The 144,179-nt window shown below is 44.1% G+C and overlaps 2 protein-coding genes across 2 annotated transcripts; both read left to right on the forward strand.

The window, feature by feature from the left end:
* The first annotated feature begins 56,272 nt into the window (after positions 1-56,272).
* TMX4 (thioredoxin related transmembrane protein 4) lies at positions 56,273-81,232 on the forward strand. Its single transcript, XM_079970034.1, has 10 exons — positions 56,273-56,523; positions 62,464-62,579; positions 64,215-64,260; positions 66,001-66,129; positions 69,276-69,321; positions 71,973-72,074; positions 74,766-74,823; positions 76,452-78,482; positions 78,895-78,911; positions 78,954-81,232. Exons 1-8 carry the CDS (start codon positions 56,288-56,290, stop codon positions 76,703-76,705), a joined length of 987 nt encoding a protein of 328 aa, XP_079826160.1. The 5' UTR covers positions 56,273-56,287; the 3' UTR covers positions 76,706-78,482; positions 78,895-78,911; positions 78,954-81,232.
* Positions 81,233-82,317: 1,085 nt separating this feature from the next.
* HAO1 (hydroxyacid oxidase 1) lies at positions 82,318-114,183 on the forward strand. Its single transcript, XM_079970033.1, has 8 exons — positions 82,318-82,490; positions 90,938-91,089; positions 100,351-100,606; positions 103,748-103,923; positions 106,676-106,767; positions 111,281-111,439; positions 112,053-112,122; positions 113,941-114,183. Exons 1-8 carry the CDS (start codon positions 82,354-82,356, stop codon positions 114,009-114,011), a joined length of 1,113 nt encoding a protein of 370 aa, XP_079826159.1. The 5' UTR covers positions 82,318-82,353; the 3' UTR covers positions 114,012-114,183.
* Positions 114,184-144,179: the final 29,996 nt, after the last annotated feature.

Raw genomic sequence — 144,179 nt, forward strand, 5'->3', positions numbered from 1 at the left:
CCTTTCAGGGGAGCATTTGCAACCCTTTGGCACCATTTTTGAGTGAATTGCCAAAAGTCAGATTTTTTCTGAAATTGTGACCCCGGGGCTTAGGGATTTTTTCAAAAAAATCTTTTTCCAGTGGTTAAGTTTTTGAGGGTTGATTTCTTCACCTGTGATAAAAAGCCTTCTGTTTCGACCTCCAAATCTTTCAGGGGAGCATTTGCAACAATTTGCGACCATTTTTGAGTGAATTGCCAAAAGTCAGATTTTTTCTGAAATTGTGACCCCGGGGCTTAGGGATTTTTTCAAAAAAATCTTTTTCCGCCGGTTATGTTCTGGAGCGTTGATTTCTTCACCTGTGATAAAAAGCCTTCTGTTTCGACCTCCAAACCTTTCAGGGGAGCATTTGCAACACTTTGGCACCATTTTTGAGTGAATTGCCAAAAGTCAGGTTTTTGCTGAAATTGTGACCCCGGGGCTTAGGGATTTTTTCAAAAAAATCTTTTTCCTCCGGTTAAGTTATTGAGGGTTGATTGCTTCTCCTGTGATAAAAAGCCTTCTGTTTCGACCGCCAAACCTTTCAGGGGAGCATTTGCAACCGTTTGGCACCATTTTTGAGTGAATTGTCAAAAGTCAGATTTTTTCTGAAATTGTGACCCCGGGGCTTAGGGATTTTTTCAAAAAAATCTTTTTCCGCCGGTTAAGTTATTCAGGGTTGATTGCTTCTCCTGTGATAAAAAGCCTTCTGTTTCGACCGCCAAACCTTTCAGGGGAGCATTTGCAACACTTTGGCACCATTTTTGAGTGAATTGCCAAAAGTCAGATTTTTTCTGAAATTGTGACCCTGGGGCTTAGGGATTTTTTCAAAAAAATCTTTTTCTGCCGGTTATGTTGTTGAGGGTTGATTTCTTCTCCTGTGATAAAAAGCCTTCTGTTTTGACCTCCAAATCATTCAGGGGAGCATTTGCCACCATTTGCGACCATTTTTGATTGAATTGCCAAAAGTCAGATTTTTGCTGAAATTGTGACCCCGGGGCTTAGGCATTTTTTCAAAAAAATCTTTTTCCGCCGGTTAAGTTGTTGAGGGTTGATTGCTTCTCCTGTTAAAAAAAGCCTTCTGTTTCGACCTCCAAACCTTTCAGGGGAGCTTTTGCAACACTTTGGCCCCATTTTTGAGTGAATTGCCAAAAGTCAGATTTTTTCTGAAATTGTGACCCCGGGGCTTAGGGATTTTTTCAATAAAATCTTTTTCCTCCGGTTATGTTATTGAGGGTTGATTGCTTCTCCTGTGATAAAAAGCCTTCTGTTTCGACCGCCAAACCTTTCAGGGGAGCATTTGCAACACTTTGGCACCATTTTTGAGTGAATTGCCAAAAGTCAGATTTTTTCTGAAATTGTGACCCCGGGGCTTAGGGATTTTTTCAAAAAAATCTTTTTCCCCCGGTTAAGTTGTTGAGGGTTGATTTCTTCACCTGTGATAAAAAGCCTTCTGTTTCGACCTCCAAATCTTTCAGGGGAGCATTTGCAACCATTTGCGACCATTTTTGAGTGAATTGCCAAAAGTCAGATTTTTGCTGAAATTGTGACCCCGGGGCTTAGGGATTTTTTCAAAAAAATCTTTTTCCTCCGGTTATGTTATTGAGGGTTGATTGCTTCTCCTGTGATAAAAAGCCTTCTGTTTCGACCTCGAAATCTTTCAGGGGAGCATTTGCAACACTTTGGCACCATTTTTGAGTGAATTGCCAAAAGTCAGGTTTTTGCTGAAATTGTGACCCCGGGGCTTAGGGATTTTTTCAAAAAAATCTTTTTCCTCCGGTTAAGTTATTGAGGGTTGATTGCTTCTCCTGTGATAAAAAGCCTTCTGTTTCGACCGCCAAACCTTTCAGGGGAGCATTTGCAACCGTTTGGCACCATTTTTGAGTGAATTGTCAAAAGTCAGATTTTTTCTGAAATTGTGACCCCGGGGCTTAGGGATTTTTTCAAAAAAATCTTTTTCCCCCGGTTAAGTTGTTGAGGGTTGATTGCTTCTCCTGTTAAAAAAAGCCTTCTGTTTCGACCTCCAAACCTTTCAGGGGAGCTTTTGCAACACTTTGGCCCCATTTTTGAGTGAATTGCCAAAAGTCAGATTTTTGCTGAAATTGTGACCCCGGGGCTTAGGGATTTTTTCAAAAAAATCTTTTTCTGCCGGTTAAGTTGTTGAGGGTTGATTTCTTCTCCTGTGATAAAAAGCCTTCTGTTTCGACCTCCAAATCTTTCAGGGGAGCATTTGCAACCATTTGCGACCATTTTTGATTGAATTGCCAAAAGTCAGATTTTTGCTGAAATTGTGACCCCGGGGCTTAGGGATTTTTTCAAAAAAAATCTTTTTCCTCCGGTTAAGTTATTGAGGGTTGATTGCTTCTCCTGTGATAAAAAGCCTTCTGTTTCGACCGCCAAACCTTTCAGGGGAGTATTTGCAACCGTTTGGCACCATTTTTGAGTGAATTGCCAAAAGTCAGATTTTTTCTGAAATTGTGACCCCGGGGCTTAGGGATTTTTTCAAAAAAATCTTTCCCCCCCGGTTAAGTTGTTGAGGGTTGATTTCTTGTCCTGTGATAAAAAGCCTTCTGTTTCGACCGCCAAACCTTTCAGGGGAGCATTTGCAACCCTTTGGCACCATTTTTGAGTGAATTGCCAAAAGTCAGATTTTTTCTGAAATTGTGACCCCGGGGCTTAGGGATTTTTTCAAAAAAATCTTTTTCTGCCGGTTAAGTTGTTGAGGGTTGATTTCTTCTCCTGTGATAAAAAGCCTTCTGTTTCGACCTCCAAACCTTTCAGGGGAGCATTTGCAACCGTTTGGCACCATTTTCGAGTGAATTGCCAAAAGTCAGATTTTTGCTGAAATTGTGACCCCGGGGCTTAGGGATTTTTTCAATAAAATCTTTTTCCTCCGGTTAAGTTATTGAGGGTTGATTGCTTCTCCTGTGATAAAAAGCCTTCTGTTTCGACCGCCAAACCTTTCAGGGGAGCATTTGCAACCGTTTGGCACCATTTTTGAGTGAATTGTCAAAAGTCAGATTTTTTCTGAAATTGTGACCCCGGGGCTTAGGGATTTTTTCAAAAAAATCTTTTTCCGCCGGTTATGTTGTTGAGGGTTGATTTCTTGTCCTGTGATAAAAAGCCTTCTGTTTCGACCGCCAAACCTTTCAGGGGAGCATTTGCAACACTTTGGCACCATTTTTGAGTGAATTGCCAAAAGTCAGGTTTTTTCTGAAATTGTGACCCCGGGGCTTAGGGATTTTTTCAAAAAAATCTTTTTCCGCCGGTTAAGTTATTCAGGGTTGATTGCTTCTCCTGTGATAAAAAGCCTTCTGTTTCGACCGCCAAACCTTTCAGGGGAGCATTTGCAACACTTTGGCACCATTTTTGAGTGAATTGCCAAAAGTCAGATTTTTTCTGAAATTGTGACCCTGGGGCTTAGGGATTTTTTCAAAAAAATCTTTTTCTGCCGGTTATGTTGTTGAGGGTTGATTTCTTCTCCTGTGATAAAAAGCCTTCTGTTTTGACCTCCAAATCATTCAGGGGAGCATTTGCCACCATTTGCGACCATTTTTGATTGAATTGCCAAAAGTCAGATTTTTGCTGAAATTGTGACCCCGGGGCTTAGGGATTTTTTCAAAAAAATCTTTTTCCGCCGGTTAAGTTGTTGAGGGTTGATTGCTTCTCCTGTTAAAAAAAGCCTTCTGTTTCGACCTCCAAACCTTTCAGGGGAGCTTTTGCAACACTTTGGCCCCATTTTTGAGTGAATTGCCAAAAGTCAGATTTTTGCTGAAATTGTGACCCCGGGGCTTAGGGATTTTTTCAAAAAAATCTTTTTCCTCCGGTTATGTTATTGAGGGTTGATTGCTTCTCCTGTGATAAAAAGCCTTCTGTTTCGACCGCCAAACCTTTCAGGGGAGCATTTGCAACACTTTGGCACCATTTTTGAGTGAATTGCCAAAAGTCAGATTTTTTCTGAAATTGTGACCCCGGGGCTTAGGGATTTTTTCAAAAAAATCTTTTTCCCCCGGTTAAGTTGTTGAGGGTTGATTGCTTCTCCTGTTAAAAAAAGCCTTCTGTTTCGACCTCCAAACCTTTCAGGGGAGCTTTTGCAACACTTTGGCCCCATTTTTGAGTGAATTGCCAAAAGTCAGATTTTTGCTGAAATTGTGACCCCGGGGCTTAGAGATTTTTTCAAAAAAATCTTTTTCTGCCGGTTAAGTTGTTGAGGGTTGATTTCTTCTCCTGTGATAAAAAGCCTTCTGTTTCGACCTCCAAATCTTTCAGGGGAGCATTTGCAACCATTTGCGACCATTTTTGATTGAATTGCCAAAAGTCAGATTTTTGCTGAAATTGTGACCCCGGGGCTTAGGGATTTTTTCAAAAAAAATCTTTTTCCTCCGGTTAAGTTATTGAGGGTTGATTGCTTCTCCTGTGATAAAAAGCCTTCTGTTTCGACCGCCAAACCTTTCAGGGGAGTATTTGCAACCGTTTGGCACCATTTTTGAGTGAATTGCCAAAAGTCAGATTTTTTCTGAAATTGTGACCCCTGGGCTTAGGGATTTTTTCAAAAAAATCTTTTCCCCCCGGTTAAGTTGTTGAGGGTTGATTTCTTGTCCTGTGATAAAAAGCCTTCTGTTTCGACCGCCAAACCTTTCAGGGGAGCATTTGCAACCCTTTGGCACCATTTTTGAGTGAATTGCCAAAAGTCAGATTTTTTCTGAAATTGTGACCCCGGGGCTTAGGGATTTTTTCAAAAAAATCTTTTTCCAGTGGTTAAGTTTTTGAGGGTTGATTTCTTCACCTGTGATAAAAAGCCTTCTGTTTCGACCTCCAAATCTTTCAGGGGAGCATTTGCAACAATTTGCGACCATTTTTGAGTGAATTGCCAAAAGTCAGATTTTTTCTGAAATTGTGACCCCGGGGCTTAGGGATTTTTTCAAAAAAATCTTTTTCCGCCGGTTATGTTCTGGAGCGTTGATTTCTTCACCTGTGATAAAAAGCCTTCTGTTTCGACCTCCAAACCTTTCAGGGGAGCATTTGCAACACTTTGGCACCATTTTTGAGTGAATTGCCAAAAGTCAGGTTTTTGCTGAAATTGTGACCCCGGGGCTTAGGGATTTTTTCAAAAAAATCTTTTTCCTCCGGTTAAGTTATTGAGGGTTGATTGCTTCTCCTGTGATAAAAAGCCTTCTGTTTCGACCGCCAAACCTTTCAGGGGAGCATTTGCAACCGTTTGGCACCATTTTTGAGTGAATTGTCAAAAGTCAGATTTTTTCTGAAATTGTGACCCCGGGGCTTAGGGATTTTTTCAAAAAAATCTTTTTCCGCCGGTTAAGTTATTCAGGGTTGATTGCTTCTCCTGTGATAAAAAGCCTTCTGTTTCGACCGCCAAACCTTTCAGGGGAGCATTTGCAACACTTTGGCACCATTTTTGAGTGAATTGCCAAAAGTCAGATTTTTTCTGAAATTGTGACCCTGGGGCTTAGGGATTTTTTCAAAAAAATCTTTTTCTGCCGGTTATGTTGTTGAGGGTTGATTTCTTCTCCTGTGATAAAAAGCCTTCTGTTTTGACCTCCAAATCATTCAGGGGAGCATTTGCCACCATTTGCGACCATTTTTGATTGAATTGCCAAAAGTCAGATTTTTGCTGAAATTGTGACCCCGGGGCTTAGGCATTTTTTCAAAAAAATCTTTTTCCGCCGGTTAAGTTGTTGAGGGTTGATTGCTTCTCCTGTTAAAAAAAGCCTTCTGTTTCGACCTCCAAACCTTTCAGGGGAGCTTTTGCAACACTTTGGCCCCATTTTTGAGTGAATTGCCAAAAGTCAGATTTTTTCTGAAATTGTGACCCCGGGGCTTAGGGATTTTTTCAATAAAATCTTTTTCCTCCGGTTATGTTATTGAGGGTTGATTGCTTCTCCTGTGATAAAAAGCCTTCTGTTTCGACCGCCAAACCTTTCAGGGGAGCATTTGCAACACTTTGGCACCATTTTTGAGTGAATTGCCAAAAGTCAGATTTTTTCTGAAATTGTGACCCCGGGGCTTAGGGATTTTTTCAAAAAAATCTTTTTCCCCCGGTTAAGTTGTTGAGGGTTGATTTCTTCACCTGTGATAAAAAGCCTTCTGTTTCGACCTCCAAATCTTTCAGGGGAGCATTTGCAACCATTTGCGACCATTTTTGAGTGAATTGCCAAAAGTCAGATTTTTGCTGAAATTGTGACCCCGGGGCTTAGGGATTTTTTCAAAAAAATCTTTTTCCTCCGGTTATGTTATTGAGGGTTGATTGCTTCTCCTGTGATAAAAAGCCTTCTGTTTCGACCTCGAAATCTTTCAGGGGAGCATTTGCAACACTTTGGCACCATTTTTGAGTGAATTGCCAAAAGTCAGGTTTTTGCTGAAATTGTGACCCCGGGGCTTAGGGATTTTTTCAAAAAAATCTTTTTCCTCCGGTTAAGTTATTGAGGGTTGATTGCTTCTCCTGTGATAAAAAGCCTTCTGTTTCGACCGCCAAACCTTTCAGGGGAGCATTTGCAACCGTTTGGCACCATTTTTGAGTGAATTGTCAAAAGTCAGATTTTTTCTGAAATTGTGACCCCGGGGCTTAGGGATTTTTTCAAAAAAATCTTTTTCCCCCGGTTAAGTTGTTGAGGGTTGATTGCTTCTCCTGTTAAAAAAAGCCTTCTGTTTCGACCTCCAAACCTTTCAGGGGAGCTTTTGCAACACTTTGGCCCCATTTTTGAGTGAATTGCCAAAAGTCAGATTTTTGCTGAAATTGTGACCCCGGGGCTTAGGGATTTTTTCAAAAAAATCTTTTTCTGCCGGTTAAGTTGTTGAGGGTTGATTTCTTCTCCTGTGATAAAAAGCCTTCTGTTTCGACCTCCAAATCTTTCAGGGGAGCATTTGCAACCATTTGCGACCATTTTTGATTGAATTGCCAAAAGTCAGATTTTTGCTGAAATTGTGACCCCGGGGCTTAGGGATTTTTTCAAAAAAAATCTTTTTCCTCCGGTTAAGTTATTGAGGGTTGATTGCTTCTCCTGTGATAAAAAGCCTTCTGTTTCGACCGCCAAACCTTTCAGGGGAGTATTTGCAACCGTTTGGCACCATTTTTGAGTGAATTGCCAAAAGTCAGATTTTTTCTGAAATTGTGACCCCGGGGCTTAGGGATTTTTTCAAAAAAATCTTTTCCCCCCGGTTAAGTTGTTGAGGGTTGATTTCTTGTCCTGTGATAAAAAGCCTTCTGTTTCGACCGCCAAACCTTTCAGGGGAGCATTTGCAACCCTTTGGCACCATTTTTGAGTGAATTGCCAAAAGTCAGATTTTTTCTGAAATTGTGACCCCGGGGCTTAGGGATTTTTTCAAAAAAATCTTTTTCTGCCGGTTAAGTTGTTGAGGGTTGATTTCTTCTCCTGTGATAAAAAGCCTTCTGTTTCGACCTCCAAACCTTTCAGGGGAGCATTTGCAACCGTTTGGCACCATTTTCGAGTGAATTGCCAAAAGTCAGATTTTTGCTGAAATTGTGACCCCGGGGCTTAGGGATTTTTTCAATAAAATCTTTTTCCTCCGGTTAAGTTATTGAGGGTTGATTGCTTCTCCTGTGATAAAAAGCCTTCTGTTTCGACCGCCAAACCTTTCAGGGGAGCATTTGCAACCGTTTGGCACCATTTTTGAGTGAATTGTCAAAAGTCAGATTTTTTCTGAAATTGTGACCCCGGGGCTTAGGGATTTTTTCAAAAAAATCTTTTTCCGCCGGTTATGTTGTTGAGGGTTGATTTCTTGTTCTGTGATAAAAAGCCTTCTGTTTCGACCGCCAAACCTTTCAGGGGAGCATTTGCAACACTTTGGCACCATTTTTGAGTGAATTGCCAAAAGTCAGGTTTTTGCTGAAATTGTGACCCCGGGGCTTAGGGATTTTTTCAAAAAAATCTTTTTCCAGTGGTTAAGTTTTTGAGGGTTGATTTCTTCACCTGTGATAAAAAGCCTTCTGTTTCGACCTCCAAATCTTTCAGGGGAGCATTTGCAACAATTTGCGACCATTTTTGAGTGAATTGCCAAAAGTCAGATTTTTTCTGAAATTGTGACCCCGGGGCTTAGGGATTTTTTCAAAAAAATCTTTTTCCGCCGGTTATGTTCTGGAGCGTTGATTTCTTCACCTGTGATAAAAAGCCTTCTGTTTCGACCTCCAAACCTTTCAGGGGAGCATTTGCAACACTTTGGCACCATTTTTGAGTGAATTGCCAAAAGTCAGGTTTTTGCTGAAATTGTGACCCCGGGGCTTAGGGATTTTTTCAAAAAAATCTTTTTCCTCCGGTTAAGTTATTGAGGGTTGATTGCTTCTCCTGTGATAAAAAGCCTTCTGTTTCGACCGCCAAACCTTTCAGGGGAGCATTTGCAACCGTTTGGCACCATTTTTGAGTGAATTGTCAAAAGTCAGATTTTTTCTGAAATTGTGACCCCGGGGCTTAGGGATTTTTTCAAAAAAATCTTTTTCCGCCGGTTAAGTTATTCAGGGTTGATTGCTTCTCCTGTGATAAAAAGCCTTCTGTTTCGACCGCCAAACCTTTCAGGGGAGCATTTGCAACACTTTGGCACCATTTTTGAGTGAATTGCCAAAAGTCAGATTTTTTCTGAAATTGTGACCCTGGGGCTTAGGGATTTTTTCAAAAAAATCTTTTTCTGCCGGTTATGTTGTTGAGGGTTGATTTCTTCTCCTGTGATAAAAAGCCTTCTGTTTTGACCTCCAAATCATTCAGGGGAGCATTTGCCACCATTTGCGACCATTTTTGATTGAATTGCCAAAAGTCAGATTTTTGCTGAAATTGTGACCCCGGGGCTTAGGCATTTTTTCAAAAAAATCTTTTTCCGCCGGTTAAGTTGTTGAGGGTTGATTGCTTCTCCTGTTAAAAAAAGCCTTCTGTTTCGACCTCCAAACCTTTCAGGGGAGCTTTTGCAACACTTTGGCCCCATTTTTGAGTGAATTGCCAAAAGTCAGATTTTTTCTGAAATTGTGACCCCGGGGCTTAGGGATTTTTTCAATAAAATCTTTTTCCTCCGGTTATGTTATTGAGGGTTGATTGCTTCTCCTGTGATAAAAAGCCTTCTGTTTCGACCGCCAAACCTTTCAGGGGAGCATTTGCAACACTTTGGCACCATTTTTGAGTGAATTGCCAAAAGTCAGATTTTTTCTGAAATTGTGACCCCGGGGCTTAGGGATTTTTTCAAAAAAATCTTTTTCCCCCGGTTAAGTTGTTGAGGGTTGATTTCTTCACCTGTGATAAAAAGCCTTCTGTTTCGACCTCCAAATCTTTCAGGGGAGCATTTGCAACCATTTGCGACCATTTTTGAGTGAATTGCCAAAAGTCAGATTTTTGCTGAAATTGTGACCCCGGGGCTTAGGGATTTTTTCAAAAAAATCTTTTTCCTCCGGTTATGTTATTGAGGGTTGATTGCTTCTCCTGTGATAAAAAGCCTTCTGTTTCGACCGCCAAACCTTTCAGGGGAGCATTTGCAACCGTTTGGCACCATTTTTGAGTGAATTGCCAAAAGTCAGATTTTTTCTGAAATTGTGACCCCGGGGCTTAGGGATTTTTTCAAAAAAATCTTTTTCCACCGGTTAAGTTGTTGAGGGTTGATTGCTTCTCCTGTGATAAAAAGCCTTCTGTTTTGACCTCCAAATCATTCAGGGGAGCATTTGCAACCATTTGCGACCATTTTTGATTGAATTGCCAAAAGTCAGATTTTTGCTGAAATTGTGACCCCGGGGCTTAGGGATTTTTTCAAAAAAATCTTTTTCCGCCGGTTAAGTTGTTGAGGGTTGATTGCTTCTCCTGTTAAAAAAAGCCTTCTGTTTCGACCTCCAAACCTTTCAGGGGAGCTTTTGCAACACTTTGGCCCCATTTTTGAGTGAATTGCCAAAAGTCAGATTTTTGCTGAAATTGTGACCCCGGGGCTTAGGGATTTTTTCAAAAAAATCTTTTTCCTCCGGTTATGTTATTGAGGGTTGATTGCTTCTCCTGTGATAAAAAGCCTTCTGTTTCGACCGCCAAACCTTTCAGGGGAGCATTTGCAACCATTTGCGACCATTTTTGAGTGAATTGCCAAAAGTCAGATTTTTGCTGAAATTGTGACCCCGGGGCTTAGGGATTTTTTCAAAAAAATCTTTTTCCACCGGTTAAGTTGTTGAGGGTTGATTGCTTCTCCTGTGATAAAAAGCCTTCTGTTTCGACCTCCAAACCTTTCAGGGGAGCATTTGCAACCGTTTGGCACCATTTTTGAGTGAATTGCCAAAAGTTAGATTTTTTCTGAAATTGTGACCCCGGGGCTTAGGGATTTTTTCAAAAAAATCTTTTTCTGCCGGTTAAGTTGTTGAGGGTTGATTTCTTCTCCTGTGATAAAAAGCCTTCTGTTTCGACCTCCAAATCTTTCAGGGGAGCATTTGCAACCATTTGCGACCATTTTTGATTGAATTGCCAAAAGTCAGATTTTTGCTGAAATTGTGACCCCGGGGCTTAGGGATTTTTTCAAAAAAAATCTTTTTCCTCCGGTTAAGTTATTGAGGGTTGATTGCTTCTCCTGTGATAAAAAGCCTTCTGTTTCGACCGCCAAACCTTTCAGGGGAGTATTTGCAACCGTTTGGCACCATTTTTGAGTGAATTGCCAAAAGTCAGATTTTTTCTGAAATTGTGACCCCGGGGCTTAGGGATTTTTTCAAAAAAATCTTTTCCCCCCGGTTAAGTTGTTGAGGGTTGATTTCTTGTCCTGTGATAAAAAGCCTTCTGTTTCGACCGCCAAACCTTTCAGGGGAGCATTTGCAACCCTTTGGCACCATTTTTGAGTGAATTGCCAAAAGTCAGATTTTTTCTGAAATTGTGACCCCGGGGCTTAGGGATTTTTTCAAAAAAATCTTTTTCTGCCGGTTAAGTTGTTGAGGGTTGATTTCTTCTCCTGTGATAAAAAGCCTTCTGTTTCGACCTCCAAACCTTTCAGGGGAGCATTTGCAACCGTTTGGCACCATTTTCGAGTGAATTGCCAAAAGTCAGATTTTTGCTGAAATTGTGACCCCGGGGCTTAGGGATTTTTTCAATAAAATCTTTTTCCTCCGGTTAAGTTATTGAGGGTTGATTGCTTCTCCTGTGATAAAAAGCCTTCTGTTTCGACCGCCAAACCTTTCAGGGGAGCATTTGCAACCGTTTGGCACCATTTTTGAGTGAATTGTCAAAAGTCAGATTTTTTCTGAAATTGTGACCCCGGGGCTTAGGGATTTTTTCAAAAAAATCTTTTTCCGCCGGTTATGTTGTTGAGGGTTGATTTCTTGTCCTGTGATAAAAAGCCTTCTGTTTCGACCGCCAAACCTTTCAGGGGAGCATTTGCAACACTTTGGCACCATTTTTGAGTGAATTGCCAAAAGTCAGGTTTTTGCTGAAATTGTGACCCCGGGGCTTAGGGATTTTTTCAAAAAAATCTTTTTCCAGTGGTTAAGTTTTTGAGGGTTGATTTCTTCACCTGTGATAAAAAGCCTTCTGTTTCGACCTCCAAATCTTTCAGGGGAGCATTTGCAACAATTTGCGACCATTTTTGAGTGAATTGCCAAAAGTCAGATTTTTTCTGAAATTGTGACCCCGGGGCTTAGGGATTTTTTCAAAAAAATCTTTTTCCGCCGGTTATGTTCTGGAGCGTTGATTTCTTCACCTGTGATAAAAAGCCTTCTGTTTCGACCTCCAAACCTTTCAGGGGAGCATTTGCAACACTTTGGCACCATTTTTGAGTGAATTGCCAAAAGTCAGGTTTTTGCTGAAATTGTGACCCCGGGGCTTAGGGATTTTTTCAAAAAAATCTTTTTCCTCCGGTTAAGTTATTGAGGGTTGATTGCTTCTCCTGTGATAAAAAGCCTTCTGTTTCGACCGCCAAACCTTTCAGGGGAGCATTTGCAACCGTTTGGCACCATTTTTGAGTGAATTGTCAAAAGTCAGATTTTTTCTGAAATTGTGACCCCGGGGCTTAGGGATTTTTTCAAAAAAATCTTTTTCCGCCGGTTAAGTTATTCAGGGTTGATTGCTTCTCCTGTGATAAAAAGCCTTCTGTTTCGACCGCCAAACCTTTCAGGGGAGCATTTGCAACACTTTGGCACCATTTTTGAGTGAATTGCCAAAAGTCAGATTTTTTCTGAAATTGTGACCCTGGGGCTTAGGGATTTTTTCAAAAAAATCTTTTTCTGCCGGTTATGTTGTTGAGGGTTGATTTCTTCTCCTGTGATAAAAAGCCTTCTGTTTTGACCTCCAAATCATTCAGGGGAGCATTTGCCACCATTTGCGACCATTTTTGATTGAATTGCCAAAAGTCAGATTTTTGCTGAAATTGTGACCCCGGGGCTTAGGCATTTTTTCAAAAAAATCTTTTTCCGCCGGTTAAGTTGTTGAGGGTTGATTGCTTCTCCTGTTAAAAAAAGCCTTCTGTTTCGACCTCCAAACCTTTCAGGGGAGCTTTTGCAACACTTTGGCCCCATTTTTGAGTGAATTGCCAAAAGTCAGATTTTTTCTGAAATTGTGACCCCGGGGCTTAGGGATTTTTTCAATAAAATCTTTTTCCTCCGGTTATGTTATTGAGGGTTGATTGCTTCTCCTGTGATAAAAAGCCTTCTGTTTCGACCGCCAAACCTTTCAGGGGAGCATTTGCAACACTTTGGCACCATTTTTGAGTGAATTGCCAAAAGTCAGATTTTTTCTGAAATTGTGACCCCGGGGCTTAGGGATTTTTTCAAAAAAATCTTTTTCCCCCGGTTAAGTTGTTGAGGGTTGATTTCTTCACCTGTGATAAAAAGCCTTCTGTTTCGACCTCCAAATCTTTCAGGGGAGCATTTGCAACCATTTGCGACCATTTTTGAGTGAATTGCCAAAAGTCAGATTTTTGCTGAAATTGTGACCCCGGGGCTTAGGGATTTTTTCAAAAAAATCTTTTTCCCCCGGTTAAGTTGTTGAGGGTTGATTTCTTCTCCTGTGATAAAAAGCCTTCTGTTTCGACCTCCAAATCTTTCAGGGGAGCATTTGCAACCATTTGCGACCATTTTTGATTGAATTGCCAAAAGTCAGATTTTTGCTGAAATTGTGACCCCGGGGCTTAGGGATTTTTTCAAAAAAAATCTTTTTCCTCCGGTTAAGTTATTGAGGGTTGATTGCTTCTCCTGTGATAAAAAGCCTTCTGTTTCGACCGCCAAACCTTTCAGGGGAGTATTTGCAACCGTTTGGCACCATTTTTGAGTGAATTGCCAAAAGTCAGATTTTTTCTGAAATTGTGACCCCGGGGCTTAGGGATTTTTTCAAAAAAATCTTTTCCCCCCGGTTAAGTTGTTGAGGGTTGATTTCTTGTCCTGTGATAAAAAGCCTTCTGTTTCGACCGCCAAACCTTTCAGGGGAGCATTTGCAACCCTTTGGCACCATTTTTGAGTGAATTGCCAAAAGTCAGATTTTTTCTGAAATTGTGACCCCGGGGCTTAGGGATTTTTTCAAAAAAATCTTTTTCTGCCGGTTAAGTTGTTGAGGGTTGATTTCTTCTCCTGTGATAAAAAGCCTTCTGTTTCGACCTCCAAACCTTTCAGGGGAGCATTTGCAACCGTTTGGCACCATTTTCGAGTGAATTGCCAAAAGTCAGATTTTTTCTGAAATTGTGACCCCGGGGCTTAGGGATTTTTTCAAAAAAATCTTTTTCTGCCGGTTAAGTTGTTGAGGGTTGATTGCTCCTAATGTGATAAAAAGCCTTCTGTTTCGACCTCCAAATCTTTCAGGGGAGCATTTGCAACCATTTGCGACCATTTTTGATTGAATTGCCAAAAGTCAGATTTTTGCTGAAATTGTGACCCCGGGGCTTAGGGATTTTTTCAAAAAAATCTTTTTCCGCCAGTTAAGTTGTTGAGGGTTGATTGCTTCTCCTGTGATAAAAAGCCTTCTGTTTCGACCGCCAAACCTTTCAGGGGAGCATTTGCAACCGTTTGGCACCATTTTTGAGTGAATTGCCAAAAGTCAGGTTTTTGCTGAAATTGTGACCCCGGGGCTTAGGGATTTTTTCAAAAAAATCTTTTTCCGCCGGTTAAGTTGTTGAGGGTTGATTTCTTCACCTGTGATAAAAAGCCTTCTGTTTCGACCGCCAAACCTTTCAGGGGAGCATTTGCAACCATTTGCGACCATTTTTGAGTGAATTGCCAAAAGTCAGATTTTTGCTGAAATTGTGACCCCGGGGCTTAGGGATTTTTTCAAAAAAATCTTTTTCCGCCGGTTAAGTTGTTGAGGGTTGATTGCTTCTAATGTGATAAAAAGCCTTCTGTTTCGACCGCCAAACCTTTCAGGGGAGCATTTGCAACCATTTGCGACCATTTTTGATTGAATTGCCAAAAGTCAGATTTTTGCTGAAATTGTGACCCCGGGGCTTAGGGATTTTTTCAAAAAAATCTTTTTCCACCGGTTAAGTTGTTGAGGGTTGATTGCTTCTCCTGTGATAAAAAGCCTTCTGTTTCGACCTCCAAACCTTTCAGGGGAGCATTTGCAACCGTTTGGCACCATTTTCGAGTGAATTGCCAAAAGTCAGATTTTTTCTGAAATTGTGACCCCGGGGCTTAGGGATTTTTTCAAAAAAATCTTTTTCTGCCGGTTAAGTTGTTGAGGGTTGATTTCTTCTCCTGTGATAAAAAGCCTTCTGTTTCGACCTCCAAATCTTTCAGGGGAGCATTTGCAACCATTTGCGACCATTTTTGATTGAATTGCCAAAAGTCAGATTTTTGCTGAAATTGTGACCCCGGGGCTTAGGGATTTTTTCAAAAAAATCTTTTTCCTCCGGTTAAGTTATTGAGGGTTGATTGCTTCACCTGTGATAAAAAGCCTTCTGTTTCGACCGCCAAACCTTTCATGGGAGCATTTGCAACCGTTTGGCACCATTTTTGAGTGAATTGCCAAAAGTCAGATTTTTTCTGAAATTGTGACCCCGGGGCTTAGGGATTTTTTCAAAAAAATCTTTTTCTGCCGGTTAAGTTGTTGAGGGTTGATTTCTTCTCCTGTGATAAAAAGCCTTCTGTTTCGACCTCCAAATCTTTCAGGGGAGCATTTGCAACCATTTGCGACCATTTTTGATTGAATTGCCAAAAGTCAGATTTTTGCTGAAATTGTGACCCCGGGGGCTTAGGGATTTTTTCAAAAAAATCTTTTTCCTCCGGTTAAGTTATTGAGGGTTGATTGCTTCACCTGTGATAAAAAGCCTTCTGTTTCGACCGCCAAACCTTTCAGGGGAGCATTTGCAACCGTTTGGCACCATTTTTGAGTGAATTGCCAAAAGTCAGATTTTTTCTGAAATTGTGACCCCGGGGCTTAGGGATTTTTTCAAAAAAATCTTTTTCCAGTGGTTAAGTTGTTGAGGGTTGATTTCTTCACCTGTGATAAAAAGCCTTCTGTTTCGACCTCCAAATCTTTCAGGGGAGCATTTGCAACAATTTGCGACCATTTTTGAGTGAATTGCCAAAAGTCAGATTTTTTCTGAAATTGTGACCCCGGGGCTTAGGGATTTTTTCAAAAAAATCTTTTTCCGCCGGTTATGTTCTGGAGCGTTGATTTCTTCACCTGTGATAAAAAGCCTTCTGTTTCGACCTCCAAACCTTTCAGGGGAGCATTTGCAACACTTTGGCACCATTTTTGAGTGAATTGCCAAAAGTCAGATTTTTTCTGAAATTGTGACCCCGGGGCTTAGGGATTTTTTCAAAAAAATCTTTTTCCGCCGGTTAAGTTGTTGAGGGTTGATTGCTTCTCCTGCGATAAAAAGCCTTCTGTTTCGACCGCCAAAACTTTCAGGGGAGCATTTGCAACCGTTTGGCACCATTTTTGAGTGAATTGTCAAAAGTCAGATTTTTTCTGAAATTGTGACCCCGGGGCTTAGGGATTTTTTCAAAAAAATCTTTTTCCGCCGGTTAAGTTGTTGAGGGTCGATTGCTTCTCCTGTGATAAAAAGCTTTCTGTTTCGACCGCCAAACCTTTCAGGGGAGCATTTGCAACCATTTGGCACCATTTTTGAGTGAATTGCCAAAAGTCAGATTTTTGCTGAAATTGTGACCCCGGGGCTTAGGGATTTTTTCAAAAAAATCTTTTTCCTCCGGTTAAGTTATTGAGGGTTGATTGCTTCTCCTGTGATAAAAAGCCTTCTGTTTCGACCGCCAAACCTTTCAGGGGAGCATTTGCAACCGTTTGGCACCATTTTTGAGTGAATTGTCAAAAGTCAGATTTTTTCTGAAATTGTGACCCCGGGGCTTAGGGATTTTTTCAAAAAAATCTTTTTCCGCCGGTTATGTTGTTGAGGGTTGATTTCTTGTCCTGTGATAAAAAGCCTTCTGTTTCGACCGCCAAACCTTTCAGGGGAGCATTTGCAACACTTTGGCACCATTTTTGAGTGAATTGCCAAAAGTCAGGTTTTTGCTGAAATTGTGACCCCGGGGCTTAGGGATTTTTTCAAAAAAATCTTTTTCCAGTGGTTAAGTTTTTGAGGGTTGATTTCTTCACCTGTGATAAAAAGCCTTCTGTTTCGACCTCCAAATCTTTCAGGGGAGCATTTGCAACAATTTGCGACCATTTTTGAGTGAATTGCCAAAAGTCAGATTTTTTCTGAAATTGCTCAGGGATTTTTTCAAAAAAATCTTTTTCCGCCGGTTATGTTCTGGAGCGTTGATTTCTTCACCTGTGATAAAAAGCCTTCTGTTTCGACCTCCAAACCTTTCAGGGGAGCATTTGCAACCCTTTGGCACCATTTTTGAGTGAATTGCCAAAAGTCAGATTTTTTCTGAAATTGTGACCCCGGGGCTTAGGGATTTTTTCAAAAAAATCTTTTTCCCCCGGTTAAGTTGTTGAGGGTTGATTGCTTCTCCTGTGATAAAAAGCCTTCTGTTTCGACCTCCAAATCTTTCAGGGGAGCATTTGCAACCATTTGCGACCATTTTTGAGTGAATTGCCAAAAGTCAGATTTTTGCTGAAATTGTGACCCCGGGGCTTAGGGATTTTTTCAAAAAAATCTTTTTCCTCCGGTTAAGTTGTTGAGGGTTGATTTCTTGTCCTGTGATAAAAAGCCTTCTGTTTCGACCGCCAAACCTTTCAAGGGAGCATTTGCAACCGTTTGGCACCATTTTGAGTGAATTCCCAAAAGTCAGGTTTTTGCTGAAATTGTGACCCCGGGGCTTAGGGATTTTTTCAAAAAAATCTTTTTCCGCCGGTTAAGTTGTTGAGGGTTGATTGCTTCTCCTGTGATAAAAAGCCTTCTGTTTCGACCTCCAAACCTTTCAGGGGAGCATTTGCAACACTTTGGCACCATTTTTGAGTGAATTGCCAAAAGTCAGATTTTTGCTGAAATTGTGACCCCGGGGCTTAGGGATTTTTTCAAAAAAATCTTTTTCCTCCGGTTATGTTATTGAGGGTTGATTGCTTCTCCTGTGATAAAAAGCCTTCTGTTTCGACCGCCAAACCTTTCAGGGGAGCATTTGCAACACTTTGGCACCATTTTTGAGTGAATTGCCAAAAGTCAGATTTTTTCTGAAATTGTGACCCCGGGGCTTAGGGATTTTTTCAAAAAAATCTTTTTCCCCCGGTTAAGTTGTTGAGGGTTGATTGCTTCTCCTGTTAAAAAAAGCCTTCTGTTTCGACCTCCAAACCTTTCAGGGGAGCTTTTGCAACACTTTGGCCCCATTTTTGAGTGAATTGCCAAAAGTCAGATTTTTTCTGAAATTGTGACCCCGGGGCTTAGGGATTTTTTCAAAAAAATCTTTTTCCGCCGGTTAAGTTGTTGAGGGTTGATTGCTTCTGGAGGGCTCTTTTCTTGTCCTGTGATAAACAGCCTTCTGTTTCCACCGCCAAACCTTTCAGGGGAGCATTTGCAACCGTTTTGCACCATTTTTGAGTGAATTGCCAAAAGTCAGATTTTTGCTGAAATTGTGACCCCGGGGCTTAGGGATTTTTTCAAAAAAATCTTTCTCCGCCGGTTAAGTTCTGGAGGGCTGATTTCTTGTCCTGTGATAAAAAGCCTTCTGTTTCCACCGCCAAACCTTTCAGGGGAGCATTTGCAACCCTATGGCACCATTTTTGAGTGAATTGCCAAAAGTCAGATTTTTGCTGAAATTGTGACCCCGGGGCTTAGGGATTTTTTCAAAAAAATCTTTTTCCGCCAGTTAAGTTGTTGAGGGCTGATTTCTTGCACTTTGATAAAAAGCCTTCTGTTTCCATCGCCAAACCTTTCAGGGAGCATTTGCAACCTTTTGGCACCATTTTTGAGTGAATTGCCAAAATTCACATTTTTTTCTGCAATTGTGACCTCAGGGCTTAGGGATTTTTTCAAAAAAATGTTTTTCCGCCGGTTAAGTTGTGGAGGGCTGATTTCTTGTCCTGTGATAAAAAGCCTTCTGTTTCAACCGCCAAACCTTTCAGGGGAGCATTTCCAACCGTTTGGCACCATTTTTGAGTGAATTGCCAAAATCAGATTTTTTCTGAAATTGTGACCCAGGGGTCTGAACCAGTTTCAACCGGTCTAGACTGGTTCCAAGCAGCTTGGACTGGTTCCAGCTGGTCTAGACCAGTTCAAATTGGCTTCAATTAGTTTCAACCATTCTGGTCCGGATCCAACCGGTTTAGACCCATTCCAAGAAGCTTTCGCCGGTTTCAACCGGATTAGACCAGTTCCAACCTGCTTGGACAGGTTCAAACTGGCTTCAACTGGTTCCAAATGGTTTGGACTAGATTCAACCCGTCTAGACCGTTTGCAACCAGCTTGGACAAGTTCCAACTGGTCTAGAGTGGATGAAACCAGCTTCAACCAGTTTAAACTGGTCTGGACCGGTTCCAACCAGTCTAGACTGTCTGAAACTAGCTTCAACTGTTTCAAACCGGTCTGGAGCAGTTTCATCTGGTCTATTCTGGCTGAAAACGGCTTCAACCAGTTTAAACCAGTCTGGACCTGTTCCAACCAGTCTAGGCCCGTTTCAACCAGCTTGATAGGAGAAATGGTTTTGCAACAGAAAAAACCATATTGGAAATGGAGTTGTTAGACACCAAAGTTAAGAATATGTCTGAAATGTATAATTTGTTGTTGGAGTGGCATACAAAGGATGAACAAGTTAAATCGGTAATATTTGATTGGGCAAGAGATGTAGGACATAATATAATGTTGGAGGATTGGAAGGGGTTATAGAAGAAAGGGGTTAATTTTACCGCATGTACAATGTTAAAGGAAAATATTATGAAAATGATGTATAGGTGGTACTTAACCCCAGTAAAATTAGCAAAGATTTACCACAATAGTGATAATCTTTGCTGGAAATGTAAAGAAAAAGAAGGTACCTTTTTCATATGTGGTGGACCTGTCCCAAGGTGAAAGACTTCTGGGAGAAGATTTATAATGAATTGAAAAAAATGTTGAAATATACATTTATCAAGGAACCAGAGGACTTTCTTCTTAGAATAACAGGTTTGGAATTGCCCAAGAAAGATGTTAAATTATTCTTTGTACGCCACAAGGCCTGCTCGAATTTTAATAGCCAAGAACTGGAAAACACAAGAAATACCCACAGTGGAAGATTGGGAGATGAAGATGGTGGAATGTGTTGGCGGAATTTCTGCCAGCAGTAAAAGCTAGAGCCACCGTGAAAGGCCCATCGGATGCCCTTGTCATTCAGCTGGGTGAAAATGATTTGGCCTACCGGAAGGGCGTGGAACATTTTCAATGATTTTGATGATCTGAGGATTTCTTTCCCAAATTTAGTCATAATTTGGTCATCACTGTTGGAAAGGCGCAGTTGGAGGGACTTCCGATGCCCTATTGCTATGAACACATCCAGAAAGATCCTGGAATGCTCTATGGCTCATAGAGTGGCAGCGCTTGGGGGGGGGCAGATCACTGACCACCCCAACATCCAGTTCGGCAAGCTGACCCTCTACCACGAGGATGGCGTGCATCTTTCCAATGCGGGAAACGATGTTTGCTTGGCTGACACAATTAGGGATTGGTTGCAGGTCTGAGGGTATTGGTAGCGAGCTTTGCTTGAGTGGCGGTTAGGCATTGGTATGGGTATTGCTATGTAGATGTATGGGGGGAGGAGCGCCATCACCTCCCCTGGATATTGAAGGGTAGTACGGTAAAGGATTCCAGGGGGCATGGCCCCACCCGAAGCCTATGGAGGCCAGGGCCCAAGGCACGCCCCCGAGCGGTGACCCCGGGGGAGTGCCTAGTTGATGTGCATCAGCAGGGCTCCCCCGCTGGTGTTAACCCTTCCAGATCTTGAAGCAAGCAGGCTGAAGCCGGATAGTCGGATAGGACCAATGCCTAAGTCAATACCGCTCATCACCTGTAACCAATAAAGTTGTGGCCAAGACTTCCGATTTAGCAGACTTCCGGTTTAGCACGGACATCAAGGAGAAGCACGGAATAACCGCTCCGGGAATTCCGAGCAGCGCAGGGGTGTGTGTTTAGAGGTCCATAAGGGCTCTGCGGACCTCAAAACCTCAAGGGGGATACCTTGGGGGACGGAGCACCCAGCGGCGCCCAGGTGTGCTCTCCCGCTTCTCAGGTTTCAAGCAATAATCTGGGGATGGGATAGAGCTGTGGGAGCAAAGGGGAAGCACCTCAGACCTCGCGCTGTGCAGTCTCAGGCTTCTGATGAGAAGTGCTAAACTTCCACGAGAAAATTGAATTCCAAGGAACAGGATATATTCAAACATTGACCATTGGAAGGAATTCAAAGAATTTGGTCAGCTGAGGGACGTAAAAAGGGAGCCCGTCCCGGCCGCGGTTTTAAGATGGCGCAGGGAACAAAGACATGAGAACAAGACGGAAGTGAGAGTTTCCTGCTAAGTGTTAAGCTGAAAGTCCTCAGAGGCAGCGCACTGAGGCAAGTATCATTTTACAACGCTGAAAGAGGGAAAAGAGCTTAAAAGGAAGTTTGTTTCTCTTCTTCTGCGAAGACTTGTGGCTCAGCTGGAGAAACAGTAGCATGCTGAACTTCAGCCTAGAGATTTAGATACTTTGTATAAATCCTTATATAAAGCAAAGGGGAGAGTTGGCAACATCGGAAAGGATTGACAAAGGAAAGTGGGACTGAGCAGCTAAAGATTTAAAGTGCTGCATAGAAACCCCTATGCCTCCTATTCTCTGACTAAATGGACACAGAAGAGGCTTGAAAATAAATTGTGATAATTCTCACATCCCCATTGGAACACGAAGGAAGGAAGATTAATTGGGGAAAGCATTCTATATTTAAACACTCTGTGAGGATTAAGCCTACAAGTGGCTAGAAAATTAATGTCCTGGCTCCCTGATTGGATTATAGTTACATTTGGATTTTTATGGATTTTTATTTGGATTTGTATGTTGGATTGAGCCCACAAGAGGCGGAAGAACAGAAGAGGATATAAGAGGACAGAAGAGGACCCTCAAACTGAAACAGTATCTGAGTTTCTACCAGATGACCAATCTATGCTGGATTAAACATATAGGACTGAGTTGATAAATGATGAAAGTTTAGAAGGGGACATTGAAATTGTGATACCATTTGGGACAATGTCTATATATTTTTGATGTGTGTCATTTCCTGTTTCTCTCCTTTTTCTTTCCTTTGAAATAACTGTGAAGAGAAGGGAAAGAAGGACCCCTAGGGGCCATTGTTTAAACTATAATCAGTGACAAATACGATTTCTAGCTCTCTGGTGTAAGTGCTCCCCCTAGTGGTGAAAGTATATAATATTGAGCTATTTGTTTAAAAATGTCAGGGGAAAATGGGGAAAAAATTGGAGGAACTCCAGGTGATCGAAGACAATCAAAACAGGAAGAAATGAAGGATTTGGATATCCTTTGGCTGAAAATAAAGGAAGAATTTAAACAAAATGAATAACACATGGAGAGAAAAATGGTAGTAGTGCAGGAAACCCTGTATAAGAAAATAGAAGGGGTGGGGGGGAATTGTCAAGTAAAATCAAAGACTTAACAGTTAGATTTAAAACAACAGAAGAGCTAGCGAAACAAACTCAGAAGGAAGTTAAGGAAAATAGAAAAGAGACAGATAGAATTAAAGAGGAATTGGCAGAGGTCAGTAAAGTACAAGAACAGATCTGGGACAACATGGCTCTGATGGAGATGAGGCAGAAACAGAAAAAGTTAAAATTTAGAAGGGTAGTAGAAGAAGCAAATGAAGATATTAAAACAAAAATGATTAAAGAATTGGCAAGGTGGATGGACATGAAGGAAGAAGAAACTGAGTATACAATTGAGAATGTGTTCAGAATCAAGGTGAGATCGGTAAAAGCCAAAACTAAAAAACTACCTGGAGATTGTCTGGTGATCTTTAATTCATTAGAGATGAGAAATGCAATTCTGAGAATGCGTTACAATAACAAGTTATTAATTGATGGAAGACCAATTATCATATTTAAAGAGGTTCCTATTAGATTTCTACAAAAAAGAGATGGGTGCAAACAATTGGTGACTTTACTGAAGAAAAATGGAATCCAACATAGGTGGGAGTTCCCCAAAGGAATCTCTTTTTACTACAAAGATAAAAGATTTAGATTAACAGACCTACAAGAGGTAAATAAATTCTCCAGAAGATATGAGAAAGAATTAGGTAAGATGGAAGGAAGCCTTGCTGGGCCCATACCCGCCGGACTAGACCTCTATGTCGAAGAGGAAAACAAAAAGATGAAAAAGAAAGAAAGAAACAAAGGAGAAGAGGAAGAAGAAGGAGAGGGAAAGGAAGGAGAAGTAGAAGAAGAGGAGGAGGAAGAAGAGGAGGAAGACGACGCTAACAAAATCACCCGAATTTAATTTTTTCTTTCTGTAACAAAATTGATTAAGGAAATGATGTTGAATTGATAACCTGAAATATTCATGGGCTTAACGAGAAATCTAAACGAAATAAAGTTGAACATGTCCTGAAAAAAAGAATGTTGATGTAATCTGTTTACAAGAAACCCACGTTGCTAAAAAACATAGACATATTTTGATTAATAAAAGACTGGGTAGAGAGTTTTTTAACTTCTGACATTAACAAAAAAAGAGGGGTGGTGTTATACATAAAGGAGAGATTAGATCCTAAACTGATCTCTAAAGATGAGGAGGGGAGAGTGATTGTGGTACAAATAACATTGCAGGGTGAGAGGATAATTCTTGTGAGAATATAGGCACCTAATGGAAATAAAGTGGAATTTTTTAAAAGACTAGAGGAAAGATTGATGGAATTTATGGATCAGAAGATAATTCTGATGGGGGACTGTAATGGAGTGGTAATGTCGGAAATGGATAGAATGTCAAAGAAAAAACCCATAAATGAGGGTAAACTCCCCAAGACTTTCTTTGAATTGATTGAAAATTTTGGTTCAATAGATATTTGGAGGTGGAAATACCCAATTACAAAACAGTTTATTTTTTTTCGGATCCGCATCAAAGTTTGAGCAGGATAGATTATGTTTGGGTATCTAAAGAACTAGTCCCAAGAGTAAACAAAACTGAGATTACCCCACAAACTCTATCTGATCACAACTCAATCTATTTGGAATTAAAAGGTAAAGAACAATCCTCTTTTAGATGGAGGATGAACGATACATTGTTTGAGAACCCCAAAATAGTAGAGAAAGAGAAAGAGACAATAAAGGAATATTTTGACTGGAACTTACATAGAGAGACTAGTTTGGATACAGTGTGGGACGCGAATAAATGCGGTCGTGAGCGGCTTCCTGATTCAGCAAAACAGTCACACACAAAAAGAAAGAGAAAGGAAAAAAGAGGAAATTCTGATTCAACTCATGGAAAATGAGAAAAAAATGGTAACAAAACCAAATGATGAACAAACTAAACAGATTATTAAAATGTTACAAACTCAGTATTCCATGCTGGTGAACCAAGAAGTGGAATGGAAATTAAAACTAATGAGACAGAAGTATTTTGAATCAGGAAACAAAACCGGGAAGCTATTGGCATGGCAACTAAGAAAGAGTCAAAACATAATCAACAAAATCAGGATAGGGGAACAGCTGACGGAAGACCCAAAAGAAATAAGAAGAGCCAGTTGGGAAAAGTCCATGCGGGTTTCAACTTGCTCAGACCAGTTTGAACTGGCCTAGACTGGTTGGAACTGGCTTAGACTGGTTGGAACAGGTCTAGGCTGGTTTGAACCGGTCCAAGTCAGTTGAAACAGGTCCAAGCCGGTTGGAACCTGTCTAGGCCAGTTTGAACTGGTCTAGGCCGGTTTGTGCCAGTACAAGCCAGTTTGAACCGGTCTTGGCCGGTTTGAACAGGTCTAGGCCAGTTTGAAACGATCCAAGCCAGTTTGAGCAGTTCCAAGTGGGTTGGAACTGGCCCAAACAGGTTGGAGAAGGTCCAGGCAAGTTGGAGCAGTGGCAGGTCATTTGAAACTGAATTTGACTGGTTCAAACCAGCCTAGACCAGTTCAAACCGGCTTCAGCTGGCACAAATCAGCTTGGACTGGTTCAAACCAGTCTAGACCTCTTCCAACCAGTCTGAGCTAGTTCCAACCAGTCTGGGCCAGTTCAAACTGGTCTGGGCAAGTTGGAACCCACCTGGACCTTTTCCAACTGCTTTGGGCTGGTTCCAACCGGCGTGGACCGGACCCAACTGGTATGAACTGGTTCCAACTGAGCTGGGCTGGTCCCAACAGGCCTGGACCTGTTCTAACCAGCTTGGGCCAGTTTCAAATGACATCCACCTGTTCCAACTGGGCCTTTCCTAGACTACCCTGGGAGCATGGAAAATGAGTAGGTCAGAATATGCATCATGTATAGCAGGCAGTGTTGGTGCTAAAGAGTGACCCACATCTCTGAAAATGTACACAGACTTAAGCATGTGTGGTTTTGGATTCTAAGAAATGGCTTTGGAAAATGACCATTACAAGTCATGTTACTTTGCACTGAATATTGCAAAAAGCCAGTTCCAGCCATATCTGGCTTTATTGATCAGAAACCCAGATGCATTAACACTTTGCAGAGTGAAAGCATACATGCTTTTAACACTTGGTATGAAGTGTCAGCAATAGAATGTGAGCCTTTGTCATGCGATGGAAGCTGGGATGAGTAGATCTCCTGTCCAGGCTTACAGCAGATAAGGCTTCTTTTGCATTATAAGAATCTTTATGTTCCAGATAAAGGTGTAAGTGTAGCACTATGAAATTACCATACTACAGGCAAGTGCTCTCTCTCCAACTGTAGGAGTAAGTATGGAGCTGGAGGTAAAATGGTTCAGAGATATAATTCTTAACTTTCTGGCTTCATTTCCCTCTTATTCGGGAATGCTCCTGTTCTGCCCTACTATCCCTGCAGTTGCTTTGAGCAAAAAGGAACAAGCTGGACTGGCAACTGAAGGAGATAAATCCCACTGATGGAGTCCAATTTTGTCTTGCAAGGCTACCAGCTCTGCAGGAATTTTGTTTCCTGGCATGTAGGACACCTGAATGAGTCCTTTCCGGATACACTCCCTCGCACAATATAACTTTATCTGCAAGTACTTGGTTCTTTGCTTGCAACTCTCTGAAGCTAGCAAAGCCAAACAGGACCTGCTGTCTTGATAAACCTGTATAGGACATTTCACATTAACCCTTATGTCCTTAAACAGTTGCAACAACTATTCACAATCTGTCAGGGAACTGCCATCGGAGCCAGAGGCGGAGGGAAGGCTCCAGAGCGATGCCGGAGAGGGTCCCAGCAGGGAAAGAGGCAGCCCATCTGCTGGGGAAGGAAATCAGTGTAACACCAGGGGTGAAGGGGGGCAGATGGGGGAATCGGAGAGAAGGCTCCAGGACTCTTCACTGGAGACCAGTGGGGAGAGCACGGGCACTCCGCTGCCCACACCCTCCCTGCACAGAAGACTTCCGTGCAGGGAGAGTAGGAGGAGACTTGGCGTCAAAGAACTTCTTTGCTGGAAGAAGTTTAAGAAACGCCCACTGACGGATTCTGCCAGTGACTGAGACAGCCACGAGCGCAAGGCTGTCCAGAGAGAAAGGGTTCAACCAGGCAACCTAGCCAGGAGTGGCAGCAACTTACGCACGAGCAACCCCCTTAGAACCATTACACAATCCATAAGTGAATATGACAGTGCACTGAGTTCAGCTTCACAAGAACTTAAGCTTGCTGTTGCCTGCTTCTTGCACAACCTGTCAAACAGACACTGCTTGTACATGTAGCACAACCCGGAAGTGCTTGTGCCATCTGTGGTGTCACTTCCAAAACTTGCATCTGCAAAAATCTCAAGACCTCCAGACTTCGGATTAGTGAATCTCAGTCTGTAGTGCATAGTACCTTTCAGGTAGCGTGCTATACGCTTCAGAGCTTTCCAATCCTGAACAGTAGGATTGTTAGCATGTCTGCTAAGAAGATTAGTGCTCACGCTATATCAGGTCTTGAACATCTGGCAATGAAATTCAGTTTGCCTAGAGGTGAGGTCTGAGACTAGTCCGAGGTCCAGCCACCTTTTATTCACAGTTGCATAAGCACTACACTACAGCATGGCCATAAAGCTGTACGTTCAACCGCTGAAATACACACCCAATATGTAGCAATGGTCCCAAGCGAAATAGTCCTGTTCCAACCGGCCCAGTTCTTTCTTCCACAAATATAATGAAGATCAATCACAGCTGCTTTGACATGGCTCTTAAAGAGGAAAACAGTTTGTGGCTCAACAAAGTTCTAGTGCTTTAAAGTAGCTTTCTTGTTTCTTAATTCCACACTGCCATTCCTACAATCTGGGGCTTATTTATTATTATTATTTGTCATTACTTTTAAATTTTCCAGTATTCAACTACAGCTGTAGACTCCAAGTTTGATGTATGTCTCAGGTTTAACAAGGCCTCACCTTATTATCATATCACAATTTGTTGAGAAAGTGCACATTTTCAACTTTTCCAAATAGGACATGAAGGAAGGGGGGGGGGAACCTAATTAAGAGTAGCTTCAGGCAGTGTTTTCTAGCTTCTAAACAAGTTGAGGAAGTATGCACATGTGGAAAATTCTTGACCTATTTACAATCTTTGGAATCATACTGTGGCCTTGTACATTTTGCCATCATTGGGCCAAGCACACACACAGACCTCTGCTTATAATGAATTTCAGCCACTCTCTTCTAAGGCCCAGCGACAGCTGTATGCTACAGCTCCACCAAACCCATACAGAGTGCTGTGCATGCTATTTGCCATCACCACTTACGGAACTAGCTCATTGCAACCAGGTATAGATAGTGGAAGTTAGCCCAGCCTAGGGAAGCGAGTGGTGCTGTGGTCTAAACCACTGAGCCTCTTGGGCTTGCCGATCAGAAGGTCAGCGGTCTGAATCCCCGCGATGGGGTGAGCTCCCATTGCTCTGTCCCAGCTCCTGCCAACCTAGCAAAAAGCATGCCAGTGCAAGTAGATAAATAGGTACCACTGTGACGGGAAGGTAAATGGTGTTTCGATGTGCTCTGGTTTCCGTCACAGTGTTCCATTGCGCTAGAAGCGGTTTACTCATGCTGGCCACATGACCTGGTAAGCTGTCTGTGGACAAACGCCAGCTCCCTCGGCCTGAAAGCGAGATGAGCGCTGCACCCCATAGTCACATTTGACTGGACTTAACCATCCAGGGCTCCTTTACCTTACCTAGCCCAGCCTACAGCACATGTCTTTTCTTCATCCGAAGCCTGTGAGCACATCTGCCTAATTTCCTATCCCGAATCACTTTGCCAGTCCAAACAGGAGAGACCACACCAGGAAGCTCTGGAATGGGATACCGGCGCCTCCATGGTTAGCATCTTCAGAGCAATCCCCACCAGATTACCAGTGCACTGTCCAGGCATACTTTCTCTGGTGCATATCAAAGTTACCGGTAACTCCCCTCCTATAGAATCACAGAATCTATAGGATTAGGTTTCCTAGCCCTGGAAAGTGTCGTTTTCTAAGGGTTCTGGGAGCTGCTAGGAGGCCCCTGTTCCCTTCACAAATCTGCAATTCCCCAAGTGGTTCAACATTAAATCCCTCTTCCACGAGAACTGCAAGAATTGTAGCTCCGCGAGGGGAATGGGAAGCCCTCCTAAAACCTCTCAGCGTCTTTAATGAACTATGCTCTCCAATATTATTATACTGCTTTGTTACGGTAAAATCTGAGTGCGAGACTGCTCTGCCACCCAGCTCGTCGGACTAAGTCCGCGGGTCCCTGCGGAGGAAAATGAGCTCAGCCGGAGACAGGAGCAAGCAGCAGAAGATCCAAGTTTATTGAGCAACAGGTTCAAAGCGAGATTGAACAGCGAGAAAGGGGTGACATGAACTTTTGAAACTTCCCTCCATGTCCCAGAATACAGTGCAAAATACATCCCAGTTACATCATGAATACATTAAAGAGAGGTTGGGTTACACAGATTACATCATGAATACATTAAGAAGAGGTTGGGTTACACAGGATTAACATATGGAGGAGGGAGGGGGGAATATGCAGAGCTGGAGATATGCGCAGATAGGCACATCCTGAGTACCGGTGATGAGAAGACAATGGTCCATGTACTGGCATTGCCCGGAGGAAAGGGTTGGCAGAGTGATTTGACAGGATTAGGGTCTTGACACCTTGCTTGAGGGATTATGGAGGACAGGGGAGGTGTGATGGAGTCCTAGAGAAATTGAGCAAATTGGCACGTTGATTTTCTATGAATTTTATAGATTTTAGTCCCTTTTGACATTGACAATTGGAAATAAATTGATATATTGTAGCGAAGAAGAAGGTGAAGAAGACATGCCCCACCCCCTTCCGTATCAGCTTTAAAGTGAGGGTGGGGCCCAAGCGACTGAGGGTTTGGAAAAGGAGGGATGCAGTTCCCTAGGGACTGTGGTAAACAATGGGGGGAAATTAACAAAGAGAAGTCTGCTCATTATCCAATTACCCATCCCCGGGCCATGTTTCCACACACATTTCCTTTGTTTACAATCTGTCCTAACAGACTGGTGGTGAAGTTGGAAGCCAGGTCTTCATGGCCCAGCATGACCCCCCCCCCCCGCGATATTTTGAGAAGCAGAAACTTGTCTCCTTTTCTCCAGGTAACCACATGTATGGATCCCTTTACTCGTAGAATAGGTGCTGGGGTTCGAGGAATGGGACGTTCCCTGGGCAGCACTACAGGGTTTAGTGTCTGTTACATAAGCGAATGCTAGAGATATATGGGTCCTTGTTAATATTCACGGTCGTTTGATTTCCTCTGCAAACCACAGCTGCACTGCTTTGATTTCTTCCCAGAGGGCTCTCAGTTGCTCCATCTTGGCTCGCTCACCACTTCTACAGATTCTCTTACGGGAGACATAATCCCACTTTCAATGCTACTGCTATGTATTCCCCAATTCCCTGAGTAGTGAGAAGTTCCAGGGTTCCCCAGTAGGGTTTCATTTCCCTTTGCATGAATGCATGCAAGCATACTTGGGATACTCCAGGTGCTTAAATAATATTTGCTTTATTTACATATATACAGTGCTCTTTTTCTAGAAGAAGAGGTGCTGGAACTAACTGTGAACACCTCATACAATGGCAATGGCACTTACCTGAGAGGTGCTGGAACTGAGTTCCTGCATATATATAAAAGCAGAGCATAATGGAGAGGTATAAGCAGACACTTGATTATTCTTCAGGTTAAGAAAGGGGGGAGAGACTCTGCTCCCCAGTTTCAAGTCATTCCATCTAAACTCTCCATTTTTTTCAGCCTAATGATCTTCAGACTACAGTGGTACCTCGGGTTACATACGCTTCAGGTTACATACACTTCAGGTTACATACACTTCAGGTTACAGACTCTGCTACCCCAGAAAGATTACCTCAGGTTAAGAACTTTGCTTCAGGATGAGAACAGAAATTGTGCTCCGGCGGCGCGGCAGCAGCAGGAGGCCCCATTAGCTAACATGGTGCTTCAGGTTAAGAACAGTTTCAGGTTAAGAATGGACCTCCAGAACGAATTAAGTACTTAACCTGAGGTACCACTGTATAGTTTCTGTCCCTCCCTGCTTGTAGAGCACTCGTCTGAAACGTGACCTCACCAGTGAAGGAGAATGAACAATTCAGAAAACAGCTGTGGTCATGAAACCGGAACATAATTTTATTCAAATCCTTAAAATTCATTTACAGCAATCAAACTGGCCATACTAGCTCACGCTTGATCTTAAGAAGGTTAGTTGATCTGAACCAACAAGGTCTTTTCACCAACTGGACGCTACAAGTAGGTCTTAAATTCAGGACTGACTCTGTGCTCTGAAACTCCCCTCAACCCCCCCCCCCTTTTTTTGGCCTAGAAACAAACATTCAAGTTTTGCTGTTGAGCGGGACGATACACAAACTGCCCTGTATGTATGGTTCAGTTGTACACAAAGTCAGAGGGGTTTTTGTTGTTTTTGAGAGCTACTCACTTGAGAGCCATGCATTTCCTTTCAGGTGTTTTTTCTCAAGTTGTTTGTCCTCCCGGCCAGTCCTCCGAAGGCTGACTTCTAACCACATTTTTCTTGAGAGCCTAAATGAAAGGTGAGACTTCAAGCACATGCGGTGCCAATCATAAAGGCCTTACTCAACCCCCAGGAGTACCACTGCTGTTATGTTTACCTGCTGCTAAACTGTCAAAGAGAGCTTGAAGCCTGATATTTCTAGTTCAGGTGGGATTTTAAAAGGCTGGAAAATATTTCAGCCTTGTTACAGCCGTCGGGGGAGTAGCAATACGGTTCTGGGCAGCTCTTAAAACCTGCTGTATGGGTGACCTGCCTTCAGCAACATCTGTCATTACATCAGATGTTTTGCCAGCAAATTAGCCCTGATGTCCAATTAAGACCAAGGAAGCCTGACACAACTATCAGTCTACAGGGTGGCAAATTTTCCACATCCCACACAGGTTACTGTACAGTGGTACCTCGGGATGCGAACGGGATCCGTTCCGGAGCCACGTTCACATTCTGAATGGAACGTAAGACGCGACGGCGCATCTGCGCGTGTCGCGTTTTGCCTCTTCCGCACATGCACGTGACGTCATTTTGAGCGTCTGCGCATGCACAAGCGGCGAAACCCGGAAGTAACGCACACAGTTACTTCTGGGTTGCCACAGAGCGCAACCCGAAAGCGCTCAACCTGAAGCACATTCAGGTCGAGGTATGACTATATTACCCAGGGACATGGATGGCGCTGTGGTCTAAACCACTGAGCCTCTTGGGCTTGCCCATCAGGTCGGCAGTTCGAATCCCCATGATGGAGTGAGCTCCTATTGCTGTCCCAGCTCCTGCCAACCTAGCAGTTCAAAAGCAAGTCAGTGCAATAGGTACCACTGCAGTACGAAGGTAAACGGCGTTTCCGTGCGCTCTGGCTTCTGTCATGATGTCCCATTGCACCAGAAGTGGTTTAGTCCTGCTGGCCACATGACCCAGAAAGCTGTCTATGGACAAACGCTAGCTCCCTTGGCCTGAAAGTGAGATGAGCGCCGCAACCTAATACAGTGGTATCTCGGGTTAAGAACTTAATTCATTCTGGAGGTCCGTTCTGAACCTGAAACTGTTCTTAACCTGAGGTACCACTTTAGCTAATGGGGCCTCCTGCTGCCACCGTGCCACCGCCGTGTGATTTCTGTTCTCATCCTGAAGCAAAGTTATTAGCCCAATGTAATATTTCTGGATTAGCGGAGTCTGTAACCTGAAGCGTCTGTAACCTGAAGCGTATGTAACCCTAGGTACCACTGTTGTCACCTTTGACTGGACTTAACTGTCCAGGGGTCCTTTACCTTTTACTCTTTTCTTTCTTTTGTTTTGTATCATCCTCAGAACTAGGGGGCTAATACACTTTGCAGGAGAATGGGGCTGCTCCTCTGTGTCCAACCAGTCCATGACAACTGCTAGACATAATGGCTATGTTTTTCCTCCATTGCCATTGAGTGTTATTGAGAGCCAGTGTGGTGTAGTGTTTAAGAGCGGTAGTCTCGTAATCTGGGGAACCGGGTTCGCGTCTCCGCTCCTCCACATGCAGCTGCTGGGTGACCTTGGGCCAGTCACACTTCTCTGAAGTCTCTCAGCCCCACTCACCTCACAGAGTGTTTGTTGTGGGGGAGGAAGGGAAAGGAGAATGTTAGCCACTTTGAGACTCCTTCGGGTAGTGATAAAGCGGGATATCAAATCGAAACTACTACTACTACTACTACTATTCTTCTTCTTCTTCTTCTTCTTCTTCTTCTTCTTCTTCTTCTTCTTCTTCCGCCTGTGAATACCAGTTTCTGAGAACGGCCGGACAGGAAGATGCTCCTATGCTTGCAGGCTTCCCACAAAGCACATCTGGTTGCCTCTTGAGAACAAGATGCTTGTTTAGATGGGCTACTTGCCTAAGCAAACAAGCTCTTTTGATGTTCTTGACCACTGGTAGAATTGAAGCTATTTTGAAGAAATTAGAACTCTGCGTTGCCTGGAGAAAAATAAATGAGTCATGGAACAAAGTGAAAGAACAGGAACTTTACTTTAGGTGGGGAATGTGATAGACCTTATTTAACTCACCGCCTTCTCCAGTGCCAACTGAAATAGAGGGACGGGGCGGTGGGATACTCTCCCAGTGTTTAGAAATGCATTAAAAAACTAAAACCCAAACTCAAAAGGTAGGAAGAGTATAATAATAATAATAATAATAATAATAATAATAATAACAACAACAACAACAACAACAACTTATATGCCACCCCATCTGATTGAAAATAATAATAATAATAATAATAATAATAATAATAATACCAAACTCTTGGTTAAAAGTATGAATGATGAGAGTAAAAACAAATCACAAGATGTTTCTGGTTTAAAGATTGAAAGAAAGGTTAAGTATTTAGGGCTATGGGTAACAGCAGATAATATAATTTTGTATAAAGTTTAAAAACTTGGAAGATATTCAAAGAAATTTGGAAATTTGGAATAGAATGAATCATTCTTTATTAGGCAGAGTGTCGACTGTAAAGATGAATGTATTGCCAAGAATGTTATTTCTGTTTCAATCAATTTCAGTGATTGGCAAGACAGAATAATAATAATAATAATAATAATAATAATAATAATAATATTTCTATACCGCTCTATAACCAAAGGTCTCAGGGTGGTTCACATAAAATATAAAATACATAAAATCAAAACAGAACCATTGTTTCAATGCATGGCAAAAATATATTTGTATATGCCACCCATCTGATTGAGTTACCCCAGTCACTCTGGGGTGCTTCCAACAAATTAAAACATCAAATGCAAAAAATATATATCAAACATTATAGGGCTGCACTCCTGAGAAGTTTTGCTTGTCATACTGTAATTCTTTCTTTCCTTTTCATCCAAGCAGGAACCTCTAAATTCACTTCGTTTCTGCAGAGCCTGCCCCCTTTATTTTATTTTGCTATAAAGAAATTGTAGCATTAACTCGAACAGGAAAAACATCAATAAGCATGGTGAAATGGCAGGAAGCCCTGGGCAGAGGCAGCAGGAGACCATGTAATTTCTATTAGTAATTACTGTTAACATCTCTATACGCTGCTTCGTTGTTGTGCCTTATCTTTAAACCGAAAACCTTATGTAATAACGCTAGCATCCATATATCCAGAATTTGGTGGGCGGGAGATACTCAATAGGGATTCAAACACCTGCAAAAACTGAGGTCCAGAAAATAGGATGCTGTTATAACAGAAGTTTTAACATTGCCAGGGTTTAGTGGAAGTGTTACCATTTCATAGGGATGGCAGAAGGGTGAACAAAGAAATTTAAACATATTATCACTGCACTAGAAATTCCAGTTCCTTCTACATTACTTCTAAGGACACCTCCAGACTGTCAGTATTTGGCGGGGAGTGTTTATGTCCATACTGAGAAACTCAGGTTTGTGCAATTCAAGTGAATTAGAAAAGTGCTGTGTCACCCAATCACAACAAATCCGTTTTTAAAAAGATACTAACTTTTTGCTGTCAGGAAAGTGATGGAGAAATGACTAAAGGGAAGGTGTGTGTGAACACTCCACAAGCAAATCAAGATGAATACAGGACAACTGTTCCTTGTTGAACTGTTGTTGTTGTTTAGTCGTTTAGTTGAGTCCGACTCTTCGTGACCCCCATGGACCAGAGCACGCCAGGCACTTCTGTCTTCCACTGCCTCCTGCAGTTTGGTCAAACTCATGCTGGTAGCTTCGAGAACACTGTCCAACCATCTCGTCCTCTGTCGTCCCCTTCTCCTTGTGCCCTCCATCTTTCCTAACATCAGGGTCTTTTCCAGGGAGTCTTCTCTTCTCATGAGGTGGCCCAAGTATTGGAGCCTCAGCTTCAGGATCTGTCCTTCCAGTGAGCACTCAGGGCTGATTTCCTTCAGAATGGATAGGTTTGATCCTCTTGCAGTCCATGGGACTCTCAAGAGTCTCCTCCAGCACCATAATTCAAAAAGATCAATTCTTTGGTGATCAACCTTCTTTATGGTCCAGCTTTCACTTCCATACATCACTACTGGGAAAACCAGAGCTTTTACTATACGGACCTTTGTTGGCAAGGTGATGTCTCTACTTTTTAAGATGCTGTATAGGTTGATGCTGTCTTGTTGAACTACCTCTCTGCAAATGAACAAGGAGAGAGAGAGAGAGAGAGAGAGAGAGAGAGAGAGAGAGAGAGAGGCCCACATTGCTGTCAGAAAACAACTGCGTATTGTGGACTTGGTTCAGTGAACAGCCACAGACTTTCTTAGCGGACTTTGGGAAAGCAAACAATGCCTGGCTAAAGCAGTTGAAAACTGTTTGGCTTTACAGATGTTAAGCTTATTAGTTATTTAAGCACCTAGGATAGTTCAGTTGGAAGAGCATGAGACCCTTAATCTCGGGGACATGGGTTCAAGTTGCATGTTGGGCAAAAAAGATTCCTGCATTGCAGGGGGCTGGACTAGATGATCCTAATGGTACCTTCTAACTTTGCAATTCTGTGAATCTGTGTTCTGCTTAGAATATGCATCATAAGAGGGGGAAGCCAAAAGTGTAAACGTAGAAAAACAAACCAACCCCCAAAACATACCCACTTTCCGGCATGATGTCACAATACCGCCTACAGCATTTTATTGGCATGACTGCAAAACTTTTTGAGGTCCCGCAGTCCGGAAAGTTGTGGTAGGAATGCATTCCATGCTGGATGGAATTGAGCACTGATGTGACACGAAGAACCCCAGGAACATGTTGCGAGTGGAGCAATGATACAAGGAGACCTCATGTTCAGAGCAACATCCAGGACACTTTGTCAAACACAGGTGATGCTCTGCACAGGCTGCAGTCCTCTCCCCCCCCCCCAATATTTTTATTCATTTTATAACACAAATAAAAAACACAAACAGAAAAGACAAACAATACGAACAAATTCTTGTCATATCCTTATTTTCCTAAACATTGTTAAGGGGGCTTCCCCAAGTCCCACCTATCTGATTTTCATTTTACTTCATCTTTAGCAGTTTACATACCGTATTTTTTGCTCTATAAGACTCACTTTTTCCCTCCTAAAAAGTAAGGGGAAATGTGTGTACGTCTTATGGAGCAAATGCAGGCTGCGCAGCTATCCCAGAAGCCAGAACAGCAAGAGGGATTGCTGCTTTCACTGCGCAGCGATCCCTCTTACGGTTCTGGCTTCTGAGAGTCAGAATATTTTTTTTCTTGTTTTCCTCCTCCAAAAACTAGGTGCGTCTTGTGGTCTGGTGCATCTTATAGAGCGAAAAATACGGTATATCATAATTTCTAACCATCTATTTTTTTATTGTGCTTACTTTAACCATAAAAAGCTTCACATTTTATCACTTATAAAATACACTATCTTCTACTTCTAACCCTCTGCCTATATCCACTTCCAAAGCTATTTTAAGATTTCATTTTTATATATATATATAATTTTTATTATTTTTCCAATTTTAAGACAAAACAGCATACACACATCAACAAACAAAAACAAACACACAGATATAATTTCATAACCTCATTTTCATAAGCCTTCTTTCTCGAACTTCCCTATACCTCACCCTTTTTGCATCCAATATTTTACAATTTTTCAGCAACCCTTTACTCCAATAAATTAAAACTTATTATCTTTCTCAATTTCATCTTATTTCAACAAACAATTTCCGCTGCAATTCTGTATCTTCCTTTCCCTTGACATTTTAGCACTCATCAATATTGTAACAGTTCTTAAGATAAGCTTTGAACTTCTTCCAGTCTTCCTCCACCGTCTCTTTCTCTTGGTCACGGATTCTGCCAGTCATTTCTGCCAATCCCATAAAGTCAATCACTTTCGTCTGCCATTCTTCCAGTGTGGGGAGTTCTTGTGTCTTCCAATACTTTGCTAGAAGGATCCTTGCTGCTGTAGTGGCATACATAAAAAAAGTTCTGTCCTTCCTTGACACCAATTGGCCGACCATGCCCAAGAGAAATGCCTCTGGTTTCTTGTGAAAGGTACATTTAAGTACCTTCTTAATTTCATTATAGATCATTTCCCAAAAGGCTTTAATCTTTGGGCAGGTCCACCAAAGGTGAAAGAAGGTACCTTCAGTCTCATTACATTTCCAACATTTATTATTGGGCAGATGCTATTTTAAGATTTCAATACAGTGGTACCTCGTGTTACATACGCTTCGGGTTACATACGCTTCTGGTTACAGACTCCACTAACCCAGAAATAGTGCTTCAGGTTAAGAACTTTGCTTCAGGATGAGAACAGAAATCATGCTCCAGCGGTGTGGCAGCAGCAGGAGGCCCCATTAGCTAAAGTGGTGCTTCAGGTTAAGAACAGTTTCAGGTTAAGTACGGACCTCCGGAACGAATTAAGTACTTAACCTGAGGTATCACTGTATAGGGTGCCTACATTCTGCATGGATGGGTTGCATGGCAACATGTGCAAATGGCTTTAGATACCTATTAGGTCCATAAATTACCATATAGCATACCTTCAACACAAAAAACAGCAGCAATTTGTTGTTGACAAAGGACAGCTGGACATATAAAGGGCCCCATTACCTTCAGTAGCTTAGGGCCTCATCAAACCTAAATCCGGCCCTGTGCATAGCACACCAAAAGGTAGAAGAATTTGAAAGTTTGGCACAGAGTGGCTTTGTCATGTGTATGTATTGGCCCCTGAATTGTGATATGTTCCTAGCAGAAATGTTCCCACCACCACCACCAAAGGCAACAGGGACAAGGAGGATGCAAATTGCAAAGCGAACAGGCAAAATTATTCACAACGAATCTTCCTTGTTGGCTGCTCTGTCTGGAAAGGTAAAGGACACACGAGCTTTTCTGGAACTCTGTTGGGTGTTCTCAACTGCAAAAATTCTTTGCTACTACCATACAGATTCGCTGTTCATATTCAAATAATGAATCATAGAATCATAGAGTTGGAAGAGACCACAAGGGCCATCGAGTCCAACCCCCTGCCAAGCAGGAAACACCATCAGAGCACTCCTGACATATGGTTGTCAAGCCTCTGCTTAACGACCTCCAAAGAAGGAGACTCCACCACACTCCTTGGCAGCAAATTCCACTGTCAAACAGCTCTTACTGACAGGAAGTTCTTCCTAATGTTTAGGTGGAATCTTTTTTCTTTTTTAAGTATATGAGGAGTCATATACTTAAAAAAAAACCAAGCAGTTACAATCAAGGAGCCAGAGATCTCCAGTTACTCTATATATCTTATTTATCTATTAAAGAAAAGACTGCCTTTCAAAAAACAAACATAGACCGCTTTTCAAAGCAAAACTCTCACAAGGTGGCTTGCATAGGACAGTAACAGGGAACCAGGCGGAGGGCCTTCTCGGTAGTGGCGCCTGCCCTGTGGAACGTCCTCCCATCAGATGTCAAGGAAATAAGCAACTATCTTACTTTTAGAAGACATTTGAAGGCAGCCCTGTTTAGGAAAGTTTTTAATGTTTGATTCTATTTTTAATATTCTGTTGGGAGCCACCCAGAGTGGCTGGGGAAACCTAGCCAGATGGGCAGGGTATAAACAAACAAACAAACAAACAAACAAACAAACAAACAAACAAACAAACATTATTACGTATCAGCCTCTGAGCAGCTTCACTGCATAGATGCAATGGTTGCTGGCAGACACGGCTCATGTAGATTGCTGAAGGGACCCAAAAGTCTGAAAGTTGGGTACAAACTTTGCTGCAGCAAGCAAGGCTTCATCCTGCCCACCCCCAATTTGTACGGTAGCTGAAAACACACTAGCGCTGATTTGTATTTTGTATTTTTCTTGCTCCTGTAGCATACAGAGTGAAGCTCTGAATGTATAAAATATATCTGCTTTGTTTCCTTTCTCTTGGAGTGTAATTAGGTTATATTGCAATAAAATTATTAGATCCAAGAAGCTTCAAGATAAATTCTGGCAGATTTAATAGACTCCAAGCACGGGTGGGGGGTGCAGGAGGAACGAGGGAAGGCTTCACATTATTGCTCAGCTCCAGTATTTAATTTATCAAATTAGAGGAGACAATTCTTATAGTCACATGGCAGGAAAAATGTGATTTGCCAGCAAGTATGCTGAGGAAATATAATCATGCAGCCAACTGCTTGCCTAGAAACTCCAGTCTAGAAGGCATAGGAGCAGTAACAGGGGGAACTCTGGCAAAATGACAAGGTGGGTGACACTTGTGTTCAGGTCCCCACTTTGTTGGGTGACCTTAAGGCAGTCACAACCACTTAGTCCTGTTGCAGGAAACCCCCCCTCCAATCATTCAGTTTGTACAAACACGACACACACACACACACACATATGTGATGCTTCTATTATAAATTCATAGAAAATCAGCCGTACATCGGATCTGTACCGTTCCACTTTATTTTACACCATGAAGGACTATCAAAGGGAGGAGACTTGACACAAGGCAGCCATAATCCCCCAAGCTACCAACAGTTGGCATGCCAACCTTGATGGTCCTAGACAGAAGATCATTACACTCACAAAGGACCTGCATATGGAAGCGGAATCAGTATGGACTGAAACAAAGGACAGTGACCAGCCCTTCCCTCTGGGGGCAGGAAACAGTGAACTCCTCTTTGTCCTCTGGAAAGTACTCATGGGGAGGGGGGGGGAGGAGGAACCGGCCAGGTGACAAGACACTCAGGTTACCACAACTCCTCCCTCAACCCCTCCTTTTTGTGATAATAATAATAATAATAATAATAATAATAATAATTTATTAATTGTACCCCACCCATCTGGTTGGGTTTCCCCAGCCACTCTGGGTGGCTTCCAACAAAGATGAAAAATACACTAAAATGTCACATATTAAAAACTTCCCTGAACAGGGCTGCCTTCAGATGTCTTCTGAATGTCAGGTAGTTGTTTATCGCTTTGACATCTGATGGGAGGGCGTTCCACAGGGCGGGCGCCACTACCGAGAAGGCCCTCTGCCTGGTTCCCTGTAGCTTGGCCTCTCGCAGTGAGGGAACTGCCAGAAGGCCCTCGGTGCTGGACCTCAGTGTCCGGGCAGAACGATGGGGGAGGAGACGCTCCTTCAGGTATACTGTATCAATGATGTAGTCATGATGTAGTTGTGATGTAGTCTGAGGGGTGTAGCATGAGGGATTAGTAGCTAATAAAAGTTGGGGTCTCCTTTTGTTCAGGGCTTCCATCTTGTCCTGTCCTGTCACGACAGTCTTCAATAAAGACCAAGCCTACTGGCTGCTGTTTTGCTCTGGTATACCTGGCTGGTGTCCTAGTCTTTTTTTGTCCAAGGGAGCCATCAGATTTCTCCGTTAACAGTCCAAAATGCCTTGCAGAGCTGTTACGAGCATGAAATGAAAATTCTAAGTAAAGCCATCCTGAATATTTGGAGGAGAGGCAGTTAAATGGAAGTGCTGCTGCTGTATTTATGTACGAAGGAGGAGGAAACTCCCAACACATGAGGAGGGGGGAATATATCCATGGTATAGGACACAGCACTCAGATTGTGTGGGTTTAATCCCTGGGACCTCCAGTTTGAAAAGGGGCCTCAGGCAACAGGGCTGAGAGAGACACCCTGGACACTCAGAATCTGACAGAATGTGATTGAATCCCACCTAAGAATAGCAGCAGTCTGGAAGTGGCCTGAATCTTCCTGTTTTCAAGAGGAGAAAAACTCCAGAGTCCTCCCGTGAGGAGCAAATTTTAATGTGTCTACAAAAACATGAGAAGTTATTGCCATTTCGGAAACAAAACTATGGTCAGGGCATTTCCAGAGTCAGTGAAACAACAGCCCAACCTAGAAGGGAGAAAGCAAATGTTTCAATCTTAATTTACCCTACAGCTAGCTCTTGAGGGGTCTGGACTGGTTCCAACCGGTTTAGACCGGTCTGAACCGGTTCCAACTGGTCTAGACCAGTTGGAACCAGGTCAGACCAGTTACGACCGGTTATCACCGGCTGAAACCGGTTCAAACCGGTCTGGACTGGTTCCAACCGGTTTAGATCAGTTCAAACTGGTCTAGATACTTTCAAACTGACTTGAACTGGTTCCAACTGGTCTGAACTGGTTTCAACTGGTCTAGACTGCTTCCAACAGGTTTGAAATGGTTCCAACCGGTCTAGACCAGTTCCAAATGGTCTAGACAAGTTCGAACCAGGTCGGACCGGTTCCAACCGGTCTAGACCGGCTGAAACCGGTTCCAACCGGTTCCAACCGGTCTGGACTGGTTCCAACCGATTTAGACCGGTCGGAACCGGTTCCAACTGGCCTAGACCAGATGAAACCGGCTTCAACTGGTTCCAATCAGTCTAGACCAGTTCCAAACAGTTTGGACCGGTTACGACCGGTTACGACCGGCTGAACCCGGTTCCAACCGGTTCCAACAGGTCTGGACTGGTTCCAACCGGTTTAGACCGGTCTGAACCGGTTACAACTGGTGTAGACCAGTTACAACCAGTTTGGACTGGTTAAGACCGGTTACGACCGGTTACGACCGGCTGAAACCGGTTCCAACCGGTCTGGACTGGTTCCAACCGGTTTAGACTGGTCTGAACCGGTTCCAACTGGCCTAGACCAGATGAAACCGGCTTCAACTGGTTCCAATCAGTCTAGACCAGTTGGAACCGGTTCAGACCGGTTACGACCGGCTGAAACCGGTTCCAACAGGTTCCAACAGGTCTGGACTGGTTCCAACCGGTTTAGACCGGTCTGAACCGGTTCCAACTGGTCTAGACCAGTTACAACCAGTTTGGACAGGTTACGACCGGCTGAAACCGGTTCAAACCGGTCTGGACTGGTTCCAACCGGTTTAGACCGGTCTGAACCGGTTTCAACTGATCTAGACCAGTTCCAACCAGTTTGGACCAGTTACGACCGGGTATGACCGGCTGAAACCGGTTCAAACCGATCTGGACTGGTTCCAATCGGTTTAGATCAGTTCAAACTGGTCTAGATACTTTCAAACCGGCTTGAACTGGTTTCAACTGGTCTAGACTGCTTCCAACAGGTTTGAAATGGTTCCAACCGGTCTAGACCAGTTCCAAATGGTCTAGACAAGTTCGAACCAGGTCAGACCGGTTCCAACCGGTCTAGACCGGCTGAAACCGGTTCCAACCGGTTCCAACCGGTCTGGACTGGTTCCAACCGGTTTAGACTGGTCTGAACCGGTTCCAACTGGCCTACACCAGATGAAACCGGCTTCAACTGGTTCCAATCAGTCTAGACCAGTTCCAAACAGTTTGGACCGGTTACGACCGGCTGAAACTGGTTCCAACCGGTTCCAACAGATGTGGACTGGTTCCAACTGGTTTAGACCGGTCTGAACCGGTTACAACTGGTGTAGACCAGTTACAACCAGTTTGGACTGGTTACGACCGGTTCAGACCGGTTACGACCGGCTGAAACCGGTTCAAACCGGTCTGGACTGGTTCCAACCGGTTTAGACTGGTCTGAACCGGTTCAAACTGGCCTAGACCAGATGAAACCGGCTTCAACCGGTTCCAATCAGTCTAGAAAAGTTCCAACCAGTTTGGACCAGTTACAACCGGTTACGACCGGCTGAAACCGGTTCCAACCGGTTCCAACAGGTCTGGACTGGTTCCAACAAACCGGTCTGGACCAGTTCCAACCAGTTTGGACCAGTTACGACCGGGTATGACCGGCTGAAACCGGTTCAAACCGGTCTGGACTGGTTCCAACCGGTTTAGATCAGTTCAAACTGGTCTAGATACTTTCAAACCGACTTGAACTGGTTCCAACAGGTCTGAACTGGTTTCAACTGGTCTAGACTGCTTCCAACAGGTTAGAAATGGTTCCAACCGGTCTAGACCAGTTCCAAATGGTCTAGACAAGTTCAAACCAGGTTGAACCGGTTCCAACCGGTCTAGACTGGCAGAAACCGGTTCCAACCGGTTCTAACCGGTCTGGACTGGTTCCAATCGGTTTAGACCGGTCTGAACCAGTTCCAACTGGCCTAGACCAGATGAAACCGGCTTCAACTGGTTCCGATCAGTCTAGACCAGTTCCAACCAGTTTGGACCGGTTACGACCGGTTACGACTGGCTGAAACCAGTTCCAACCGGTTCCAACAGGTCTGGACTGGTTCCAACCGGTTTAGACCGGTCTGAACCGGTTCCAAGTGGTCTAGACCAGTTTCAACCAGTTTGGACTGGTTACGACCGGTTACAACCGGTTACAACCGGCTGAAACCGGTTCAAACTGGTCTGGACTGGTTCCAACCGGTTTAGACCGATCTGAACCCGTTCCAACTGGCCTAGACCAGATGAAACTGGCTTCAACTGGTTCCAATCAGTCTAGACCAGTTCCAACCAGTTTGGACCGGTTACAACCGGTTACGCCCGGCTGAAACCGGTTCCAACCGGTTCCAACAGGTCTGGACTGGTTCCAACAAACCGGTCTGGACTGGTTCCAACCGGTTTAGAGCAGTTTGAACCGGTTCCAACTGGTCTAGACCAGTTCCAACCAGTTTGGACCAGTTACGACCGGTTATGACCGGCTGAAACCGGTTCAAACAGGTCTGAACTGGTTCCAACCGGTTTAGATCAGTTCAAACTGGTCTAGATACTTTCAAACCGGCTTGAACTGGTTCCAACTGGTCTGGACTGGACCCAACCGGTTTAGACCAGTCTGAACCGGTTCCAACTGGTCTAGACCAGTTGAAAGCAGTTCAGACCAGTTACGACCGGTTATGACCGGCTGAAACCGGTTCAAACCGGTCTGGACTGGTTCCAACCGGTTTAGACTGGTCTGAACCGGTTCCAACTGGCCTAGACCAGATGAAACCGGCTTCAACTGGTTCCAATCAGTCTAGACCAGTTGGAATCGGTTCAGACCGGTTACAACCGGCTGAAACCAGTTCCAACAGGTTCCAACAGGTCTGGACTGGTTCCAACCGGTTTAGACCGGTCTGAACCGGTTCCAACTGGTCTAGACCAGTTCCAAATGGTCTAGACAAGTTCGAACCAGGTCGGACCAGTTCCAACCGGTTCCAACCGGTCTGGACTGGTTCCAACCGGTTTAGACCGGTCTGAACCAGTTCCAACTGGCCTAGACCAGATGAAACCGGCTTTAACTGGTTCCAATCAGTCTAGACCAGTTCCAACCAGTTTGGACCGGTTACGACCGGTTACGACTGACTGAAACCGGTTCCAACCGGTTCCAACAGGTCTGGACTGGTTCCAACCAGTTTAGAACGGTCTGAACTGGTTCCAACTGGTCTAGACCAGTTTCAACCAGTTTGGACTGGTTATGACCGGTTACAACCGGTTACAACCGGCTGAAACCGGTTCAAACCGGTCTGGACTGGTTCCAACCGGTTACGACCGGTCTGAACCGGTTCCAACTGGCCTAGACCAGATGAAACCGGCTTCAACTGGTTCCAATCAGTCTAGACCAGTTGGAACCGGTTCAGACCGGTTACGACCGGCTGAAACCAGTTCCAACAGGTCTGGACTGGTTCCAACCGGTTTAGACCGGTCTGAACCGGCTCCAACTGGTCTAGACCAGTTACAACCAGTTTGGACAGGTTACGACCGGCTGAAACCGGTTCAAACCGGTCTGGACTGGTTCCAACCGGTTTAGACCGGTCTGAACCGGTTCCAACTGGTATAGACCAGTTCCAACCAGTTTGGACCAGTTACGACCGGTTATGACCGGCTGAAACCGGTTCAAACCGGTCTGGACTGATTCCAACCGGTTTAGATCAGTTCAAACTGGTCTAGATACTTTGAAACCGGCTTGAACTGGTTCCAACTGGTCTGAACTGGTTTCATTTTTTTTTCTGTTAAATAATTCTAGACAAGTTCGAACCAGGTCGGACCCGTTCCAACCGGTTCCACCCGGTCTGGACTGTCCAACTGGCCTAGACCAGATGAAACCGGCTTCAACTGGTTCCAATCAGTCTAGATCAGTTCCAACCAGTTTGGACCGGTTACGACCGGTTACGACTGTCTGAAACCGGTTCCAACCGGTTCCAACAGGTCTGGACTGGTTCCAACCGGTTTAGACCGGTCTGAACCGGTTCCAACTGGCCTAGACCAGATGAAACTGGCTTCAACCGGTTCCAATCAGTCTAGAAAAGTTCCAACCAGTTTGAACCAGTTACAAATGGTTCCAACAGATCTAGACCAGTTCCAAATGGTCTAGACAAGTTCGAACCAGGTCGAACCGGTTCCAACCGTTCTAGACCGGCTGAAACCGGTTCCAACCGGTTCTAACCGGTCTGGACTGCTTCCAATCGGTTTAGACCGGTCTGAACCAGTTCCAACTGGCCTAGACCAGATGAAACCGGCTTCAACTGGTTCCAATCAGTCTAGACCAGTTCCAACCAGTTTGGACCGGTTACGACCGGTTACGACTGGCTGAAACCGGTTCCAACCGGTTCCAACAGGTCTGGACTGGTTCCAACAAACCGGTCTGGACTGGTTCCAACCGGTTTAGACCAGTCTGAACCGGTTCCAACTAGTCTAGACCAGTTCCAACCAGTTTGGACCAGTTACGACAGGTTATGACCGGCTGAAACCGGTTCAAACAGGTCTGAACTGGTTCCAACCGGTTTAGATCAGTTCAAACTGGTCTAGATACTTTCAAACCGGCTTGAACTGGTTCCAACTGGTCTGAACTGGTTTCAACTGGTCTAGACTGCTTGCAACAGGTTTGAAATGGTTCCAACCGGTCTAGACCAGTTCCAAATGGTCTAGACAAGTTCGAACGAGGTCGGACCGGTTCCAATCGGTCTAGACCGGCTGAAACCGGTTCCAACCGGTTCCAACCGGTCTGGACTGGTTCCAACCAGTTTAGACCGGTCTGAACCAGTTCCAACTGGCCTAGACCAGATGAAACCGGCTTCAACTGGTTCCAATCAGTCTAGACCAGTTCCAACCAGTTTGGACCGGTTACGACCGGTTACGACCGGCTGAAACCGGTTCCAACCGGTTCCAACTGGTCTGGACTAGTTCCAACCGGTTTAGACTGGTCTAACCCGGTTCCAACAGGTCTAGACCAGTTGAAACCAGTTCAGACCAGTTACGACCGGTTATGACCGGCTGAAACCGGTTCAAACCAGTCTGGACTGGTTCCAACCAGTTTAGACTGGTCTGAACCGGTTCCAACTGGCCTAGACCAGATGAAACCGGCTTCAACTGGTTCCAATCAGTCTAGACCAGTTGGAACCGGTTCAGACCGGTTACGACCGGCTGAAACCAGTTCCAACAGGTCTGGACTGGTTCCAACCGGTTTAGACCGGTCTGAACTGGTTCCAACTGGTCTAGACCAGTTCCAAATGGTCTAGACAAGTTCGAACCAGGTCGGACCGGTTCCAACCGGTTTAGACCGGTCTGAACCAGTTCCAACTGGCCTAGACCAGATGAAACCGGCTTCAACTGGTTCCAATCAGTCTAGACCAGTTGGAACCGGTTCAGACCGGTTACGACCGGCTGAAACCGGTTCCAACAGGTTCCAACAGGTCTGGACCGGTTCCAACGGGTTTAGACCAGTCTGAACCGGTTCCAACTGGTCTAGACCAGTTACAACCAGTTTGGACAGGTTACGACCGGCTGAAACCGGTTCAAACCGGTCTGGACTGGTTCCAACCGGTTTAGACCGGTCTGAAACGGTTTCAACTGATCTAGACCAGTTCCAACCAGTTTGGACCAGTTACGACCGGGTATGACCGGCTGAAACCGGTTCAAACCGATCTGGACTGGTTCCAATCAGTTTAGATCAGTTCAAACTGGTCTAGATACTTTCAAACCGGCTTCAACTGGTTTCAACTGGTCTAGACTGCTTCCAACAGGTTTGAAATGGTTCCAACCGGTCTACACCAGTTCCAAATGGTCTAGACAAGTTCGAACCAGGTCGGACCGGTTCCAACCGGTCTAGACCGGCTGAAACCGGTTCCAACCGGTTCCAACCGGTCTGGACTGGTCCCAACCGGTTTAGACTGGTCTGAACCGGTTCCAACTGGCCTACAACAGATGAAACCGGCTTCAACTGGTTCCAATCAGTCTAGACCAGTTCCAAACAGTTTGGACCGGTTACGACCGGTTACGACCGGCTGAAACCGGTTCAAACCGGTTCCAACAGATCTGGACTGGTTCCGACTGGTTTAGACCGGTCTGAACCGGTTACAACTGGTGTAGACCAGTTACAACCACTTTGGACTGGTTACGACCGGTTACGACCGGTTACGACCAGCTGAAACCGGTTCAAACCGGTCTGGACTGGTTCCAACCGGTTTAGACTGGTCTGAACCGGTTTCAACTGGCCTAGACCAGATGAAACCGGCTTCAACTGGTTCCAATCAGTCTAGACCAGTTGGAAACGGTTCAGACCGGTTACGACCGGCTGAAACCGGTTTCAACAGGTCTGGACTGGTTCCAACCGATTTAGACCGGTCTGAACCGGTTCCAACTGGTCTAGACCAGTTACAACCAGTTTGGACAGGTTACGACCGGTTACGACCGGCTGAAACCGGTTCAAACCGGTCTGGACTGGTTCCAACCGGTTTAGACCGGTCTGAACCGGTTCCAACTGGTCTAGACCAGTTCCAACCAGTTTGGACCAGTTACGACCGGTTATGACCGGCTGAAACCGGTTCAAACCGGTCTGGACTGGTTCCAACCGGTTTAGATCAGTTCAAACTGGTCTAGATGTTACGACCGGCTGAAACCGGTTACAACCGGTTCCAACTGGTCTGGACTGGTTCCAACCGGTTTAGACCGGTCTAAACCGGTTCCAACTGGTATAGACCAGTTGAAACCAGTTCAGACCAGTTACGACCGGTTATGACAGGCTGAAACCGGTTCAAACCAGTCTGGACTGGTTCCAACCAGTTTAGACTGGTCTGAACCGGTTCCAACTGGCCTAGACCAGATGAAACCGGCTTCAACTGGTTCCAATCAGTCTAGACCAGTTGGAACCGGTTCAGACCGGTTACGACCGGTTACGACCGGCTGAAACCGGTTCCAACCGGTTCCAACAGGTCTGGACTGGTTCCAACCAGTTTAGACTGGTCTGAACCGGTTCCAACTGGCCTAGAACAGATGAAACCGGCTTCAACTGGTTCCAATCAGTCTAGACCAGTTGGAACCGGTTCAGACCGGTTACGACCGGCTGAAACCAGTTCCAACAGGTTCCAACAGGTCTGGACTGGTTCCAACCGGTTTAGACCGGTCTGAACCGGTTCCAACTGGTCTAGACCAGTTACAACCAGTTTGGACAGGTTACGACCGGTTACGACCGGCTGAAACCGGTTCAAACCGATCTAGACCAGTTGGAACCGGTTCAGACCGGTCTAAACCGGTTGGAACCAGTCCATACCGGTTTGTTGGAACCAGTCCAGACCTGTTGGAACCGGTTGGAACCGGTTTCAGCCGGTCGTAACCGGTTGTAACCTGTCCAAACTGGTTGGAACTGGTCTAGACTGATTGGAACCAGTTGAAGCCGGTTTCATCTGGTCTAGGCCAGTTGGAACCGGTTCAGACCGGTCTAAACCGGTTGGAACCAGTCCAGACCGGTTTGAACCGGTTTCAGCCGGTTGTAACCGGTCGTAACCAGTCCAAACTGGTTGAAACTGGTCTAGACCAGTTGGAACCGGTTCAGACCGGTATAAACCAGTTGGAACCAATCCATACCGGTTTGTTGGAACCAGTCCAGACCTGTTGGAACCGGTTGGAACCGGTTTCAGCCGGTCGTAACCGGTTGTAACTGGTCCAAACTGGTTGGAACTTTTCTAGACTGATTGGAACCGGTTGAAGCCGGTTTCATCTGGTCTAGGCCAGTTGGAACCGGTTCAGACCAGTCTAAACCGGTTGGAACCAGTCCAGACCGGTTTGAACCGGTTTCAGCCGGTTGTAACCGGTTGTAACCGGTCGTAACCAGTCCAAACTGGTTGAAACTGGTCTAGACCAGTTGGAACCAGTTCAGACCGGTCTAAACCGGTTGGAACCAGTCCAGACCTGTTGGAACCGGTTGGAACCGGTTTCAGCCAGTCGTAACCGGTCGTAACCGGTCCAAACTGGTTGGAACTGGTCTAGACTGATTGGAACCAGTTGAAGCCGGTTTCATCTGGTCTAGGCCAGTTGGAACTGGTTCAGACCGGTCTAAACCGGTTGGAACCAGTCCAGACCGGTTGGAACCGGTTGGAACCGGTCCGACCTGGTTCGAACTTGTCTAGACCATTTGGAACTGGTCTAGACCAGTTGGAACCATTTCAAACCTGTTGGAAGCAGTCTAGACCAGTTGAAACCAGTTCAGACCGTTATGGAAACAAGGTTAAAAAAAAATGATTTTTTGTATTTGTTTTTATGTTGCTTTTGTTTATGTTAAAAGCCGGTTTCAAAGTATCTAGACCAGTTTGAACTGATCTAAACCGGTTGGAACCAGTCCAGACCGGTTTGAACCGGTTTCAGCCGGTTTCAGCAGGTCTAGACCGGTTGGAACCGGTCCGACCTGGTTCGAACTTGTCTAGACCATTTGGAACTGGTCTAGACCGGTTGGAACCATTTCAAACCTCTTGGAAGCAGTCTAGAATAGTTGAAACCAGTTCAAGCCGGTTTGAAAGTATCTAGACCAGTTTGAACTGATCTAAACCGGTTGGAACCAGTCCAGATCGGTTTGAACCGGTTTCAGCCGGTCATACCCGGTCGTAACTGGTCCAAACTGGTTGGAACTGGTCTACATCAGTTGAAACCGGTTCAGACCGGTCTAAACCGGTTGGAACCAGTCCAGACCTGTTGGAGCCGGTTGGAACCGGTTTCAGCCGGTCTAGACTGGTTGGAACCGGTCCGACCTGGTTCGAACTTGTCTAGACCTTTTGGAACTGGTCTAGACCGGTTGGAACAATTTAAGCCGGTTTGAAAGTATCTAGACCAGTTTGAACTGATCTAAACCGGTTGGAACCAGTCCAGACCGGTTTGAATCGGTTTCAGCCAGTCATAACAGCCAGACCTTTTGGAACTGGTCTAGACTGGGTGGAACCATTTCAAGCCGGTTTGAAAGTATCTAGACCAGTTTGAACTGATCTAAACCGGTTGGAACCAGTCCAGACCGGTTTGAACCGGTTTCAGCCAGTCATAACAGGTCGGACCGGTTCCAACCAGTCTAGACCGGCTGAAACCGGTTCCAACCGGTTCCAACCGGTCTGGACTGGTTCCAACCGGTTTAGACCGGTCTGAACCAGTTCCAACTGGCCTAGACCAGATGAAACCGGCTTCAACTGGTTCCAATCAGTCTAGACCAGTTGGAACCGGTTCAGACCGGTTACGAACGGCTGAAACCGGTTCCAACAGGTTCCAACAGGTCTGGACTGCTTCCAACCTGTTTAGACCGGTCTGAACCGGTTACAACTGGTGTAGACCAGTTACAACCAGTTTGGACAGGTTACGACCGGTTACGGCCGGTTACGACCGGCTGAAACCGGTTCAAACCGAAACCGGCTTCAACTGGTTCCAATCAGTCTACACCAGTTGGAACCGGATCAGACCGGTTACGAACGGTTACAACCGGCTGAAACCGGTTCCAACCGGTTCCAACAGGTCTGGACTGGTTCCAACCGGTTTAGACCGGTCTTAACCAGTTCCAACTGGTCTAGACCAGTTCCAACCAGTTTGGACCAGTTACGACCGGTTATGACCGGCTGAAACCGGTTCAAACTGGTCTGGACTGGTTCCAACCGGTTTAGATGAGTTCAAACTGGTCTAGATACTTTCAAACCGACTTGAACTGGTTCCAACAGGTCTGAACTGGTTTCAACTGGTCTAGACTGCTTCCAACAGGTTTGAAATGGTTCCAACTGGTCTAGACCAGTTCCAAATGGTCTAGACAAGTTCGAACCAGGTCGGACCGGTTCCAACCGGTCTAGACCGGCTGAAACCAGTTCCAACCAGTTCCAACCGGTCTGGACTGGTTCCAACCGGTTTAGACCGGTCTGAACCGGTTCCAACTGGCCTAGACCAGATGAAACCGGCTTCAACTGGTTCCAATCAGGCTAGACCAGTTGGAACCGGTTCAGACCGGTTACGACCGGTTACGACCGGCTGAAACCGGTTCCAACCGGTTCCAACAGGTCTGGACTGGTTCCAACCGGTTTAGACCGGTCTGACCCAGTTCCAACTGGTCTAGACCAGTTACAACCAGTTTGGACAGGTTACGACCGGTTACGACTGGCTGAAACCGGTTCAAACCGGTCTGGACTGGTTCCAACCGGTTTAGATGAGTTCAAACTGGTCTAGATACTTTCAAACCAACTTGAACTGGTTCCAACTGTTCTGAACTGGTTCCAACCGGTCTAGACCAGTTCCAAATGGTCTAGACAAGTTCGAACCAGGTCGGACCGGTTCCAACCGGTCTAGACCGGCTGAAACCGGTTCCAACCGGTTCCAACCGGTCTGGACTGGTTCCAACCGGTTTAGACCGGTCTGAACCGGTTCCAACTGGCCTAGACCAGATGAAAGCGGCTTCAACTGGTTCCAATCAGTCTAGACCAGTTCCAACCAGTTTGGACCGGTTACGACCGGTTACGACCGGCTGAAACCGGTTCCAACCGGTTCCAACAGATGTGGACTGGTTCCAACTGGTTTAGACCGGTCTGAACCGGTTACAACTGGTGTAGACCAGTTACAACCAGTTTGGACTGGTTACGACCGGTTACGACCGGTTACGACCGGCTGAAACCGGTTCAAACCGAAACCGGCTTCAACTGGTTCCAATCAGTCTAGACCAGTTGGAACCGGTTCAGACCGGTTACGACCGGTTACAACCGGCTGAAACCGGTTCCATCCGGTTCCAACAGGTCTGGACTGGTTCCAACCGGTTTAGACCAGTCTGAACCGGTTCCAACAGGTCTGGACTGGTTCCAACAAACCGGTATGGATTGGTTCCAACTGGTTCAGACCGGTCTGGACTGGTTCCAACCGGTTTAGACCGGTCTGAACCGGTTCCAACTGGCCTAGACCAGATGAAACCGGCTTCAACTGGTTCCAATCAGTCTAGACCAGTTCCAACCAGTTTGGACCGGTTACAACCGGTTACGACCGGCTGAAACCGGTTCCAACCGGTTCCAACAGGTCTGGACTGGTTCCAACAAACCGGTATGGACTGGTTCCAACCGGTTTAGACCGGTCTGAACCGGTTCCAACTGGTCTAGACCAGTTGAAACCAGTTCAGAACAGTTACGACCGGTTATGACCGGCTGAAACCGGTTCAAACCGGTCTGGAATGGTTCCAACCGGTTTAGATCAGTTCAAACTGGTCTAGATACTTTCAAACCGACTTGAACTGGTTCCAACAGTTCTGAACTGGTTTCAACTGGTCTAGACTGTTTCCAACAGATTTGAAATGGTTCCAACTGGTCTAGACCAGTTCCAAAAGTTCTAGACAAGTTCGAACCAGGTCGGACCCGTTCCAACCGGTCTAAACCGGCTGAAACCGGTTCCAACCGGTTCCAACCGGTCTGGACTGTTCCAACCGGTTTAGACCGGTCTGAACCAGTTCCATCTGGCCTAGACCAGATGAAACCGGCTTCAACTGGTTCCAATCAGTCTAGACCAGTTCCAACCAGTTTGGACCGGTTACGACCGGTTACGACTGGCTGAAACCGGTTCCAACCGGTTCCAACAGGTCTGGACTGGTTCCAACCGGTTTAGACCGGTCTGAACCGGTTCCAAATGGTCTAGACCAGTTTCAACCAGTTTGGACTGGTTACGACCGGTTACAACCGGTTACAACCGGCTGAAACCGGTTCAAACTGGTCTGGACTGGTTCCAGCCGGTTTAGACCGGTCTGAACCGGTTCCAACTGGCCTATACCAGATGAAACCGGCTTCAACTGGTTCCAATCAGTCTAGACCAGTTCCAACCAGTTTGGACCGGTTACAACCGGTTACGACCGGCTGAAACCGGTTCCAACCGGTTACGACCGGCTGAAACCGGTTCCAACCGGTTCCGGACTGGTTCCAACAAACCGGTCTGGACTGGTTCCAACCGGTTTAGACCGGTCTGAACCGGTTCCAACTGGTCTAGACCAGTTGAAACCAGTTCAGACCAGTTACGACCGGTTATGACCGGCTGAAACCGGTTCAAACCGGTCTGGACTGGTTCCAACCGGTTTAGATCAGTTCAAACTGGTCTAGATACTTTCAAACCGGCTTGAACTGGTTCCAACTGGTCTGAACTGGTTTCAACTGGTCTAGACTGCTTCCAACAGGTTTGAAATGGTTCCAACCCGTCTAGACCAGTTCCAAATGGTCTAGACAAGTTCGAACCAGGTCGGACCGGTTCCAACCGGTCTAGACCGGCTGAAACCGGTTCCAACCGGTCTGGACTGGTTCCAACCGGTTTAGGCCGGTCTGAACCGGTTCCAACTGGCCTAGACCAGATGAAACCGGCTTCAACTGGTTCCAATCAGTCTAGACCAGTTCCAAACAGTTTGGAACGGTTACGACCGGTTACGACCGGCTGAAACCGGTTCCAACCAGTTCCAACAGGTCTGGACTGGTTCCAACCGGTTTAGACCGGTCTGAACCGGTTACAACTGGTGTAGACCAGTTACAACCAGTTTGGACTGGTTAGGACCAGTTACGACTGGTTACGACCGGCTGAAACCGGTTCAAACCGGTCTGGACTGGTTCCAACCGGTTTAGACCGGTCTGAACCGGTTCCAACTGATCCAGACCAGTTCCAACCAGTTTGGACCAGTTACGACCGGTTATGACCGGCTGAAACCAGTTCAAACCGGTCTGGACTGGTTCCAACCGGTTTAGATCAGTTCAAACTGGTCTAGATACTTTCAAACCGGCTTGAACTGGTTCCAACTGGTCTGAACTGGTTTCAACTGGTCTAGACTGCTTCCAACAGGTTAGAAATGGTTCCAACCGGTCTAGACCAGTTCCAAATGGTCTAGACAAGTTCGAGCCAGGTCGGACCGGTTCCAACCGGTCTAGACCGGCTGAAACCGGTTCCAACCGGTTCCAACCAGTCTGGACTGGTTCCAACCGGTTTAGACCGGTCTGAACCAGTTCCGATTGGCCTAGACCAGATGAAACCGGCTTCAACTGGTTCCAATCAGTCTAGACCAGTTCCAACCAGTTTGGACCGGTTACGACCGGTTACGACTGGCTGAAACCGGTTCCAACCGGTTCCAACAGGTCTGGACTGGTTCCAACCGGTTTAGACCGGTCTGAACCGGTTCCAACTGGTCTAGACCAGTTTCAACCAGTTTGGATTGGTTACGACCGATTACGACCGGTTACAACCGGCTGAAACTGGTTTAAACCGGTCTGGACTGGTTCCAACCGGTTTAGACCGGTCTGAACCGGTTCCAACTGGCCTAGACCAGATAAAACCGGCTTCAACTGGTTCCAATCAGTCTAGACCAGTTCCAACCAGTTTGGACCGGTTACAACCGGTTACGACCGGCTGAAACCGGTTCCAACAGGTCTGGACTGGTTCCAACAAACCGGTCTGGACTGGTTCCAACCGGTTTAGACCGGTCTGAACCGGTTCCAACTGGTCTAGACCAGTTCCAACCAGTTTGGACCAGTTACGACCGGTTATGACCGGCTGAAACCGGTTCAAACAGGTCTGAACTGGTTCCAACCGGTTTAGATCAGTTCAAACTGGTCTAGATACTTTCAAACCGGCTTGAACTGGTTCCAACTGGTCTGAACTGGTTTCAACTGGTCTAGACTGCTTCCAACAGGTTTGAAATGGTTCCAACCGGTCTAGACCAGTTCCAAATGGTCTAGACAAGTTCGAACCAGGTCGGACCGGTTCCAACCGGTCTAGACCGGCTGAAACCAGTTCCAACCGGTCTGGACTGGTTCCAACCGGTTTAGACTGGTCTGAACCGGTTCCAACTGGCCTAGACCAGATGAAACCGGCTTCAACTGGTTCCAATCAGTCTAGACCAGTTCCAACCAGTTTGGACCGGTTACGACCGGCTGAAACCGGTTCCAACCGGTTCCAACAGGTCTGGACTGGTTCCAACCTTTTTAGACCGGTCTGAACCGGTTCCAACTGGTCTAGACCAGTTACAACCAGTTTGGACTGGTTACGACCGGTTACGACAGGTTACGACCGGCTGAAAGCGGTTCAAACCGGTCTGGGTTTAGACCGGTCTGAACCGGTTCCAACTGGCCTAGACCAGATGAAACCGGCTTCAACTGGTTCCAATCAGTCTAGACCAGTTCCAACCAGTTTGGACCGGTTTGAAGACGCCTGCTTCTTGGGAGGAAAGCATTGAGAAACCTAGACAGCATGTTAAAAAGCAGAGACATCACCTTGCCAACAAAGGTCCGTATTGTAAAAGCTATGGTTTTCCCAGTAGTGATGTATGGAAGTGAGAGCTGGACCATAAAGAAGGCTGATCGCAGAAGAATTGATGCTTTTGAATTATGGTGCTGGAGGAGACTCTTGAGAGTCCCATGGACTGCAAGAAGATCAAACCTCTCCATTCTTACGGAAATCAGCCTTGAGTGCTCACTGGAAGGACAGAGCGTGAAGCTGAGGCTCCAATACTTTGGCCACCTCATGAGAAGAGAAGACTCCCTGGAAAAGACCCTGATGTTAGGAAAGATGGAGGGCACAAGGAGAAGGGGACGACAGAGGACGAGATGGTTGGACAGTGTTCTCGAAGCTACCAGCATGAGTTTGACCAAACTGCGGGAGGCAGTGGAGGACAGGAGTGCCTGGCGTTCTCTGGTCCATGGGGTCACGAAGAGTCGGACACGACTAAACGACTAAACAACAACAACATCATGCTGAACTGGCTGGTCTGATGAACAGGAGAAGAGAAAACGAAGATGAGGAGGAATATACAAGGAGGAATGGATAATGTTTATTGAATATATTAAGAACCAATATAGACAAATACATAACTTATTTTTAAGTAAAGGTAAAGGTACCCCTGCCCGTACGGGCCAGTCTTGACAGACTCTGGGGTTGTGCGCCCATCTCACTTAAGAGGCCAGGGGCCAGCGCTGTCCGGAGACACTTCCGGGTCACGTGGCCAGCGTGACATCGCTGCTCTGGCCAGCCAGAGCCGCACACGGAAACGCCGTTTACCTTCCCGTTGGTAAGCGGTCCCTATTTATCTACTTGCACCCGGAGGTGCTTTCGAACTGCTAGGTTGGCAGGCGCTGGGACCGAGCAGCGGGAGCGCACCCCGCCGCAGGGATTCGAACCGCCGACCTTTCGATCGGCAAGTCCTAGGCGCTGAGGCTTTAACCCACAGCGCCACCTGTAACTTATTTTTAATAGATGACAAATTGCATTATTGAAAAGATGCGGATTACGCGGACTAGCAGAAAAGCAGAGGAACCAGGAAAAGGCTGGAAGGGAAGTCATATGTAGACACTAAGTTGCAAATGGGGCACGGGGAGGGGGCTAAAGACTCTCTGTTCTTGAAAATGCAAAGAAAAACCAATTAAAAGGAAGAAAGCATTGGGTAACAGCACGGATGACGCTTCGCGACACCGAAGTCCCGCCTCCAACAAAGGTCACGCAAACGCCGAGACGTCCGGTACACATGCGCAGCCGACGGGCCTATATACAACCGTGCAAAAAAAAAAAAAGCCGGGCTAGATCTTCCCTGTTAATTGCGCAGGAGCCTAGTCCTCACCAAGAGAGAGGAGAGGCGCGCTGCTCTTCAAGCCACTTCCCCCCCCCTCACTCTAAGCGCGTCGCACGAACAGGCACTTCCGCCACTCGCTTCCCCGCACATGGCGGAGGCCGCCCAATGGCAACCGGAAGGGGGGGCTGCGTCGCTGCGTCACGGGAGCGCGGAACTCTACGGGTTTTTTTTTTTTTTTGGCGGCGGTTTGATTCCTCCCAAGATGGCGGCGGCTTTCCCTCAGTTATTCTGCTTTCGCCGCAGCCGCTCAGGCTGGGACAAGACGGCGGGAAGGAGAGCGGCGGCGGCGGCGGCCGCTCCGGTCTTGGTGGCGTTGGCGGCCGCCGTCGCCGCCGTCGCCTCGGCTTCGCAGGACCCCGGCGCGGCGGGGCGGCCAGTGAGGGAGCTGAGCGGGTCCAACTGGAGCCTCCTGCTGCAGGGCCAGTGGATGGTCCAATTGTGAGTCGCTTGCGGCTCTCCGGGGGCTCTCGGACTACGACTCCCGGCGGCCCCTGCGCGAGCGCGGCCCTCCGGGTCTGCTGGGAGTTGTAGTCCAAAGCTCCCAGGAAGGGCGGGGCGGGGACACCACTAAGCAGGCTGGTTTCAGAATTGCTCAGGATCTAAATGGAGGAAGCTGGACCCTGGTGGGTGGCAGTCGGTGGGTTTGGAGGCTCCCTCCCTCTGGTTCCTTTGGGCTTCACGGGGTACATTTTTTTAAACATTGATTAAATTTATACCTGGAGAAAGGGGAGGGACCCCAGCGGGTCATCTAGTCCAGCCCGCTCCCCTGCCCTGCAGGGCTCTTAAGGTGCCGGCCCTAAGGTGATTCAAAACCATACCAGACCCTTCTGATGGAGTTGATTCAGACTTTCTGATTGTCTTCTACAATACAGTTAAGGTCATTTCCTTTTAAGTGGTGTGTGTGTGGGGGGGGGGGGTGCGAGGCACAAAGGTTCATAGTTTTCTTGTTTTGATGCTGGGGATTAAAACAAGAAAACTGGAATCCGTCCCTACAAGTCAGCCTGGATAGCTCAGTGGGTTGAAGCGTGGTGCTAATAATGGCAAGGTTGAAGGTTCTGATCCCTGTGCAGTGATACCTCGGGTTACATACGCTTCAGGTTACAGACTCCGCTAACCCAGAAATAGTGCTTCAGGTTAAGAACTTTGCTTCAGGATGAGAACAGAAATCGTGCTCCGGCAGTGCGGCAGCAGCAGGAGGCCCCATTAGCTAAAGTGGTGCTTCAGGTTAAGAACAGTTTCAGGTTAAGAACAGACCTCTGGAACGAATTAAGTATTTAACCTGAGGTACCACTGTATGGGACAGCTACATATTCTTGCATTGCAGAGGGTTGGGCTAGATCAGACATGTCCAACTCCCAAGAGACTGCAATCTACTCCCAGTACTGTATATATAAAAAAGGCAGTGATCTACCCGTTGTCACTGGAGGGAGGAGGAGTGTGCATGGGGTGGGGAGATGGAAGGGGAGGATTTTGAGCTTTTTTTTTGGGGGGGGGAGCCAACTATCGTCAGCAGCAAACTAAAACAGATCACCCTATTGACGCTTCATGGGGACAGAGTGAGGGGGTGGGGCTTTTAATCCCGCAGTGGATTAGGATACCACAATCGACCAAGATCACTCGGGGAGCTACCTGTTGATCGCGGTCAACCGGTTGGACATTGCTGGGCTATGTGATTCTTTTGCATCCCTTCCAGTTCTACAGTTCTAGAATTCTTAGAGGCGTCCTTTCTACGTCGAACAGTGTTTACCGTCAGAAAATTATTCCTGATGTTGAGTCGGAATCTCCGTTCTTGTAAATCCATGGGTTCGGGCCCTAGCTTCTAGAGCAGGAGAAAGCAAACTTGCTGCATCCTCTATGTGACAGCCCTTTAGATACTAGAAGATGGCTATCCTATCTCACCTCAGACTCCTCTTTTCCAGGTTAAACACAACTAACTCCCTCAAATGTTCCTCACATCCTACTCTTCTTCTGGGGTTTTTTTATGGTGCATTGTCGGTCTTGTTCTGTTTGCCGGTCACTGATTATCAGGCAACATCACTCTCACCTGGTGGGATGGCTTGCGTTTCTTACCTATGCTCCCATCTCAGGGCTGGCCCACTCAGGAGGCCAGGTGAGGTGATGGCCTCAAGACAGTAGCATCCACAGGGACAGCCATTCCCAATATCATTCTCACCATCCTGCCTGTGTAAATCTTCACTCGCTCCTTCTTCCCTGTTGGGGAGGGTGCTCTTTTTGTGGGGATCGATCGTCTCAGGTGCCCAATGTATTAGGCCGGTCCTGCCTATGAATCTTCATGGCATTTAGAGATGTGTACGCCCATGCCTTTTTTTTAATTATAAGGATGTCAAATGCCCCCCTTAGCTTCTTAAAGGTAAAGGGACCCCTGACAGTTGGGTCCAGTCATGGACGACTCTGGGGTTGTGGCGCTCATCTCGCTTTATTGGCCGAGAGAGCCGGCGTACAGCGTGGCCAGCATGACTAATCTGCTTCTGGCAAACCAGAGCAGCGCACAGAAACACCATTTACCTTCCGACTGGAGCAGTACCTATTTATCTACTTGCACTTTGACATGCTTTCGAACTGCTAGGTTGGCAGGAACTAGGACTGAGCAACAGGAGCTCACCCCGTCACGGGGATTCGAACTGCTGACCTTCTGAGCAGCAAGTCCTAAGCTCTGTGGTTTAGACCACAGCACCACGCACGTCTCCCATAGCTTCTTAGCTACCTAATAATGCGGCACAGCTTTTCTCTTGCCTAGGTAGGCTGGTTGGAGGCATATTGAAAAAGGAGACACCTTTTTAGGCATTTACAGAAGAGCCCTGTTAAGTTGGGCCAAAGGTCCAGCTAACCTAGCATCCCTGTTTCCCACTGTGACACCCAGCTGCTTATGGGAAACCCCTAGACATGAAGGAAACAGCAACCCCCATATGCTTCCCAGTCATGAGTATTCAGAGGCATATTCTGCCTCTGCTACTGTGAGTAGAAAACATTGATCTCCAAATTCTCTCTCTCTTTCTTTGCATTTAGGGTGTAACTGTATGTAGAGTTTCTGTAGTCATTCTGCCAACTTTGTAAAGTAAATAACTATATCTCTGTATTGCAGATTAAAGGTTAGACGGAGGAAGAACGGCGGATCTGCAAATGGCCACTTACTTTCTGAATTTATGGCCGAGATTGCTTTAAGCGATCTGTGCTATAACTGGTCATTTCATGCATCTGACTGGGACAGAGAAGGCTGTCTTAGTTTAGGCCATGCAGGCATAGATAACTTTTTTAAAAAATAAAAAGAGAGCAATAGACAGGTTAAAAAATGTTTCACCTGAACCATTTGCATACACATTTTCTAGAGGATGTTTGTTAACATGGCAGCTGTTAACTCAAGCACAAATTCCTTTTGCACATTTTGGGCCTTCATAGGATGGAATCTAATTTGTATGGAAACTGCTGAAGTGTTGTAAAACCACTTGTTAGAAACTGGAAGACTGACAATCTGCTTACAGCTCCAGTTGATTTTTTGATTTTTTTAAAAAAAAAGATAATTTGAATTCAGTGGTACCTCGGGTTAAGTACTTAATTCATTCCAGAGGTCAATTCTTAACCTGAAACTGTTCTTAACCTGAAGCACCACTTTAGCTAATGGGGCCTCCTGCTGCCGCAGCGCCGCCGGAGCACGATTTCTGTTCTCATCCTGAAGCAAAGTTCTTAACCTGAAGCACTATTTCTGGGTTAGCGGAGTCTGTAACCTGAAGTGTATGTAACCTGAAGCGTATTTAACCTGAGGTACCACTGTAATAGCAATTCAAGAGAGGGATCCACTACAGTTTAAAAGCAAAAAATATTGTGTGAGAAGCTGCTCGTTCAAGAACTTAGCTGTTTTCTAGCAAAGAAATGACAACCACATCTGAAGAAATGTGTTTTATGAGTATAGAGAAGGTATGGCCCCTTTGCGGTTTTCCTGCTTGGATCAGGATCTATGAACTGAATCTAGTTAGACTGCCCAGAGTTATATTTTTGTATAACAGTTTTTAAGGCACTGAAAGTGGCTGTAGTTTGGAATCCAAAGTTTGCTGCAGTTGTCCTCTAAATTTGTCTTTATTCCTAAATGGACAGTTCCTAGAAAGTGTGTGCAACACAAACGCTGCTATTAAATAGCAGTAAATCCTTTGGTAAACTTGATCTCATGTTAGTTTACTTTGTGGACAAAGAGGATATTGACAGGCATGTTCTTTAATTATTTATTTTATTATATTATAACAGAATAGTTGGCCTTAAGGGGACATTAACATTGGCCTCTGTCCAGCAGCATATTATCCTGACACTTTCTGCATGGGTAGGGAGCTTCAGATGTTAGCAATTTTGGTGGGATATACACTGAAGAAGAGGAATTTGGAGGTGGGAACTGTCTAATTCAACGAATGTAAAGGAAGAATCGCAAAATGGTGAGGCATAAAATTTTCAGTGCAACATTAATATCCTTAAGTTGTTAGGTTAAAATTGGTAGCACACAATTATCAAATTCTTTTTCATTCAAAGGAATATTTGCCAAGCTCTTTGGCCAAAAGGGTTCTCAAAGATCAGTAACAAAGACATTCTCAGCATTCAGGGTTACAGTCTAAAAGACATGAATTTGCTAGTTCAGCTTGCCTCCCACAATGGTACTCCTACCAAATCACTGTTGCTGCTGTTGATACGCAATGGTAACTATGGTTGAAGGTCAATCCAGGCGAGACTGGAGCAATTCATAAGCGTGTGTTCTCACACACTTTCTCAATAGTTTACTTCAAAATAGAAACCCTCCTTGCTAGAGCACACAGCATGTACGTCTGCAGCAAAGCATGTTGCAGGTGTGTATGTGGATGCCACTGATCTATATTCTGGCAATGTGTAGCTGAGAGCATGCATGCTGTCTCATACATTTATTTCCCAGGTCTTGTTTCACCTTACCCAACCAGCAGCCCATCATGTATCATCCAACTGCACATTACTGAGCATATGAGGATTTGGTTGTGCTCACGTCACCCAGCAGCCCACTTGGCCCCAGATACATGCTATATAAACATCAAACATTGAAAAACAAAATATCCTATACAAGCAACAAACAAACCAATAAATCAGTAGAAACTAATAATAATAATAATAATAATAGCGTCTGAAATGAGTGTTGACATTTTGGGTCTGGAAGAGAGCCCATGCTCTGGGTAATCATCATAGAAATAGTTTGTTGTCTTGGATGCCGATACAATGGCCTAGAAATAAATTTCCCGTCCTTTATTTTCTGGTAATTGCAAGAACTGCATGGGGAGTGTATGTAGAGGAAGAAGGCAGAGAAAGTTATGTTTCTGTTTGTTTAGTTTAGCTTGTGTAGTTTGCTTACCATATATGTTTCTTCTGTCAAGGCAAAGTGGCTTACATTAAAAGATAAAAAGACACCAAAACAAGAATTTTAACTATCATTCTGTTATGTACACTAGATTCAGCCGCAATGGAAACAATTAGAATACAGCAACTTAGTTTTAAAAATCCAATAGATAGCTTTTGATATGTGAGAGGCAGCTGCTAATAGTCTGAAGATCGGCTAATAGGGCTCCAAGTGTATATTCATCAAGAGGGAGATTTGCAGTCTTGCAGCCACCAGTGAGATGGCCCTGTTCTTATGCCTGCCTGCTGGATCTCGTTTTTCAGGCTGGGGAACCTCTGGATGTTGTTAGACTCGATTCCCATCATCCCCAGCCTGGCCAATGGTCAGTGATGACAGGAGATCTGGTCCAGCAACAGCTGGAGGGTCACACATTGCCCCCCTTTGTGCCAGTCTTATATGAATGGACACCACAGCTGAGCCTAAAAGGCCAGCCAGGTTCATATGGGAATATTTCTGAGGTGGCCTGGTCTAAAGCCATTAAAGGCAAACACCAAGGCTTTGAAACAGGTCAGGAAACAAACGGGCAATCCATTCAGGTGATACAAGACTGGAGTTGCTTGCTTTCTTGCTTCTAGTGCCAGAAAGCATTTTGTGCCAGGTGGAAGTCTTAGGATTACTTTTAAAGGCAGCAAACATGACAGTAACCTCGTATGGAGTAATGTGGCAGAAATATACAGGCAGCTCCAAATTTACACGGGGGTTATGTTCCAAAGCACTGTGTGTTTAAGTGAGATTGTGTATATTTGAAACACCCCACTCCACCTCGTTTTGTGGCATTTTTGTGATGTTTTCGGGTCACTTCCGGGTTTGGTGTGATGTAGCACACACATTGGACGTGCCTAAATTGTTCTCTGCCTGTGACTGATATTCCTCAGGGAATTTCCCATTGGTGATACCTTGCAGACTTTCCAGATATGGAAATGTGTGCAATCACTAAATCATGTTGTCACTTTCCTTAGCTATGCCCCTTGGTGTCCCGCTTGTCAGGAGATGGAATCGGCATGGGAGGCTTTTGCAGAAAACAGCAAAGACCATGAACTCAGCGTGGGCAAGGTGGATGTCACTCAAGAACCAGGTAAGCCAAAATTCTCTTTTTAGTGGGGAACTTTAATACAAATATATTTACATGCTTGTTTTCAATAGGGTATTCCTTATGCATTGTTAATTTATGGAACTGAAAATCCAGCATTTCCTTTCAAATTCTAGACATTACTTCTTCAGCAGGTGTGGCAAACCTCTGGCTGCAGGGTTCCCATCTAGCCTGGGAGGGTATTTCCCCCAAACCAAAGCTGCTTTTTTTTTTGTCATACGTGGGGCAGATTGAATGAATGAATGAACAAAATAAAAGTCGATTTTATAAAACACAGTTTAGAGTCCTGAATCAGCTGTCAAATAGTGGACCTTATTCTGATTGCTCCAGCTAAAAACATTGCAACCTTTGCTGTCATCTGTTCCTCTTGATTTGCCAGGAGAAAGGACACTGTGGCAGTAGTTGGGCGACCCAGAATGGACAATAAAAGAGGGGTGGTAATCTTGTTCCTCAGGTCTTTGTAAAGAGTGCACGCCAGGAGGGCATGTGCCGCTGATTCGGTACTGCCATCTCTGCAGGGACATAAGCATTTTTCGTGTGGACATAAGCATTTTTCGGTTGGGGGAAGCCGCCAGGTCTCCAACTCTGTACTACGGCATACATTGTTAACTAGACATATTTTAACTCTGTACTGGAACATTGCTGCTATTGTGGGAATATGATAACTTAACTACAAGTTGACTTGAGCGTTTGGCTGGATGAGCTGGAACACGGTGTTCTTTGATGTATTCAATTTGCCCCAGATGGCAAGAGGTCTGGGAACCCTTTATGTAAATTTTCTACCCTTGACCTGAGTTGTGCTACTGCTCATCTGCTCACTTAAAGTTAGCAGTGCTTTTATGCATGCTAACTAAAGGATGTTCAGAGTTTTGCTGGAGGACATCTTTAAAATTATCCATTAAAATGAGGAAATAATTGAATCTGAAGAGTAGGAGTTGTCACCTAATTGTAAGTGAGGCTTTGAGGCTTGGGCAAAAATATCAGTATGAATTTCAAGAGAAGCTAAAAGAGTTTTGATTAGGAAAAGTTCTTGCTGGGTGTGCGTGTCTTTTGCCTTAACCATACATGCTGCTGCAGGTAGCTCACAAAAACACATACTGATAACATCTTTGCATTTAATTCAGTGATTGGTTATTCATGCTCCAACTTCACTTGTTGCTCCTCCCTTGGTGATGGTGATTAACATTTTCAGCCATTCCACCACTGCATGTCACTAATGGCTATTAGTTTTTTGTTTCGTTTGTTTATAAGATTTGTTGTTCTTTTTGTTGTAGAGATAAAGCCAGTTGTGCAGTAGCTGCAGCTATAGTTCCACCCCTCCTTTGGAAGGCAATTGCTGTCGCTCAGTTTAATAGCAATCTGTATGGCCTGCTTTAAGTTGGCCCATACAAATCTATCATATGCTGGTTGATAACCAGATTTTTTTATTATTATTTAAATTGAATTTTTAAAATAAAATGCTTTTGGAGGAAAAATCTTTCTAAAGACAGTTTTCTATTTAAGTTGCATTATAGTCCGAAGGCTATCCATCAGGAATTAATTAATTAATTAATTAATTAGGTTTGTTATACGACTGTGTCCTGGGGGGAAACTACTGAAAATACTTTTTTACCTCCTTAGGCGTAAGTGGTCGCTTCTTTGTTACGACACTCCCCACGATTTACCAGTAAGTACCTCATTTCATTTGTCTGACAATGGCAACCGTTTGCTATTGGAAGACAGTACCTGTCTGTACCAGTTTTCGGGGGCTATGATATTGTTAGGATAAGCAGAACAACAGAGGTCATGGAAAAACGTGGGCCAACTGTTGGTGTTCTGGAGAATGTAGCAACTGTCTCCTGGTATGCCCTGTGGATGACGTTAAGGTCCATAAATAATACTTTGGAAGTCCTGAGCCCCAAGGAGGTTAGATTGGCCTCAACCAGGGCCAGGGCCTTTTCAGCTCTGGCCCCGGCCTGGTGGAACGCCCTACCGCAGGAGATCAGGGCCCTGTGTGATTTGACACCTTTCTGCAGGGCCTTCAAGATGGAGCTGTTCCGCCTGGCCTCTGGGCTGGACTCAGTCTAACCCCCCCTCTCATTTTTTATTTTATTTTTTTGGATGGAACCCCTATTATGGGATTTGTATAAAAATTTTCCCTCGGCTCTTTTTGCTGACCATGTAGGACCAGCATGGATAGTCGGCCCCGGTGAATATTTGACGTTTTCTCCCCTTATGGCTTTGATCTATAGGCTACCACTAAAACAAGGCTGCATTTTAAGCTGCATTTTAAACTGTATTCTAACTTATATTTTAATAAGTTCTTTTATTTTTAATGTTTTTACTGTATTTATATTCAGTGTTAGCCGCCCTGAGCCCGGTCTTGGCCGGGGAGGTTGAGGTATAAATTATTATTATTATTATTATTATTATTATTATTATTATTACAGTGGTGCCCCGCAAGACGAATGCCTCGCAAGACGGAAAACTCGCTAGACGAAAGAGTTTTCCATTTTGGAGGTGCTTCGCAAAACAAATTTCCTATGGGCTTGCTTCGCAAGACGATAATGTCTTGCGAGTTCCTGCGGGTTCCCCCCCCCCTTTTTCTAAGCCGCTTATCCGCTAAGCCGCTAAAAGCCGCTAAACCGCTAATAGCGCTAATCCGCTAAGCCATCAATGGGCTTGCTTCGCAAGACAAAAAAACCGCTAGATGAAGAGACTCGCGGAACGGATTCTTTTCGTCTTGCAAGGCACCACTGTATTATTATTATTATTATTATTATTTCCTCAGTGGAACTATAGCTGAGGCTCTGAGTGTGTTGGAATTAAAGGTTTTTCAGGCTCAAAGGTGCACTGTTCTCTCCACAGTTCTGGCGCAGATAAAACAGGAATCCCTTTAAATAAAGTAACTAAGATGGAGCAACACTGAATTCACTGTGCTACAGTGAGGGACCACAAATGATTCTCCCTGCAGCAACTTCTATTAACACTGCAGATGCATCAACACAATAGTTCCTCCTCCTCCTTCTTAAAAAAATGATTTTTATGAAAGATTTTCATGAACTACAAAAGAACATGCAATCTCTCTCTCTCTTTTTATCAGATTATAAAGTATTTTGGTTACTTTCATTGTAAGACAATATGATATACAGAGGTAGGGGGAGAGAGGGGTGATAAACTTGCACACTATTTTTTTCCCTTCGTTTTTCCAACTTGCTATATATGTGAGGTTTTTATGTCAGCATCATTTGGGTAGGTTTTCTTCTGTACATTTGTTGGTTTACATGGGCAGTGAGAGGGGCCCCCAAGATGTGGTTGTTGGCCTTTGATTGACCGCAGCAAGATTCCTTTCCATGTGTGGAAGGGGGGTAACCATAGCTCCTTCTGTGTGTTTTGGTTTTATACAATTACCTATTTTTGATTTCAGCGCAAAGGATGGAGTGTTTCGAAGATACCGTGGCTTGAGGACGCTGGAGGACTTAGAAGCCTATATCCTGGAGAGAAAGTGGGAAGCTGTAGAACCTGTGGCTGGATGGAAGTCCCCCTCATCTATTACGTAATTGCGTTACAGTACCTTGTCTTGTTGAAATTGCATCTTTATATATTTTTGCAGGCGGGGGGGGGGGAGTTGAAAACTAGCTTTAATTATTCCAGCTCAGGGGTCAGCAAACTATTTCAGCAGGGGGCTGGTCCACTGTCCCTCAGACCTTGTGGGGGGCCGGACTATATATTTTTTGGAGGGGAATGAACAAATTCCTATGTTCCATAAATAACCCAGAGATGCATTTTAAATAAAAGGACACATTCTATGCATGTAAAAACATGCTGATTCCCAGACCGTCCACAGGCCGGATTTAGAAGGCGATTGGGCTGGATCCGGCCCCCAGGCCTTAGTTTGCCTACCCATGGTTTAAATCGGGGGTCAGCAAACTTTTTCAGCAGGGGGCCGGTCCACTGCCCCTCAGACTTTGTGGGGGGCCGGACTATATTTTGAAGGGGAAAAAATAAACGAATTCCTATGCCCCACAAATAACCCAGAGATGCATTTTAAATAAAAGGACATATTATACTCATGTAAAAACACCAGGCAGCCCCACAAATAAGCCAGAGATGCATTTTAAATAAAAGGACACACTATACTCATGTAAAAACACCAGGTAGCCCCACAAATAACCCAGAGATGCATTTTAAATAAAAGGACACATTCTACTCATGTAAAAACATGCTGATTCCCGGACCGTCCGCGGGCCAGATTTAGAAGGCAAATGGGCCGGATCTGGCTCCCAGGCCTTAGTCTGCCTACCCATGTTCTAGCTCCTTAACATTTAGGGTGACTTTCTGTGGTGAGTATTTCCCCAGCCCATATCATTGGCTACCACTCACTGATAGGGAATGTGCCACACTTGTGACATCAGAAAACAGGTAATTGTTCTAGATGTCATGGAATGAGTGATTTGAATGTTCACTTGCTGCTTGGACAGTAGCCACGTGCTTGTAGCAACTAAGTGTATTAATATTATTTTTAATAAATTTATTCATTTGGTTTTTCAAATTAAGGTTTTACAATCAGATATCCAACATACATCATAAAAACAAGATGTCAAAGAATCTCCTGGACTTCCCTCCTCCCCTTTGTGGGTCCTATTGTTAATCATTTCCTCCTGCATCTTTTATTATAATCCAAATCTTTTACATCTCCATTATATCTAAAATTCACCATTAAACTACGAGTGTTATTCCACTCCTACTTACAATTTTAACTTACAATGGTATTTAAGATAAATTATAATTTCCCCCATTCCTTATTAAAATTTTGGTCTTCCTGATTTCTGATTCTTCCAGTCATTTTTGCCTTTTCGGCATAATCCATCTGCCATTTTATGTAGCCAGGACTTTATCTTCTTTCCATCTCTGGGCCAATAACATCCGCGCAGCCGTGGTCGCATACATAATCTTTTCTGCTCCATTGGGATTTTGGCACCTAGAATTCCTAAAAGAAAGCCTTCAGGTTTCTTAGAAAAAAGTAATTTTAATTTTTTTTCCAATTCATTATATATCATTTCCCAAAATTCTTTTACTACCTTTAAGTGTATTAATGGGGACGCAGGTGGCGCTGTGGGTTAAAGCCTCAGCGCCTAGGGCTTGCCGATCGAAAGGTCGGCGGTTCGAATCCCTGCGGCGGGGTGCGCTCCCGCTGCTCGGTCCCAGCGCCTGCCAACCTAGCAGTTCGAAAGCACCTCCGGGTGCAAGTAGATAAATAGGGACCGCTTACTAGCGGGAAGGTAAACGGCGTTTCCGTGTGCGGCTCTGGCTCGCCAGAGCAGCGATGTCACGCTGGCCACATGACCCGGAAGTGTCTCCGGACAGCGCTGGCCCCTGGCCTCTTAAGTGAGATGGGCGGACAACCCCAGAGTCTGTCAAGACTGGCCCGTACGGGCAGGGGTACCTTTACCTTTACCTTTAAGTGTATTAATATTGAGTAGTGAGACCCAATGAGGATAAAATATGGTGATAAAATGGTAATGGTAAAATATGAAGCACAATAGAATAATGAGGCACGGTTTTTGCAGTTTTTATGTAAGAGCTGAGAAACCAGCCGCTTCTCTGTGAAAATCTGTTTAACTCTTTGCGCGAAACTGTCATAGGAAGGTAAGAACCTTCTACAGTGATCTATGAACTATTACATACAGTCAAATGACTTGTTCTTGTCTTCAGAGCACATCACCTAGCTCTTGTTGTTGTTTAGTCGTTTAATCGTGTCCAACTCTTCGTGACCCCATGGACCAGAGCATGCCAGGCACTCCTGTCTTCCACTGCCTCCCGCAGTTTGCTCAAACTCATGCTGGTAGCTTCGAGAACACTATCCAGCCATCTCGTCCTCTGTCGTCCCCTTCTCCTTGTGCCCTCCATCTTTCCTAACATCAGGGTCTTTTCCAGGGAGTCTTCTCTTCTCATGAGGTGGCCCAAGTATTGGAGCCTCAGCTTCAGGATCTGTCCTTCCAGTGAGCACTCAGGGCTGATTTCCTTAAGAATGGATAGGTTTGATCTTCTTGCAGTCCATGGGACTCTCAAAAGTCTCCTCCAGCACCATAATTCAAAAGCATCAATTTCTTCGGTGATCAGCCTTCTTTATGGTCCAGCTTTCACTTCCATACGTCACTACTGGGAAAACCATAGCTTTAACTATTCGGACCTTTGTTGGCAAGGTGATGTCCTCTGCTTTTTAAGATGCTGTCTAGGTTTGCCATTGCTTTTCTCCCAAGAAAAGAAGATGAACCTGAGGGGCTCATCTTCCAGCATCATAACTTTTATATACCTCTTGTTTTTGTCCATGGAGTTTTCTTGGCAGGGATACTGGAGTGGCTTGCCGGTTCCTGCTCCAGGTGGATCACGTTTGGTCAAAACTCTCCACTATGACCTGTCCATCTTGGGTGCCCTGCTCGGCATAGTTCATAGCTTCTCTGAGTTATTCAAGCCCCTTTGCCATGGCAAGGCAGTGATCCACGAAGGGGACCTAGCTCTTATAATGGTTAAAACACATAATTTCTGTCATTATCCCCTACTACACTGTTAAATTATGGTGCAGATGGTCAAAGATTAGTGCAGATCAAGAAGGATGTGACATAGAACATGCAAGAATACTTAATTTGTCGTGCTTTATCCATTGACATTGGTATAAACTAGATATTTGTTCTTTATTAGGATGCATGGAATGGCAGGACTCTTTCATTTATCTGCATGGATCAGGGTGAGTAAATGTTCCCCAATTAATTCTATATCATAAGTAGCTTGCACAATGCATTGTCAATGGCATTGTCATGGAACTAATGGTATAACCCCATACTTAATGCTAATGAAATGTGAGGTTAGCTCTGTATCCCATGGAGAAGCCTTTGTACTTTTCAGAACTCAGTTCATACGCTGTTGGCTAATTTACTTTATTTCAGCTATATAGTAAATTTCAAAACGGTGGTGGGTTATCATATCAGAACTTCTGTACTCTAGTAATTGAACACTAGCTGTTGGAATGGGAAATTTATGAGGCTGTCACAAGCAAACCCTTGGAAAGGACTCATATTTACCATATTGCATGCTTAAATCCTAGTCACCAGAATATGCTGCAAGAGGCGTTTTTTAAAAAAAGCAAGGAGTACAATTTCCACTCTGATAATTACAGTGTGCAGTGACATTAACTAGTTTGTAGCTGGCTTTAATTTTTTACCAAACTGCATTTATTTATTTTCATAATTTATATCATGACCTTCAGTGTAAGTTTATGTTCCCAGGGAGGCTAACAGTGCTGTAAGAAACAATCACGTGGAGACATGGCTAGTCCTGACATAGTTAGGTTTTAGGTGGAAATTAAAGGCATGCCTGTTTTTCCAGGCTCTTGGTAGATAATGTAGACAAGAATTTACTGCAGAGACTATTGTTTATCTTTTGCTGTTTTAGCTGTTAGTTGAGTTGCTTGCTATATATATATATATATTAATGCTGTATTGCATTTTATCATGTTGCGCTCTGAGAAAGGAATACTGGGGTCTTGATGTTGTTGTTGATGACAATGCTGCAAAAAAATAGAAAATAAACCATGCAAATTAACACAGCAGCTGTCCATCCAGATAGAGTAGCTTAGGTTTTATTATTTACCATACTTTTCTGTGTATGACTAGGTTTTCTTTTAACTAAAAAAAAAATGTTTAGAAGGGGGGGTTGTCTTATACATGGGGGCAATCTCCCCCTATTTTCTTAATTTTGATTCCCCCAAAATGGGGGGTGTCTTATATATGGGGGTGTGTTATACACAGAAAAATACGGTAAGTTAAAAAATGTGGGTATAGCCAGTTATGTCAATCCATGAGTGGGGAAAAAATGCCTTTCCTCTCCTGTCCTCTCCTTCCAGCCCCGCCCTTGTAACTCCTCCACAGATTTGGGAGAATAAAGGGAAGTCTTGTTACACAAGTAGGTTTCAGCACAGGTTGTCTGCTAATGTGAGCCGTCCTTAAAGCCTGGGCAGCAGAGATGTGTTAAGTCTGTATGATAACAATAGTAAAATTTATATCTGAGCAGCATGGACTTGGACTGCATGGTTTTGCTAGACCTGCTAACTGTACTTCCACACACAATGTGTGTTTTACTGCATGTCGTTGTTGTTTAGTTGTTTACTCGTGTCCGACTCTTCGTGACCCCATGAATCAGAGCACGCCAGGCACTCCTGTTTTCCACTGCCTCCTGGAGTTTAAATTTAGAATTCTTTGTACTATTAAAGTTGTAACGGAAAACATGGTCATAATTCTCCCTGCCCCTGCAAGCAGAAATGCTTGTTCAGATGACTTACTTGTGATAGATAGCTGTTTTTGTGAAAAAAGTCTTGCCATCCATCCAAAACGTAATATGGGAAATATCAGTAAATATGTATGGTTTCTATTCTTATCTGTGGAATATAAACCATGTGACATTTTAGACAGGCCCGAAGGCAAAATTGCATGGCATGAAATTATAATTATAATAAGTGCAGAGCTTGTCACTGCTTTCTGAGAGGGTGTTCATCCAGAGAAATCTATCATTACATCATTCTGGCCTGCCTACGGTCAGATTAATTTTCTGGCAAATTGTAACTGTGATGGCGCTTGCATGCAATTTCAGGGTTTAGATCAGCTTGTTTTCCAGTTGGTATTGAACGGCTGGACCATAGTACAACAGGTGAGGTGTAAGGAAGCATTTTATCTATAAGCTGCACATTTGTATATTGAGTGAGATGATGAATACTAACACCAGCTATATTGATACTATTCTGTTTCCTGGTGTCTGTGAGATAGCATTTTTGACCATTTAAACCGCTTTAAGTTAGAGAGAACGTGGAATTCTACAAATGTGTTCTATAACCACATGAATTGCTACTTCAGATTGTTTCTCAGGATGGAGATGGTCAGCTTGATATTGATTAATATTAATTGTTAATGATGAATTGGGGGGAATGAAGTCCTCAGGGATTACTTAAAAAATCAAAAAGCCTTGTTAGGGAGACAAAAGACTAAAGACCCAGAAGAAAAAAAGAATAGATTTGCATATAATCTGAGTCCCAATTTGTATTTCTGGTCTAAAATAACTGGTTTTCCACTCTGTCTTCTGGTGCAAAGTATATAGGCTTTTCATCACAGAAATACCAAAATGACATTGCTTTGCAGTCATCCTAGCAAATATTAGTTTTCGATGGATGTTCAGACTGTGTGCAACTCATTTGAAACTGCTTCAGACTAGCAAGAATTTGTTTTCTCTTTTGGTTAGTGACTAAGGATTTTTTTGAAAGTAAAGACAATCAATTGATTTGTCTGAATGTCATGTCCGGTACTAAAATCCCGCTTTTATTTTAAGCTGTTTGTTTGTCTCCTTTTATAGCAAATCCACAACTACTTAACAGTCACTCTTGGAATTCACGTTTGGGGTTCTTATGCAGTCTTCATATTGGCCACTTTATTGATTGGTCTAATCCTGGGCTTGGTAAGATTTATATATATATATTATTAAACAGAATTGTAGGCAGTCTTTACTGTAGATAATACAGCAGTCACATCAGCCTAGAAGTTTGTAGTGGGCTTAGCCATTTGTGATTTTTCAGTGTTAAGGTTCACCTTCCATCCTACCATTCAAATAAGAATAATAAGATACATGAGGTTTAGAATACTGACACTTTACTAGAGAGGAAGAAGATATCCTCAATGCATTAGGCGAGTAAGAGAAAGGCTGATTCCATGCACTTGGTCCATGTCACAAGAAATGCCAGAAGAACAAGCACAGATATAGGCTTGAGACAGTTTTGACACACTTTTCCCATGTGCTGTCCCTGAAACAAAATGGGCAAAATCCAGGCTAGAACACCTTAAATTGACATCTAACAACTGAATCCTGTGTTCGTTTCCCCCCTAAAAAACGAGTCAGACTATCTCCCAAATAAGCATGCATAGTATTGCAAATTATTCAGCCTACCATTTTAAAGCAAAGAGTAGCCTTTCAGGAGATAGTTCAAGGCGGGCTTGGGCACCCTCCAGCTTGCAGGCCAAGTTGGGTACAGCGGGGATCAGTTTGGCCCATGAGGCCATTTCTCCTAAGCCAGGCCCACCTGCCCCACACCTGAAGTCATATGTGACATTGGGTGGGGCAACAAAAGATGTGGCTGCAAAGGAACAGTAAAGAGCGTGCACTCCTCATTGTTCCTTGGCGAGTAGGGCTTGCTGACAGCCCTGAAGAGTTGATTGGTGCCCCACTAGGATTGACTGTACTGCCACATTCCTGCTTAGAAACTCCCTAGGACAGTTTGCTCTTGATGCCAGTCAGATGCTTGCCTCTAAACGCTACACGCGAGCAAGGGACAAACACACGGAGGCCATACCATCTGCATTGTTCTGTCTGCCATCTTATCAGGGACGTGGGTGGCGCTGTGTTCTAGACCACTGAGCCTCTTGGGCTCGCCGATCAGAAGGTTGGCGGTTCGAATCCCCACGATGGGGTGAGCTCCTGTTGCTCTGTCTCAGTTCCTGTCAATCTAGCAGTTCGAAAGCACGCCATTGCAAGTAGATAAATAGGTACTACTGCGGCGGGAAGGTAAACGGCGTTTCCATGCGCTCTGGTTTCTGTCATGGTGTTCCGTTGCGCCAGAAGTGGTTTAGTCATGCTGGCCACATGTCCCGGAAAGCTGTCAATGCTGGCTCCCTTGGCCTGAAAGCGAGACAAGCGCCACAACTCCATAGTCGCCTTTGGCTAGACCAGGCTTCCTCAGCCTCGGCCCTCCAGATGTTTTGAGACTACAATTCCCATTATCCCTGGCCACTGATCCTGCTAGCTAGGGGTCATGGGAGTTGTAGGCTGAAAACATCTGGAAGGCTGAGGTTGAGGAAACCTGGGCTAGACTTAACCGTCCAGGGGTCCTTTACCTTTTTACTTTAACTTTGCCTGCCATCTTCCATGAGGTTGAGGGCGAAGTTGGAAGGAGACAGCCTTCTCTGCCTGTGGAAACTTTTTCTACACAATTTAGACCCCTGAACTCAGGGTTCTCAACTGTGTGAGTAGTCTGCAGGAATTGATTTGTGAGTTGCACATTAGAATAAGTCATTCCACTTACTATGAATCTTTTCTCCTTATTTCCTGTGGTCCTTGTCATACGTACCTGATTTAATGTTATGTTGCTTCATTCCTGTAAAACCCCCACTTTTCCTCTCTAGACGAGGATACCATAAAATGCTTTCACAAATGTTAATGTTCTTCTGCTGTTGCAGAAGTAAGGTGCATGAAGGCTAAAATTAGTAGACCTTTTGCATTTTTAATATGTGGGGATTTGGGTAAGCTTGGTTTGTATCTAATTTTTGCTTATGCACCTGGAGTTGTTAAAACCCAGCTAAAAAGGGAACAATTTAAGGGGAACGCTTTAGATCACCTCCCGTTGCATGCAAAAGGGTGGAGGTCATGTGAGCCTAGGGCTCATCATGGCTCATTCTTGTAACACCGGCAATTTGATGGAAGTTGGTTCAAACAGAGCATGCCAATCTGTATGCAGTTGAAAATGTCATGCTCATAAGGACAAGCAACAGCGCAGTATAATGTGCATAATTGTCAGTTGTGCTCATGGTTTCCCCCAGCAGCTGAATAAAATTAAATTAAAGGTAAAGGGACCCATGACCATTAGGTCCAGTCGTAGCCAACTTTGGGGTTGCGGCACTCATCTCGCTTTATTGGCCAAGGGAGCCGGCATACAGCTTACAGGTCATGTGACCAGCATTACTAAGCCGCTTCTGGAGAAACCAGAGCAGCGCATGGAAACACCGTTTACCTTCCCGCTGAAGCGGTACCTATTTATCTACTTGACTTTGATGTGCTTTTGAACTGCTTGGTTGGCAAGAGCAGGGACCGAGCAACGGGAGCTCACCCCGTTGTGGGGATTCGAACCGCTGACCTTCTGATCGGCAAGTCCTAGGCTCTGTGGTTTAACTCACAGCGCCACCTGCGTCCCTTATAAAATTAAATTACAAGTGTGCTAAAGATACAGCCATTGCACCTCTGTGGATATGTAGCACTGAGATACAGGTGAATGGTAAAACCCCAACAACTTCTTAAAGAATAGCGTTCAGACATGAAGAAACCTGGTTCTGGTTGGAGAGCTTGTGGGTTGCCTTTGTAATACTTTTTCCTTTCCTTCAGATACTGGTTTTACTTACAGACTGCATTTTCCCACCTAAGTCCGAATTGGAAGATTCTGGTAAGTATGTAATAAAAAACTAAGCTCAGTGTACAATTTTGCGATGCAAACTGCATCATTAATGAAAGGCAGATAACCTAAAATGTAATGTTTTCAGCTGTTTATGTAAAGTTTGGTTTGAAAACTAGACATTCTGGATTATTTACGGAAATACTGTAAAATTAATGAATGCTAGGAAAATGTTGGAATGAAGTTATATGGCTTTAGTAGAAATGTTATAAGGAATTAATGATAAATAGATTAATAGAGTATTAAAGGGAAAATAAGGTTAGAATGTGTTAAGATAATTATAGGACTAAAAATAGAGGAAGATGGAAAGGAATTGCTGAAAAAATTAATAGAAGTGGAATACAAAAAGGGAGGTGTGAGGAGGTCGCGGAAATAAGTGAATGAAAGATAAGATGTTGAAATTATTTGATGTGTTTTAAATTGTGTTTGTTTTGTTTTGTTAGTTTAATGTTAGTGTTTTGTTAGTGTAATGTAGTTTTTTTTTGTATTGCATTGTATGGTTTTTATTTTTTGTAGTGTTTAAATTGTTTGAAAAGGTAATAAATATTATTTAAAAAAAAAAGAAAACAAGACATTCTGTTTCCAATAGTCATCAGATTTCTGTATGCAAGTGTTAAAGGAGTTGACATGGCCAGTTTTTGATATGAAAGTTTGAATTGTATTTGAATTGTGGGATACCAGTTAATTATACTAAGCAAATGATACTGCGCCTTTGAAGAGATGAGTCCTTTTCCAAATTGGAAATAGATAGGTGCAATGTTTTTCAAGTACTTTAAGCAGCATGAGAGTAGCTGTTGGGCTGGTGACACTGGAAATGTGTAATGGGTCTTCCTAACCAAGTATGAAGAAGTGTGTGCATTTATAAAAATTAAGTGGAGTTGAAGGTAAATAGTTTGTTTGGGCAATTGGGATATTCAAGATCTGTGGCACATTAATAATCTGCATTTTAAAAAGACATTACAGTGGTACCTCAGGTTAAGTACTTAATTCGTTTCTGAGGTCCGTACTTAACCTGAAACTGTTCTTAACCTGAAGCACCTCTAGCCACTGGAGCACGATTTCTGTTCTCATCCTCAAGCAAAGTTCTTAACCCGAGGTACTATTTCTGGGTTAGCGGAGTCTGTAACCTGATGCGTATGTAACCTGAAGCGTATGTAACCCGAAGTACCACTGTATTGTAATGTCAACTGTGATCCATAAAGAATGCTACCAAAGGAATGTATTGCCAAATAGGTTTGCTGAAGACTGCAGCCTTATTTTCAACTGGATGGCTGGTAGAAGAGGAACAGGCAAAATCAGGGACTTAAAGCATTTCCACTTGCAAAGGAGGATGAATAACTTGCATTGAGCGTGTGAATGAGTATCTGCGTGTGGGAGAGATATTAGAAGGGTAGTGGTCTGGCCCTTTTAGGTAATGCCAATTTGCAAGGTGATGCAGTTAACATGTAATTCCATTAGCAAATACATGGCACGTGTGGTCTGCTTCTTCACAGCAAGCATAAGAAGAATGACAGAATATAGGAGAGCCACCAGATGGAGGCTGTTGAAGATTTTAAGTTTAACAGCAACTTTAACATAATGTATATCAGTTTTTTTTTCTCAATTCTTCCTGCCAACAGACTTGGTGGACCGCAGTGATGATAAAACAGAGGAGCAACAGGAGACAGCAGAGCATATAGCTGAAGAACCAGTTGCAGAAAAAGGTTTGTCTGATGGAGAAGATGAGGAAGATGAGTCTCAGGGAAACTCTTCGGAGGACTCTGCAGTTGAAGGATCTGAGACTGAAAATGACTCTGAGCACCATGCATCTGACAAAGTGGAGCAAAGCTCTCTAAGGCAACGTAAAAACCAGGTGGAGGCTGATGGACTATAGTGCAATTAGCTGTGTATGTACTTTTATCTGGACCAAAGAAGCATCGGGGACCATCCTTGATTGCAGCTGAAGCCAAACACTTGACCTGTAAACTGTTACAGTTAAATCCATGCTTTGTGTCGGAAGGCTGCTTGCTGTCATTGTCTTTAGGGCCAGTAATTTCTGGAAGATACATTTTTAATGTTCAGATTGAAGCCATGACAATCACGTAACTTTGATTTTGTACTAGGTGCAGGGGTGGTGTCGATGAGAGGCGTTAACTTTTGGCTAGGATGACATAGGCAAGGCACACTGCACACAGATATAATTTTTGTGTTTCAGTATTATGTGCTTACAGATTTTAGTTAATCTAAGGCATGCTTTGGTCTTTGTTGGCACAAGCTAGTCAGCCATGGAATTCAAAACTTTCTGTAAAAACCCTATAGTAGTTCCTTGTTAGATATAAGGCAGCTTCCATTATTATCAGTGAAGAATTCACTTGCATATACATGCAGTGCACCGTTATTTTTGAAGTGGCTAAATGCATAGATTGCATATAAGAACACATCGGAGGTGCTTACCGTATTTTTCTCTGTATAAGACGAGGATTTTGTATTAAGAAATTATGTTAAAAAATTGGGGTTGTCTTATACACAGATAGTGCAGAGGGGGGATGGGCGATTGGTTGCAGTCGCGAGCAGGAGATTGTCAGCAGCTATTGGGCGATTGATTTGTGGGTGTGTCAAGGGCTGTTGTCGATTGGCTGCCCCTGCGTCAATTGGGTGGGCGATTGGCGGCTTTTGCATCGCTTTTGATTTTAATTGTTTTTGAGTCGGGTGGGGGTTTTTCGGCAACCTCACCGCAAAAAAGCTCAACAACTGTGGGCAATCCCCCCCCCAAAAGCTCAACAACTCTACAACTCTTGTCAATCTCCCCCCATTTTCTTAATTTTGAGCCCCCCAAAACAGGGGGCATGTTATACACAGAAAAATACGTTACTTGCAGTTGCCTGGTGTACATCTGCAACATGGAAACAGCACAGCTCCCAGTGCAACAAATAGTGTAAGTTTATAAACCTACAAATTTTATTTTGGATGTGCTGACTTGTCTCGAAAAAGCATTTTAAAACTATGCACTATCTGTTTCTTGTTGTTAGTGTATCAGGCTTCCATATGGGTTGCCCAAACACTTGTCTGTAAGGTGAACTCGCTTCCTAGTTCTCTGACCATATATGAGGCTCTCCAGGTTACTCAATGTGGCTTTGATCATGTTGATACCTAAAATGCATTCCAGCACAAGGAAGATTCAGAATTAAAAAAACATTGCTTAGTTTAAAAGAATGGATGATACCTGAAGTGACTTGCAGATGATCACTTATTCCTGATGACCAAAATACTCATTTGATTTTAAAAGGTTTAGATTGCAGCAACTGCTTAAACATAATGCTGTCTGAAAGAAATATCCGTAATGGTTTCAGTTGATTTTTTTAACGAACGGCGGTTTGTTTCTAAGTGTTTAAGAATGTTTACTGACTTCATACATCCCATATATTGATCAGTGTAGTATAGCTGTGTAAATATAGCTTCAGTATAGCAGTGACGGTTGTCACCCTACCTAAATGCTCTCTGCAATGTATTGGAGTGAATTAAGCTTACAGGGTGAAACAAAAGCAATTTACTGGCAGCATAATTGGATGGCTAGGCTAAGAGAATAAGGAATGCAGAGCAGAGAATGAAGGGCAGCTAATTGCTGGATATGATCAGCTGACATGGCAAGAGATCATTCTGTTACGCCAAGGGTGGCTAACCTGTGGCTCTCAGGATATTGTTGGACTACAGTGGTGCCCCGCAAGACGAATGCCTCGCAAGATGGAAAACTCGCTAGACGAAAGAGTTTTCCGTTTTGGAGGTGCTTCGTAAAACGAATTTCCTATGGGCTTGCTTCGCAAGACGAAAATGTCTTGCGAGTTCCTGTGGTTTTTTTTTTCCTCCCCCCCCCCTTTTTCTAAGCCGCTTATCCGCTAAGCCGATAAGCTGCTAAAAGCCACTAAAAGCCACTAAACCGCTAATAGTGCTAATCCGCTAAGCCGTCAATGGAAGAGACTCGCGGAACGGATTCTTTTCGTCTTGCGAGGCACCACTGTACAACTCCCATCTTACCTATAGGAGCTGATGGGAGTTGGACTCCAGGCAACGTATGGCGGTCCACAGGTTAACTACCTCTCTAGGTTTCACCTAACAGTAGTTTTCAACTAACTAACTAACAGTAGGTTTCAAATGGTAGGTTTCAACTAACAGTAACAAGCATACATAGTGTCACAATGCCCATCCTGTGGCTCTTGCCAATAGAGCACCTTGAATTAAAGTCCTTCGTTGCACTAAATCAGGAGCGGGGAACATGTGGACCTCCTTGCTGTGTTGGTCAGACCAGAACTATTACTTGTAGCCAGCACAGCCTCAGGGATGATGAGATTTGAAGCCCAGCCCATCTTGAGTTCCAAAGGCCAACCATGTGTGTATTAAGCTATGGCATCTTCAGAAACCCTGTGCTGTGTCAGTTCAAAATATGCTGAGGTCAAAATTCTAGTTGTATCTTGACAGCATTGCTCAGATCCAAGTTGTCCTGAACATAAGCCAGATCGACTCAAGGGCATAAAATGCATTAAGTTTTAAAACTACTAGGTGCTGGGTAAATTGCTAGAATTGCTTTAATGTGCACATTTAACGTATAGCAAAAATATTGATAGTCTGAGATGATGCGACCCAAAAAGCTTAACAGGACCAATTAAAATGATGTGTAATTGAGAAGCCTAAATTTAAAGGTCCTGGGAATGGTTCAGTTGTGCACCAAGTGCACTTTTCATGCAATTAAAGTAGCAAAAGAAATAACATGGTCACGCTTCTTGATTTGATTCTGAAACCATCCTAGCACAATGCCTTAGCCGTGTGGCCAAGCTTATTTTTCAGGTACATGAGAAAAGGATTAAAGCATTAGAAGTTGACCTCTCCATGTTCCCATGAAAGACAGCTAGACCATAGCTAATTGACTGTTGTTGCATTGTTACAGGTAAAGTCTGTCATAATTACAATCTCAACTAATAATGTATGTGCAGCATTTTATTATTTAATAGCATTTTCATGTTTCAGAAGGTCACTTCATGCACAAGTGTAGTTTTCCTAAAAACACAATACAATACTGGCATTTTTTGTTAGGCACTATCAGGAGAAAGTACACCAAGTTTGCAATTCTAAGCATTCATAATTGGAGGTAAACTCTGTTGACTTCAGTAAGACTTGGTTCCAAGTAAACTGGTTTGGAATGAAATTATCATGGTCTCTTAACAAGACAATCATCAATTCTGTGTTACCTTTGTTCTCAAACTTAATCCATTCCAGAAGTCTGTTCCAAAACCCAAGCATTCCAAAACCAAGGTGTGCTTTCCCATAGAAAGTAATGCAAAACGGATTAATCTGTTCCAGACTTTTAAAAGCAACCCCTAAAAGAGCAATTTAACATGAATTTTGCTATCCAACGAGACTATTGATCCATAAAATGAAAGCAATAATCAATGTACTGTACTATAAAATAAATAAGACAGCATTGTAGATGAGAAAAAAAAAAATTCTCCTTACCTGTACTGATGATAGTCATTGTTTGGATGGGGGGCTTTTATCCATTTCCACAGTCACACAATCAGTCAATCAGTAGCTGAACTGGGTTCCACACAGTCACAAAAACAAATTAACCGAAAAAGCCTCAAAAACACAAAATAAATAGCAAAAACAAAAGTGCCAGACTTAATCCGTTCTGGAAATCCGTTTGACTTCTGAAATGTCCGAAAACCAAGGCACAGCTTCTGATTGGTGCCAGTGCCCTGGAAACAATAGCCGACAGCTGCTTTGGATGTTCGGCTTCTGAAACACATCCGAATACCGGAGCACTTCAGGGGTTTTGGCGTTTGGGAACCAAGGCGTTTGAGAACCAAGGTACCACTGTATATTTGTCACTGCCATACTTAGGAATTCATCCTCATGTTGCAGTATTAGATATGGAATTGGCACTTTAGAACTCTGTTGATCAGGTTTTCCAACTCTGCTGGTTTATCCTAGAAAGTTTGCTGTAGGGATGCAGATATGGAGTAGGGGGTGTTATGAAGAATTGCTTAAGTTAGTTTAGGACACAGATATCCCAAAGGATGCTATTGAAGTACCCTTTTTCAACATGTGCAAAAATGAAGTGTTGAAACCGATGGTCACATAAACTACTATGTATAAATAAATGCACTACGGTCCAAAGGGTCGCATCAGGGTTTTAACTTGCATGGATGCCAAGTTTTCAGTAAATAGAGGGATTAATTGGTATTGGGCCAAGCAAATGAATCTCAAGTTTAAAGCAAATCATTCTGAATAAAGGCAATCTTATTTTTGTGCTTCTGATTGTTTAGTCGAAACAGTTAGTTTAGTTTGACATAATTTTTATGCAAAAATATATATGCTAAAAATGTTACTGTTTATTTCCTTACTCGCTATATAAAAATTATTTATTACATGTCCTGTGTCCATGTAATTTAATGGTGTTAAAAACATCACATCATTTCTATATATTAATATTCCATCCTTCAGGTTCCCAGTTGATGCTGACCAAAATGTATTGTGATGTAGATAGCATTTAGTTCTATTGATGAGAGTGTCTTGATTATCACAATGTCGTTTTCCCTAGTAACTCTAAAACAATCTGCTCTACTTACAAAGCCTCAATTGCACACTTGAAGTGAGTTTGTTTTCTTGTGCCCTGAAGATGCCAGGTGGAAAACCTAGGACCAATATGTCTACACTGCAGACTTTGCTGTGTACCTTTAAATTGGTGCTGCTGTTGAATATGCAATCTATTTTCTCTGTAGCTTTGAAGGTCAATGGAAATGGTTCTCTTTCAGTCATTTCGTGAAACAAAGGTGGGTGCGAAGGAGTTGCTGTACTTCTCAGATTCAAAAGTTAAAGTTTATTGCAACAAGATTCTACCAGGGATGCACAGCACAAGCCCTTGAAGAAGGGAGCTTTGTTAAAGCTGAACTTGACTTAAAGGCACTTTCAAGATGGGGTTCCAGTCCCATGTGTACTAGATTGCAAATTTATTTATAAACGAGGTTCATTTTCCTTCCCGCGATGTTGCAGTGACCCGTTACATCCCTAACAAGAAAGGAAATTTAAATTTAGCATTTAGCAAAGTTGGTTACTATTTTCTCTCTTCCTGTGTTCTCTCCAAATGCCACCTTGGCGTGCCTTAATTCTAAAAGTACTTTTGTTCTTGCTTTTTCTCTTTTTTGGCCTAGACTTCCTTTTAAAGGTCTTTTGTCTTATGTAGCCTCCTTGAGAGCCTGTAACTTTTTTTAGACTTGTATGTTCCTTTTATAAGCTGTGGTCTATCTGAGCCCTCATAGCAACTTTTACCTAACCTCCAAGCATGCTTCTAGTTTCCCTGGTTGATATGCATTGGCACATATCCGAATTCGGTAAATGAGAAATAGATGCCAAAGTCCAAAGCAGTTGTCCAGAAATGTCAACAGGGGGCTTGTATTTTACTTGGGTTACTTGCTTTAATTTAATGATTAACAGGCAGAAATGCAGAAACTTTAAATGATCCAAGTGCAACAAAACTGAGTAACCTGCATCATGTCTGAAAAACCAATTTGCATTGCTGACTTTGAGGAACATGCTAAGAAATTTCTTCGGAAATCTGTGTATGACTACTATAAGTCTGGAGCTGATGATCAGCAGACCTTAGCTGAAAATGTATCTGCATTTTCAAGGTAAATAAATAAGCTTGCATGTAATTAAACAGGGCAATGGGGAATATGAAGCTCTGAAGCATGTCTGTAATGGAGTTAAGCTGCAGTGACAGTGGACAGCTTGGTTGTCTACAGGAGTCATGCTTAACTGCTGCTGGAGTTTCTGGCTAAATAGTCTTAACTTTCCACTTTCATTGTGTCCATGTCTGGTGGGTACTGAGTTGGAGTAAACAGTTCGGACAACCGCGCTGTGTCCCAAAAGCCGCTTTTTGAGTGACTGGTAAGGGTGGGATTATCTTGATAGGCTTGTTCTCTCAACCCAACAATTTCTCCCTTCTTTCCTTCAGCATGGAAAGAAGCAACAACTTCAGTGCACCCCTCTTTGTCTCCTTGCTTGTTGAGAAGATGGGGTATTGAAGAGAAACAGTAGGTGTATGCTTCAAAACAGTCCAGGACATGGGGGTGGTGAGGCTAAACAAGTTAATAGCTGACATAATAGCCATGCATGGAAGGAACGAAGAATGTCTTCCTGAGGGAGGCCTGCACACCCCCTTACCTGTATTTCTTAACACACTTTTTTTATTCATCCAAGCCTTTTACCGTATTTTTCGCTCTATAAGACGCACCAGACCACAAGATGCACCTAGTTTTTGGAGGAGGAAAACAAGAAAAAAAATATTCTGAATCTCAGAAGCCAGAACAGCAAGAGGGATCGCTGCGCAGTGAAAGCAGCAATCCCTCTTGCTGTTCTGGCTTCTGGGATAGCTGCGCAGCCTGCATTCGTTCCATAAGACGCACACACATTTTCCCTTACTTTTTAGGAAGGAAAAAGTGAGTCTTCTAGAGCAAAAAATATGGTAAATTACAGTTGTACCTTGGATCTCAAACGCCTTGGCTCCTGAACAAATCGGCTCCTGAAGAAAACCCGGAAGTGAGTGTTCTGGTTATCAAACTATTTTTGGAAGCCGAACGTCCAACGGGGCTTCCGCAGCTTCCAATTGGCTGCAGGAGTTTCCTGCAGCCAATCAGAAGCCGCACTTTGGTTTCCGAATGTTTTGGAAGTCAAACGGACTTCCGGAACGGATTCCGTTCAACTTCTAAGGTACAACTGTACTGGATTTTCCTCTGGTTGAATAGCTTGATTCCTCTCTCTTTTCAACATTTTGTGCTTTAAATTATTGCGCGTATTGAACTGAAATCCATTTTTGGAGAAAGGACATGGTAGGTAAACTTTTAAATAGGTGAGCCCATGAGATTTGGCAGGCATCGTGCCATGTCAGGGTTTTGAGTCTTGCATTCTTGCAAATATCTTCATTCTAAACTGTTGCTCACTGGTTTGGAAGGGAATGCCTTTCTCCTGAGGAATAAGGCTACCGTTTGGGAGGAGTCCCCCAACCGAGCAATAACGCCTTACATTTCAGTTAGCTAGGCTATAAGCTTATGGGACGCAGGTGGCGCTGTGGGTTAAAGCCTCAGCGCCTAGGACTTGCCGATCGAAAGGTCGGCGGTTCGAATCCCTGCGGCGGGGTGCGCTCCCGCTGCTCGGTCCCAGCGCCTGCCAACCTAGCAGTTCGAAAGCACCCCTGAGTGCAAGTAGATAAATAGGGACCGCTTAGCAGCGGGAAGGTAAACGGCGTTTCCGTGTGCAACTCTGGCTCGCCAGAGCAGCGATGTCACGCTGGCCACGTGACCCGGAAGTGTCTCCGGACAGCGCTGGCCCCTGGCCTCTTAAGTGAGATGGGCACACAACCCCAGAGTCTGTCAAGACTGGCCCGTACGGGCAGGGGTACCTTTACCTTTACCTTTAGGCTATAAGCTTGGGCACTGGGTAATACAGTGGTGCCTCGCAAGATGAAAAGAATCCGTTCCGCGAGTCTCTTCGTCTTGAGGTTTTTTCGTCTTGCGAAGCAAGCCCATTAGCGTCTTAGTGGATTAGTGCTATTAGCGGCTTAGCGGATCAGCTGATAAGCGGCTTAGCGGATCAGCTGATAAGCGGCTTAGTGGCTTAGAAAAAGGGGGGGAAGGAAAAAAAAAACCTGCAGGAACTCGCAAGACATTTTCGTCTTGCGAAGCAAGCCCATAGGAAATTCATTTTGCGAAGCACCTCCAAAACGGAAAACCCTTTCGTCTAGCGGGTTTTCCGTCTTGCAAGGCGTTCGTCTTGCGGGGCACCACTGTAATGACATCTGACACTGCATGGTTTCCTTTTGGTGACCCAGCATGCTGGAGATGGGAAATTGCAATTTCTCCTGACAGAATCCTTGCTTTTCTGCCTAGCAAGCAGGCTGTACTCTGCCCCCTGAGAAAGGATGGAAAGGGCAGGGCCCTACAATCGAGGCCCAGTTGGTCTGTTTTATTTATTTTTATTTATTAAATTTGCATGTCGCCCTTCATCCATAGATCTCAGGGTGGCTCATGACCTAAAAATAAATGATAAAAACACAAAGTTTTGAAAACTGCCATCACATTACTTCAAAATAATGGCATAGCTGAAGTTCAGATTTTGCAAATGGCAAAACTTGGCTAGAAACCACATTAAGCTTTTATTTTCCACCATCTCTCTTGTAATATATAAAAATGGAATGAGCAAATCTCAGATACACAGAACTGTGAACCCTCAAATGACTCATGGTTGGAAACCTGCCTTCCTGTAGTATCTGAACCCCTGAAGGTTAACTTGTCAGATGCTGTGTTATCCTCTTGTAACAGAAGAAAAATCATTTTGACACAATCTAGGTACTTATTTTCCTGCATGGAACCTAGGAATTAATCTCTGGCTACTTCTGATCACAACAGCTAAGTTCAGTGTTTTTTCTCGGTGCTGAATAACGTTTTCTGTTCTGAAGGCTGTCACCCTGCGCCTGATCATATGCATGAACTAAGAAATATATTAGCTGAAGAATGAGAACCAGTGGCTGAAAATAAACACACTGCATTCTAGAAGTCTATCCATGCTCTTTCCCATGACATGGATGCAGCAATAAGGATGTAAATGTAACATAAAAGTTAAGGTGAATATTATCAAGTGGTCACAATCAGAAAACATTTTAAAGCATTGTACTATGATGTCATTCAGTCTGTGAGTCCACATTTGCCCTGAGAGAAAGGTCTTGCCCCTTGGACAAAACCAAGTGCCACCAGAATGTTGCTGGACTCCAAATTCCCATCAATCTCAGTTTCCATTACCGATGTCCTGGGATGATGAGAGTGCTAGTTCAACGACATCCAGAAGACACCACATTGCCAACCCCTGAAAAATCACTTTGGCTGAGCTGGGAAAGCTATAGAACTGTTTCACCAAGGAAAATGTTCAACAGATTAGCTTATGGTATTTCCCTCCTACTGCAATGTGCTCTACGTGGGGCTACCTTTGAAGGTGACCCAGAAACTACAACTAATCCAGAATGCAGCAGCTAGACGGGTGACTGGGAGTGGCCGCCGAGACCATATAACACCAGTCCTGAAAGACCTACATTGGCTCCCAGTACGTTTCCAAGCACAATTCAAAGTGTTGGTGCTGACCTTTAAAACCCTAAACGGCCTCGGCCCAGTATACCTGAAGGAGCGTCTCCACCCCCATCGTTCTGCCCGGACACTGAGGTCCAGCACCGAGGCCCTTCTGGCAGTTCCCTCCCTGCGAGAAGTGAAGTTACAGGGAATGAGGCAGAGGGCATTCTCGGTAGTGGCGTCCGCCCTGTGGAGCGCCCTCCCATCAGATGTCAAGGAAATAAACAAATATCTGACTTTTAGAAGGCATCTGAAGGCAGCCCTGTTTAGGGAAGTTTTTAATGTTTGATGTTTTATTGTGTTTTTAATATCCTGTTGGAAGCTGCCCCGAGTGGCTGGGGAAACCCCGCCAGATGGGCGGGGTATAAATAATAATGCTGCTGCTGCTGATTATTATTATTATTATTCAAGTACTTCCATGCACTGTAACATCACTTTGTAGAGCTCTACCGTTGTGGCATTTCTCAAAGCTCATCTTCTAGGTTTCAGTTAAAAGCCTGCACTGACATGCTTTCGAACTGCTAGGTTGGCAGGAGCTGGGACAGAGCAATGGGAGCTCACCCCATCACAGGGATTCAAACCACCAACCTTCTAATCGGCAGGCTCAGTGGTTCAGACCACAGCACCACCTGCGTCCCTATAAAAGCCTCTAATAAGGAAATAAAAATAAAGCATTATATGGCCCAAGCTAGTGACAGCTAAATCATAATTTTCAGTGCCCTGCTTCCTTCCACTAAGAATGCCATCGTTGTCAAGGCCACAATTAGTATGAATGGGGGTACCCTCTTGGGCTCTATGATCACTGCAGATGGTGACAGCAGCCATGAAATTAAAAGACTCCTGCTTCTTGGGAGAAAAGCATTGACAAACCTAGACAGCATCTTAAAAAGCAGAGACATCACCTTACCAACAAAGGTCCATATAGTAAAAGCTATGGTTTTCCCAGTAGTGATGTATGGAAGTGAGAGCTGAACCATAAAGAAGGCTGATCGCCGAAGAATTGATGCTTTTGAATTATGGTGCTGGAGGAGACTCTTGAGAGTCCCGTGGGCTGCAAGAAGATCAAACCTATCCATTCTGAAGGAAATCAGCCCTGAGTGCTCACTGGAAGGACAGATCCTGAAGCTGAGGCTCCAATACTTTGGCCACCTCATGAGAAGAGAAGACTCCCTGGAAAAGACTCTGATGTTGGGAAAGATGGAGGGCACAAGGAGAAGGGGACAACAGAGGACGAGATGGTTGGACAGTGTTCTCGAAGCTAGTAACATGAGTTTGACCAAACTGCAGGAGGCAGTGGAAGACAGGAGTGCCTGGCGTGCTCTGGTCCATGGGGTCATGAAGAGTTGGACATGACTAAACGACTAAACAACAACAACAATAATATGCTCATGGGCTGGCAAGATGGATTGCTATCTCTTCTGTGTCCCTTCATCCCCTGCCACTGATCAGCAGTGAAGTTGATGAATATTTGGATGGGGAGGTGTGAGGGTTATACATTCAATGCAGTAACTTTTTGCTTTGTTGGTTCTCGTGGAGTCAAGAGGCCATGGTCTCCCAGGGAGTCAGCAGTTAGGATTTCAGGCTGGTGGCTTAAGCCATGAGACAAATTGAGATGTGGCTGCTTCCCATTCTCTTTGGACTTGGTTATCGTAAAAGAATCCTAAACATCTGCAGTGTGGATGATGGCACCAGCGTTTCTGTAACAATTTGTGAACATGCTATTTTGAAATCTGCCCCCCGCCAAACAAGAGATAACCGAGCTGGCTTCACCCTCTCCAGGTTAGTGCTGGGGAACTAAAAAAAGATTGTCCTCCAATATTTCTGTTCTTGGTGGGTAAAATTCTATCCCAAAGTCTCCTTCAGCCAGATCGTTTCTTCGAAAATAGATTTTGTGGCAAGGTCATGACGCCTGTGGGCCTGATGACATTCAAGGAAATCAATTTGAAACCACATCTTCCAGCATTTTAAATTAGAGTGGGAGAAAATGATCAAACCTCTGATAATCAGTTCCGACACATTGCATCCCTGACTTTCCCAAAGCCTTTGGACAATGAGCTCTCCTTTGCTGATAAATGAGGGACCAATGACAGCTTGTTTACCAAAGTTGTTCACACAATGCGTGTCATTGCTTCCCTGGAGCTGAGTGCGAGGAAGGTCACCGAAATGAGACTTTGTCTCAAACATGGAGAGGAAGGAATGGGAGGCTAAGCAGAGTTCAAGGCTCCTAACAGACAATGATACAGACAACTGGTACATCGAGAATACATGGTTGAGCTGTTTACTAAAACATTTCTGAGGAACACAGAGATGCTAGTGGAGGCTTATCAACACACAATGCAACATGGTTTAATGACTTTCCCATTCTGAATGTTTGGACATAGGTTATTCCATTTCTCAGGAGTGGCTTTAAAGAGCACAACCTGGCCTATATTTATTGTGGCATCAGTCTACCTGTCTCAGTGCTTAAAGGTAAAGGGACCCCTGACCATTAGGTCCAGTCGTGGCCAACTCTGGGGTTGCGGTGCTCATCTCGCTTTATTGGCCGAGGGAGCCGGCGTACAGCTTCCAGGTCATGTGGCCAGCATGACTAAGCCACTTCTGGCGAACCAGAGCAGTGCATGGAAACGCCGTTTACCTTCTCACCGGAGCGGTACCTATTTATCTACTTGCACTTTGACGTGCTTTCGAACTACTAAGTTGGCAGGAGCAGGGACTGAGCAATGGGAGCTCACGCCGTCACGGGGATTCGAACCGCTGACCTTCGGATAGGCAAGTCCTAGGCTCTGTGGTTTAATCCACAGTGCCACCCGCATCCCATGTCTCAGTGCTTATGCTTTATAGAAAGAACATCCAATGACAGGGAATGCAATAGGTTGTTGGGACAGGTGAAACATGAGTGGTTCCTGGCGCTTTTGAAGTTACTGAAATGCTTTCTGTAGTTAGCACAGTTAAGTCTGCAGCCACTTTCACACCATACCATGGTCTATGATACCACTTTAAGCGCTCATGACTCCTCCAAAGAATTCTGGGAGCTGTAGTTTGTTAAGCTGTTAGGAGATGCCTGTTCCCTGCCCCGAGAGCTACAATTTCCAGAGTGGTTTAACAACCAGTCCTCCTTCATAGGGAACTGAAAATTGTAAGTGTGATGGGGAATGTGGCTCCATAGCAACTCTCTGTTCCCTTAACAAACCCCAGAGGGAAGACATGATGTTTTAAAGTGGTACTGTAGCACCTTAAATTATTTCTTTGAATGTGGCCTCTGATTCCTTTCAGCGGTTGCGCAGCCTCGGCGATGCCGAAAGTCCCAGCCCGAAACCCCTAATGCTTGACAATATGCCTGCATTGTAGAATGTACCGTATTTTTCGCTCCATAAGATGCACTTTTTTCTTCCTAAAAAGTAAGGGGAAATGTCTGTGCGTCTTATAGAGTGAATGTGTGGTCCCTGGAGCCGAATTGCCCAGGGGCAAAAAGCAGATCGTGCTTTTTTTTGCTTTTTTTTTTTTAAAAAAAGAGGGAAGTGGGTGTTGAAAGAAAGCTGCTGATCATTTGCCGATCGGGAAGAGAGATAAGGGACACTAGAGAAAAAGGAGGCTGCCTGGGAGGGGGGAGGTAAAGACAGCAAACTTGCAAAGGGGGAAAACAGGAAGACTAAAGCAATAAGGAGAGAAATTAGAAGAAACGGAGGAGCAAAAAACTGCTCCAGCTAAGGAAAAGACACAACACTAAGGCAAACAAGAGGGAAGGGAGTGTTGAAAGGAAACATCTGATTGGTGGGATCGGAAAAGAGATAAGGGATGCTAGCGGAGACTGCCTGGGAGGGGGGAGGTAAAAGCCCATGGATCCTCAGGATTTTTACATTGGGTCACCCCAAATTCACCATCAGATCACATAGCATGTCCATGGCTACAGCCGGCACCAAAAAAATCACGCATCCACTGTTTCCTGGGGCTGCAATGGTGCAAAAACGTGGTTACAAAGCACAGATCCACATGGATCCTCAGGATTTTTGCATTGGGTCACCCCAAATTCACCATCAGATCACATGTCTGTGGCCACAGCATGAACCACAAAAACCATACATCCACTGTTTCGTTCAGAATATTTTTTTTCTTGTTTTCCTCCTCTAAAAACTAGGTGCGTCTTATGGTCTGGCACGTCTTATGGAGCAAAAAATACAGTAACTTGCTTTCCTGCCAGACCTTCTTTACCTGCCAAAAGTTGATAAGTGTGTGTTGACCCTGCCTCTTTACATTTCTAGAACTTGGAACTTGCCACCCAAATTATCTTCTTCTGGCTAGCTTCACACCACCTGAAGGTTAAGGAAGAGCTATAGGGACAGAACTACCTAAATTGTATAGAAATTTATTTATGTATGCTACTACAGGGGCAAGAATGCTACTTGCCCCAAAATGGAAAGAAGCAGAAGTCCCGGCAAAGGAAGAATGGATACAAAAACTTGTGGAATATGCAGAAATGGTGAATCTTACCGGAAGAATAAGAAATCAAGATAACAAACATTTTATAAAATAATGGAAATGGTTTATTGAATATTTACATATAAATTGCAAACAGATGAAAACATTGGCAGGATTATTGTAATAACCTGCAGTTTCATAAGAGTTTATATTTGAAGTAGATAATTAAATGAGCAAATAAAATGAATTTGGATATGCAGAAGATATTTAAAAATTTAAGCAACTGCAGAAAGAGGGAAGGAAGTCAAACTCTGAAATGTTAAAATGATTGTAAAATTAATGAAATGTATAAATTTGAAAAGTATAAGTAAAAACTTTTTTCAAAAAAGAAAGTTAAGGAAGAGCTGGTTCCAGTCCGTACTGGTGGGAGCATTAAATGATAGCATTTGCTCAGCAGTAAACAAAGACAAAAAGTGCTTTGCAAACTCTGGAGTATGATTCCCGTCTGTCTGATAAGTTGACTTCTCCATTTCCATCTGTGCTAGGTTAAGACTGTACCCTCGGATGCTGAGGAATGTGTCTGCTCTGGACCTGTCGACTTCCATCTTGGGCCAGAAACTCAGCATGCCGATATGTGTAGCAGCGACAGCCATGCAATGCATGGCTCATGCGGATGGAGAAATTGCAACTGCCAGAGGTATGTTGGAAAACCCAGCTGTGAATAATATAACCCAGGAAGGAGCTCAGCAATGTTAAAGAAACCTTGGGTGGAATTCCCCTATTAAGCCCATCAGCGAACGCCCTATGCAAGGATTTCCATTTGTGTAGTGGGGCTTCCCTTCTCTTCCCCTGTGTGCTCCCCCATTCACCCGGAAAATGACTCCTGGGTAGTTGGGAGAACCCCCAGAACTTCTAGTGCCTCTTATCAAAAGATGTATAAATAAAGCTGTCAATAATAATTAATAATAATTTATTACTTATACCCTGCCCATCTGACCGGGTTTCCCCAGCCACTCTGGGCGGCTCCCAATAGAATATTAAAAACACAATAAAACATCTAACATTGAAAACTTCCCTAAACAGGGCTGCCTTCAGATGTCTTCTAAAAGCTGTGTAGTTCTTTCTCTCCTTGACATCTGATGGGAGGGCGTTCCACAGGGTGGGTGCTACTACCGAGAAGGCCCTCTGCCTGGTTCCCTGTAACCTCACTTCTCACAGTGAGGGAACTGCCCTCGGAGCTGGACATCAGTGTCCTGGCTGAACGATGGGAGTGGAGACACTCCTTCAGGTATGCTGGGCTGAGGCCAAAATTACTTCTCATTATTTAAAGCAGAAATCCTGAGAAAATGAAACTTGAGAATTTTCTAGTTGCTCTGTCCACACCCCTGATCCAAAACAACCATAAAAATCAGTACCTTCAGGGCATATAAATAGTGCCAAGAGCAAGGCTTGAATGAGGCGTCAGTTTTCAATTAGAGGCCTGCTACTATTCTTGCTTTTTATCAGAACGTCTAGCTTTGAACACAGATTGGATTGAAATGTGAAAAAACACACCCATAGGAGTTTTACTGATGAAATTTGATGCCAAGGTGGTTGGTTTGTCCTGCACTGTCTCGGACCCTTCCCAAAATCACTTGTTTCTGGCAGAAGTGATCTGGGGTTTAAATGTGAACCTAGAATTAAAAGCTTCAGTTGATTGAACTAGTGCTGTTGTTTTTTAATCGGAACAAAGCTTTCCCCACTTTGTGGCATCTCAAAACAATATCCTAATCATGGCTGACATCAGGTGTGACGCAGGTAGAGATATGCCTGTCACTTCAGAGTTGGGAAACTGTAAAACACACTCCTGATTGGCAGTGAGAGCAAGGCTCCCCTTTGCCAATGCACAATCAGCTGGTTGACGGTGATTCTGACAAACCCTTCTGGCAAACCTGTTGACCCTTGCCCCAAACGGGGCACAAGGAATTCTGGTGAACACACAGTCACCACCCATCAGCTGGCAGGTTGTAACTTCAAGCTTAGCTTGACTAGGATTTTCTTCCCACGCTGCAAAGGAAAAGTTTGGTGACACCAGATGATTGACAGGAAGCTAGGACCAGGGGTAGACTTTGGTAATCTGTCATAAGGCATCCTGTGCGAGGCCAACATTTGGCACGCCCAAATGGGAGCTTCTCAGTTATGGATCTACTCAATTTTGTGCCCCTTGTGCGGGGGAATGACCCACATCACCCTAAATCCGGCGCTGCGAGGACCACAGCTTCCTGTCAAAGTTGCCAGAGTTGGGGGAGAGAGTTGCCAGAGTTCCACACCTCCACCCTAATGAACCTCTCTGTGTTGTTTTGAGATGCTGGCTTTTGTCAAATTTGCCAAGAAATGAAGACAACACCATTCCAATTCTAGAATTCATTGTTACGCTTCAAAACGCGGCATGTGAGTCCTTTACTTCTGATGGTTAGTATACAGTGGTACCTTGGGTTAAGAACTTAATTCGTTCCGTAGGTCCGTTCTTAACTGAAACTGTTCTTAACCTGAAGCACCACTTTAGCTAATGGGGCCTCCCACTGTCACCGCACTGCTGGAGCACGATTTCTGTTGTCATCCTGAAGCAAAGTTCTTAACCCGAGGTACTATTTCTGGGTTAGCGGAAACTGTAAGCTGAAGCATCTGTAACCTGAAGCGTATGTAACCCAAGGTACCACTGTATTAGAATTGGATTGCGTGGAGGCTAGCCTGGCGGATATTGTTGGAGCACAGCTTCCATCAGTTCCACCCAACAGGGCCAATGGTGTAGGGATGCAACACAGCTCTTGCCTGTCAAAGGAACTGCTTCCTTCAACCCAGAATGGATTGCTCACAATAACCATCCTCCTAATGCTTTCAAGTGACATTGAGGAGGGACAGGATATTTAAGTTTCTGTGACTGTGAGCACAGCAGCACATTTAAAAGTTTTGTTCGTGTGTGAGAAAGGTAATTTATAGTTCTCGTTTATTTTAAGGAAGGTGGTTATGTTTAGTAGGGAAAAGCTTCTGAATTATTATTTTTAAAAATCCTGTGAAACAGACATTTCATTCTTACACTGCCCATGCATAGACCTGTGGACTTGGTCACCTGGTTACAGATGTTTGTTGGTTATGAAGAATTTGATGGGTTTCCCCGTTCATTATTTTTTTTAATGTCCTACCTGGAAGGAAACTTGGCAAAAGGCCTGCATACCAGTGTGTCTGTCACTCTGAGTAGTGTGCTGTCAGTTTTGGCCTCAGTTTACATCTTACACATTCCCAAAGGTACTTGGGGATAATATTCTCTTAGCTTTCCCCGCTTCACTTGACTGCTCACATCACAGGAATCTATTGACACAGAACATCCACTCCTTTTTGAGGGCAAGAAATTTCAAGTGTCTGACAAGCCAGCTCCCTCTAGTGGTCAACCTGGTTTGAGATGCTGCTTTCAAGTTGACATTGTGGTCATTTTGAGAGGATGCTTTTTAGAAGGAGCTGAAACCTGATGGAGGTAAAGTTTACAGATGGAGAGAGAAAGAGCACAATCGTGTTGTTGCAGGTTCTCAACTTCCGTGCAATGGGAAATTCCCGGATGGCAGTGTTGAGCTGCTTTCGGGTAATGAAGAATTAAGATGAATCCACAGTTGTACCTTGGTTCTCAAACACCTTGGTATTCGTACGTTTTGGCTCCCGAATGCCAAAAACCCAGAAGTAAGTGTTCCAGTTTTCGGATGTTCTTTGGAAGCCAAACGTCCATCGGCGCTTCCACGGCTTCTGATGAAGTGCAGGAAGCTGCGGCAGCCAATTGGAAGCTGCACCTTGGTTTTCAAACGTTTTCCAAAGTTGAACGGACTTCTGGAACGGATTATGTTCGAGAACCAAGGATGACTATATTTGCTTTATTTTCTAAAAGTAGACAGCAGATCCCCCAGAGGAGATGCAATAATATATATTTCTATAAAAGAACTAACAGAATCCATTATAAATATTCACGTAGCAATGGCTCCTCTCATGGGCACTTCTATACAGTCACTATTTTCAGGTGGACTCAATCACATCCCGACAAATTCAGGCTACACAATTAAAGCTGGTTTGGAGCTGTTTCAAAACAAATCTCCTGATGCAAAAGATAAGGCTTTTTGCAGTAAGGAAAGGGATGGCAAAATGCACTGGAAATTGTGGCGTAACACCAACTGACCTCCTTGCAAAGAAATCAGGCTGCCATCTAATCTCTCTCGCAAACAAGTTGGCTGAATTCTCACTAAAAGGCCACCTGGAAGCAACCTATATGCCCATCTTGTTTTGATTACATGGAGTCTCTCTTTTTTCCCCAATAGATTTTTATTGAGATTTTAAAGGTTACAAAAAGAAAAAATAAAGAACATATTTAAACAGAAAAAAATAAAAATAAAAATACAGAACAATACAAAAACAAAGGAAAAACACACACAAAAAAGATACAGATAATTAAAAAAAACACAAATCAATCCTTTACATAACTTTCTTTCCTTTGCTTATTTCCTTGACCTCCTCACACCTCCCTTTTTTGTATTCTAATTCAATTACATATTTCAGCAAATCCTTTCCATCTTTATTTTTATCCTAATAATTTATCTTAATATACTATAATTTTGCATTCTGTTCTTTCACCAATTAACAATCCATTTTTACTTAATCCTTTATATCATTTCTGCTAAAACCACATTACTTCATTCCAACATCCTTCTAACATTCCTTAATTTTACAATGTTTCTGTAGATAAACTTTAAATTTCTTCCAATCTTCTTCCACCAACTCTTCTCCTTGGTCTCGGATTCTGCCAGTCATTTCCGCCAGTTCCATATAGTCCATCACCTTCATCTGCCATTCTTCCCAGGTGGGTAAATCTTGTGTCTTCCAGTACTTTGCAATAAGTATTCTTGCTGCTGTTGTTGCATACATAAAGAAAGTTCTATCCTTCTTTGACACCAATTGGCTGACCATGCCCAGGAGAAAGGCCTCTGGTTTCTTCTGAAATGTATATTTAAATAACTTTTTCATTTCATTATAAATCATCTCCCAGAAAGTCTTAATCCTTGGGCATGTCCACCAAAGGTGAAAGAATGTGCCTTCAATCTCTTTACACTTCCAACATTTATTATCGGGCAAATGATAAATTTTTGCAAGCTTGACTGGCGTCATGTACCACCTGTAGATCATTTTCATTTGATTACATGGAGTCTCTGCCCCAGGGAGCTCTCAGGAATTTGCTTGGGAGGTTCTGCTCCACTCAGATGGGAGTGTTGCGCATGGGGAGAGGGCTTCAAATGTTTCGGCCGCGGCTTGGAGCCACTGCTACATGGACTCTGTGAATGTTGGAATGGGGACACTGTGGGTTTTTTTTTTTTTTATAAAGCAGCCTGCATAAATTCTCAATAAGAGCACGAGAGATTGAGGGGAATGGTTTGTTTAGGAAGTGAAGTAAGTTGCAAGAATATGCTATGATTAAGTAGATTTTCCACATGGTGGAGCTCTAATACCTTGAATAGAAACCCAGGAATCCCAATCAACACAAAGGATTATTATAATGGCAGTCACTAGGGACCGATACAAGAATCTCAGTATGAAATAATATTGCTTAAAGTGTACTTGGGGCAGTCTGCTATGTCTGCAGTATAGTACATAATCTAGAAGTTCATGCATTTGTATCCTAAATGGTGATGCTATCCCTGAGGACAAAAACCCCTGTGTCTAGTGAGATACAGCATTTCTCAATAGATAAGCATTTTAATGTTAAGCTGTCACTCAGGTAACCACCGTAGGTAAATACATAACACAGTGCTTATTTTTTTAGTTTCTCTTTAGGTGATCTTTGGTACATTGAAAAGTTTCAGATAAATCAGTGTATTATATAAAAGGCAAATTACCATAATATTGATGACATCTAAAGTAAAAAAGTGTTTGGTTTTATTCTAAGCCTTAATTGGAGCTTTAGTCACCTTACCCAAACAGCATATTCTGTTCACTGATGAACACCACTTATGTAAAAATTAATAATAATTGGGGGGGGGGGTATTGTTTTTAACTTTGATTTTGTAGATTGTCATCTTTTCTGTGAACCGCCCTGAGACCTCCGGGTATAGGGCGATATATAAATTCAATCAATCAAAAAAATGATTATATGAGTTCTGTACCTGGAGGTTCTGAGAACAGTGTTGAAATAAATGGGGCAGTTAAATGACTGTTGATAAAAGATGGAAATAAATGTGGAGAAGTCCAGCTACAACGTTCTGGTCCAAGTGTCCTCTTGCCCCACAGAAGCCACTGAAGCAGCCATGCATTTGGTGGCACCCATTTCCGTGACTACTAAGCTAGAAATGTTTTTCTGGCTTATTCCTTGTGAGGGTGTCTAGATAATTAATAAGTGTGCAAACTTTCTCCCAATGCACTGTAGGTAATTCAGGGAATAGAACATAAAGCAAGGGTGACTAAGCTGTGGCCCGTCAGCTGTTATAGAATCATAGAATTGTAGAATTGGAAGGGATCCCAAGGATCTTCTAGTTCTCCCCCGCCTCCCAACAACGCAGGAATCTCAGCTAAAGCATTCATGATAGAAGCTGTTGGACTCCAACTCCTATCAGCCCCAACATGGTTGATGGTCAGGGATGATGGAATTTGTAGTCCAATGACAGGTTAATCATCCTTGTTGTAATGCAGGCATAGGCAAACTCGGCCCTCCAGATGTTTTGGGACTACAACTCCCATCATCCTTAGCAAGCAGGACCAGTGGTCAGGGATGATGGGAATTGTAGTCTCAAAACATCTGGAGGCCAAGTTTGCCTAGGCCTGTTGTAATGTATTGTTTCAAACGAGCATCCCACAGGATCTGGATGGGAGATTTGTTGAGGGCATTTTCTGCTATGCTTAGTGTGGGTAGCTATGGATCAGGAATTGCAAATTTCAGATGAGGAACATGTGACCCTCCCAATGTTGCTGGACTAAGCACCTCCCACCATCCCGAGAAGCCATGTTTTCTCGGGCTGATGGGCATCGGATTCCAAGGACCACAGACTCCCCAACTTTGGGTTACAGAATTTTGCAGAGAAGCCTTGGATAAATATGGAATGTGGAAACCCGATGTCACAATTAACCTTTTAAGCTTCCTTGAGTTCCATGGTTGGGTTGGAGTTATCTTTAAGTCGGAACTCGCTTCCCAAATAAGTCATGTTCTCCCAAACAGCCATTTGGCAGTTTGTCATGGAAGGCATAGAGCACCCCAAACTTGTGTTGACTCCCTGCTTCTGAAGTGTGTGGGAAGAAACCTCCATGAATTCAGTCAGCTTCTGGGTACAGTCCATAGCTGTCAATGTTTTCCCCTTTTTAAGGGAAATTCCCTTATTCCGAATAGGATTCCTCGCAAGAAAATGGAAAAGTTGACACCTATGGTACGGTCAGTTATGGAGGACATGTAAGAATGTGATGGAGACAGTTGGGAATGTGATGGAGGGGAGTGCAAGTCTGCTCAGATCCTCTTCCTCATCCACTTAATTAAGCGTGGCCAGATAATCTTACAGAAAGCCACAGATGGGATCAAGTAACCTCTCCAGGCATTCTCAGAAGAGGGGTATTGTGTGTTTGGATCATAGGCCTTTCAGGAATGGAAAGGTGTTGGTAACTACCTGCTTCTGTGTATAATGGAGATCTAGAATTTGAAAAAGGTTCCAAAGGAGCTCTAACACTTGTGAGTCGTCAGCTCTTTGTCCAGCAAGTACAAATACAAGATGGGTGACACCTGGCTTGAGAGCAGTACATGTGAAAAGGATCTAGGAGTCTTGGTTGACCACAAACTTGACATGAGCCAACAGTGTGACGCGGCAGCTAAAAAAGCCAATGCAATTCTGGGCTGCATCAATAGGAGTATAGCATCTAGATGAAGGGAAGTAATAGTGCCACTGTATTCTGCTCTGGTCAGACCTCACCTGGAGTACTGTGTCCAGTTCTGGGCACCACAGTTCAAGAAGGACACTGACAAACTGGAACATGTCCAGAGGAGGGCAACCAAAATGGTCAAAGGCCTGGAAACGATGCCTTATGAGGAACGGCTAAGGGAGCTGGGCATGTTTAGCCTGGAGAAGAGGAGGTTAAGGGGTGATATGATAGCCATGTTCAAATATATAAAAGGTTGTCACATAGAGGAGGGAGAAAGTTTGTTTTCTGCTGCTCCAGAGAAGCGGACACAGAGCAATGGTTCCAAACTACAAGAAAAAAGATTCCACCTAAACAGTAGGAAGAACTTCCTGACAGTAAGAGCTGTTCAACAGTGGAATTTGCTGCCAAGGAGTGTGGTGGACTCTCCTTCTTTGGAGGTCTTTAAGCAGAGGCTTGACAACCATATGTCAGGAGTGCTCTGATGGTGTTTCCTGCTTGGCAGGGGGTTGGACTCGATGGCCCTTGTGGTCTCTTCCAACTCTATGATTCTATGATTCTATGATTCTAAGTACTTCTGCTATGTCATAGAGTTGTCCAGCATCAGCCTAATGTACCATCAGAGCTTGGCAAAGCTGAGCCAATTGTTATTGGAGAAATGGAATTTGGAGCTCCATCACTAGTCAACGCTTGCACAAAATATAAAAGTTAACTTAAACTTGCATAAATATTTAAAAAGGTTTTTTAGGACAATGTCGATGACTAAAGTCATGTCCCTTATTTAGGACTCCGTGACAACCCTGTGTTAACAATAGCAGTTTATTTACAAAGAAAGGTAGCTGAAGTCCAGTAAGTGCTGAAATCAAGGCCAGGGCAACAAATATGTAGGTTGTAAGCAGCCAACGGCAATTCTGAAACCATCGAGGATTCAGTATTTGAGGAATTAAGTAAATGGTTAAAAAATGAACTGAAAACCAATCGGCTGACCAGAGAGGGAAGGATCTGTCAATTTTGTTCTCTTGGTTTCTCGTTTTCCCTAATCTTAAATTCAGTTTTCCAAGTTTCTTCAGAAATTAGCATTAAAACAAACACCTTCATGAAAATTATTCGGCATTTTGGTGTGGATTTCTCCCAATAAATGTATTTTTCTCTGCAGTTTTGACTAACGTACACATTCTTTGCAAGCAATGTCTCCCAACTGTATATTATTTTCAGAAACATATACTCATTTTTATACATATTTTACCATAGCAAATGCATTTTTGTAAATTTTGATGGGTTGACGAAATGCACTGTGGCTGTGTTTTGGTTCTCGTGTAATTTCAGAAAGTGCTGATTTGATAAAATTCACACCTTTGGCTGCTATAAAGAGAACAGAGCAATTAGAAAGCTCGAGAGATTCCCCCCCCCCCAGCCCATAATATAAATGTGCAGTACCTAGTTTCTTGATAGGGTCTTGAACTACTTGCGCTCTACGTGGGGCTACCTTTGAAGGTGACCCGGAAACTACAACTAATCCAGAATGCGGCAGCTAGACTGGTGACTGGGAGCGGCTGCCGAGACCACATAACACTGGTCTTGAAAGACCTACATTGGCTCCCAGTACGTTTCCGAGCACAATTCAAAGTGTTGGTGCTGACCTTTAAAGCCCTAAACGGCCTTGGCCCAGTATACCTGAAGGAGCGTCTTCACCCCCATTGTTCTGCCCGGACACTGAGGTCCAGCACTGAGGGCCTTCTGGCGGTTCCCTCATTGTGAGAAGCAAAGCTACAGGGAACCAGGCAGAGGGCCTTCTCGGTAGTGGCGCCCGCCCTGTGGAACGCCCTCCCATCAGATGTCAAAGAGATAAACAACTACCTGACATTCAGAAGACATCTTAAGGCAGCCCTCTTCAGTGAAGTTTTAAATGTGTGACATTTTAGTGTATTTTTGGTCTCTGTGGAAGCCACCCAGAGTGGCTGGGGAAACCCAGCCAGATGGGCGGGGTACAAATAATAAATTGTTGTTGTTGTTGTTGAAAATATTTGGGAGGCACTTACTTCCTGATCTTTAGCTTGCAGATCAATGGGAACGGGGATGATGCTGAGTTCGTGGTCCACAACATCTATAGAAGAAGTTGCCCAGGAGGCTCCAGAGGCAATTCGTTGGTTACAGCTCTACATCTATAAAGACCGTGAAGTCACCAGGTCCTTAGTGAAGCGGGCAGAAAAAGCTGGATACAAAGGCATCTTTGTGACTGTAGATACACCGTTTCTTGGGAAACGCTTAGATGATGTGCGCAACAAATTTCAGCTTCCCCCGAATCTCAGGTACTTACAGCTTGTTGTTTCTTTTTTTTAAAAAAATATGTTTTATTAGTTTTCAATTACAATCCAATAATAGCCTCATTATAACAATACCAATTTATAATACAATTATTATTACCAATCATTCCAATACCGAATTAATTTAGATAAAGTGTCACCCTCCCCCATCCCCCCGTGTGCTAGATTTGATTCTTTATTTCTGCATTCCAAAAGAACACAGGCACTTACAGGTTTTGGTCATCTTCCAGCATTCTTCAGTTCTTTTGGTGCTCAGATCCTATACACCAGGGCTCCCCACAGGGTGGATTTGATTTAAATCACATCAATTTAAATCACTAGTGAGTAAAAGGTAAAGGTAAAGGGACCCCTGACCATTAGGTCCAGTTGTGGCCGACTCTGGGGTTGCGGTGCTCATCTCGCTTTACTGGCTGAGGGAGCCGGCGTACAGCTTCCTGTGGCCAGCATGACTAAGCCACAGCAGTGCATGGGAATGCCGTTTACCTTCCCACCGGAGCGATACCTATTTATCTACTTGCACTTTGACGTGCTTTCAAACTGCTAGGTTGGCAGGAGCAGGGACCGAGCAACGGGAGCTCACCCCATCGTGGGGATTCAAATCGCCGACCTTCCGATCAACAAGTCCCAGATTCTGTGGTTTAACCCACAGCGCCACCCGCATCCCATAGTCCCACTACTCAGTAAGACTTGATTTAAATCATTTTTTTTTAACAAAAATACTCATTCTTGCTGCTATAATCTTAATATTTACAACCAGATTAAGGTTTCTTTTTTGGAATAATAAATTTTCAGAGTAGTTTTTACAGTTATATAAAAATTACTGATTTGGTTATACTTTTAGAAATACATTGATGGATAATTATGAAATTATTGTGAGGTTTAATAAGTTAACTGTTTATATTTGGACAACTTTTCCGCTGCACTTTATTGGAAGGAGAAAAATAATCATTTCCTTAATAACATTTTAAACAATTTATTTAACTAAATAACATTATAGCATATGTATCCATGTTAGTTAACTGATGTGGTTAAACAATTTTTTTAAATAAACCTTAGATTGAGTTTTAGAACAGATGAAAAATTTAAAACCTTATTTCCTGATGAATAGCCTTTGGACTATAATATAACTTAAATATAAAACTATCTTTAGAAAGATTTTTCCTCCCAAAGCATTTTATTTTCAAAATCCAATTTAAATAATAAAAAAAACCAATTTAATTTTTTAAAAATCTGATTTTTTAAAATTATTATTTTTTTAATCAATGATTTTTATCCATCGTTTGGAATTTTGAGAGAGAATCATGGGCAGCAGTCACAAAATGGCTGACATGGGTGCAGGGCATAATACCAAATGGCTTCTGTGGGGTGTGGCGTAAAACAAAGTGGATGTCTTGTCTCCTGAAAAATGTAGGAAAAAAGACAGGACCAAGCAAGGTTAAAAAAAAAAAAAAAAGGTAACCCCTGGATGGTTAAGTCCAGCCAAAGGCGACTATGTGGTTGCGGCGCTCATCTCGCTTTCAGGCCAAGGGAGCCGGCGTTTGTCCACTGACAGCTTTCCGGGTCATGTGGCCAGCAGGACTCAACCGCTTCTGGCCACCTGCGTCCCTAGACAGGACCAAGCATGTCCCCATTTCAACGCAAGGGGAGGCATCTATATCAGCACCCACCTTGCTTGCTGACGGATAGAAACTCTTTGTGTATCTCCTCTCTGTTCAGAACAGAAAAGAGGGTAGGTGTCAACTCCTGGTTTCCGGATGCTGAAATCCTGAACCGTGGTGCAAAACAGACACTGCCGGTTCAGTTGAATAATCCATCAGTTCGGCAACCTGCTTTCAGCCATGGGCAGCCAAATGCGTACAAGGTGGCCACGATGAGGGTATATGAGAGAAACACCCTTCGTGGGGCATCTCCGTTTTGGCACCCTTGGCACCAGGTCTTCAGAAGTATACAGTGGTACCTTGGGTTAAGTACTTAATTCGTTCCGGAGGTCCATTCTTAACCTGAAACTGTTCTTAACCTGAAGCACCACTTTAGCTAATGGGGCCTCCTGCTGCCGCCGTGCTGCTGGAGCACGATTTCTGTTCTCATCCTGAAGCAAAGTTCTTAACCTGAGGTACTATTTCTGGGTTAGCAGAGTCTGTAACCTGAAGCATCTGTAAACCTGAAGCGTCTGTAACCCGAGGTACCACTGTACTGCCTCTGAACATGCAGGTTCTATTTGCAATCATGCCCAATAGCTGCCAATAACCCCATTGGCTAATGTCCTTTTAAAGCCAGTGGCTCTCACAATTTCATATGGTAATGAATTCTGTGAGTTAGTTGCACGTCATGTGATGAAGTACTTTGTTTTAACATAATAGAATCATTGATTTGTAGCGTTGGAAGGCACCCCAAAGCCATCTGGTTCAACCCCTGCAATACAGGAATCCTTTGCCCAGTTTGGGGCTCAAACCTACAGCTCTGAGATTGATGATGGTGGTGATGCTGATGACGACGACGACAACAACAACAACAACAACAACAACAACAACAACAACAACAGTTTTATTATTTATACCCTGCCCATCTGGCTGGGTTTCCCCAGCCACTCTGGGCGGCTTCCAGCAGAATATAAAAGCATAATAAGAGTCTCATAATAATAATAATAATAATAATTTATTTATATACCACCCTCCCCAGCTGAAGCCGGGCTCAGAGTGGCCAACAACAGTAAAATGATACAACATTCTAAAATCATTTCATTATAATGACATGTTCCTCAATAATAATAATAATAATAATAATAATAATAATAATAATAGTAGTAGTAAATAATTTATTATTTATACCCCGCCCATCTGGCTGGGTTTCGCCAGCCACTCTGGGCGGCTGTCAATGACCACAAGACCACCTCAAATATTTAGGATGCATTGCTCCACACCACGGTAGACAAATCAGTAGGTGGTACCTCAGAGGCTTCCAAGTCCATTCATTAAATATGAAGTATGTGATTGATTGATTGATTGATTGATTTTTAAATAGCCATTTGAGTGGTTTTGTTGGGAGTTGAAGCTGTACTGGCTTTAAATTTTGCCGCATCCAGCTGAGTTTTCTGAAAGTGTTTTCTCCCCCGCTCTTGAACTCCAGAATGAAAAATTTTGAAACGAATGACCTGGCATTTTCATCGGAGACGGGCTATGGCGAAAACAGTGGCCTGTCTGTTTATGTAGCGGAGGCAATTGATCCATCAATCAACTGGGAGGATATGAAGTGGCTCAGAGGATTGACTTCGCTGCCAATTGTTGCCAAAGGCATCCTTAGAGGTTTGTTCAACTTGAGTTAAATGTAACTATTGAGGGATATCGGACGAGGCTTACAGAAGGTCGAGAGAGAGAATGCAGAGGCTATTTTTGATGACAAACAGAATATATGTTTTTCTCAACAGCCCTGTTTATTTTTGCAGTTTGATTTTATGTCCTTCTTTCCTTCTCTCCTCACACTTATCACCTTGGCTCAAAGTGTTTCCATCTTGTCTAGAAATGGGAGCTGCTAAAAATCTGGCAGGCCAGGATGAGAGGATGTTTCCAACCAAACCTATGTTTGATTGGCTAGGAAGCACTTCAAGATTTCAAGTGTCCTTCACAAAAGGGCTTTCAAGTTCACCTGAAGGCTGGATCTCCCTCTGTATTTTAAGCAAGAAGATAAATGGTCTTTCTTTTGTTCCCTTAGCTTTGAAGATGCAAACTGAATACCAGGCTCACCAGTCCTGAGTTAGTGTGAAAGCTGATAAAGGGCTTAATAAAGAATATACGTTATCCAGACGTTGACTTATGTATTAGCAATGCTGGTCTGAATCGTCTCTTTTTTAAAATGAATGCTACTATGTGTCCCTATCTGCACCCACCCACACCCAACCAACATGTGCATGAGGTCCAGCGCCGAGGACCTTCTGGCGGTTCCCTCGCTGCGAGAAGCCAAGTTACAGAGAACCAGGTGGAGGGCCTTCTCGGTAGTGGCACCTGCCCTGTGGAATGCCTTCCCACCAGATGTCAAAGAGAACAACAACTACCAGACTTTTAGAAGACATCTGAAGGCAGCCCTGTTTAGGGAGGCTTTTAATGTTTGATGTATTGCAGTATTTTAATATTTTGTTGGAAGCCGCCCAGAGTGGCTGGGGAAGCCCAGCCAGATGGGCAGGGTATAAATAATAAATTATTATTATTATTATTATTATTATTATTATTATTATTATTATGCACTTTGAGCTCAAAGTCACAGAGCATGGCAATTTATTTTGTTCAGTTAATTTAATTTATTCAGTAAGTTGCAGTACAGTGGACGATCGGGTTGCGATTTGGCGCTTCTACACATGCGCAAAGCGCAATTTAGTGCTTCTGCGCGTGTGCGACCGCCGAAACCCGGAAGTAATCTGTTCCGGTACTTCCGGGTTTCGGTGGTCCGTAACCTGAAAAAACTCAACCTGAAGGGTATGTAACCCAAGGTATGACTGTACTCCTTAGAAGATGAAAGTTTAACATACAGTTGTAGAAGAAATGTGCAACATTCTATCTCGTAAGTGTGTAAATTGTTAAAACAAAGCCAGCTTTTTCTTTTTACAAACCGTGAATGGCACATTCTTTAGCTGGTTGGACCTTTGGAGCATTTTAGATCATGAACTCTTTTTCCCCTAAAGGAATTTGTTTGTTTGCCTCTTGTTTCTTGAGGGGTAGGTTGGGATCCCTGGTCTTCCAGGAAATTAAATCTTTTGGTTAATGTAACACTTCTTAAGGTTTAGTCCAAACCCATAAAATAAGCTATAAAGTGTTGTTCCTTTTGAAAGCAATTATCTTTAAGCGGATGTCAGAACTGACATTTGCTTGTATCTAACTTTGAGGGAAGGTACAATAGGAAATGGATTGTGTCTAAACTTGCTCAATATACTGTACAAACAGGCCCCACGTTCTCCTCTGGGCTGCATATGATATATGGAATTATGAGGCCTTTTCCTTTCTCTGTTTTTTAATGAATTGAAAGCCATCGGAATACGAAATGATTACATTGTGTGAGAGAGAGATTAAGGTAATCGTTATTGTCTGTGTACAGTAAATCTCTGAGCCAAAGGGCTAGTTTTGATGGGGATCAGTAGAATGAACATTTACCAGCTCTTCGGAACAACAATAATAATAATTTATAATAATTTATTATTTATACCCCGCCCATCTGGCTGAGTTTCCCCAGCCACTCTGGGCAGCTTCCAATCAAGTGTTAAAAACAATACAGCATTAAATATTAAAAACTTCCCTAAACAGGGCTGCCTTCAGATGTATTTTAAAGAGAAGATAGCTGCTTATTTCCTTCACATCTGAAGGCAGGGTGTTCCATAGGGTGGGCACCACTACCGAGAAGGCCCTCTGTCTGGTTCCCTGTAACCTCACTTCTCGCAATGAGGGAACCTCCAGAAGGCCCTCGGAGCTGGATCTCAGTGTCCGGGCTGAACAATTGGGGTGGAGATGCTCCTTCAGGTATAGAGGACCGAGGCAGTTTAGGGCTTTAAAGGTCAGCACCAACACTTTGAATTGTGCTCAGAAATGTACTGGGAGCCAATGCAGATCTCTCAGGACTGGTGTTATGTGGTCCCGGAGGCCACTCCCAGTCAGTCACCAGTCTAGCTGCCGCATTCTGGATTAATTGCAGTTTCCGGGTCACCTTCAAAGGTAGCTCCATGTAGAGTGCATTGCAGTAGTCCAAGCGGGAGGTAACTAGAGCATGCACCACTCTGGCGAGACAGTCTGCAGGCAGGTAGGGTCTCAGCCTGCGTACCAGATGGAGCTAGTAGACAGCTGCCCTGGACACAGAATTAACCTGCACTAAGGGTCTTCCCATAGCAATATAAACGTTGTCTTTGACTTGGGAGACAGTCACACAGTGAACTTGAGTTGCTGAATCGCATTCCTCATGCAACCTTCTTCAGAAAATCTGGCCTTAGTTCGATATGTTCATTAAAGAGTTTTATGGATGTTGCAATTCCCACAATGACAGCTGCAATTTGTAAAGGCCCCATGTTTTCTTCCCTAGCCGATGATGCTCGAGAAGCAGTGAAGCATGGCGTAAATGGGATCCTGGTGTCAAATCACGGGGCGCGCCAGCTGGATGGCGTTCCAGCCACTGTAAGTATTAGTAAAGCAACTGAGAGTTGGCCGCAGTGATTGACAAATTTATTTAAATGCAGTTTAAGCAATTAACAGCTGGGTTCCCACCCCCCACCCACAAATAAAAATGTGGCTTTCAAGGGTGCATTCTAGGCATATGTGCTAGCCTATGGTTTGCCTGGGGACACGGGTGGCGCTGTGGGTTAAACCACAGAGCCTAGGACTTGCCAATCAGAAGGTCGGCGGTTCGAATCCCCACGATGGGGTGAGCTGCCATTGCTCGCTCTCTGCTCCTGCCAACCTAGCAGTTTGATAGCACGTCAAAGTGCAAGTACATAAATAGGTACCGCTCCAGCGGGAAGGTAAACGGCGTTTCCGTGCGCTGCTCTGGTTCACCAGAAGCGGCTTAGTCATGCTGGCCACATGACCCGGAAGCTGTACGCCGGCTCCCTTGGCCAATAAAGTGAGATGAGCACCACAACCCCAGAATCGGTCATGACTGGACCTAATGGTCAGGGGTCCCTTTACCTTTACCTTATGGTTTGCCTGATCATTGGAAAATGAGTTAAAAGCAGACTTGCATTGTGTTGCCATGTGCTCTCAGCTGCAGAGTTTTTTTAAAAAAGGATTGCTTCCTGATTTACTCCTAGGTTCCGGAGCATAATTTTTTTTGGGGGTGGGGGCACACGAAGGGACCGTGGCCCCTAGGAATTGGCTCCTATGATTTGGCAAAACCCTGCTGTTGCCATAAGTTTTGGCTGTCAGGGTTTGTGGGTGAAAGGTACTCATAATTTATAGATTTAGTAAATTCAGCCCTGAAAACTTTAAACTGTAGATGTCAGGGATTGAACCTGGGATTTTACGCATGTAAAGCATGTATTTTTTGCCCTGGAGGGGAAAATATAACTATTTAGAGTCTGATTGAAACCCTTACGTTCTTGAAACCTGACTACATAGTTTAGCTTTATTTTGGTTTTGAGAACAAATCAAGTCCAAACTGGTGAATGTTTCCTTGTGTCTTGTTACACATTGATGAAATGTGCTCTTTAATTATGGCTTGTATGAGACTCAAGTAACAGCACTTGGCACAATCTGCCTGGATGTGAAAGTGAGCATATATATGCGGAAGTGGAACCAAAGTATTTCTGGCAACAAAGCAAAACCTAAAGAGGAAAAACAAGCCCTTTTATTGTGTGCCAGATGACTAGAAACCTCAGTCAGAAAGAATATACAAGCAAATTGAACTTGCAAGTTTTGATTCCCTCTGGCCACTCTGTTTTGCCTTCAAAGAAATGAATATTGCCTCTGCTTGTCTTGTGCAGCATCGTTTTCTGTGTATGAAACATTGGTTTCTACTTGCATAAGCTCCTTACCCATCAACACATTAGACTTTGGAGGACTCTTTGAGACTTTGAACTCATCTATCATCTATCATAGCCTTGTTATATCCAGTGGTCCTGTGCATGTAGTTAAACTGCCTGGTCACAGGTTTATCATCTATCGTATCAGCTATCTTATCAGTCATCTATCATAGGTTTCCCACATCCACCTGTCCTGAGCAAAGAGTTGAATTGCCAGATCTCAGGTTTTGGCGTGCAATATAAAGTGGTTTTGCTGCCTTGCCGAAACAATTCAACAGTCTGCTAGCATCTTATTATATTGCCCTGTTCAAAAGAGAGGCATCTAGTCTGAGGAACTGGAGTTTCTTCAACATTTACAATTGATGCACAGCATAGTTTTCCCTATCCGTTATCTTCACTGGAGCCACAACACAGTTCTTAAACAAAAACTTTTCCCCTCCCATTTCGCAGACAAGTGTCACAAAATGAGCTAAATGTTCACGTTGCAATTAAGCAGCAACAACAGATTAAAAAAAAAACAGACTCTTAGCTGAATTCTGCACTTTTTGTTGCAGTGTAGTATCCTTTAGAAAATTTGTTCGCATATAACTTTTCTTTTGTTTCTAAAGTTTGCAAATGCACCTGCCCAAGCCACTGTTGTTGCTGCAGGATGTCTCACTAGCTGGGTTTCAGGGGCATAATGTGTGGGTGCCAGGGGGGCCCTGGCCCTGGATTTTTGAGGTTGCATGAAGCAGGCTCACTGCACAGGCTGGCCTGGCCCTCCTCTCCCGGTGTTGGAGGAACCAACACTCAAGGAGAGGAGCACTGAGCCATGCCACACTGGGGGCACTGACATGGGGAACCTAATTTGTGCCTGCCAAGTGCTGTGTCAGCAGACCGGGCTCCCCCCTGCGCAGGCAGCACAGCGTGGCCCTGTTTTGGCTCCGGTGCAGGGCGAGGTTGCTCCAGCTGTGTTGGCGGTGAGGGTTGGGGTGCTGTGACGGAATCCTTCATGTCTCACCCTCTGTGCGCCCCTCTGGCATGCATATGTGCCTGCGCCAAGTGCCGGGAGCTCACACTATGCCGCTGCTGGGTTTATTCAAATCTCTATTAGCTCTTTCTTCATCCTTGGCTCTCAGAATAATGTGCACTGTTAAAAAACAACCCAGTGCACCAAACACAAAATGCAATAGAGTTAGGGCTCGCTCCAGGATTTGGGCATGCTTGGGCGCAGTGTCGGTGGTCCACTTGGGTCCTTCCTTTCCACCTCGAACCATACCTCTCCTTTTTGTTTCCACTAATTACCACCTATTGGCAAGTGTAAAATTGGTGCCTATTGAGCAGACATTTAAACCAACTGTTCAGTCATACTTTGGTTGACGAACACCTTTCGACTCAAATGTTTTGGCTCCCGAATGCCGCAAACATGGGAGTGTTCCGGTTTGCGAATGTTCTTTGGAATCTGAATGTCCGCCGCAGAAAGTTCCGATTGAGTGCAAGAAGCTCCTGCACCCAATCGGAACCCAAGCATTGGTTTTCGAACGTTTTTGGAAGTTGAATGGACTTCCGGAACAGATTTCATTCGTCAACCAAGGTACAACTGTATTATTTGAATTTCATTGCCATCCAACCTATTAATCTTCTCCTTCCTATTCTGGCAGTGTAAGGTTTCATGAATCTGACAAAACAAGTGAGCGCATGAGAACTTCTGTCACAGAAAGATTTGTTTTTCTTTGTTGTTCTTACTGAGAATTAAATAATTCTGAGATGAGGAATTCATTCTGAGTAACTGAGTTAGAAAAATTCAAATAGAGTTGTCCCTTTTAACTCCAATAGAATTAGTCTAGGCTCATCAGTTTAAGGTGTCATTCTTAACAGTCTAAAGTTGCAATCCTAACTCCACTTCCCTGGGAGTAAGCCCCATTGAATTCCATAGGACTTGGTTAAGATGGTGGATGCATGCAAACACAAATCAGGCAGCCAAATAAAAGGAGGCTAAAACAGCTCAAGCATTAACCAATCCTACAGTTTGTTAAAACAGCCAGTGCCATGGGAAGGAGGCAGAGAACAGGGCACAGAGCGATGGTGCTGTCTGGGACACACTTTCCCATAAAAGATGCTTGTGTTTTATGGGGATGGGCTACAACTCAAAGGGATGCATGCACTAGAACTGTTCTACTCCTTCCTCCCTGCAGTGCCATTGTGTCATTGAAATTCTACTCAGTATTGATCCAGAGCTGAACTCCAACGTATAGTTAGCAGAGTGAAAACTTAAACACGTTGCAAGATTCCCAAAAAATAGACAAGGAGTGATTGTATTTCATCAAGCAGAACTTTACTGCTGCTGAAGGCAAATGAGCATCATCATGATCACAAATCCAATGCATTCAGGATTGGCACTGTCCATAAGAAATCTAGTTGCAGCAGACTTCACTTAAACTTACAATAACTTATGATAAGTCTAAACCTTTACACTAAGCATGCTATGTACAGAACACCACACCAGAAGGAAAAGTGATACAAAGAGAAAGTGAAACCCAGGCTCTTTCTGGCCCTGCTTTTATAGTCAGCATGACCTTGTCAGAAGAGATAAGAGAACCAGTTTAAACCAGCTGTACTCAGCTTCTCTGAAGGAATAACCCAGACATCATGAACCTTCTGCTTGTTTCTTTCACACAAGAAAGCTTCCAGAACCCTCTTGAATTAATCAATACTTTCTGCACTAAGAAATGCAAACTGACACATTGGACTCCCAGAAAGCTGCTCCCAAGTGCTGGTGGCAGTGGACCTTCCAGAGCTGTGTGCAATATAGGATCAGTGATATCCCAGAGTGTGTGCACAAGTGCTTTCTGTCACAACTGGGTCTCTTTGGCACCAGGTGTTGATGTTTCAAATCAGGGGTCGGGAACCTGGGGTCTTCCAGATGTTGTTGCTCTCCAACTCCCATCAGTCCCAAGGCAGCAATGGTGAAGACTGATGGGAGCCGTATTCAGGCAAAATCTGGAGGACCTTAAGTTCTCTGTCCTCACTTTGGATCATTAGTTTTTTAATTAACATTTGCACTTGCCAAACTTACATTCTCACACATGGAAATAAAAATGGCGGCTTGATAAAAACAAACAAACGTTGGGCCCTGGTAGTTTGAGAGTGTTCAGAGGCTGTTCCCACCCCCTGTCCCCTTTCCTTTGCAGGTTGAGGTCCTGCCTGAGATCATTGAGGCCGTGGGAGGAAAAGTGGAGGTGTTCCTAGATGGTGGAGTAAGGAAAGGCACAGATGTCCTCAAGGCCCTCGCCCTTGGAGCCCGAGCTGTGTTCGTAGGACGGCCTGTAATCTGGGGACTCGCCTATAAGGTGATTTAAAGCAGTAGTACAAATGCCTGTTCCGTAGCTTCTGCTAGTTTACTGGGAAAGCAGATTGCACATTAATTACTGAGTTGGACTCATAGGGAGGGATTTGGCTTATAAGTCCTGCTGGCAGGATGCATTGGATTTTCAAGACTTGTATATTGTGTAGGTTAAAACAGCTATAAATCTCCTTTCCAAACACTGATACAAATGTTCTATTTTATGCAAAGACTTTTCTGCTTTTTGACTAATGGATGGAATTCTTTGATCCAGATCTCTCTCTCTTCCCCACCTTTTAAATTGAAGACAGACGAAGGTTAGTTCCAATTTTGGGGTGGAATTCTTTGCTGTCCAGTGTCTGTTTTTCAGCATTCATTCATGGTTTGTTTGTTTTAGCATACGACCGGTCTAGCCATCTTAAACTATAGGGGACAAAGCATTGTAATTATAGCAGAACTCATGCTATATCTCACGGTAGCAGCCAAGTGGCAGGATTTGGAAAGACCACTTGGTGTTTACTGAACAAACCGATATTTTTGCCACCACACTTGAGGGCATTGCCTGACTTAAAGCTGAAACCTCATAATCTATGCTTATGTGATATGCTTAACTTAATTAGGGTGAAGAAGGTGTGAAGGAAGTTCTTAAGATATTGAAAGAAGAGTTCCAGTTGGCAATGGCACTTTCTGGTAAGATGCAAAATATATTGGAATTATTGGCTGTGTCTACACTGTACCTTTAAAGCACATGGGATTGGGTTGATAAATTATCGAGATGGCAAATAAGCATGGATGGAGAGCTTAACTCTTTCTGCCCATGCTGTGCTCCTGAGAGCAGTGCCTCCTCTGAAGGTGGTATTTGCCTTGTGGGTGGGAATCTCCCATTAGTGTCAATATCACTGGAGGCAGCATGGAAAAATGAGTTCTTTACTTGCCACTTGGAAGTTTGATGTTTTGCTTGGCAGCTAAAAAAGCCAATGCAATTCTGGGCTGCATCAATAGGAGTATAGCATCTAGATGAAGGGAAGTAATAGTGCCACTGTATTCTGCTCTGGTCAGACCTCACCTGGAGTACTGTGTCCAGTTCTGGGCACCACAGTTCAAGAAGGACACTGACAAACTGGAACGTGTCCAGAGGAGGGCAACCAAAATGGTCAAAGGCCTGGAAACGATGCCTTATGAAGAACGGCTAAGGGAGCTGGGCATGTTTAGCCTGGAGAAGAGGAGGTTAAGGGGTGATATGATAGCTATGTTCAAATATATAAAAGGATGTCACATAGAGGAGGGAGAAAGGTTGTTTTCTGCTGCTCCAGAGAAGCGGACACGGAGCAATGGTTCCAAACTACAAGAAAGAAGATTCCACCTAAACATTAGGAAGAACTTCCTGACAGTAAGAGCTGTTCAACAGTGGAATTTGCTGCCAAGGAGTGTGGTGGAGTCTCCTTCTTTGGAGGTCTTTAAGCAGAGGCTTGACAACCATATGTCAGGAGTGCTCTGATGGTGTTTCCTGCTTGGCAGGGGGTTGGACCCGATGGCCCTTGTGGTCTCTTCCAACTCTATGATTCTATGATTCTATGATTCTATGATTCTATGATGTGATTATGACAAATGGGCTACTTTGAGAGGGGCATCCAGAGACCTTGTTAGAGGTCACCACCCACCTAAGCTCCAGAAGGTGGTGGGGTCTTTCAAAACATGTCCTGAAGGCACAGCAGAGACTGTACTTTTTGAGAATCCTAAGGAAAAACCATCTTCCGCAGAAACTGCTGCTTGCCTTCTATCACTGTGCCATTGAGAGCGTGCTCACTTATGGCTTATGTGTGTGGTACGGAAGCTGTACTACCCAGGACAGGATGGGGTTGTGCAGAGTTGTGAAGGCAGCAGAGAGCATTGTTGGCTGCCCACTCTCCACCTTAGAGCAGATTTATGCCACAAGGTGCCATAGGAAGGCACTGGACATAGTAAAAGATCCATCGCATCCTGGTCACTGCCTCTTCGAGCTCCTGCCGTCGGGACGGAGATACAGGATGATGAAGACAAGAACAAGCCGTCTCAAGAACAGCTTCTTCTCCAGAGCGATCTTGGCCATGAATGGGAAACCTGGACTTTGAAAGTCATCTAATCTTCCTTGCTGTATTATATTGTCTTGTTTTAATTAGTGTTTTTATAGTTGTTCTGATTTTGTGTGGAGTGCCCTACCTGGGTGGATGGAGCAGCCAAGTAAATTTTGTTGTCCCTGAGAGGGGGCAATGACAATAAAGATATTATTATTAGTAAATTTTGTTGTCCCTGAGAGGGGGCAATGACAATAAAGATATTATTATTATTATTATTATTATTATTATTAATAATAATAATAATAATAATAATAATATTATATGATTGAACAAGTATAGGAGAAGACCCGTCCCCCAGGTAAAAGTACTGGAGCAGTCACTGGGAACAGAAAATAATTCAGACTATAAATTGCTTTTATCTCCCCTGCTCTTTCCTTTTTCTCCCTTCTAGGTTGTCAGAATGTGGAAGCAATAGACAGAACATTGGTGCGAAGAGACCCATGGGCTGCCTCCAAGATCTAGCCGTGTTTGCTGCCGCCACTGTAACTTGTCCAGTTGGTTACAAATTAGTTGACAGCAAACTGCAAAGTGAATTTATACCTCCAGAACAGGTTTAGGCTGGATTAACAGGCCTAATCTTCCACAAATATATATATCAAATATATCAAGGCATCATTTTAATGCCTAAAGTACAGTATTGGAAAATATTGGCAATACCTTGATAGATAAGTTTATATCCTTTTTATTATTATCAGTGTTCAGTCATTTGCAATGAAATGTGAGTACTTATTGCCCAAATAAGAGCCAGCATTGTTCTTAGATGGGCTGATCTAAATACATCATTAATTACCCAAGTTGCACGTTTTCTGATGGGAACTGCTGAACTGCAGTTGCACAGATATTAGTGGCGTTGCTTTGAAGTTGTTGGCTCGCATGACTGGGAGCGGCTGAGCTGCTAAAACGCTAAGCAGATGTTTGGAGGGTGCACTCGATGAAAAGAACGGTTCCACTGTGAAGGCTGAAAGATACCTCTTTGCCATTGCTTTTAACTATCTAATCCTACCCAAGCTGGGCTCTAAACATAGCAACCTGAATTAACTCTACCCTTGGCAGCTATGAATACAGGAAGGCAATATGGGTTTCCCAGAGGCTGGCAAGCTGAAGATCTGGGGAAATGGAGGTGTGGGAAAGGCCTTTTTACATGGTACACACCTAGCTACACTGAAAACTAGTTATATCAGGGGAGAAGAAACTCAGGCCCAGGCGGTGGGGGTGGTCCAGGCCTCTTTTTCAAACCCTCAGGTCTTAGCCCAGGCCACACTTCTCATGGGCCTACCGTGGTACCTCGGCTTAAGTACTTAATTTGTTCCGGAGATCCGTATTTAACCTGAAACTGTTCTTAACCTGAAGCACCACTTTAGCTAATGGGGCCTCCTGCTGCCACCGCGCCGCCGGAGCACAGTTTCTGTTCTCATCCTGAAGCAAGCACTATTTCTGGGTTAGCGGAGTCTGTAACCTGAAGTGTATGTAACCCGAGGTACCACTGTATTCTGCATCTTCCTGGATGGAATGCAGAGGTGTGCAGTGAAATTTTCCATAGGGGGACTGTTAGGGCCAGAGGTGCCATCTTGTGAGGTCAATTGGGGTTGGGGCGCTGACATTGCGTGTGTGAGCATCGCATCTCCCTCCTAAGCTGGACAGAAGCTTCCCAGACTTTGGGAAGGAGGTGCCACGCCTCTGTCAGGATGCTGAAGCCCTAGTGCCTCCTTCCCAAAGGAAGCAGGCTTTGGGAAGGTGGCAGGAGGGCTCTTGGACCCTTCTGGAGACTAGTCCACTGACTGTACACCACCGATGGGATGTATCTTTGAACTATAATAATGCCTTTTGTTTGGATGGAGGGGAAAGCAAAACAGAATTATGTCCACACCTAAAAGCTTTTGGCTTGAGTGGTTCAACAACATCTGGAAGGACAAAGAGAGAGCCGTTTCACCCACTTTAATCAGGAACATAGAAAACTTCCTTTTACAGAGTCAGGCCACTGGTCCACCTAGCACCGACTGGCAACTGATCTTCAGGGTTTCAGGCTGGTTTCTCTACCTGGAGATGCTGGGGTCTGAAACTAGAACCTTCCATGTGCAGATGCTCCAGCACAGAGCTATGGCCTTCCCATCATCCTGAAGTTCTGGTATCTGCTTTAATCCATCCCACAACACAAGGGTAGTCTGAGAGTACACTTGGTAGCTATTGACTGGGACTTTCAACATGGAAGAGCCCATCTCAAGAGATGACTAGACAAATAGTTGTCCATCATAAAGGATTTGCTGAAAAATGAGAGCGCTGGAAAACCCACCATGGCTAGGTCTTATTTCTTAGCAATACAGTGGTACCTTGGTGCCCGAACTCAATCCGTTCTGGAAGTCCGTTTGACTTCCAAAATGTTCGCAAACCAAGGCTTCTGATTGGCTGATTGGCCCCGGAAACAATGCCAACAGCTGAAACGAACATTCGTCTTCCAAAAAACATTTGCAAACCGGAACACTTACTTCCGGGTTTGCGGCATTCGGGAGCCAAGCCGTTTGGGAACCAAGGTACCACTGTACTGTGTTCCCTGCTCTACCTTCCATTAGGAAGTTCCTTACCACTTTCTCTCCAGTTGGGAGTTCTGAAGTAATGTTTCTGTCATAAAAGAGGTTCTGGGAACCTGGCCATATGGAAAGAGCTGCGGGAGAGAGAAGGGGTCAAACTGCTTCATGCTTCCCAGATAAAGTGATGGCTGCCAACCCTATCATTCGAATCTCAGTAGTTTAGCCGCTGATTTTTTCAAAAACCTTTTTAAAAAAGAAAATTAAAAAAGTAAGATCAGAGCAGATCACTTGTGCACTAATGTTGACTTGGTTCTCATTGAGGTAGTCAATCAGTATGTGGGTTCTGCCACTTCATGCGGCAGGTGAGGGCTTACAAGACTGAATGTTCTTTGCCCCCACATCCCAAGCCCCACTGCATAGAAAACTAGCTGTCAGAGGAAAGGAGAATTGTAACCTAGTTTTTTGTGTGTGTGTATGTATGTGTGACGGATCAGTCATGTGAGCCCCACAGTCTGAAAAGGCAGAGCCCCAAACACAGGCTTATTGTATCGATGAGAACCAAGCATTTGTCAAACCAAGTATCCTGGAAGATGTTAGCGGACTGTTGGCAGTAATATAACATTGGCGTCTATGGTTTTCCAGATTCTTTAGCCAAAATGTAAGAGGTGCCTTAAGACTCTCTGATATTATTCACTTCTGCTCTAAACGGTGCAAACTAAAGTGCTTGTTGTTGAAACAAGAGTATTATAATTCTTTTTAAAGTCTGAAGCCTTATCAAGTTTGGTTTCCTTTGGAAGAAGGTATTACAGTGGTACATCAGGTTAAGTACTTAATTCATTCCGGAGGTCTGTACTTAACCTGAAACTGTTCTTAACCTGAAGCACCACTTTAGCTAATGGGGCCTCCTGCTGCTGCTGCGCCACCGGAGCACGATTTCTGTTCTCATCCTGAAGCAAAGTTCTTAACCTGAAGCACTATTTCTGGGTTAGCAGAGTCTGTAACCTGAAGCGTATGTAACCTGAGGTACCACTGTACTGGGGTTTAAAGATGCTTTGCAACATTTGCAAATGTTATTTACAAATGTACGAGTTGGGCATGGATGGAGTCACACAGCCAAAATGCATCAATAGCGAAACCCATTGCTCCACATCAGTTTCCCATCTATGCTTAGATGGTGTTAGCTTACAGAGCCCCAAAACTCAGTCCTCTCTGAGGCTCTCCCAGTCTGATTTAAAACTGCTGTTTCTGTTGTGTCCTTTCACACAGAAGGCCAAGATTACATTGTCCTTAGCTAGGGAAGTGGAGAAAGGTGTTCCGGAAACCCCAGCGGTCGGTGGTTAGCTTTGAGAAATTAATCTCATTCATGCCGATGCTGCCTGCCTGAAGGAGAGCCACAAGCAGCCTTTCGCCACTGCCTGAACGACAGAGACTTGCCCACCTGAAATCCCACAGCACCTCTCAGCCTGAAGCAGAGGCAGATGCCAACTGCTTTCATGGGAGATGTGCCTTCTGCATCCTAGATTTCATAACTTACTCGCTTTATCATCTTTTCCAATGCAAGTTTTGCTTCCCAGGCGGACAAGTCCCACTCTTTGCAGATGCTTTTTACATCTGCCCCCTTCATCTCCGCCTGGCAGATGATGTGAGCATCTTTTTACGCTATGTCCAGTTTTTTTTGCCCGCTGAGCATTGATCCAGTGCAGCAGTCACCATGCCTTTTGGGCCAATGCAACCTTTCTCAAGGTGAGTTTCCAATGCCTTCTCATCCTCAAAGGATGGCTGCAAATCCCTCAGTGGATCCCATTTCTCTAGAGCACTAACCTCCCCACAAACAAAACAAGATGGATATTTATTAAATAGCCGGTGCCTTTTAATCTCCCTGCAAACAAATCAAGACGGATGCTCAATAAACATGCCACTCTGAAGTGCCCTCAGTGAGTGACAAGACCGTAGAATCAGTTAATGCATTTACAACCTTTCACTGAACTTGCCAAGTGCAGTTTAGCCCCCAGAGTGTAAAAATGCTCTTTGAGGTTAATCCTTGACTTGAACATCTCCTTCCCACCAGAGGGTGTTGTAGTAGTTAAATAGCTTTTTTCTCCAACAGTTTGAAGAAGTCCTTGATGCTAAATGATGATGGAATAGAAAGAAGTCAAGCTGCGGCATGATCTGAGAGGGTCGATACAGCCCGATGCTTGTCTTGGTTTGTAAAATTCCACGCTTTATTTACTGTGGGATGCTGAGAGTTGCATGGCAACCGGATTTTGTATGCACGAAGGCTAAGCAAATGTTTCTCCGTGTGTAATGAAGTGTAATTTCTGTTGTTTACTGCACTTATCGTATTTGCTGCAATGTGGAATCCGTTGCATGTCAGTTACAGAAAACATCAGAAAGTGTTTATTTTTGATAATATAAATTCAGAGATTGGACAGCGAAGCCGTGTGTTTACGTGCTAGGGGGTCTCATTCCAAAATTTTGCCAAGGGGATTTCTAGCACTTAGTCCAATCCAGCTTGAGAAAGGTTGCCATGTTCTGGCTGAGCAGCAGATGGAGAGAGAATTAACATGTGCCCGATGAGAACCATTTGAGAATTATCGCTTATATGAGCTTATAGGTTTGTTGTTCTATGTTTCTTTGAGCCAGACTTCCTCAACCTCGGCCCTCCAGATGTTTTGAGACTACAATTCCCAGCATCTCTGACCACTGGTCCTGCTAGCTAGGGATCATGGGAGTTGTAGGCCAAAAACATCTAGAGGGTTGAGGAAGCCTGGTTAAAGCCCAGAGTTGATTGCTTTTCTATGATTTTGAGCCCCTCTGCATTGAGAACAGCTGCTCTGACTGATAACCAAGGTGAAGGTTAATGGGGATTCTTAAAAAGTGTTTACTAACTTGGGCCAGTTAAACACTCTGATAATTAAGTGGAAATCACAAAGTTCTGCAACAGCTTATAGGTCATCATCATTGGGCGGAATATCCCAGAAGTTTGGAGCAGTGCTCCTCTGACTTCTAACTTGCACACTGAGAGGCTAATTTGGTTATGATTGTGGTTGGAGTGAAAGGGTTTGGGGGTGCGATTCCCATTCCTGTGTCCCAGGGTGCTGAGTCTGAGATCAGTGTTCCTTCAAACGTTTTTTTCAGGCCCTCAGACTTTACAGCATCAATGTGAGCATCTGTTTTTAATGGGGTTGTTTAAGCTGAAACCCCACCAACAGATTTGTACATTAAGGTTAGAGGTTGCTCCAGATTAATAGCCATCCAACAAATGGCTTGAGTTCTTGGTGTGTTTTTTTCTTGGTATATCCAACAAATAATGGCAAATATCTAACAAGGATGTGTGTAGAATTCTCTGGATAGGAAAATAATCCAAAGGACAAGATGGAAGGTGCTTAGTATACAGTGGTACCTTGGTTCTCAGACTTAATCCATTCCGGAAGTCCGTTCCAAAACCAAAGTGTTTCAGAACCAAGGCAAGCTTTCCCATAGAAAGTAATGCAAAATGGATTTATCCGTTCCAGACTTTTAAAAACAACCCCTAAAACAGCAATTTAACATGAATTTAACAGCAATTTAACATGAATTTTTCTATCTAGTGAGACCATTGATCCATAAAATGAAAGCAATAATCAGTGTACTGCAATGTAAAATAAATAAGACAGTATTGTAGATGATAAAAATTTAAATTAATATTTTTTCCTTACCTGCACTGATGATAGTAATTGTTTGGATGGGGGCTTTTATACATTTCCTCAGTCACACAATCAATCAGTAGCTGAACTGGGTTCCACACAGTCACAAAAACAAATGAACCGAAAAAATCCTCAAGAACAAAAACGCAAAATAAATAGCAAGAACAAAAGCGCCAAACTTAATCCATTCCAGAAGTCCGTTTGACTTCCGTAATGTTCGAAAACCAAGGCGCAGCTTCTGATTGGTGCAGGTGCCCCAGAAACAATAGCCAACAGCCATATCGGACGTTCGGCTTCTGAAAAACTTTCAAAAACCGGAACACTTCTGGGTTTTCAGTGTTTGGGAACCAAGGCGTTTGAGTACCAAGGCGTTTGAGTACCAGGGTACCACTGTACAATGCTGTGGCAATAAACCCCAAAAGGCCAATACATTTATGGTATACATAAAAACACATTTCTTTGAAGGCACAGGAGATAATGGCATTTCCCTACTCAACATGTAATGATCACACACAGCAATACGTTTGGAACCATGTTTGATGCTTTCAGCAAATTTTGTCAGTGCGATGTTTGGAATTCACCAGGCACTAGGCACCACCATCTGGAAGTGCTTGCCTGGGGATCTTGACTGTTTCTACACACTAACAACACCACCTGTAGGATTCTATCCATTATATTTCATCAGCGCGATCAGAACAAATTTCAGGGACCAAAAAAGTGTTGAAAAATACAACTTTTGAGCTGTCTTGCCCCAAAATGGCAACTAGACGTTCCGTTTTGGCAACTGTAACCCTGGTATAGGGAGCCATTAGGTGGATTAGGATTCCCTGGTCCTGAATGGGATAACTGTGCCCCCTGAAGGACCAGGTGCGCAGCCTGGGAGTCATTTTGGACTCACAGCTGTCCATGGAGGGACAGGTCAAATCTGTGTCCAGGGCAGCTGTCTACCAGCTCCACCTGGTACGCAGGCTAAGACCCTACCTGCCCGCGAACTGTCTCGCCAGAGTGGTGCATGCTCTAGTTATCTCCCGCTTGGACTACTGCAATGTGCTCTGCGTGGGGCTACCTTTGAAGGTGACCCGGAAACTGCAATTAATCCAGAATGCGGCAGCTAGACTGGTGACTGGGAGTGGCCGCCGGGACCACATAACACCGGTTCTGAGAGATCTGCATTGGCTCCCAGTATGTTTCCGAGCACAATTCAAAGTGTTGGTGCTGACCTTTAAAGCCCTAAACGGCCTCGGTCCTGTATACCTGAAGGAGCGCCTCCACCCCCATCGTTCAGCCCAGACACTGAGATCCAGCGCTGAGGGCCTTCTGGCGGTTCCCTCATTGTGAGAAGTGAGGCTACAAGGAACCAGACAGAGGGCCTTCTCGGTAGTGGCACCCACCCTGTGGAACGCCCTCCCATTCGATGTCAAAGAGACAAAAAACTACCTGACATTCAGAAGACATCTGAAGGCAGCCCTGTTCAGGGAAGTTTTTAATATGTAACGCTGTACTGTTTTTAACACTTGATTGGGAGCCGCCCAGAGTGGCTGGGGAAACTCAGCCAGATGGGCGGGGTATAAATAATAAATGATGATGATGATGATGATGATGATGATGCCTGGCTTATATATCTGAGTTCCTAACACTGCCACTGCCAATTGTTTGGTGGGTCTGATGTACCCCAGAGACCACTGGTTTGCCACATCTGGTTGAGGTACCTAATTGCAGTACTTGGGTGAATGGAGGTGGCTCTTGCCAACAGACAGCAGCTCCTTGAGCTAGCTGAAATCCATCTTTCTGCTGAATACACTTTTCCAGAATATTTGTGATATGGGGGACACAGGCCACGAGGAGTCTTTAGTCAAAGGGTTTCCTGTCCTCTGCACGATGAACATCCCAGCCCCATCAGGCTTTTGTTGACCTTCACCTTACCCCTTAGCACTGAGCTCTTTTCTTTTTTTTGACTCCCGAAGCCAACCTAAACAGAAAAACTCTGTTGCAAAGTACTATTTAATGTTACCATTTCCATAACACCAGAAGGGCTTTAAAAAAAAAAAATGCCGCTTATGTGTGCAACTTGTCTGTCTAACTGAGAACTACTGAACATTAATAAACTGGGGCTTGAGTAATTCCTTTTTGATAAATGAAGCAGTGTGGCTTTTTTTTCCTGGTCCTGTTGGAAATGCAAGAGACTCCAAGATGAAGCAAACTTTTGGGGAAGGAGGCAGGACTGGCTGTGCTTGTTTTGGCTTCGTCGAATGGCTTTCAGCCTGAAATCAAATACTGGGAGCACGGGGAAAGCTGGCTTCTGAAGTCATGATTGTACTCTCAACCTCATCCTAAGGGTCCTGCTCTCTTAATAGAGCTCCTTTTCATGTGGAACTCTGGCGTCAGGCAACATGGAAGCCCATTTGTAAACACTCTCTTCATCATAGGGCATCATGCAAAAGTTGGCTTCCTAGAGTACTCTTAGAAAGCTAGTTGAACTGTGGGCACTTCCTGGGTTGGCGTAATCTGGTTACGCTGTATGATGGCTATACGTCCGTTGAGAATGTCTCCAACTCAGAGCTTGAATGTTCTACATGTTGCATTTGTTGCCCAAACTGTAATTAAAAACAAGACATCCACACATTTTTTGTGGCTCTTTGTGACCCCTCCCCCAAGTACATGTAGGGTTCCAGCCTCATATAACCCTAGCATGTCTAATTAGTGTGGGAAGGGGTTAAACCATAGAGAAAGCTGTCCTGCCAGGCTTAGCCTGTGACATCACTTCCCACCTTGAGAGGAAATGGGTCACCGAGCCTTTGTTAGGTCTCTTTCTCTCCATGTGGAATTCAGTATGCAAGGAGCTCTGAGCACATGCTTTAACCAACCTCTTTTTGTTTCAGACCAGAAAGGAGTCTGAAAAAAGTGTTTTTTCCCTACCAATAGTTTAAAAGCACTTATATTTCGTAACTAACCAATGTTTTGACTGCCTGTGCATCTTTTCTGACTGCTGTGTAGGAAAGAGTTTTGTAAGGAAACCATTTGTGTGGGTCTATCAATACGCTAGGGGAGTGGGATAGCTTGGAAAGAGCTTTTAAAAGGGGACATTTTGGGACTCACTGGAAGGGCACATTTTAAAGGTTTTACATACTATATTCCCATGCTTTTCTTTGCTGCATGTTTTGAGGTATTACTGCTGGGGTTTGAACTTGCAACCTTGGCGTTTTCACTTGCACTCTCACCAACTGAGCTAAGGTTAAGCAGACAGAGTCTCTGCCTTGCTTCCCTTTTATCCATCCCAATCTTGATTGATGCACCTGAGCTTGTTCCATCTGAGCAGCTGTGTCTCTCCACTTAACAAATGTGTGATCTTCACCAGCTGAGTGACCACAGGCCTCCTCCCAGACCTAACATGCCCCATGATCTCTTCCTGGTCCACTAGTGAGCTGGGCTATCTTCCCTTGCCTTCCTCAGTCTCCCGGAGTGCATTTTCCACTGATCCCAGCACTTCAGAGAAGAAGAGAAGAAGAGTTTGGATTTGATATCCCGCTTTATCACTACCCGAAGGAGTCTCAAAGCGGCTAACATTCTCCTTTCCCTTCCTCCCCCACAACAAACACTCTGTGAGGTGAGTGAGGCTGAGAGACTTCAAAGAAGTGTGACTGGCCCAAGGTCACCCAGCAGCTGCATGTGAAGGAGCGGAGACGCAAACCCGGTTCCCCAGATTACGAATCTACCGCTCTTAACCACTACACCACACTGGCTCCCACCATGCCCATGGAGACAGGGACACCTCTGGTTCTGGTGGTGTGCAACATCCTCTGATATCCCGTGAGTACCTCCTAAATCCCCGACCTCCCCTTCCCCATCTTCAGGTTGTCCCAGTGTGTACCAATCATAGCTACACCCCTCGCTGGGATCCTTTCCCCCTTCCTTGGTGTCCTGCCAGTTCCTGAGACCCATTGGGTTTTGGGAGACTGGAGCTCTTGACTAGTGTTGCAGCTGAGATCTACTTGGTTTCCCTTCCTGCCATGACGACAGACAAGAACACTGGGGTATAGTTAGAATCATAGACTTGAAAGGCACCAGGGTCATCAATGCCGAAATCTTTTGCCCCAGGTGGGCCTTGAACCCACAAGCCTGGGATTGAGAGTCTCGTGCTCCACCAACTTAGCTGTTCCTAGAAAGCAGACAGAAAGAATGAGTTTGCCCAGTTCAAAGAGTGGAGATATCACGGATTACTGAGCGATATGGGAAGTCCCAGAAAAATAAGAATGGCAACATATGATTATATCTTTTTTTAAAGATGTATTATGTGAAAACTTAATTAAATATTTATATATAAAAAAGAATTGAGTTGGCTCAGTCCGACTGCCATATTTATGATTGGCGATTGTGATCAGCCAGCTAAGGTTGGTTAGTAGTGAGCACCTTTGCATTATGCAGCTTGGCTTGCTTTTTAAAGCGACCACCAACTATTTCCTTCCTTTAGTGCCCCTGACCATTTGCCTGTGGTGCATTGGCAGGGCTGGCCTTACTATTAGGCAGAGCGAGGCAGCTGCCTCGGGCAGTTGATGCAGAAGCGGACAGCGGTGGCAGTCACCATGGCTGTTCCTTCCGATTGGAGGACAGAGTTGTGTGTGCCAGGCTGCCTTCTGTGCACTCTCAAAGCTACCCTGCTACCCTTAGGAGGATGCTGTGGCCAGGGTTAAAATAAGATCCTGTTACCAGTCCAGTACATGGAAAGGGGGGTTCCATGTTGTCCTTTGCTCCAGGCAGCCCTGTGTCTTGGGTCGGCCCTGTGTATTTGGGTCTGGGTTGATCTAAGCAGCTATTCTGTGCTCCTCTCTGGCGCCGGGAGAGAGCCAAGCAGCGGCTGGGTTTGTGAAGCCTTATTCTTTCTTGCAATTGGGGGGCTGGTGGCTTTTTGTGCCTTGAAGTGATTTCACGTGAAGTTTTATGGTCTCTTGAGTACTAGAAGAAGAAGAAAAAAGAATTATTATTTAAGGCAAGCTTCAAGGAAGTGTGATTCATGTGTTTTCCCGGTGCAGTGTGGTTCCATCTGACAGCGCCAGGTGGTTAAGAAAGCAGTATTAAGGGACACAGACCACTTGCTCTTCTGTACAATAACGCCATGTAAAGGTCTGTTTTTTGATTCAGGGAAGGGAAGCCTTGAAGCTTTCACATCCACAGTAAGAAACCCAGGTTAGAGCTGCCAACTTTTCTTCCTATTACGTCAAGGCATCACAGAGTTTAAAGCTTAGTAAAAGTCCAAGGTCCCCTCTCCTTTAATCCCAAGGTAAATGTTAGGCAGACAGCAACTCTGCTTTATGCATTAACAAACCTGGCTGGGTCTTTCTGGAAAGGCTTTTGCAAGGGCACTTAGGGGATTCTGAAAGTGCTGCTTGGCTGTGAGGGGAACTCCAGGAGCTGCCATTTTGCCGATGGGGTGCGAGGGGGTAGCGCCTTGGCCTCCCTTCATAAATTTGCAGCTATTGCAAATATCAGCTGGGTTACTGTTTTGTTATCTCTGGCAAAAAAAGCGCCTGGAAACGGGGAGGGGGCCGCTCACGTTAGGCAACGTTGTTTTGAACTCCGTGGGGTTTCTTTACCAAATCTTTCCGTGCATGAACAGTAGCTGCTGAATGAAAACCTTGTCTCGAGACCCTGCGCAGGAAAGCAACACACACTCACCTCGTTCCCTGCCGCTTTCCTTTCAAAACTCTGATCATTAGCACTTTGGACTTGGTTTGAACCTTGGACACTTGGTGGGCTCCAACGGGGAAACCCTGCTTCAAAAGGAGGTTCTCTTTATGTGGATGTAATGTTTTATTATGTGTTGACGAGCACGATATTACGTTCTCCCCATATCTCCGAGCAGCGAGGAGTTCCAGGAGCAATGCTGTGGGGTTGAATGTCCTTGAGAGAGAGAGAACTGCAGACTTTGGAATGTTTCCTTTCTTTACAAGTATCTAAGGAAAATCTTTAGCAAAGACAAAGGGGAACTCCTACAAGGCAGAAGATTCACACATCAGAGAGAGAGGGGCTATCCCAGTCATTTTAGGTAAAGGGAAAGGGGCCCCTGACCATTTAGGTCCAGTCGTACCTGACTCTTTGGTTGTGGCGCTCATCTCACTTTATTGGCCGAGGGAGACGGCGTACAGCTTCTGGGTCATGTGGCCAGCATGACTAAGCCGCTTCTGGTGAACCAGAGCAGCGCATGGAAACGCCTTTTACCTTCCCGCTGGAGCGGTACCTATTTATCTACTTGCACTTTGACATGCTTTCGAACTGCTAGGTTGGCAGGAGCAGGGACCGAGCAACGGGAGCTCATCCTGTCACGGGGATTCGAACCACCGACCTTCTGATCGGCAAGTCCTAGGCTCTGTGGTTTAACCCACAGCACCACCCGCGTACCATCCTAGTCATTTTACCTTCACCCAACTCTTGAGTACAAGTGTTTTCTCTGTCTCAAGATGATGATGCTGAAAGCTGCCCAGCACTACTCCTTGAAAATCATAGATCTGTAGAGTTGGAAGGGACCCTGAAGATCATCTTGTCCAGCCCCCTGAAATGCAGGAATATGGATCTGTCTCATATGGGGATCAAACTAGCAACCTTGGCGTTATAATCACCACACTCTAACCAACTGAGCTATCACCTGTGTTGGGTTATGCTATTTCATCAAAGGGCCTGCGGTCCATCAGGTGTTACTTTTCAAAAGGGATGTGAGTGGCGCTGTGGTCTAAACCACTGAGCCTCTTGGGCTTGCTGATCATGAGGTTGGCAGTTCAAGTCTGTGCAATGGAGTTAGCTCCCATTGCTCTGTCCCAGCTCCTGCCAACCTAGCAGTTCGAAATCACACCAGTGTAAGTAGATGAATAGGTACCGCTGTGGTGAGAAGGTAAATGGCATTTCCGTGTGCTCAGGTTTCCATCACGGTGTTCTGTTGCACCAGAAGTGGTTTAGTCATGCTGGCCACATGACTCGGAAAGCTGTGTGTGGACAAATGCCTGCTCCCTCGGTCTGAAAGCGAGATGAGCGCTGCAACCTCATAGTCGCCTTTGACTGGACTTAACCATCTGGGGGTCCTTTACCTTTTTTACCTTTACGATGGGGTGAGCTCCCGTTGCTCGGTCCCTGCTCCTGCCAACCTAGCAGTTCGAAAGCACAAAGTGCAAGTAGATAAATAGGTACCACTCCAGCAGGAAGGTAAACGGCGTTTCCGTGCGCTGCTCTGGTTCGCCAGAAGCGGCTTAGTCATGCTGGCCACATGACCCAGAAGCTGTACGCCGGCTCCCTCGGCCAATAAACCGAGATGAGCGTCGCAACCCCAGAGTCGGCCACGACTGGACCTAATGGTCAGGGGTCCCTTTACCTTTGCCTTACTTTTCAAATGTGACAGCAAAGTGCACCATCAAACTGCACATGGCTGGCATTCCTTTGCTCTGTATACCTTTCATTGCACTGACATTCTAGGTAGGAAGATGATGCAGAGGAAAGAATCCTACTTTCAAAACCACTTTTGATTCTTTTCCCTTACACTTCTCGGTTCAACACACTGCACATAAAAATGAGCCAAGTGTGCTGAGACCACCACACCAGTGCCATGCGGAGAGCAGGACAGTTATCTTCACTCATCACTCAAATTTACAACTTTGCAATATAACAAAAACAGCTGCTCAGCTGAGGCAGGAAATCAATGTAATCCTTTTGGATGCTCGGGGTAGAAAAAAGCTTTTAGCAGCACATCCAGGAGGCGGTTTGCCTCTGAATGCCAGTTGCTGGGGAGCATCAGGTGGGAAATTGCTGTCCTCGGAATCACGGGGGTGTCCCATGGGAATCTGGTTGGCCATTGTGAGAGCAGGATGCTGGCCTGGAAGGGCCTTTGGACTGGTCCAGCAGGGCTCTTTTATGATCCAGCCGGAAAAGGAGTGCAACAACTTCAACAGATATGTTACGGCAGCTTTCTAGGAATGCCAGAGTAGCACCTGCAGTTTACTAAACAGGCAAAGGCTGTCCAGTTATGCGTCTGTCATTGTCTTTAACAGCTGGCAATCGATTTGTGCTTTGGATTTGTTTTCAAAATCTCCTAACAGAGGACTGGGGAGGATTATAACCTTTTACAACCCTAAAGATGTAAAAACGAGCTTGAAAGCCACCTTAGCTAAAACAAACATGACAAAGAGAGGACAAGGGTGCCCAAACACTGATTCTGGACACGTTTGGAAAGAAAAACAAGGTGACCTATTTTCCTTGGTCAAAGACAGTAGGTTAAAATGGCCCAGGGTCTCATTTTTGACATAGACTTCCAGAACTTGTGAGGCAATATTATGATGTGCTGTGTCTCCAGGGCTGGCCCACTCATAAGGCAAGGCGAGGTGACCCTGCTTCGGGCAGCAGGATCCACAGAGGCAGCAGATCTCAGTGTAGATGGTTTATTCCACCACTTGTTGCAGATCTTCACTCACCCCTTCTTCCCTGGCAGGGAGAGAGGCACCATTTTGTGGTGCCAAAATATATTGGGCCAGCCATGGGTATCTGACTGATCATTCTGGATTTGCTGGGGTATAGTACTTTGGCAGGATGCCTTTATTACTGGAGAGAGGAGCAGGTGACAACCAGGGGCGGAGGAAGGAGGGTGTCACCACTGAGGTGGGTGACAAAACGCCAGGCAGCACTCACCCACTCTGCAGAGTCAAAATATACACCGTCATGTGATAGACAAAGATCCCATGACTGCAATCATGGAACAGGAATTCTAACATCTCCTGGGAGTGACACGGTGGCTTACGTGCCCGCAGGCTCTGCGCTGCTCCAAACGGTCCACCCACTGCCTCCCCCGGCTGAATGGTAGGAGGCAGGCAGACTCCTTGGAAGCCCCCGCGGAGTGTCCTGCCCCGGCTCACCCCACCCTGCTGGCAACTGGCCCTGCCCCTGGGCTCAGGGCACACACGCCGCCCCAGGCACCCAATCAGTTTTTTCCACCGCTGGTGACTTTCCCACAAGCCACCACCATGGCAGCGTCTAAATATTCCAGTAATTTCCCCTCCAAAACCAATTCTACTTGGCAAGCCCCCCCCCCCCCCCGCCATAGACACACAGTTGCCCATATTTCTATAGCCTTAAGGTGGAATGATCAAGATTTTTGAGCGGCGGGGTTGCTTTGCAACATGCAGTTTTGGCCCTTGGAGAATGAAACCCTGTAGAAAATGTGAGACCCACAGCCCTGGAGTTTAATCCCACAGAAGTCTTACCTCTTACATGCTTCCTGGCACAAACTATTCTTTCTTTTTAAAAAACACATAATATTTTGAAGAGCTATTTCTCTCCCACCCCTTCTGCCAACCAGCTTTTCCTTACTAGGCGAGACAGAAGGGTGTTTTTTTTTTTGTTTTCTTGTTTTTAAAGCAATGTCCATGCACTTCAGTAAAAGTTGCCTTTTTTTGCAGCTGATTTATGATCTCTGGGGCTGTGAGGGAAGAGTTGCAATCCCAGCCCTCTGTGGTTCTGCTCCAGGAGTGCCCTAGAGAGGTAAGAGGCCCTAAAGAGGGAACGGCTGAAACAAACCAGGAAAACAAGTCAGAAACTCTGAATAGATTATGATGCAGCTACCACAGTACATGCACACAAACTCTGACATATTTATGCTGCTTCCAATGGTAAGAAGCGCTGCTGCTGCTGCTGTTACAACTGCTAAAGAAATAAACGACATTTTTCACAAGCCAACAAGAGCAGCACACAGTCGAGACTTTCTGTTGCTTTTGTTATAGATATCGCTCTTTCCACCCCAATGAGCCACTTTTGTCTGAAATAACCCATGGTGCAAGGAAACACAACTGTACTTTGTCACCTTTGAAAGTGATAAGGAGCTGGGAGTTGAGAAGCTGCCTGTCCACCATGTCAAGGGGCAGGAGGGAGGGAGAGAAACCTTTTAACATTACAAGTATTGATGCATAGAAAAGAAAAATATAGCCCACTTTTAACTTTTGATGTCAGCACCTCCCATGCTGGTTTCAATGAACGGGCTAATTATATGATTACGGAATATTCTGAATGAACACCTAATGTCAACTTGAGCAAGATATTGTTATAGATTTGGAAGGGTAAAAGGTAAAGGGACCCCTGACCATTAGGTCCAGTCGTGGCTGACTCTGGGGTTGTGGCGCTCATCTCACTTTATTGGCCGAGGGAGCCAGCGTACAGCTTCCGGGTCATGTGGCCAGCATGACCAAGCCGCTTCTGGCGAACCAGAGCAGTGCACGGAAACGCCATTAACCTTCCCGCCGGAGCGGTACCTATGTATCTACTTGCACTTTGACGTGCTTTCAAACTGCTAGGTTGGCAGGAGCTGGGACCAAGCAACGGGAGCTCACCCCGTCGCAGGGATTCAAACTGCCAACCTTCTGATCGGCAGTGCCATCCCCCTAAATCCCAGAAGGGAGAAATACAAGCTGCAGAGGAATTTCTGGGCTAGCCTATGGAAAATGACCTGGCCACCATGAAGAAACAATACAGGGCCATTGAGAGCCATTGGCAATGCAAGAGAATTGTCCTCCGTCCGTGCCCTGAGGTGTGAGCAGAGGGGATTTTGAAGGTTGCCTTGATATATGGGTGTGAGGTGACAGAAAAAGAGAGGTTTTAAGCAGAGTGTTCTGGGAAGAAGAAGGAAGAAGACAGACGGATCCATCTGGCTGCAGGCTGGCTGGGAGAGATGGCTTGGAGAAGCCCCTCTTGAAATGACCATAATGTAAGATCTGGACTCCACACTGTAATGAATCCACACCGTAATCTTGAAGGAATGGGGTAAATGTGACGATTTTTGGGGAGAGCATACATGATCTGGCAGCATATGCTTTCAGTTCATTGTCTAGATAAGGAGAGTCTACCATGTAGACAGGCTGCCTGTCTAACTCTTATTTATTAGCACACCCATTTTTTAGGGTTTATTGCTATTTCTGGGCTACCCTGAGGCACAGGAAATATCACATGTGAAGCATTCTCGATCTGACAAATAGTGCTTGACTACAGCCTACGATGGCCCCATGAACTCAAAGCATGTCCCTGTTTAAGGAGCAATCTTCTTGGATGAGTTGCACCACGTTGCCCTACTGTGGTAAAGGCTGCTTTGAATTTTGACCACAGGAAGCACACTCAATGAAGAAACGTTTAATCAGAAGATCTTCACTGAAACATGACACACGTTTCAAGGTTTGCTTGTTTTTATAGCTGAGTGCTAACAACCAGCAAGGTCAGTTTATGATTAAGTCTCTGTGACACCACCGGTCACTTGCACATAATTTGCATTTTTATTTGGAGATGGGGGTCCAAACAAGTTCCGCTCTTCCCTCAGAACCTTGAATTATTTGACTTGCTATTGGCTTTGCCAATAGCATTATCCTGAGCCTCTCAAAATCTGGTTTGAAAAGTTCATGAACTTCACCAGAGTTGTTCAAGGCACAGCAAGGAAAGTGGCTGGGACTGGAATTAAGTGATGAGGCCGTGGGATGCTTTTCTCCCTGCTCTCTCCAGGGCTTTAGCTGCCAACCTTTGAAAAACCCCAGTGGGAATGCAGCAGCTATTGAAATAAGATGGGTGCAGGTAGTCCAGGAAGTGGTGTGGATGATTCAGTGTGCGTGGTACATGCTTCTTTCTGGGTCACACTGAATAAACATCTTAGTCTGGTATTGAAGGTTATCAGAGACTTGAGACTGGGCTCATAATATTTATTCTGCCCTTTCCTCTGTGAATGTGTTGGAGAAGCAACTGACATGGCCAAAAGTATACATTGCAAACATGGATTGCCACATACTGCTTCAAAACAGTTTGTAGTTGTGATCTGGGAAAGGCAGGATATTAAACAAACAGCTTTCCATAAGGGAACTTGGGGAGCTGGACAGCACATATTCTGTTGTGTGGGTGTGCATTGGATTCAGAAAAAAAAGTGAACCCAAAGCTAGAAAACGGTGCCTTGGAAGGATTTGGGGCAAAACAGGATCTGTATTCTTAAGGAAATCAGCCCTGAGTGCTCACTGGAGGGACAGATCCTGAAGCTGAGACTCCAATACTTTGGCCACCTCATGTGAAGAGAAGACTCCCTGGAAAAGACCCTGATGTTGGGAAAGATGGAGGGCACAAGGAGAAGGGGACAACAGAGGAAGAGGTGGTTGGACAGTGTTCTCGAAGCTACCAGCATGAGTTTGACCAAACTGCGGGAGGCAGTGGAAGACAGGAGGGCCTGGCGTGCTCTGGTCCATGGGGTCACGAAGAGTCGGACACGACTAAACGACTAAACAACAACAAAGGATCTGTATGAGGCAGCATGAATAGAACCTCTGAAGTAAACAGTGCAGATCAGATTGGGATGAATCCTGAGGGAATGAATGCAGGGTCCCTCAGAAGAATTTTTGGTTTGCCATAGGTGATGTGGGATCATTATGAGGCAGCACAGATCGAAGCAAGGAGTCTTCAAGTGCCTCATTTATCCAGACATTTCAATAATGCTGCAGACGAACATATGCTGAAAGGGAAATTAATGTCGTTGAGCTTCCAATGTAAAGAATAATTCTAGGGTGAGGAGATGGGGAATAAAAAGCAGATGCCACAGTGGGGAGAGGGTGGAAAGAGAACTGCATTGTGACTTTCAGGTCAAGCTTGTAATCAGAAATAATTATTTTACCTGCAAAGTGAAAACTTTTAGCTCCACCGCCCCCCACAATCAGCTTTAAAATTTCTACCACAAAAGACTCCACACATATTTATCCACAATTTGCCAGGTTTCTCACCCAAGGATACCTCTCTCCTGATAGCAATTTTCAGACCAGTTGTCTACAAAATACTAGAGGAGATCAAGTGATTCCTTTCTATCCACCCCAAGAATTGTGATAGCTGCTGCTGTTTGGATACCACTGCAACTATCTTCTAGAAATTTGGCAGTATTTGTGTTGTTAGAAGAAGTGAAAATGCCTGCAAATTTAATCCAATTCTGCTATAGACGTAAAAAAGTTATAGGCATATCCTTTTTTAAAAAAATCAGAATTAAAGGTACCCAGCACAATAGCCCCTGGACCTATCTGCTTGTAATTTGGCAGGCTTTATCTTCTCTGGAGGGTCTTCCATACCTGAAAACTTCATACACATCTGTCAAAAGGGGGGGGAGTTAGAGCCTACAAAGTACCTTGGACTAAGGTGGGCTAAACCAAATCTTTTGGCCAGTGAAACCCCCTATCCTGTTGCTTTCCTGGAATTATGCATAGATGTGAGAAGGTTGTCTAGACCTCATGGCATCAGGAAGACCCTTTAAAAATCTTGGCTTTTACTGAATGAATGAAGCCGAAACATTAAAGAAGAGATTCTCAAATTAAGGAGCTGCTTTCCCCCCACAGACAGATATTGCTCAACTAGAACTGTGTGTGTGTTTGAGTAACTTCTGATTAAGTCAAGGAATAAGACTTCCGGTATGTCTAATTCATGAACACTTTACAGAATGTTGCAAGATTATAAATCAAAGCACTTATATTAACCAGCCTATTTCTGTTACGAGAAAATGTACTTTCTATAAACTCAAGCAACCCCTGACAGAAAGCATGAGATTTCGTGTAATGTGACATAAAGACTAACATCAGACTTTCTGGACTCATACTGAGGAATCTCAGAAGACGTCTGGGGATGTGCTGTCTGACTAAGGCTGCAATCCTAAGAATGCTTATTTGGCAGTAAAGCCCATTGAAAACGAGACTTACAACTGAACCTGCGTAGGACTGGGTTGTTGGAATAACATGAATAGTCAGTGACAGAGAGAAGTCAGTGGGTGCAACTGCACATTTCGGAAAAGGAATGTGGAAACGTTTTTCCTTGCTTTGGGTTTAGCCCTCAAAGACTTGCATTTTCTCTTCTTTGGAAAAAAACCACAATTTGTGTGTTGCTTCCCATTTTGAAGCTATTGTGATTTATATACATAGTGTGGCGATCAGACAGGGTCCCCGGACGTTTGACGGTCTATTGATCCCTGTGCCACCACTGTGATTGCTTCCCCGCTGCCACCAACCCGTTTCTCTCGGGTACACACGGAGTCCAGACAGTTGTTAACATTAACAAATAATTAAGTTTATTTTATAGGCATGAACAAGTTTATGGTTTCAGTTAATTTTTCTTGGCAGTTTCTTAATCTTAGTTTCTGTACTGTCCTATACGTTCCTAACAACTTCAGACTGATTATCCCAACTATCTATCTGACTCCTCCTAACAGTTCCTCTCACTCTCTCACAACACAACTCGGCCAACCCACAGACTTATCCTCCCTCTTCCTTCTCCAACTCCCAACTGACTTCCACACAACTCCAACTCTAACTCTAACTCCTCCCCTTGGGTTCCCACTGGCCAATCACTTCACACTGGCCAATCACTTCCTGCCTGGGATTTAGTAATGAATCCAGTGCAACGGGCTTTTAAAGATGATCATGCTGTTTGTGTGAATCTTCACCTTTTAATAGGAATGCTCCTATTTAATGTTAGCTGCCCTGAGCCCAGTCTCAGCTGGGGAGGGCAGAATACAAATAAAAGTTTGTTGTTGTTGTTGTTGTTGTTGTTGTTGTTGTTGTTGTTGTTCAAAGCTAATCAGCCATGCCTTTCTTCCAGATACTCTATTTCATTTACCTTCAACCCCATTTTTCTTTATCTTAAAAGCATATATTATACTGTATGGCCAAATTGTTTTCTGAAGTGCACAGGACATACAGCATCAGCTTGTGATTGGGCTTGGGCATCTACTCATCAAAAAGAAAGAGAAAAAACTCACATGTCGTATGCCTGACCCAAAGGACACACTTACAGCTCTTTGTATGCTGGACAATATCTGGAATATTTCTACTATGGCCCAAGTGTTTTATTCCCCAGTGTCATAGAAGTTCTATATCCATTAAGTTTACCAGAAGTAAAGCAACCCTCAAATGTGATTTTGAGGATAAATATGTTATCGGCTGGTGCAGGTTTGTTTTATGACATTGCCATGAGTGGTCGTTTTTCACATCTTCAACACTGTCCTGCAGTTCTTTGAAAGGATTATTGAACTTCCCCCCGAGACCTCTAATCTTTGATGAAGGGGATATATTTGAAATCACCACTGATTTCACAGCTCACTCAGTTTATTCATAAAAGGGGGAAAACATTTTCCAATGAAGCTCTCACAGATAAGTGTGTGTCATATTTAAATATAATATGCAATTGCTACTTTATTATAATGTATTCTTTAAGACCATACTTTTGTATGTGTGATATATTTTATCTATCTCACAATTAACCCCAAACAATAAATAATGGAGATGTCCTTTAATTTGCTCTGTTACTAAGTGATACTGAATAGTGGAGGTCCACTAATAATATGTAAAGTTCTATTATGGGAAGAACTCTTGTTCAAGAAAACTTCTGTGTTTGTCTTGAGTAATGTTCTTTTGTATTATTTTTGGCTTCCCCAATAATTTTCCTACATTATTTGGCCTAATTCAGCTGAGAGTTCTAGTCTGGTCAAACTAAGTTTCCAGACATAGGCTGTACAGGCCATTAGAGGCCCATTGAGTGGATTATTAACAAATAAATGAAGATAGCTCCTCAATCCCTGACCACCACTGGTAAACAAATGTACTTTGTGTAATGTCACCATTTGCTCTGTTTGAAAGCACAGATGAGTTTTCTCTTTTTCTTTAAGTTGTTTTCTCCTTTGGGTTTGCCATTTCCATCACACAGACAGGCTACCCAAGTGCAATAAATTGAGATTAATATTTGGCTGAGATTGAGCATTTACATCCAGTTGGCCATTATGGAAAATGAATCAAGCAGCCCCCTTTCTGACTGGAGCCCAGTCTTTCCATTCTCCACAAACAAAAACTTTGTTATACATCCCCGTGCAGCTCTTCAAAAACCATTTCGTGGGTTGGATCAAAAGGTATTCTTCTGCATGCAGAAGTCATCTTCTGAGGGGTTGTTTTATACCTTGTGCTATAGCATTGGATTGGAAAAGTAAAACTACATCCTAAGGCATTCAGGTGGTTCTGCAAGAGCTAGCGCAGCTCCATCTGGTATGCAGGCTGAGACCTTACCTGCCTGTGGACTATCTTGCCAGAGTGGTGCATGCTCTGGTTATCTCCCGCTTAGACTACTGCAATGCGCTCTACGTGGGGCTACCTTTGAAGGTGACCTGGAAACTACAACTAATCCAGAATGTGGCAGCTAGACTGGTGACTGGGTGTGGCTGCTGAGACCACATAACACCAGTCCTGAAAGACCTAAAATTGGCTCTCAGTACGTTTACGGGCACAATTCAAAGTGTTGGTGCTGACCTTTAAAGCCCTAAATGGCCTCAGCCCAGTATACCTGAAGGAGCGTCTCCATCCCCATCGTTCTGCCCGGACACTGAGGTCTAGCTCAGAGGGCCTTCTGGTGGTTCCCTCATTGCGAGAAGCAAAGTTACAGGGAACCAGGCAGAGGGCCTTCTCGTGGTGGCGCCCACCCTGTGGAACGCCCTCCCACCAGATGTCAAAGAAATAAACAATTATCTGACTTTTAAAAGACATCTGAAGGCAGCCCTGTTTAGGGAAGCTTTTAATATTTGATTAATTATTGTATTTTAATATTTTGCTGGAAGCCGCCCAGACTGGCTGAGGAAACCCAGCCAGATGGGTGGGGTATAAATAATAATAATAATAATTATTATTACTACTGCTACCACTACTACTATTTATTTATTTATTTATTTATAGCACATGCAGCAAAACTCCTAGAGTAGGACTTTGCATGCTGGTGGCTTTCACCTCTAATAATCTAATCCAGTGTTCATTTGGTTGCAACAGAGCACGTTCAGAAATATTCTTCCCTCCTTACTCACTCATACACTTACTTATCTAACTGGTGATTGCTCTTGGGTGGTTGTAGGTGATAGTTCCTGTTTCTTTCTGCCACCATGAAAGAGAGAGAGAGAAAGATTGTGCCTGCATATCTTCTGCTTCAGTAAAGGAAGGAGAAAGTGGACAATGTGGCCTCATGCTGATGTTACTAGTCATTGTGATCTCATACTGATGTTAATCAGGCTTGAGTGGCGGTTAGGCATTGGTGGGGGTACTGTTTTATTGTTATGCAGATGAAGGGGGGGAAGGAGCGCCATCACCTTCCCCCAAACAAAGGGTAGTCCGCTAAAGGATTCTGGGGGGCGTGGCCTTGTCCAAAGCCTAAGGAGGTGTGGGCCCACGGCACGCCCCCACGCGGTGACGCCGGGGGGGGAGATCCTAGCTGACGTGCCTCAGCAGGACTCCTCCCACTGGTGGTTAACCCTTACCGGCCTTCAAGCCGGTTAGTTGTTAGGACCAATGCCTAAGCCAATACCGCTCAATTCCTGTAATCAATAAAGTTGTGGCCTAATTTGACCCATTAACCTGAATTCTGTTGTCCTGTGTCTTTATTTCATTGGGGGGAGGCGGGAACTTGCCACGCAACTAGTCATTGTGACCTCATACTGATGTTAACCACCTTAAGAAAAGTGAGACATTGGTCACATGTTTTAGCCAGCTGATTCTCATGAGAAATCTTCCTTCCTCCCTCCCTCCCTTGTTCACTGGCAGGTAGGCAGGCCCCATTATCCACTACTTATTTTAGACCATGGGATGACTGCCTTCGGTATCCTTCTGCCTGCCAGCGAAGAACATCTCTCTGTGCTATGTCCACCTGCTGCCTGCCACAGATTTCTGTAACCAAGGAGATCCACAAAAAGGTAAGCAGCCATTCTCTGGAGCTTCCAGCAGAAAGCCAGCACTGGAACAGTTGCAGTTATTCCCACTGAAACTAAATTAAATCCAAAAACCTAAAGTATATCCTCTTGAACACTCCTAAATAAGGGAATTCATGACCACAATGGCCACCATCTTAAATCAGAGCATAAGAGGAGCAGACAAATGAATGGAGTTAGCAATGTGGAGCCTCCAAGTTCAGATATAGTATGTCTTTGAGTGCAGGTGCCACTCTTGGAAGGGAGAGAACAACAGAGGGATGCTGTTTGCCTTCATATCTAGCTTTGGTTTGGCTGCTGTTGAAGGCATGATGTCTTGATGGGACTTCGTGTTGATAGAGCAGGGCTCTTCGTAGCTTCGTCATTGAAAATGCTGGAGTATTCTAGACCTCCAGCTCAATGAGTATACAACTTCTCTTCATATCCTTTGCCTCTCCATTCACCCTTTGCTACCTCAACCAAGTTACTAAAGGTCCCTGTGGTGATCACACACAGGGCCCCCGGATGTTTGAGGGTCTATTGACCCTGTGCCACGATAGCTTTTTCCGCTGCCACCACCCCGTATCTCACGGGGACACATGGAGTCCAGACAGTTGTTAACATAAACAAATAATCAAGTTTATTTTTAAATGCAGGAACAAGCTTATGGTTTCAGTTAATTTTTCTCTTGTCAGTTTCTTTTTCTTAGTTCCTAACAACTCCAAACTGATTATTCCCAACTATCTATCTGACTCCACCTAACAATTCCTCTCACTCTCTCACAATACAACTCTACCAACCCACACCTAAACCTCCCTCTTCCTCCTTCAACTCCCAAACCTCAACTGACTTTCAAAACCTCCCACTCTAACTTTTACCCCCCCCCCCTGCATTCTCGCTGGCCAATCACATCACACCCATTTTAACCCTTTCCTTATGACCCATCCTAGGAGGCAAAATCCACAGTCCCCATCTAAGCATCCTGGTTTAACCAAGGAAAGCCCTGCCCTTTGGAGGATAGCTCAGTCAGTACAGCATGAGACTCTTAATCTCAGGGTTGTGGGTTTGAGCACCACCATGGGCAAAAAACATTCCTGTATTGCAGGGAATTGGACTGCATTCCAACCCTTCCAACTCTACAATTCTATGATTCTAACTTTGATGGTGACTCAAGAGTGATTGAACTGATGGCACAACTTGTGTGAGTTAAAGGCTTTGCTTGGGAAGAGGGAACCACCGGTTCGCAATGCTATTTATCTTCATTAAAATAAGCTTTACCTATGGGCACTATTAGCATTCCTCTTTCTGAAGCCTGCTATTCCGATAATTGAATTTGGAGTTCCAAGTCTGGTCTAGGTACATTGCATGCTCACTTGTTTGTTTGGTTACCTGGCTTGGGAGACTAATTGTTTTCCGTTGCCTTGAGGTAAACAAATAGTGTTCTATATTCAGTCTAGTTCTAGCTCATGTTCCCGTGCTTCCTTTAATTTTCCATGATGCCCTATGAGAAAATGGAATATAGGCTTGCTCAGTATGAATGGAGGCAACTGCAGGTCTTCAAAATGATGGATGCCGTCATCCCACCCCGTGGCAGGAGTTATATTTCTCAGTGTCACAAGAGGAAAGAAACAAACACTTTAAGAGGAGCAAGAATCCTCCAGTTCTTTAAAGATGCATTGGTATTTCCAGAGCTCAGATAATTTTTCTGCCAGAAGCAAATGTGACCTAACTTTAGATTTGGCCTTTGTACAGAATCCCCATTGTTAAAAGATGTGACTTTTAAGTACTGTAGCAAAGATGTGAATGGGGAGATCATCAAGCAAGGAGGTCAAAGTTTGTCTAAGTTAAAACAAGGCTTTGGACAGACAACTTGGATCCTGTTGCCTGTCTCTTGTGCCATCTGTTGTTATGTAGTTAGCAGCAGATGTTTAAACATAACTTTTTACTGCTCCCTTGTATGGACTGCAATCCCATCTCCCCTTCATTCCAGTTGTCTTATTCTCCTTCTTGGTTACAAGTGTTTGCTTACGAAAATGGTGCCTGTAGTATCTAGTGCAGGCATTGACAAGAAAAGTCTGTCGCATTTAGAACATTTTCAGAAGTGACATCAGAAGACGTTCTCCACCAAGAATGCATTCAATTGGTAAACAAGCGTCTGTGTCTATTGCATCAGCTGTAAAGCACTCTCATGTGTATTTAAATGTATGTATAAATCTCATGTTTGCCCTTGAAAAATACTTGCCATTGGGCTCCTGGTACTTTCCTGTTGGCTGTCTGTGGGTATTTTGATGGGAAAAGCAAAGTTCATTCAAGCATGCATCTTTCAGTCCTCTTATTGGCCACATCTAGGTACAAAGTAGAGACATCACCTTGCCAACAAAGGTCCTTATAGTAAAAGCTATGGTTTTCCCAGTAGTGAGGTATGGAAGTGAAAGCTGGACCATAAAGAAGGCTGATCGCCAAAGAATTGATGCTTTTGAATTATGGTGCTGAAGGAGACTCTTGAGTGTCCCATGGACTGCAAGAAGATCAAACCTCTCCATTTTGAAGGAAATCAGCCCTGAGTGCTCACTGGAAGGACAGATCTTGAAGCTGAGGCTCCAGTACTTTGGCTACCTCATGAGAAGAGAAGACTCCCTGGAAAAGACCCTGATGTTGGGAAAGATGGAGGGCACAAGGAGAAGGGGACGACAGAGGACGAGATGGTTGGATAGTGTTCTCGAAGCTACCAGCATGAGCTTGACCAAACTGCGGGAGGCAGTGGAAGGCAGAAGTGCCTGGCATGCTCTGGTCCATGGGGTCACGAAGAGTCGGACACGACTAAATGACTAAACAACAACAACAAAGGTACAAATATGGAAGCGATATTGTAGACCTGTCGCTGCCAATGTTTTCTGCCTTGCCATGTTTGTTGGTCAAACTGGTGTGATAGTGTTTTATGTAGCAGCTAGGGGGAAATGGAAATGAGCACCTAACAGTATAACCACCATCGGTGCAATAGGTGAGTGTTACATGAATCTACAGGACCTATTGGATAATACCTGTGTGATCTCTGAAGATGTGTTGCACTCTGTTCTCATGCACACCTCAGCTATGTCTGGTGGATTCTATTAAGAATTTTCTTTGTTATAGTACTGTATAAGATTTGGGTATATCTATGTGTGGACGAGCACTTTCTAGGTATGGAACAAGTGGAAGTGTGAATGAGCCCTGAGACCCTGGCAAACCTCTGTCTGATCCTGGTCTACTGGATCAGGTATACCCAATGATTTGACCTAGAAGACGACAGCTCCATATGTTTGTAGGAACTCAACCCCGGCCCCGTTCTTTTCTGCTTTGGAATGCAGACAGGAAATACGAAACTGATTCCTACAATTTCATTTGTTTAAGCACTTTCAAGATCCCCATGACAGGGAACGCATCGTGGTCAGCAGAGTATGTGGAGTGTAATATACCAGCAGGGCAGAAAGGCTAACTTGAGAGTGGGATTAAAATTCACAGTTCAATTTACAGTGGCACGTACAGTTGAAACCCACTGCCGAGTGTGTATCCCACTCAAGACTTAAAGAGTTCTCTTTGTGAAGCCTACTGTGATTTTTGGCTGTGGAAGGGAAGTGGGTATGCAAAACAAAGCTCTTTTTACTAGTCAAACGTTTACAGTGCAAACAAATTCAACTATGCATTACTTCAAATTGAAAATTAACTGACCAAAAAATTCTATTCAAGTGTCATTATTGTTTGCTTTCTTGTTTCCAGAGGAGATTGGAATTTTGCAAGGGAAACACTATAGGAAGAAAGGTGATCAGTACAGGAAGGTAGCAAAATTTGCAGAATTAGATTCCTAGTCACTTAATTCCATTTCCAACACAAGAGATTTGTTTTAAATGGAAGCTGCAGTGCAGGTTTATTTTATGTCTCCAGAGTTACAGGGAGGCATGTACTATGGAATGCGGTATTCATAATGAAATGCTGAAGAAGCTTGTTCTGTTGAGTTTGAAGAACGGGAGTCATAGGACTGTATACTCACCTACCTGCGAGTAAGCCTTATTAAGCTCAACGAGCTTTTAGTTCTGAATAGATATGCATAGGATTGTGCTGTTAAGGACCACCATTATCTTTAAAAAATATATTAAAGGGGGATAACAAAAGGTAACGGTGATGCAGCAGCAGTTATGTAGCTTAAGAATGCCCAAAGAGCTTCACAGAGATTGCATCAATAATCCTTGTGACAAAGACAGAGAACCTGCTGTTCTCCAGATGTTGGACTCTTAGTTCCCATCAGTCCCAGCCAGCATAGCCAGCAGTGAAGGATGATGGGAATTGACCTCCCACAACATCTGGATGGTCCCAGGTGCCTCACCTCTGATTTCAACAAGCCTATACAGCAGGACGGTGTCAATACTCCTCTACAGGAGATGGGGTTAAGGCTGAAAGGTTGTGAGTTGCGTAAGACCACTTACACTGACAGAGGTGAGAGTTAGGGTATGTTCACATTAGCAGCATAAAATGTACGGAGGTTGTTGTTCTCATCCCCCCCAGGCTGTGTTTCAAGCCACATTTGGGCAAAATGAAGCCTGAATGAAAAAGTAAATAAAGAAGGAAGGTAGGGAGCAGCCAAAATCCATTTACGATTGGTAGTCACAAAGGATGAAGTTCTCAAGGCAGATGCTCAAAGGATACTGGGATCGTGAGACGGAACTTTGCATTCCTGACCTATGTTGGAGGTAAGTATAGTTTAGCCATCCCCATCCCAGTACCCTTAGAAGCGCTCATCAATACCAGCCAGCAGAGCCAATAGGGAGTTGTAACTTAAATATCTGGAGTGCACCAGGTTGAAGGAGGTTGGAGTGCTCTGGTCCATGGGGTCACAAAGAGATGGTCAAAACTAAATGACTAAACAACAACAGATGCCTTACACAAGATTTGAAGATAAAACTTTACTTGTTCAGCTGTGCCAGCCTGACAAGTATTATTCTTATATGTATTAATGAATGCAATACATTTCTCTCCCTTGAGCCCAAGAGAGGGTTTAGTCCTTTTGTTTTCAAAACTCCTTCATAGCAGTGCATAAGTTGTTAATCCATAACTTGCCCATCCTCACAAGCACCTTTAGTCAGTGTCTGATCAAAGTCACCACACTCCCACGTTCTTGGTCAAAGGATCAACTAACAGAATAACCAACCAGCTTCCAACTGCCAACTGCCACCTCCTTTCCCCAATACCATTTATTCGTTGTGAAATAATTTACAATGCAAACGCAATACAGGTACTAGCAACATACCCTTGCCTTCTGTGGGAGGGCCTTGGCAGTAGGCCCCATGCTTTTGCATGCAGAAGGTCCCAGATCAATCCCTCAGTGCCTTCAGGTAAGGTTGTCTGAAACCCTGGAAAGCTGTTGTCAATCAGGTATAATAGACAACGCTGAGCTAGATGGACCAATCGTCTGATTTGACATGTTTACATCTTTCTATTTTCTCATTTGGGGAGATGATCAGGTTTCAACTATACTTGGAGTAATTCTGAATGCACTTGCATGCTTATGTTACCCCTGATATATCTTTAGAGCTTCTACAAATGAATTTTGAATTCTGCACCTTAGCTGAGCATTGTTTGGATTTGCAAGAGGAAAGGTACAACTTGTGGATAGATGCACTCTGTGAGTCGTCAGTTATTCACATTTCTTTTGCCTTGGTAAAGTCTGCCTTAAGATGTCATCTTTCATCAGCCATCTGTTAATAAGATACTACTCATGGTGACTGTTAGTTGAGAAGCTATATTTCAAGGCTGACTGTCGCCTGATAACTACTGCAAACCGTAGTACTGCAAAGCTGAAGAAATACTTAAAATTGTCGGAGAGAGTGTTAAAACAGCAAGGATTAGCAACTGTACAAACAAGTCCTGTCTCTAGCTGAAGTCAATTAATGGTGAAATAGTTACAGAGTTTACGTCTTGTGCCAAAGGACTGAGATTTGGGTCCAGATGCATTGGCTTTAATCACTTGTTCGTTTAAGTGCACGGGGCAGGGGGGCCGCTCTAGCAATTAAGTTTTGAGTTTTGGCAGAGCCTTCAGAACTTCCACTAGTTAGCCAAATTATGGGATAGATTGTACTTGGAACAGCTGTCCTTGTTAAAAAAAAACTCTCTTAAAAAGTAAACAATGGGTTGTGTTATAAAAAGAGAGAGAGAGAAGAAGCTTCATCTGTGTCCCACATCAGCATGTTTATTAAGGAAACAAGTTAACCAAAAAAATGCAGAGTTCTCTTCCACTCCCCCCTCTCTGAAGACATCTAGAAGAACTAGCATGAAATTATTATTATTATTATTATTATTATTATTATTATTAAGAATCAAGGGCCGCAATCCAAAGAACTTCCTAACAATTCCTAAGCATTCCTCGAAGGACCTTGGAATGGTTGAGCTTCGTAAAGTGCTCTTTTCTGTGGGCCCAGCCACCCCAGAGGCATGTATGTCTTGTAAAAAAATATCTAGGGGCTGAGGAAAAATGGATGGAAACGATGAACAGTGGTCATTTACACAACACCAAGAAAGACCCAGTGGACGGGCAACTTCTAGGCCTCTGCTCTCCCCACTTATCATGGACCTTTGTCTTTAAACTGGACTTGGGCCACATTCACGCCATACATTAAAAGTGCAGTGATACCACTTTAAACAGTCATAAACCCCCCAAGAA

Source organism: Podarcis cretensis (genome assembly GCF_951804945.1).
Source record: "Podarcis cretensis genome assembly, chromosome: 3".
Taxonomy (NCBI): Eukaryota; Metazoa; Chordata; class Lepidosauria; order Squamata; family Lacertidae; genus Podarcis; species Podarcis cretensis.

Excerpts from the sequence above, each read along its gene's own strand:
- TMX4 (XM_079970034.1), top strand. The coding sequence starts at position 56,288 with ATGGCGGCGGCTTTCCCTCAGTTATTCTGCTTTCGCCGCAGCCGCTCA. Across the intron at positions 69,322-71,972 it reads ATTTATCTGCATGGATCAGG|CAAATCCACAACTACTTAAC; the intron begins GTGAGTAAATGT and ends CTCCTTTTATAG. Across the intron at positions 74,824-76,451 it reads GTCCGAATTGGAAGATTCTG|ACTTGGTGGACCGCAGTGAT; the intron begins GTAAGTATGTAA and ends TCCTGCCAACAG.
- HAO1 (XM_079970033.1), top strand. The coding sequence starts at position 82,354 with ATGTCTGAAAAACCAATTTGCATTGCTGACTTTGAGGAACATGCTAAG. Across the intron at positions 100,607-103,747 it reads CAGCTTCCCCCGAATCTCAG|AATGAAAAATTTTGAAACGA; the intron begins GTACTTACAGCT and ends CTTGAACTCCAG. Across the intron at positions 106,768-111,280 it reads TGGATGGCGTTCCAGCCACT|GTTGAGGTCCTGCCTGAGAT; the intron begins GTAAGTATTAGT and ends TTTCCTTTGCAG.